At 45.6% G+C, this 126,976-nt stretch overlaps 1 protein-coding gene and 1 long non-coding RNA gene across 3 annotated transcripts; one reads left to right on the forward strand and one right to left on the reverse strand.

Annotated features, from left to right (window-relative positions):
* Positions 1-5,844: 5,844 nt before the first annotated feature.
* LOC137528475 (uncharacterized) lies at positions 5,845-33,005 on the reverse strand. Of its 2 annotated transcripts, XR_011023407.1 has the most exons (4): positions 32,873-33,005; positions 19,074-19,171; positions 9,827-9,986; positions 5,845-5,938 (listed from the first exon to the last, which is right to left on the reverse strand). It is a non-coding gene; the product is annotated as an uncharacterized lncRNA (long non-coding RNA). The 2 variants fall into 2 exon arrangements; XR_011023408.1 differs by lacking the exon at positions 19,074-19,171.
* A 27,483-nt stretch (positions 33,006-60,488) lies between these two features.
* On the forward strand, positions 60,489-121,274 carry SYP (synaptophysin). Its single transcript, XM_068248319.1, has 7 exons — positions 60,489-60,593; positions 61,991-62,056; positions 93,020-93,144; positions 96,312-96,507; positions 108,706-108,897; positions 115,591-115,924; positions 120,342-121,274. Exons 1-6 carry the CDS (start codon positions 60,576-60,578, stop codon positions 115,918-115,920), a joined length of 927 nt encoding a protein of 308 aa, XP_068104420.1. The 5' UTR covers positions 60,489-60,575; the 3' UTR covers positions 115,921-115,924; positions 120,342-121,274.
* Positions 121,275-126,976: the final 5,702 nt, after the last annotated feature.

Raw genomic sequence — 126,976 nt, forward strand, 5'->3', positions numbered from 1 at the left:
GATATCCGAACGCATTATCCGGGCGGATTCGGGTATCCGGATAGAAAAAAATGGAAGTGCCCTTTAAATTGCTTTAAAACGTTTTTTAGGGTAAATGAGGCATTAAAATCCCCCCCCCAAAAGAAAAAAAAATGGCTGTCACTTAACATTAGGCCTAGGTTCCAGACAGCGGTCGTTCAGTCCACATTGTGTCCAAAGTCCAACTGCGCACCTGGGACATGACAGTTTTCAGCCAAGACATCTCCAAAAAATTACAAAGCAATTGTGTTTTGGGTTAAATATAGGTGGTTTCAGTGGCCTGTGGCACCCTGGCCTGGCGGTGGGAGCTGCACAGACAGCAGGAGCAGGGCAATGCAGCAGCAGGTGTAACGTGTGCCAGGAGCATGCCGGACGTGGCAATTGGCACTTAGCACGTGTCACTTGGCACGTGTCACTTGCCACAAGTCACGTGGCACTTGCCAAGTGTCAAGTGGCACGTGGCAAGTGCCAAGTGACACGTGGCAAGTGCCACGAGCCAAGTGCCGAGTGACAGTCAGACAGCAGAGGAGAAGACACTAGTGCACACTAACTGTCACACTGGCACTGCTCACAGCACAGCAGTTCTGTAGAAAGCTAACACAGTAGTACTACTACTCTAACAACTACTAGCACACTGACTGCAGTACTACAGTACTAACTACACAATAACCAGTGGCGGCTCCAGGAAATTTTTTTAGGGGGTGCTATGCAGGTGCTGGACCAATTTCCGGGGGAGCTGACGACCTGCGGCGCGCGAAGCGCGCCGCGCCAAAAATGGGTGTGGCCACAACCTGCGGCGCGCGAAGCGTGCCGCGGCGAAAAAATGGGCGTGGTCATGACCGGATGAGGGCGGGGCTAACTGTAATTTAAAGTGAACCCAGGGTGAGAGTGATATGGTGGCTGCCATATTTATTTCCTTTTAAACAATACTAGTTGCCTGGCAGCCCTGCTGATCTATTTGGCTGTAGTAGTGAACTGAATTACACCAGAAACAAGCCATGCAGCTAATCTTGTCAGTTCTGACAATATTGTCAGAAACCCCTGACCTGCTGCATGCTTGTTCAGGGTCTATGGTTGAAAGAATAAGAGGCAGAGGACCAGCACGGCAGCCAGGCAACTGGTATTGCTTAAAGGGAGATAAATATGGCAGCCTCAATATTATTCTCACCTCGGGTTCCCTTTAAAAGTGCAACGCAAAGACAGAGGGCCCAAGTTTTGGTGACCCTTTTCCCAGAAAATTCACATAATTGTGCAGGTTTTCTCAAGAAAATACACGTAATGTGAGCAGATTTTAACAAAAAACACGTCCAATGACCCCAATATGCACAATCGTTATCAGATATGGCCCCAATATGCACAATCGTTATCAGATATGGCCCCAATATGCACAATCGTTATCAGATATGGCCCCAATATGCACAATCGTTATCAGATATAGCCCCAATATGCACAATCGGTAGCAGATATGACCCCAATATGCACAATCGTTAGCAGATATGACCCCAATATGCACAATCGTTATCAGATATGGCCCCAATATGCACAATCGTTATCAGATATGGCCCCAATATGCACAATCGGTAGCAGATATGGTCCCAATATGCACAATCGGTAGCAGATATGGTCCCAATATGCACAATCGGTAGCAGATATGGTCCCAATATGCACAATCGGTGGCAGATATGGTCCCAATATGCACAATCGGTGGCAGATATGGTCCCAATATGCACAATCGGTGGCAGATATGGTCCCAATATGCACAATCGGTGGCAGATATGGTCCCAATATGCACAATCGGTGGCAGATATGGTCCCAATATGCACAATCGGTGGCAGATATGGTCCCAATATGCACAATCGGTGGCAGATATGGTCCCAATATGCACAATCGGTGGCAGATATGGTCCCAATATGCACAATCGGTGGCAGATATGGTCCCAATATGCACAATCGGTGGCAGATATGGTCCCAATATGCACAATCGGTGGCAGATATGGTCCCAATATGCACAATCGGTAGCAGATATGGCCCCAATATGCACAATCGGTAGCAGATATGACCCCAATATGCACAATCGGTAGCAGATATGACCCCAATATGCACAATCGGTAGCAGATATGACCCCAATATGCACAATCGGTAGCAGATATGACCCCAATATGCACAATCGGTAGCAGATATGACCCCAATATGCACAATCGGTAGCAGATATGACCCCAATATGCACAATCGGTAGCAGATATGACCCCAATATGCACAATCGGTAGCAGATATGACCCCAATATGCACAATCGGTAGCAGAAATGACCCCAATATGCACAATCGGTAGCAGAAATGACCCCAATATGCACAATCGGTAGCAGAAATGACCCCAATATGCACAATCGGTAGCAGAAATGACCCCAACATGCACAATCGGTAGCAGATATCGCCCCAATATGCACAATCCGTAGCAGATATGACCCCAATATGCACAATCCGTAGCAGATATGACCCCAATATGCACAATCCGTGGCAGATATGACCCCAATATGCACAATCCGTGGCAGATATGACCCCAATATGCACAATCCGTGGCAGATATGACCCCAATATGCACAATCCGTGGCAGATATGACCCCAATATGCACAATCCGTAGCAGATATGACCCCAATATGCACAATCCGCATCACCTGAAAAAGAAAAGAAAAACCCATTTACTCACCTACAGCCAGAAGACCTTCTTTCCCGACCTCCCGTCCCGAGTCCCGACCTCATTGTGGCGCGCAGCGCCCGCGCGCCCACGATCCTCTTCCTTCCCGACGTCACGACGAGACTTCCTGCCTGCATGCAGAGAGCAGGGCTACGGGAAAATGGCCGCCCGAAGTCTGCAGAACAGGGCTCCGGGCGGCCATCTTACCGTAGCCCTGCCTGCTGCTCCGTGCTGCCGGTGTGTGAACTGACTTGGCGTCTTTTAGACGCCTGAAGTCAGTTCACTCCAGGGGGTGCTTTGGGGGTGCTTGGACAATTCTAGGGGGTGCTCGAGCACCCCCAAGCACCCCCCTGGCGCCGCCACTGACAATAACACAGTAATCCTATCCCCTAATCCCTAACCTATACCTAAGGCTAATAACTGGCCAGCAGACACATAGCAGCTGCCTGCAGCACACACTCTGACTGTCATACAATGACATCAATCAAGCTAATTAACGATTTAACAATAGTGTAGTGATAGTAGTGAAGGGGTTAATCACTGAACAGCTTATCACTTTGTACAGCCCTTGCTACTAGGCCCAGCAGCACTGGGGCACACACTCTGACTGTCACACTATGACATCAATCAAGCTAATTAACGATTTAACAATAGTGTAGTAATAGTAGTAAAGGGGTTAATCACTGAACAGCTTTAGGTTTATAACTGTGTACAGCCCCCTTGCTAGGCCACCAGCACTGGAGCATGTCTCTCAGTGAGCATTCAGCAAGCTAAGACGATATGTCTCATCATGGCAGCCCTCCTTATTATACAGGGGGGCTGGCCAGTGTTCCTTTCTGTGATTGGGTGCCAGGGTTTAGGCTGGGAGCCCTCTGATTGGCTCAATGAGGTCAGGTGGGGCTGGCCAGGGTTCCCCTCTGTGATTGGTTGCTTCTGCTGGGAGCCCTCTGATTGGCTCCAGGACGTCATCTCCTTAGTTACAGTATTTCGGATCCGGATATCTGCAATATCCGCGGATATCCGGGTTATGCGGCCAAATATCCTCAGATAGCTAAACCTACCAGGATAGCGTAAAAATGGTCGGATATCCGGGTTACTCGGATATTCGGAATCCGGATGAGCACCACTGACTGCTACTACAGCCTAATGAAAGCCTATGAAGTTCATACTTCCCATGTTTTGGTACGCTGTGCCGGAAGTGCCTGATTTAACCCTAGTGTATACCTACATTACCGTGCAGCTCCTGCGGCAATCTGCATGGGCCCAGAAGTCATGTTAGTCTATGGCGACGCAGGGTTCTTTAACCACTTTATGACAACCTGACTTATAAAAACGTCCTGCTAGAGCCTCCTTATGGCTCCAGGACGTTTTTATAAGTCAGACAGTGCTGCTGCCGCTGTGCGCGTGCACGTGAAAATTGTGAAAAAAAAAGTACACCTTTATTTCGGAATGATATATTGTCACCACACTTTGTACTAGGGACATAATTAATATCTTGTGATAACCAGGACAAATGGGCAGATACAATGTGTGAGTTTTATGTACAGTAGCAGTGTTTATATTAAAACCATAGGGGATGAAATTAGAGAAATAGCGTATTTTTTCATTTTTTCCTTGTATTTCCCTTTAAAATGCATAGAAAATAAAGTAATTACTGAAAACACAACGCGGCACACATACACGGAAGCATATTTTTACAATACACTTCAGTGCACTTCCGCATACCCGAAGCAGGAAGTGACCACAAGCGCGCGTCACTTCCTGCTTGACCGAATGCCAGACACGGAATACAGTACACTAACGTGGTATTCCCTGAAGGCCTGTTTTTGGCAATGCAGTGCCGCGAGTGCACCACAACTCCAATGCCAATATGCAGTGTGAAACCAGCCTAAGGCTTGGCAAATCTGTGCTAGAAGCTGTGATAGTAATAATTTCAATGTAGCAAGCGCAGTATTTCATACCTCATATATACTGTAGATGTTAGTCTAGCCCTCTCTTTTAGTTTTCTAACCCCTCTCCCCCCCCCCCCAACCCCCCACCCCCAATAAAAAAAAAGAAATACTTCTTACACACTAGACTATGGGCTTGATTCAATATGATTCAATAAGACAAATAGCATGCCTTATCAGAGTTAATGTGCCTTATCTGAGTTAACACAACTTATCAGAGATAACACGCCTTAGCAGAGTAGCATAGCGAGCGCTACGAACTTATGCCTGCTAATTGGAAATGACGAGAGCTCCACTCATCCTGCCCTGAGCCCCTGCGGGTCCAATCACTTTAAAGGACATTATCCTCGAACTTTGATTGGCCCAATAAGCTGCCTGTCACTTAACAGGAAACTTCACAGGCAGCCTATTGGGCCAATCAAAGTGCCGGGATAATATCCTTTACTCTATGGCGAAGTAGTTTTTTTTTCAAAGCGATGGCATTGCGATGTCAAGGGGCGCATGCGTGGAAGCATAATTTTACAATACGCTTCCGCACACCCGAAGCAGGAATTGACCGCAAGCACTTCCTGTGTGGTTTCACAGGTTAAAGCCTTGTACACACCCTAGACTAAACTTAGCAGAGACTAGCAGTCTTAGCAGTATTTGCTGAGAACCTAGCATGACCACAGCTGCACCTGATGTGTCGCCAAAAGATCTGGAGTGCTGAGTCATCTTGAGTGTGAGCACATTGTTCCCCCTCATACCCCGCCCACTAGAAGCCACTGTGTCATGCACTGTACTGTTGTCCCTCCCCCTTCCCTAGCAACAGAACATGTTGCTCAGCTGTAGCCTAGAAGTGTGCCTGTACCTCGGCCTTGAGCTGTCACCAAAGGGTGACAGTCACTCTTATGCACCTTAACGCTATTTTAAAAAGTACTTTTATCCAGGCTGCCCAAGCTACACATATTGATTTAACGTTTCACAATTAAAAATCTACCTCCCAATGTAATTTTGCACCTCCACCAAACTGAATATTGCACCTCAGGGCACACAATAAAGTTTTAGCATCTATATAAAGATCTGGACAATCTACAGATGTCTGGTTAACCTGGAGTGCACCTTGCTTCTGGCACAGGTGCACAAAGCCAGGCAGGGACCCGAGTATATGAGTACATAGCCTCAGACGTGATCTTCATATAAATGCCTAGACTCCACTGTTTACATATTGCATTTGTGCAGGGCCGGGCTGACGTTCAGGAGGTACCAGAGTCTGGATGCAATGCAGGTTTCGGCTTTCCTACAATCCATAGAAATATGAAAATGGTAAGTGAGAACAAATTAAAATTTAACTCCAGGCAAATATTGAAATATTACTATTTAATCCCACGGTGTATTTGGTAGAGTGATTAACTGTTTGCATAAGAACCTGATCCTGTTTATACATCATCTTCTTGTAATCCACTGCACAGAAGCTTGCAGGCTGGAAGGGGGCGGCTGCATTGTGAGCCAATGAGGTTCTCCTGCACTACAGTGCTTTTAGTCTACTCTATACAAAGGAGGTTGATTAGAAGAGAGGGCAATTAGGTTTTCAGTGTGCTGCTACTCACCACCATACAATTAGCAGGCTCAGGGAGGTGCTGTGCCCATGTTTGTTTCCTTATTTGGAGATGTGAGCAGAGTGTGGCCATAGAGCTGGTTAGGCAGACTGTATTGGCTGTTTGAATTACAGGACCGTATAAAAAGAATAACCAATCTTTTGCCAGATAAGACACTTAATATATACTGTATTTTCACTGTGTTTTTAGTGGGCTGCCTGAAGTTCAGCCTTTATATTTCTGCGCTAATAATTCAGTCAGGTTTCTTAATCTGATCATTATCTATATATTATTATTTTATTATGTCCCAAGTGTAAATATGAATTTTCACTTATTTTAAAATAATTGTTTTTTTTCCTGTCTTCTGCTTAAAGAGTAACTCTCGGGCATAAAATCAAAAATCAATTCTTTATTTTTAACTGGTAAACAAGTAATGAGGATGCTAATCAGGCAATCCAAAAGTTAAATTCACTATTACTTTTCTTGTTGATAAATGATCATTCCCCTATTTACCTGACTCTTTATTTGGTACACAGAAAATGTGGTACACAAAAGAGAAGTTGCAGGGCATGCTGGGTTGTCTTTTTTTTGCTTCTCTACTTTCCCTCAGACTTAACTAATGCAGCCTGATTGGCTGAAGCCTCTTTCCCTCCTGTTTTCCCCTCCCACACCTCTGTTCCTCTCTGATTGGCCAATATTTCTCATGCTGAAACAATGCACTTTCTATAGTGAAGGGCGGGCAAATCAGGCAGAGGAGACTTAGGCCTCGATCCATCAAGACTTATCGAATTGGTTAACGACAGTTCGGTAAAATACCAAATTCGTTAAGTTGATTTCAGGATTCATCAAATTTATCTACAGCTGTTAGCGAGCATTCGTTAATAATTTGTTAATCATTCGTTAGTGATGCGTTAAATCAGAAAAAAGTGCAATTCATGAAAATTAAAGTGGGCGTGGTTTAGCGTTACATTTAGGATTAGATTATCTCCTTCACTGCTCTGTCGTTATTCCTGTCAGATCATTGCTGACAGAGAAGATGGAGCCATTTGAAGTGGTTATGTATCAGCTGAGAGTGATTCAAAGGCACAGAAGGGCAAGAATAAGGTCTAGAACCATATCAATTTGCAAGAGAATAGATTTATTTGCTATAACAGGACATCTGCATTTCTCGTGAATCATCTTGTGAGAGAACACAGGCAGTGCCAGGGTTAACTAATTTGCTAGCTGCACTATATTTTGTTTAGAAAAGGCTCCTATGAAGCAGTAGCTGGTGAAATTGTGGGATTGTCATAAGCCACTTCCAGAATCCTGGTCCAGGTGTTAAGCCCTATTCAGAATGTTGCTACGTGGTGTTCAAAGGACTGCCTTTTACCCACAATTCCATGGGAATCTTATGGCCTTTTGTTAAATTACCACTGTAAAATGGAAATATCGACACGTTACCAACACAATGCTGTGTGTCGCAAGGCTATTCTTATGCCGTTAATGCATATGTTCTAAAACTAGGTACACACAGTAGATATGGAGTAGGATGGACCTGGAGAATCCAAAGACAGGGAAAACACACAAGAGAAAACACAGGAAGCAGTAGCGCAGTATGTCACAGTACCAAGAGATAGAATGAAGAGGATTACTTATAATTTTCTGTTGCCATGGAAGTGCAACCACCAATAATGCCTGCGGAGGAATTCCGCTCAGGTTTGTGAGGATCCTCACCGGTTGTTCTCCTGATTCTTTGAACGGCCCTCAAAGGGCACTAGGCTAAAATAACAACCTCCCAACAGAGGTGTGAACAGTAAAACTGAAGGTGGAGGCACAAAAAATAGCGTACGTTAAAAAAGGGCGCCGGGAAAAAAGGGCGCAGGGTTTTAAACGATAATCATGAATAACGTTTAAAAAAAATTTGTGCTATATTTCGTTTCAAAATAATGTTTTATAAAGTTATAAATCATTAAATAATGTGTATGAAATCGGCAATTTTAAAAACGTTAATCTTCCCTGTTTAAAAAGTGAAATTTATAATAACGTTTTATAAAACATTAATAAGAATTTTACTAACGCTATACCTAACCCTACTCTCACACAGAACCCTCCCTGTACCTATCCCTAACCCCTAGACCCCCCTGTTGGTGCCTAAACCTAAGACCCCCCTGGTGGTGCCTAAACCTAAGACCCCCCTGGTGGTGCCTAAACCTAAGACCCCCCTGTTGGTGCCTAAACCTAAGACCCCCCTGGTGGTGCCTAAACCTAAGACCCCCCTGTTGGTGCCTAAACCTAAGACCCCCCTGTTGGTGCCTAAACCTAAGACCCCCCTGTTGGTGCCTAAACCTAAGACCCCCCTGGTGCCTAAACCTAAGACCCCCCTGTTGGTGCCTAAACCTAAGACCCCCCTGGTGGTGCCTAAACCTAAGACCCCCCAGTGATAAGCATTAATAACGTTTAAAAAAAAAATGGTGCGGTTTTTCGTTTAAAAATGTTAAAAAAAAAAAATTGTACGGTTTTTCGTTTAAAAGTAATGTTTTAAAACATATTGTACTGTTTTTCGTTTAAAAATAATGTTTAAAAAATTATAAATCATTAAATAATGGGTAATCATGAGAAGCAGTTATAAAACATTAAAAGTCTCCGGGCGCCGCTTTTAAAACGTTATTTTTCTCCGGCGCCCTTTTTTCCTGTTGGGCGCCCATTAAACGATATTTATTATGGGAGTGAATGGCGGCGCCCTTTTTGTCCACATGCCTCATGCGCCCAAATTTCCTGCTTCCCAAAAAATAGCCTATCTCTTCTGAAGTACAGTAGCCAATATGACTTTATAGTAATTCAAAATTGTATTGGGTATGACAACGCGTTTTGTGGAGTTTTAGTCACTTCCTTTGATCAATAACACCCACAGAAAAAGTGCCATGCAGGTTCTCTAGTGAAAAAGTACAAACGCTTCCGAGCTGTTTCACTAGAAGCATGACACTTTTTTTGTGGAGGTTAATAGGGTTGATTTACAAAAGATAAAGTGCTCAAGCAGCGTAGGTTAATACAAGCGAGTGCACACTACGCGCGGCCATATCGGCATAGCATGCGCTCTTAACTTCGGTGCGATCCTTTGAAGTTCAACGTATTGTAATGGTAGTGCAACCGCAATACTTCATTAGCATGGCCACTACTATGTTAATTAATGATAATAACTGATGGGATCGCACGTAAACTGTGTTGCTTGAGCACGGTATCTTTTGTGAATCAACCCCATTGATATGATGAAGTGGTTAAAGCCCACAAAATGCGTTCTCATACCCTATTCTTATGCAATAACATTTTTTAATTGCTATAAAGTCGTATTGGCTACTGTTCTTCAGGAGGAGTAAGCTAACTACTGCCTATCTTTTTTAAACTGATTTTGTTTTATATTTATGTAGCTTTGTATGTGTCTGCAGGTCTATGCACGTTGCAGTAACATCATGAGATCACATCCCACGTGACAGCTGGGCTCAACATACCTTATTAAGCCAAAGGATCACAATTTGCAATCCTTTGACTTCATAAATTAGACTCCCAGGATGTTTATTTACAGTAATTTGTAAGATATCTCTCCTAAGTACCTCTTCTTTCAAGACTGTTTAGTTGATTGATTTATATGCTTAGATCTTCCCTTCCTGTCTATAATACACATGCAGGATTTGGCAATCAGTATTCATGGTAGGCTTCTTGCAAACAAGCATCTCTTCAGAGCAGTTGGAGCAACTCAATTGCTTTTCGCTTCTGTAACAATACAACAAAATATGCACAATGATATCTACACACTGAGAAGACCTACAAGCTCCATCTCCAGTCGTTTCACTGTTTCCAACAGAAGGTGTTTTTTTGCCAGCCACTGAATTAGTCCAGTTGTTCAAATTAAGTAACGATGGCTCCTGCTCTGGGCAAGTACAATAATTAATCCTGCAGCAGGTTTGAAGTTTATAGACAGTCTCCAGACAGGAGAAAGTGGCTGAAGATAAATATAGGAAGATCATTTTCACAACATTAAATGTCAAGACATCAGCATCCATGTACAGTATACTGTGTGTATGTATATACAGTGGTGTGAAAAACTATTTGCCCCCTTCCTGATTTCTTATTCTTTTGCATGTTTGTCACACTTAAATGTTTCTGCTCATCAACAACCGTTAACCATTAGTTAAAGATAACATAATTGAACACAAAATGCAGTTTTAAATGATGGTTTTTATTATTTAGTGAGAAAAAAACTCAAAACCTACATGGCCCTGTGTGAAAAAGAAATTGCCCCCTGAACCTAATAACTGGTTGGGCCACCCTTAGCAGCAATAACTGCAATCAAGCGTTTGCGATAACTTGCAACGAGTCTTTTACAGCGCTCTGGAGGAATTTTGGCCCACTCATCTTTGCAGAATTGTTGTAATTCAGCTTTATTTGAGGGTTTTCTAGCATGAACTGCCTTTTTAAGGTCATGCCACAACATCTCAATAGGATTCAGGTCAGGACTTTGACTAGGCCACTCCAAAGTCTTCATTTTGTTTTTCTTCAGCCATTCAGAGGTGGATTTGCTGGTGTCTTTTGGGTCATTGTCCTGCTGCAGCACCCAAGATCGCTTCAGCTTGAGTTGACGAACAGATGGCCGAACATTCTCCTTCAGGATTTTTTGGTAGACAGTAGAATTCATGGTTCCATCTATCACAGCAAGCCTTCCAGGTCCTGAAGCAGCAAAACAACCCCAGAGCATCACACTACCACCACCATATTTTACTGTTGGTATGATGTTCTTTTGCTGAAATGCTGTGTTACTTCTACAACAGATTTAACAGGACACGCACCTTCCAAAAAGTTCAACTTTTGTCTCGGCGGTCCACAAGGTATTTTCCCACAAGTCTTGGTAATCATTGAGATGTTTTTTAGCAAAATTGAGACGAGCCTTAATGTTCTTTTTGCTTAAAAGTGGTTTGCGCCTTGGATATCTGCCATGCAGGCCGTTTTTGCCCAGTCTCTTTCTTATGGTGGAGTCATGAACACTGACCTTAATTAAGGCAAGTGAGGCATGCAGTTCTTTAGATGTTGTCCTGGGGTCATTTGTGGCCTCTCGGATGAGTTTTCTCTGCGCTCTTGGGTTAATTTTGGTCGGCCGGCCACTCCTGGGAAGGTTCATCACTGTTTCATGTTTTTGCCATTTGTGGATAATGGCTCTCACTGTGGTTCGCTGGAGTCCCAAAGCTTTAGAAATGGCTTTATAACCTTTACCAGACTGATAGATCTCAATTACAGTACTTTTGTTCTCATTTGTTCCTGAATTTCTTTGGATCTTGGCATGATGTCTAGCTTTTGAGGTGCTTTTGGTCTACTTCTCTGTGTCAGATAGCTCCTATTTAAGTGATTTCTTGATTGAAACAGGTGTGGCAGTAATAAGGCCTGGGGGTGACAACAGAAATTGAACTCAGGTGTGATAAACCACAGTTAAGTTATTTTTTAACAAGGGGGGCAATCACTTTTTCACACAGGGCCATGTAGGTTTTGAGTTGTTTTTTCCTCACTAAATAATAAAAACCATCATTTAAAACTGCATTTTGTGTTCAATTAGGTTATCTTTGACTAATAGTTAACGGTTTTTGATGAGCAGAAACATTTAAGTGTGACAAACATGCAAAAGAATAAGAAATCAGGAAGGGGGCAAATAGTTTTTCACACCACTGTATACAGTGGGATGCAAAAGTTTGGGCAACCTTGTTAATCGTCATGATTTTCCTGTATAAATCGTTGGTTGTTACGATACAAAAATGTCAGTTAAATATATCATATAGGAGACACACACAGTTATATTTGAGAATTGAAATTAAGTTTATTGGATTTACAAAAAGTGTGCAATAATTGTTTAAACAAAATTAATTATGAAATCAATATTTAGTAGATCCTCCTTTTGCAGAAATTACAGCCTCTAAACGCTTCCTGTAGGTTCCAATGAGAGTCTGGATTAAAGGTATTTTGGATCATTCCTGTAATGCTGGGGGTCATACCTTCTGACCACCCAGTGCAACAAGGCTAAGTAGCTGCATAATGGAAGAGGCTCCACAGATGGACACAGGAGTAATGAACAAGGGGGCAAGATTGCCCAGAGCAACTGCAGCTCTGGGCCCGCCTATCAGGCTAGATGCTATGTGATACAATACATAACAGACGTAGTCGGTAACAGGCTTAGGTCATACATGTTAATTCAGATGACAGTCATATTAGAAGGATTAGGCAGATTCATAGTCGAGAGGCAGGCAAATGTCGGTATACAATACAATATTACAATAATACAATACTGACTGACTAGAGTACATATATATTGTGCTGATGCGCAATATATGAAATGTAGCTCTCAAATAACTCACTAGCTAAAGCACAAGTAATGACAATTAACAAGACAGACAACAGACAGACAGACGGAATGCTCAGCCAATCTACAACATTCACACTGAGATAGATAAGACTAACAGGTAGGAGCGAACTAATGGCAACCGCTGCTATAGTTTGTCCTCAAAAACAAGGTTAGAAGGAATACTGCTTTCTGTATCCCTCCCCTAAACTATGATGGTGAACAATCTTTGTCTTCAGGTCATTTGAGAGTTGTTTTGAGACCCCCATGTTGCTACTCTTCAGAGAAAATTAAAAGAGGAGAGAAACTTACAATTGACCCCCTTAAATACTCTTTCTCATAATTGGATTCACCTGTGTATGTAGGTCAGGGGTCACTGACCTTACCAAGCCAATTTGAGCTCCAATAATTAACTCTAAGGGCCCGTTCACACTGCACGCGTTTCTAGCCGCGTTTTGGAAACGCGTGCAGGTGGCCGACACGCACGACAAGGTGGCCGACACGCACGACATCAGACATTGCATAGAGTGCAATGTCTGATGTTCACACAGCATGCGTTCCGGACCTGTGCGGTCCGGGAACGCATGCTGCACGCAGATTTTACAAAAATGCGCGGCTGTCCCATTCACTTTTCAGTGATGGGATCAGCCACACAACGCATACGAACGCGGATGGCGTGCGTTCGTACGCGTTGCGTTCTGCATGCGTGGCCGTCCGCGTTTTGCAGTCTGAACGGGCCCTAAAGGTTCTGAAATCAACAAAATGACAAAAGTGCCCACATTTATGCACCTGCCTAATTTTATTTAAACCATTATTGCGCACTTAATTTCACTTCTCAAATATCACTGTGTGTGTCTCCTATATGATATATTTAACTGACATTTTTTATCGTAACAACCAATGATTTATCCAGGAAAAATCATAAAGATTCCCACTGTGTGTGTGTGTGTATATATATATATATATATATATATATATATATATATATATATATATATATATATATATATATATATATGTGTATGTATATATATATATATATATATATATATATATATATATATATATATATATGTATATATATGTATATATATATATATATATATATATATATGTATATATATATATATATATATATATATATATATATATATATATATATATATATATATATATATATATATATATATATATATATATGTATATATATATATATATATATATATATATATATATATATATATGTATGTATATATATATATGTATGTATATATATATATATATATATATATATATATATATATATATGTATGTATATATATATATATATATATATATATATATATATATATATATATATATATGTATGTATGTATATATATATATATATATATATATATATATATATATATATATATATATGTGTATGTATATATATATATATATATATATATATATGTATGTATATATATATATATATATATATATATATATATATATATATATGTATGTATATATATATATATATATATATATGTATGTATATATATATATATATATATATATATATATATATATATATATATATATATATATATATATATATATATATAGTGGCTTGCAAAAGTATTTGGCCCCCTAGAAGTTTTCCACATTTTGTCATATTACTGCCACAAACATGAGTCAATTTTATTGGAATTCCACATGAAAGACCAATACAAAGTGGTGTACACATGAGAAGTGGAGCGAAACTCATACATGATTCCCAACATTTTTTACAAATAAGTGCAAAGTGGGGTGTGCATAATTATTCAGCCCCCTTTGGTCTGAGTGCAGTCAGTTGCCCATAGACATTGCGTGGTAATGACTAAATAGAGTGCACCTGTGTGTAATATAATGTCAGTACAAATACAGCTGCTCTGTGAAGGCCTCAGAGGTTGTCCAAGAGAATATTGGGAGCAACAACACCATAAGGTCCAAAGAAGACACCAGACAGGTCAGGGATAAAGTTATTGAGAAATTTAGAAGCAGGCTTAGGCTACAAAAAGGTTTCCAAAGCCTTGAACATCCCACGGAGCATTGTTCAAGCGATCATTCAGAAATGGAAGGAGTATGGCACAACTGTAAACCTACCAAGACAAGGCCGTCCACCTAAACTAACAGGCCGAACAAGGAGAGCGCGAATCAGAAATGTAGTCAAGAGGCCCATGGTGACTCTGGATGAGCTGCAGAGATCTACAACTCAGGTGGGGGAATCTGTCTATGGGACAACTATTAGTCGTGCACTGCACAAAGTTGGCCTTTATGGAAGAGTGGCAAGAAGAAAGCCATTGTTAACAGAAAAGCATAAGAAGTCCCATTTGCAGTTTGCCACAAGCCATGTGGGGGACACAGTAAACATGTGGAAGAAGGTGCTCTGGTCAGATGAGACCAAAAGGGAACTTTTTGGCCAAAATGCAAAACGCTATGTGTGGCGGAAAACGAACACTGCACATCACTCTGAACACACCATCTCCACTTTCAAATATGGTGGTGGCATCATCATGCTCTGGGGGTGCTTCTCTTCAGCAGGGATAGGGAAGCTGTTCAGAGTTGATGGGAAGATGGATGGAGCCAAATACAGGGCAATCTTGAAAGAAAACCTCTTGGAGTCTGCAAAAGACTTGAGACTGGGGCGGAGGTTCACCTTTCAGCAGGACAACGATCCTAAACATAAAGCCAGGGCAACAATAGAATGGTTTACAACAAAACATATCCATGTGTTAGAATGGCCCAGTCAAAGTCCAGATCTAAATCTAATCGAGAATCTGTGGCAAGATCTGAAAACTGCTGTTCACAAACGCTGTCCATCTAATCTGACTGAGCTGGAGCTGTTTTGCAAAGAAGAATGGGCAAGGATTTCAGTCTGTAGATGTGCAAAGCTGGTAGAGACATACCCTAAAAGACTGGCAGCTGTAATTGCAGCAAAAGGTGGTTCTACAAAGTATTGACTCTGGGCTGAATAATTACGCACACCCCACTTTGCAGTTATTTATTTGTAAAAAATGTTTGGAATCATGTATGAGTTTCGTTCCAGTTCTCACATGTACACCACTTTGTATTGGTCTTTCACATGGAATTCCAATAAAATTGATTCATGTTTGTGGCAGTAATGTGACAAAATGTGGGAAACTTAAAGGGGGCCGAATACTTTTGCAAGCCACTATATATATATATATATATATATATATATATATATATATATATATATATATATATATATATATATATATATATATACAGTGTATATACATACACTATATAATAGAATGCCTGTCGCTGCGTCTGCCTGTGTATCTGCATCTGTGTCAGGTTTGTTCTGGACAGTAGGGCCATTTCGGAAAGACAAAGGGGGCATTTTGGAGCTCGGGAGAGAGCGGACTGTGTGAGGAGGAGGGAAGGGGGGGTGATGCGGGTTCTAACGCCTGATATATAACTGGCTTTCGGGGCCCTCAGGTCTAGTTGCATGGCATCCTACTGATTTTTCTGGCTTCAGGAGTGTCTGAATTACATACCTGAAACAAGCATGCAGCTAATCTAATCAGACTTCTGCATGCTTGTTCAGGGTCTAAGGGCAGAGACACACCTCCAAGCAATTTTTGATTTGTTTTTTAAGATAAGCTTCCAATGACTTGTATTAAAAGCGCAGTAAAAATCAAGGCTAAATAGCCACAATTGTGATTTTTTGAAAAATAGTGATTGTGGCAATTTAACCACAATGTTAATGCAAGTTAATAGAAACGTTTTTAAAAACAAAAACTGGTCGAAAAGCACTCGGCGGTGTGGCACAACCCTAAAAGTATTAGAAGCAGAGAATCAGGCAGAGAAAATGTATCTTTTTCAGGCAGATTATTGAAAATGCAACTCGAAACACGTGAAAAATGCAAACTGCAAACGTATACAAAGATGCAAATCTAAAAATGTAAACGCAAATAAAAATGCAGAAATGCACGTGTTAGGCCTGGAACCCATTTGTAACTGCAAAATGTTCTCTGAAATGCTTGTGTTTTTCAGAGCGATTTAGAGCAAAATCAATGAAAGCGATTTTAGGCCCTGCATTCTCCTATGAAATTGCTCTGAAAATGCTTCAGGAGTATTGTGATTTCGAACCCACCAACTAGGGTGGGTGATGGGGTGCAGTGTGGAGCGCAGTCACCAGGGGTGGTTGATGGAGTACAGTGTGGAACACAGCCACCAGAAGTGGGTGATGGGGTGCAGTGTGGAACACAGCCACCAGGAGTGGGTGATGGGGTGCAGCCACCAGAGGAGGGTGAGGGGTGAAGTGTGGAACACAGCCACCAGGAGTGGGTGATGGGGTGCAGTGTGGAGCGCAGCCACCAGGGATGGGTGCAGTGTGGAACACAGCCACCAGGGGTGGGTGATGGAGTGCAGCTTGGGATGCAGCCACCAGAGGAAGGTGAGGGGTGAAGTGTGGAACACAGCCACCAGGAGTGGGTGATGGGGTGCAGTGTGGAGCGCAGCCATCAGGGGTGGGTGATGGGCGCAGTGTGGAACACAGCCACCAGGGGTGGGTGATGGAGTGCAGCTTGGGATGCAGCCACCAGAGGAAGGTGAGGGGTGAAGTGTGGAACACAGCCACCAGGAGTGGGTGATGGGGTGCAGTGTGGAGCGCAGCCATCAGGGGTGGGTGATGGGTGCAGTGTGGAACACAGCCACCAGAGGTGGGTGATGGGGTGCAGCTTGGGGTGCAGCCACCAGAGAAGGGTGAAGTGTGGAACACAGCCACCAGGAGTGGGTGATGGGGTGCAGTGTGGAACACAGCCACCAGGGGTGGGTAATGGAGTGCAGCTTGGTGTGCAGCCACCAGAGGAGGGTGAGGGGTGAAGTGTGGAACACAGCCACCAGGAGTGAGTGATGGGGTGCAGTGTGCAGCACAGCTACCAGGGGTGGGTGATGGGGTGCAGTGTGGGACGCAGCCACCAGGGTGTTAGTGATGGGGTGCAGTGTGGAGTGCAGCTACTAGGAGTGGTGATTGGGTGCGGTGTGGAACACAGCCACCAGGGGTGAGTGATGGGGTGCACCGTGGAACACAGCCACCAGGAGTGGGTGATGGGGTGCAGTGTGGAGCGCAGCCAGCAGGGGTGGGTAATGGGGTGCAGTGTGGAGCGCAGCCACCAGGGGTGGGTAATGGGTTGCAGTGTGCAGCGCAGCTACCAGTGGTGGGTGATGGGGTGCAGTGTGGGACGCAGCCACCAGGGTGTGGGTGATGGGGTGCAGTGTTGAGCGCAGCTACTAGGGTTGGGTGATTGGCTGCAGTGTGGAACATAGCCACCAGGGGTGCGTGATGGGGTGCAGCCACCAGGGTTGGGCGAAGGAGTGCAGCCACCAGGGGTGGGTGCTGGAGTGCAGCGTGGGGTGCAGCCACCAGGGGTGGGTGATGTGGTGCAGTGTGGAGCGCAGCCACCAGGGGTGGGTGATGTGGTGCAGTGTGGAGTGCAGCCTCCAGGGGTAGGTGATGGAGTACAGTGTGGAACACAGCCACCAGGGGTGGGTGATAAGGTGCAGTGTGGAGTGCAGCCACCAGGGGTGGGTGATGTGGTGCAGTGTGGAGTGCAGCCTCCAGGGGTGGGTGATAGGGTGCAGCATGAAGCACAGCCACCAGGGGTGGGGGATGCAGTGCAGCGTGGGGTGCAGCCACCAGGGGTGGGTGATGTGGTGCAGTGTGGAGTGCAGCCTCCAGGGGTGGGTGATGGGGTGTAGCGTGGAACACAGCCACCAGGGGTGGGTGATAAGGTGCAGTGTGGAGTGTAGCCACCAGGGGTGGGTGATGCAGTGTAGCGTGAGGTGCAGCCACCAGGGGTAGGTGATGGGGTGCAGCATGAAGCACAGCCACCAGGGGTGGGGGATGCAGTGCAGCGTGGGGTGCAGCCACCAGGGGTGGGTGATGTGGTGCAGTGTGGAGTGCAGCCTCCAGGGGTGGGTGATGGTGTGTAGCTTGGAACACAGCCACCAGGGGTGGGTGATAAGGTGCAGTGTGGAGCGCAGCCACCAGGGGTGGGTGATGCAGTGTAGCGTGAGGTGCAGCCACCAGGGGTAGGTGATGGGGTGCAGCATGAAGCACAGCCACCAGGGGTGGGGGATGCAGTGCAGGGTGGGGTGCAGCCACCAGGGGTAGGTGATGGGGTGCAGCGTGGAACACAGCCACCGAGGATGGATGATAGAGTGCAGAGTGGGGTGCAGCCACCAGGGGTGGGTGATGAGGTGCAGAGTGGAGCGGAGCCACCAAGGGTCAGGTTCTGAAACCTAAGACACACATCCAATTTTGCTTGGCCATTTATTGGCCAATTATACTACTTCCACGTAGTATGTGATTTTACCTACACAGTCATATAATTCAAAATCTGTTATCCCTCATACTATAGGGAGGTAGTAAAAATGGACAGTCATTGCATTGGCCATTGAAAACTGGATGTGTGTACCAGGCTACAAGAGTGTGATAATGAGCTATTTAGGGCACTGGAAACACAGGTTACAGGCAGAGACTTCTTGAACGGCTGGCATATAATTGATCAGCATTCTATAGAGAAAAAATAAACATTGTAATTATGCATTTATGTAGTGCTGACAAATAATGTGGCGTTTTACTGAGTACACTATGTACGTTGCATTGTGCTGCATTACTGCAGGGGACTACACTGCCCATACAGTACGGTCTGTAGTGCTTTTCTGGATGTGTTACAACATTCACATTATGCATTCCAAGCAACTGACTATGCTGTGAAATAAGCTTTACATTGCTTTATTCCAGCATTGCAGTGCAAGCGCTGCACAGTGCATATATCGAGCCTGGTCCCAATTTTCAAATTCTGTTCAAAATAATTTTTATGCAATTGAAAAAGTACCAAAAAGTCGGTGAAAAAGTACTGTGAAAATTATTCGGAGTATTTTCTTGCTGGCTGATGGCTTAAAAGGCATTTTATTGAAAAGATGTGAAATATCACTTAGGAGAAAACATAGGAGAAAATGGGGTTGATTAATTAAGCTGCGCTGCTAAAGCAGCACAGCTTAATGACCGGAGCGCGTTATGTGCACTCTACACAGTGTGCTCCTTCTAAGTAATGGCCGCTCCACTGAACCCAGTGGCTTTAATTGACGTAATCCCCGCACTTTAAATGGCTGCCTGTCAAGTGACTCCCCTATACAGCCCCCTGGTGTCTAATGGCCCTCCCTCCCCTATACAGCTCCCTGGTTTCTATTGCCCCCCCCTCCCTCTCCTATACAACTCCCTGGTTTCTATTGCCCCCCCCCTCCCTCCCCTATACAACTCCCTGGTTTCTATTGCCCCCCCCCCCTCCCTCTCTCCCTCCCCTATACAACTCCCTGGTTTCTATTGGCCCCCCTCCCTCCCCTATACAGCTCCCTGGTGTCTAGTAGCCCTCTTCCTTCACCTATATAAAGTTCCCTGGTGTCTAATGGCCCCCTCCCTCCCCTATAGTGGCTTGATTGTGCAATGGTTGAAGTGTACCTGAGACGGCGGATAAAATAGGTTTTATACATACCTGTGGCTTCCTATAGACCCCTTTATGCTGATCCGTCCCTCGCCATCTTCTGTCGCCACCTGGATCCTCCGCAATCTGGCCCGGTAATTTGGCCAGTTGGGGACAGGCACAGTACGGCCACGCGCTCCCGCTGCCAGGATTGTTCTGTTCCTGAGCAGTAGTACTGTGCTGGTACAGAACTCTCCTGGCGTCGGGAGCAGGAAGGGGCGCCCGCGGCTGGGCCACGCATGCGCAGTAGGCCGCGACTCACAAATTTACCAGGCCAGATTGGGGAGGAGCAAGGCGGCGAAGGAGGACGATGAGAGACTGACCAGCGTGAAGGGTGCTAGAGGAAGCCACAAGTATATATAAAACTTTTTTTATCTGCCTTCTCAGGTTTACTTTAAGGGCTCCGCCTCGGAGGGCCAGTGCACACCAAAAACCGCTAGCGGATCCGCAAACGCTAGCGGTTTTTGCAAAGGTTTTTCAGAGCGATTCTAGGCATGTTAAGAGACATTTTCTAAACATGCTTACCATTTTTTGGAGCGTTTCTGTGTAGCGTTTTTCATATTTTGTTATAGTAAGCTGTAACTGAACAGCTTCTGTAACAAAAACGCATGGAAAATCGCTCTGATCTACCATTTTTCAGAGGTTTTCCAATATCCTATACTTGAGGCAGAAACGCCTTAGAAATCTCAAAAATGCTGCAGAACCCGAGTTTGCGTCTGGTGGAAAAAACGCGCCGCTCTGGTGTGCACCAGCCCATTGACTAACATTAGCCAAGCGGGTTTCCCAAAGAAACCGTTTTAAAAAATGCTCAGAACTGCTCTTGGTGTGCACCAGCCCTGACACAGTAGACCTGAGTTTGTATCTCGGCTCTTCCTATTCAGTAAGCCAGCACCTATTCAGTAAGTAGACCTTGCGCAAGACTCTCTAACACTGCTACTGCCTACTGAGTGCGCTCTAGTGGCTACCTCACAAGCGCTTTGAGTCAGACAGGAAAAAAAGCGCTATAAAAATATTGGAATTATTATTATATAGTTCCCTGGTGTCTAATACCCCCCTCCTCCCCTATACAGTTCTCTGGTGGACTATAAATATGATAGTACGGTATCATGGGGCTGATTCTCCTGGTCGGACTATGCACACCTCACATATAGCACTACTACCCGAGGTGAGAGGGTTAACTTGAGGAAAACAGATGATCCATCTAGTTCTGCATGTTGCAAGCAGGGGAAACCTGAATATGTAGACTTCAGGAAGCCAATGCATGCATTGTCATTACCGCAGCACTTGCTGTTTTCTCAAGTAGGGTTTTGGCTTTCAAGTCCCAATAGATTTCCTTGAAAGGAGACTTGAATGACCTCTGCGGAGGATAAAAACACAGCTGGATGTTGCTGAGCCAAGTACTCATTTATGAATGAGCCGCCTCTGTGGATGCAGCTGGTCTGTGATGAACTGTGCTGGAGCCAATGGACTCAGCAGAACCCAATCAGATGATGCACACTCCATGCAGTAATGAACACTAAAGAACCATGCAGGCAGGTAAGGTCATTAACTAGTTACAGGAATACTCCTATCAAAATACTTCAAAAAAACTGCTCTGGAATTCACAAAGGGAGCAGAATTTACATTTATACATTTAAAGAGAACCCGAGGTGGGGTTCTGACAATGCAATCCACATACAGAGGCTGGGTCTGCTTATACTGCCCAGCCTCTGTTGCTATTTCAATTCCCCCTAAGCCCCCCTGCGCTCTGCTATCCCCCATAAATCACAGCCGTGCTGCCGACACGCAGTGTGTCACAGCGGGCTGTGTTTATCTCTGTACTGTCAGTCTGCCGCTCCACCCGCCTCCTGCATAGCTCCGGTCCCTGGCCGCGTCCCTTCCCTCCCCGCTGATTGGAGGGAAGGGACGTGGACGGGACCGGAGCTATGCAGGAGGCGGGAGGAGCACGCAGAGTGACAGTACAGATGTAAACACAGCCCGCACAGCGCAGCTGTGATTTATGGGGAATTGCAGAGCGCAGGGGGAACTTAGGGGGGGTTGAAATAGCAACAGAGGCTGGGCAGTATAGGCAGACCCAGCCTCTGTACGTGGATTGCACTGTCAGAACCCCGCCTCGTGTTCTCTTTAAACAAGTCACTTGCACTGAACATTTAGGCCAGCTTCACACTGGGGTGGTGCATTGTGTACCCTGTAAAAAAACAGGATCATAATACAATGGAGGGGAAAATAGATATAGTAGCATACAACACAATACAATACACTGCTAGTATCAAGTACAAACACCAAAGAGTTATCAGGGCTGCGGAGACCATCGGATCGTCCCTGCCACCTTTTGACCTCCTCCACACTGCCAGAATGAAGACCAGGGCCACCAGGATCTCCCATGACCCTACCCACCTGGGCAGCCATTACTTCAAGCTCCTCCCATTGGGTCGCCATTAACAAAAACATCCGCTGCAGAATCTCCAGGTGTAGGAGTACCTTCTACCCCCAAGTAGTCACCCTGCTGACAGAACAGGATCATAAACCATGCAACCTAGGCAGGAGCTTGGGGCCTAGTGGTTGTCAGGGGGCCCCCTGTCACCTTCTTAGATCTCTCTCCACTTCAGCTTACCAAAAGGACCGCAAGGGAGGACCAAATCAACTACTTTGCATAGGACCCCATTACATCTTAATCCATCTCTGTCTGCTGAACTCCAGCCCCTCTGCCAGGTCTGCCCTTCTGCCGCACCCTAGTGCCTTGAACAGCACAACTCTTAGCCATTCAGGGTGATTCCTAGTTCACCTGGACAGTGCTACCCCACAACCTGGACTAGAAATTCAATCTTTGAGTTTCATGCTAATACATGTTTCTCATGTTCGTTGTTTCAATTGTACACATTTTTATGTCTGTACATGTTAAAGTGGACCTGAACTCAGAATGTCCTCTCTGCACTAAAAGATACGAAACAGCATAACAACCTTTAAACAAAAAACATTTCTTTGTCACACCTGATACAAATCCTAAAATCGATCTGCACTGTTCCTGATTCATGGAAGCAGACATATTGTTAACTTCCTGTTCTCTCAAATGGCCTTATCTGCCATAGGTAGTCATGTGGCACAGGGGGGAAATCAGATTACAACTTGTGATTAGACACAGATAAGGGGGAATTAGACAGGCTAAACTCTCTAAATACACACAGGGTGCATTTATCTATGTGTTTCTTCAGTCCTCTGCAAGTGTTCAGGTCCACTTTAAGCAGGGCCGAATTTGTAGTTTTTTCCGCCCTAGGCCACTGTCACCAGCCGCCCCTCCTTCAGTATAGGTAGTGAGATGACCCCTTCCCTCCAGTATAGGTAGCCAGATGACCCATCCCCCCTTTCCCTCCAATATAGATAGCCAGATGACTCCCTTAATCCCTCCTTTTCCCACCCTCTCACCTTTAGTATAGGTAACCAGCTCGCCTTCACACCGCAGCAGCCATCAGTGTCACTCATTTCTCCACTTGTCTCCAGTGCAGAAGCTTCCTCTTCCTTTTTATCCAGTGCAGAAGCTTTCAATGCTGCCCAAGTCCGTAGCCACCGTCCACAATGCAAACGTGCACAGAGAGCAACATGGCTGCTGCACAGGCAACTAGCAGCAGAGTACCATGGCCAGGCGCTCGCCTGATCTCCCTTCATTGCACCATTTGCAAGCTTGCAAATGCTGCACCAGTTTAGCCTGCTGCTTTAGTGCCCTCGCTCCTGTGGGGCCCTAGGCCATGGCCTAGGTGGCCTTGGCCTAAATGCCTTGGCCTAAATCCGGCCCTGACTTTGTCTGTTGTATGCACTGCCAAAGCCATGCGAGCCATTAATAATTACGGGTTCGTCAATCGTCATACTTCGCGAATAAATATGATTCTGATAAACAGTATGCTTCGCTTCAACTCTGAAAGCTCACGTTGTCCGATACCACACCACATGCATCACAATAAGCCAACAGAATCACGCTGGACTGCTAACGGGCCAATGTGAATGCAACTTTACCAAATAACTGCATCACATTAGCCATGCCATTAAATAGACACAACATGTCGATATAAAAGTAGCCTTCTGGTTTCACACTGTGTGTCTGACATTTCACCCTGGGTGCCTGTTATACATAAAAGTCAGTTTACATAAAACTAAAATATAGCAGAGTCCAGGTTATCCGGAACTCAACTAAACAGCAGTCTCCACCAACCAGCACTAATTACCAGCAGTATCCACAGTGGTGAAGGCCAACTAAGTACATAGGCTGTTTGTAGGCTCTACTCTGCTTAAAGGGAAGGTTCAGGGAGGGTGGGTAAAAAATAAAAATTAATTTCCACTTACCTGGGGCTTCCTGGTGCCCTCGCCGCCGCTCCGCAGGCTCCCGGTGGTCTCCGGTGGCCGACCCGACCTGGCCAGGCCGGCTGCCAGGTCGGGCTCTTCTGCACTCCAAGGCCCGGCACTTCTGCGTCCCACGCCGGCGCGCTGACGTCATCGTACGTCCGCCGGGCTGTACTGCGCAGGCGCAGTAGTTCTGCGCCTGCGCAGTACAGCCCGGCGGACATCCGATGACGTCAGCGCGCCGGCGTGGGACGCAGAAGTGCCGGGCCTTGGAGCGCAGAAGAGTCTGACCTGGCAGCTGGCCTGGCCAGGTCGGGTCGGCCACCGGGATCCTGCGGAGCGGCGGCGAGGGCACCTCCTGCCTGCCACGGGCTGGAGGAAGCCCCAGGTAAGTGGAAATTGATTTTTATTTTTTACCCACCCTCCCTGAACCTTCCCTTTAAGGACTGGGTTCCATGGCTCCCCCAAGGTTAATATACTTCCAATAACTGTATTTTACATTTTAATACAGAGTTCATGGTATGTACGGTATATAGAGTGGGGTATAGTACTGTATTAGCTAGGCCTATTTTTAACATTGAGTCTCAAGCAACCAGAAAGCACACTTATCCGGCATTAGCCATCCCTGTAGGTGCTGAATAACTGAGACTCTACTGTAATTGCTTCCCTCTTGTCTCTATCTAAAGACTCTGTGCGAAACCTTGGGGTGATCCTGGATGGAAATCTAAAACTCAGACAGCAGGTATCAGCTGTCGTCAAGTCTTCCTTCTTCCATCTAAGAAATATAGCGAAAATCAAACACCTTATCCCAGCTGAAGACCTACCTGCCCTGGTTCACGCATTTGTATCCTCCCGCCTAGACTACTGCAACGCCCTGTTAATCGGATCTACAGATAAGGTTCTGCGCCCCTTACAGCTAGTACAGAATGCTGCAGCCAGACTCCTAGCCAATGCCCCCCGCAGCTCACACATCACCCCAGTACTGCAAACTCTTCACTGGTTGCCAGTAAAATGGAGAATCAATTTTAAGATCTGCCTGCTGACATTCAAGGCTCTACACCACATGGGACCCAAATACATAGCGGATCTATTGGAACTTTATGCCCCTCCACGCACCCTCCGCTCTGCCAACAAGATAAAGCTGGTTATTCCCAGGATACACTGAACATTTGGTGCTCGGGCCTTTTCCTATGCAGCCCCTACTCTATGGAACTCACTTCCACAATCAGTACGAGAGGCTCCTTCTCTGCTTTAAAAAAAGGCTAAAAACTCACCTCTTTTCCCTAGCCTTTGAGACTGCATAATGCAGGGTCACAGCGCTTTGAGTCCCCAGGGAGAAAAGCGCTATATAAATATTATTGTTATTGTTGTTATTGTTATCTGTAATGGTTGATAGCCAGAAGGTGGACACTTTGTATCAACAAGGGGTGAGATCACTGATGACAGCTTACTAGTGCTGACCCTGGCTTTCCTAGGCTGGGGATTTTAATTAGTCACTGGTATTCACCAGAGCATTCCACAAGGGTAGTTGGGCCACTACTCCTAGTGGACAGCGGATTACTTTGAAGGAAGTGACTAACAGGTAGTAGCTTGGGATTGTCCCACCAGAGACAAGGAGATTATTAGCAATGGATGGTGGTGGGAAAGCTGAAGCTACAGCAGTGCCCACAAATCACAACCATTCCGTGTACCTGCATCCCAAAGAATAAGGGCTCTTTTCCACTATGGAATGATTCCGATCGCGTTTCAATTTCCACTATGCGATTGCGATTGCTATTGAGCTACTATACTCATTATAGTACAGCTCAATCGCATACAAAACGCTGCAGGACGACGATTGCGCTTTGACCAAAATCGCATCGCAATCGGATCGCACTAATGGAAATTGCTGCTGCAGTTTCCATTAGTTTAATGTACCTTGCGATTTGCGATCAGAAGCAAATCGCAAATCGCAGGCTAGTGGAAAAAGGCCCTAACACACATTCTGCTAGGAAAGGGCCGGTTCTCTCATGACACAAGGTGAAACATTTGCACCAGGCGCAGAGATTATAGGGGCAGCATTTTTGTAACAGCATGTAGTCAGAGTAGGAGGAGAAGCGAGAGGAGAGCGAGGTAAAAGGTCATCATTGGGGAAAAGCAGCTTGTTGTGCTTTGTGAGGAGTCTGACAGTGAGTGAGGAGGGGGGAGGTAGGAGAACAGCAGTGTTTCATTTGAGTTGCAAAGCAAAAGGGAGGTGGCACTGTTGTCCTCACTGAGGAGGGGGCACATCCTCACAAGTTTGCCTCAGGCAGCAAAAAGTCTAGAACCGGCCCTGTGCTAGGATGATGTAGAGGCTACTGCTAAAGAACATGCCATTCTACTAGTGACAAGTAAAGCCAGAAGGGAAGCCCTCCATACAGCTACGTTGGAGCTGAATATCGCTGGGGTTAAGGAAACATAGGACATGGTCAGAATGGAAGCTGGAGCCAAACGTCAATAGAAAACTCATCAGTTTCATGTAAAAAGGACTTGGATTGAAGATACAAGCGCTCCCAGGGAATGATAAATCCCTCCTTATATGGAGAATCAATGTGGACCAGAAGTTTTTCTTTTGTTTGGAATCAGGACATGGATTCACCACCATTTGGAAATAGATTGCATGTAAGTCTGAGCAGTAAGAGAATTCTGACTGTCAAGCCAAGACATGTAATATCCATAGGACAGATCAAAGTGTTGCATTTCTAATTGATGCTAGTGCTCAGCTGGGAAATGCCACCAATCAGTAACACTAAGCTGTCACCTAGGGCAGCATGTATTAAATAGGCTGATGTTCCTCTTTAAAGGCTTGAGTGTAAATACTGCTTTTTATGACTCACCACAGCTGAATATCCAACATTAGGGCATTCTGTGAACCCATAATTCCCAGTATGACCAAATTAAGTCCAAGCATCTCAGGTCAGTTCATAATACATTTATTTGCAATTGATATCTCTCCATCATGCTGAAATCTGGATCTAATAAAAATATTAGCAGCAAGGGTGGATTCAATAAATCATCATCATACACTCTTTACATGCTCTATGATCTTCAGATTTTCACATTAAAGGACAACCAAGGTGACATGTGACGTGTTGAGATAGGCATGTGTATGTACAGTGCCTAGCTCACAAATAACTGGGCTGTGTTCCTTTTTTTTCTTTTTCTGCCTGAAAGAGTTCAACATCAGGTATGCAAATGACAGTTTCTACCTTGGTTAGGACCGGGTCGGACTGCGTCAGACTACAGCATAACCCTCAATGATAAGTAATTACAACCATAAAACATTTTCCTGTCAGTAAATGGCTTCTGAGAGCAGGAAAGAGATAAAAAGGGCCAATAGTTCTTAGATTTGAGCTCTGGCATACTTCAATGAAGGTGTCATTGAGCAGAGACAATATAACAGTAAAAACTTAAAAACTAGATTTAATTATAAAATAAAACAGTGGGATATCTTTAAAAATCATTTTTAGGAGAAGAAGGATAGATACAATTGTTTTTCTCATACGTTTATTTTCACCTCGGATGTCCTTTAACCGATTCGGCCTATCTGGATGACCTTTCTCGTCCAGATAGGCACTGCTGCTTTCCCTGCGTGGTGCGCGCGATCGGGCGCGCTCCCGCTGCCTGCCGCTAGCCCCCCGATCAGTGAATGGGAATATAATTCCCATTCACCGATCTAACTTCCCCGCAGAAATACCGACGCTTTCTATCCAGAGAGCGCGGTATTTCTGCCCCCAGGAAACTTCTCCTCTGATTTTTAGTTCCTTGATGCGAGATCGTTCGCATCCAGGACTTTTTTCACTGTGGCCATCTTGTGGCCAAATAGTAAACTGCACCCACATACATTTTTAATTAACCCTCCTGGCGGTATAAAAAAATACGCCAGGAGGCAGCGCGGCAGTTTTTTTTTTTCTATATCATGTAGCGAGCCCAGGGCTCGCTACATGATAGCCGCTGCTCAGCGGCATCCCCCCGCCCTCTTAGATCGCCTTCGGCGATCTCCGATCAGGAAATCCCGTTCAAAGAACGGGATTTCCTGGAGGGCTTCCCCCGTCGCCATGGCGACGGGCGGGATGACGTCACCGACGTCGGGACGTCATTGGGAGTCCCGGGCCACCCCTCGGCGCTGCCTGGCACTGATTGGCCAGGCAGCGCACGGGGTCTGGGGGGGGGTGGCCGCGCGCCGCACCGTATAGCGGCGATCGGGCGCGCGGCGGCGGCGATCGGGGTGCTGGCGCAGCTAGCAAAGTGCTAGCTGCGTCCAGCAAATAAAAAATTAAACAAATCGGCCCAGCAGGGCCTGAGCGGCACCCTCCGGCGGCTTACCGCCAAGAAGGTTAAAGAATTATATTATTTTACATTTAAAATAAGCAGTTTCCCTCCCACACCAAAAATTACCCACATACATTTTTTATAAAAAAAATACAATAAAAAACAAACAAAAACAACATAAATAGTTACCCAAGGGTCTGAACTTTTTAAATATGCACGTCAAGAGAGTATGTTATTATATTATTTAAAATTATAAGCTTATAAATAGTGATGGACGCAAATTGAAAAAATGCACCTTTATTTCTAAATGAAATATCGGCACCATAAATTGTGATAGGGACTAGGGATGCTCATTCGGATTCCGCGGAAATGCAATTTCCGAAATTCCGATCGGAAATTGCATTTCCGCATCGGAATGCGGAAATCGGTAATGCAAGTGCGTTAGGCGGATTTCCGCCGGAAATCGCGGAAATTTCTGCCGGAAATCGCGGAAATTCCGCCCGACTTTAATATTGATTTTCTCAAAAACTATAAGGTCTTTTTGAAAACTTTTTTTGCATCTTGTTCACAAGATTCAGTTTAATAACCCCTGAAAATTTGGTGTTTCTAGGACTTAAGGGGGCTTTGCTATTAACCGCTAAAGTCGGTGGATTTTTACTGTAATGTAAAATGCAGAAAATCTGCTTCTGCCTATGCGGATATTGGTAGCGGAAAGCGGAATCGGTATTTGGCAATGGCGGAATGCGGAATTACCGCGGAATCGGAAATTGGCATTTCTGACCATCCCTAATAGGGACATCGTTTAAACGGTGTAATAACCGGGACAGATGGGCAAATAAAATACATGAGTTTTAATTACGGTAGTGTATATTAATTTCAAACTATAATGGCCAAAAACTGAGAAATAATGAATTTTTTTCATTTATTTCTTAATCTTCCTGTTAAAATGGATTTAGAAAAAAATAAATCTTAGCAAAATGTATTAGCCACAGAAAGCCTAATTAGTGCCGGAAAAAACAAGATATAGATCAATTCACTGTGATAAGTAGCAATAAAGTTATAGGCGAATGAATGGGAGGTGAACGTTGCTTGGATGCATGAGATTTTCGGCACTGCGGCGCTGAACCGGTTAAGGGGCCAAAATCTAATGCTGGGAATACACGATGAGTTTTTTTGGCAGATTTACATTCTGATCGATTTTCCGATCATTTTTCCGATTCACTTATATGAGAAAATCGATCAGAAAAACGATCAAAATCAGATCGGAACTGTTGGAAATGATCTATCGAGCCATCTATCTGCTGAAAAAACTCAGTGTTTACCCTAAAATAAGACAGTGGACTCGATTCATAAAGGACTCTGCAATAAAAAAATCAGGTTGTTAACCACTCTGGCGTTCTATTAAGATCGCCAGGGTGGCGGCGCAGCACTATTCCCCCCTCCCTGCGGCGTCCCTCCCACCCCTCCGATCATCGCCGGCGCGTATGCCCGTCCAAAAATTCCGTTCTGAACGGGATTTCCTGTTCTGAACGGGATTTCCTTTAGGGCTTCCCCCGTCGCCATGACAACGATCGTGATGACGTTATCGGGAGTACCGATCCACCCTCAGCGCTGCCTAGCACTGATTGGCCAGGCTGCGCATGGGGTCTGCGGGGGGGGCCTCTTTCGTGTCGGGTAGCGGCGGATCAGCGGTGAGTGGCGGCGATCGACCCGAACACGTGTTTTTTTTTTTTTTTTAAATGATCAAAATCGGCCCAGCGGGGCCTGAGCGGTGGCCTCTGGCGGTCATTGACGAGCTGAGCTCGTCAATACCGCCAAGGAGGTTAAAATACGGCATTCAGTATTTTAGACTTTTGTTTGAAATTCATAAAAATGTTCACAGGTTTGGTAGAAGTTCGGTTATTTACCAAAAAAGTGGGCTTCAATTGACAAAAACCTGTTCGGTAACAGTAGAAGTGTGGAGTTGTCTCTGTTTTTTTACATGCTGTTCTCCATGCACTGACAGCATTACAATAGTAATTGGCATCTGCAACATCCCTTTAGAATGTACATGTTTGTTCTACTCCCTCTGCATCTGTCCATTAGTCATTCTTAACATTTTATTTTATTGCCACAGCTTAGATGAACTTCCAAGAAACATTAAATATGGCATGTTTTGGTGATTTCCCCACTTGCTTCTCCGCATCTTCAAAGTATTACCTTCTGAAGGGCTGCAGGGGAAACATCTTTTGTTCCTGCTCTCTGCTCCGTTGCCTGGGGGGTAGAAAAGTTTTGACTCCCTCGAGAACAGAGAACATGTCGCAACATGTTCTCTAGCTCTCTCGCCTTGTAGCGCTGGGTCCCTGGTTCGAATTCCAGCCAGGTCACTATCTGCAAAGTTTGTATGTTCTCTCCGTGTCTGCGTGGGTTTCCTCCGGGCACTCCGGTTTCCTCCCACATTCCAAAAACATACGGATAAGTTAATTGGCTCCCCCTAAAAAATTGGCCCTAGACTACAGTACTTACACTACATAATATTGACATATGGCAATGGTAGGGATTAGATTGTGAGCTCCTTTGAGGGACAGTTAGTGACAAGATATATATATATATATATATATATATATATATATATATATACATATATATATATATATATATACTGTACAGCGCTGCGTAATATGTCGGCGATATATAAATACTAAATAATAATAATAACATATCAGCGGGACTTGCAGGAGATAGGGGTTATTTCTATTGGCTCTCTGCTCCAGTCAGTCATAGGTTATCCCTCTCTGCTTCTGTGAGTCTTGGCTCCTGTACAGTCTCTGCCATGTTTTTGACACACCAGAGCTGCTGGTAATCACCGCACGCTTCTGGGCTTTACTGCATGTTCTAGTTTTTATGAAATGACATTTACTGACATGTGTTAAGGTATCTACCGCACAAGTTGGTAATTTACGTCACTGCTCGTTAATTTCAGCTTTCCATGCAATAACAGCCTTTATGAATTGCCATTTTCCTAAATGCTAAGTAAAGTCAGCTGCTTTCTGCATTACCGCATGCGGTAATGCGTTATGAATCGAGGCCAGTGTCTTATATTCATTTGTGCTCCGAAAGATGTGAAAGAGCTTAATTTAGGGGATGTCTTATTTTTTTTAAACTGGTATATGGTAGAAAATCGGATGCTATGCTAGTGTATGGTGAGGTGTGCAGACTCTTACCACACCTCCCTTGTGGCTGCGTCTCCCTCCTTTCACCTGTAAATGGTTCCAGTATCCCAAGATGATCGGTGCCCTTTGACCCGGGATGCGCTGTGTGCTGGATTGGGTCCTTTGTGACTGTGACAGAGATGCATCAGCACTTGCGCATACGCACATTGGTACATGACGAGAGGGAAGCACAGTCACAAAGGAGCCACATACAGTGCATATGCTGTTTTTTGTTTTGTTTTTTAAACTTCGCTTCAGACTCACTTTTCCAACCGGTATGTAGAGGTACCGTAGAGCTTTCCTGACCCTTGCTTCATCCTGCATGCTCAGTACGAATGCGCCCGTCTTTGAAAGCACTTGGGGATGCAAGTACTTCCAGAGGCAGCGTAGGATGACAGAAGACACAACATCTCGTGTAACTTCAATGGGGACAGTGCTGGAACAACAGGCCAGAGCGTTCCCTATACATAGGTATGCACTGTATTTAACTTGAAATGAGTTTCCGGAAGGCATGCATCTCAGTTTTGTTTTGTTTTTCATTTCTCTTAACCTTATACTCTAAAAACCCACCATACCCCAATGCTGTGCCTCATCATCAAACAAGACTAGTGTCTATCCTAATGCATAATAATAATAATCACAATAGCAATCATCTGAAGTGGGTTCTATGTATGGACAATGCATTGACACATCTGCAGTGAATTTAAAACGTGTATATAGTGATTCTCTATCTCTAATATTCATCAAAAGAGTAAAATTAAACCAGTTTAGGGGATTTTCTCTGCCCCCATCCTGGAAGTCAGCTGGTACTTCCGGTGATGTCATCAGGAACCATTTTAGAGCCGGAGCCCATCTTAAGGCAATGGTTTCTTTTTTTGTGACATAAATTATTATATTCATATTAATATTATTACGCACATTCCACAGACAGAACGAGTCACCCGAGAGAACTCCCGCCTACCTCCCTCCCCTCCTTCCTCCACTGCATTGCAGGGCAGATAGTAGGAGGGAAAGCACTCAAAGCAGCGGCTCTTCCAGGAGGAGGTGAATTGATCCGTTACACCAGGATTACAGGGTTACTATGGCAACGGCAGTCGCTTGCAGTAGCCGCCATGCTAACTGAGGGCAAGTCCGTTTCTGATTCCAAGGAGCGGAAGTTGCTATCAAAAGGGTTATTATTCTGTAAGACAGGCGTTCCAGATCAGTATCAACAGTATTTATTATTAACGAAGTTGCTGTGGATGATTTGTGTTGTGTGACGTTAATTCAAAGGGTTAATGTGACATCAAGGACATGAGGTTAACGTGACGTCAAAGGCATGACTAAAGTGTCATCAGTCTTTGCCAGCCAGGCAGCCTTTTTCTTGTATTATGTTAGAATGTTGGAGACTTGGAACATGCTGAGAATATTCAGTGTTCTGTGTAGATTGATGCCATGAAATTTAAAGGAACCAAAACTAAAGTCAGGCAGAGAACACACTTTGGGCTATTTCACACTAGGAGCTGATCCATGCGTTTTGACGGCTAGCTCCTAGGATGCTGTAAGCGGGGTAACATGAAAGTCTATTGACTTTCATGTTTCCTTTCACATTAGACAAAGTGTTCCAGAGCGTTACGTTGCAATGCATCTGGGTGCTTCGTATCGTCCAGCGCTGGTGTTTTCCCGTCTGGTTAATTACGACTAGCGCCACTGATCAGCGTCGAACTGCAACTTCCAGACGTTCTCCCGTAGGTCATAACGCGTGTGCGAAATCGTGTTCGTGCACACATTATGTAATGTGAATGAGCTCCAGGGGCAGTTTTCCCTGTGATTCTCAGGGCTCATTTCCACTATCGCGAATTTGCATGCGTTTTTCGTATGCTATTCGCATAGCAATACAAGTGAATGGGACTGTTTCCACTTGTCAGGATTCCTTTGCGTTTTTCTGTGCAGAAAACATTCGCATGGCAGAGCCATCAGAATTTGCATACCGCATACCGCTGTGCGAACCGCATACAATGTATTTAATAGGAAATTCGCATGAGGTTTGGGTATGCGAATTTTCATTTCGCATAGAAACAATGGAAAAGCACACCAGCACTGCCATGGTTAAATTCGCATACATAGTCATCCATGCGAATTCGCATGCGAAATCGCATGAAAATTCTCATAGACCCGCATGCGAAATTCGCATCCGCATGCGAATTTTTACCGCGGCGATTCGCACCGCACAAGTGGAAATGCAGCCTCAGGTCTCTGCCGCAGTGTTTTTGCGATTGTGTTTTCCGCAAACGTTTTGACACATACGTTAGACAATTTTTTGTTTGCAATAGGGATACACTGTGATTGCAAACGTGTGTGACGTGTGGGAAAAAGCAGAAAGCTGTACGATTTTAAAAACATGAATGGACGGTAGCCTGTGCAGCCGTGCGCGTTTTGCTGTCTGAAGCAAATCGCACACAATCCCTGCAAGTGTGTTCCCTGCCTCAGGCACTTGTTGTAACTTGGCTTTGTTATGTTCAGGTTCCCTGCTTTCCAGTTCTTTTAGAAAGTATGCCTAGTACACACTATGCAAACTTCCAATCAGATCGACAGGAAATTTCACGTTGTTCAATCATTTCCAACATGTTTGATCTGCTTCTGATTGACAAAGGGATTTTGTGCAGCACTGATCTCAAAATCGATCCCCATCTCGATCAGAAGCAGGTTGAACATGGGAATTATTAAACAAAATTTCCTGTCCATCTGATGGGAAAATTGCATTGTTAGTGCCAGCCATAAGTTCCAGCTTCCCAGCGCTGTTAGTAGTTTGCCCTTTTTCCCAGTGCTTCTCAGAATAGTCCCAGCTTTCCAGTGCCTCTGGTATGTATTCACAGGTTTTTAGTGGCTCTAGTGATTTTTTTTCAGACTCCCAATGCCTCTGGTATAATGTATTCACAGGTTTTTAGTGGCCCTGGAAATTATTCCCAGCTTCCTGATGTTGCTAGTAGTTTTCCCTGCTTCCCAGTGCTTCTAGAAATTAGTTCCAGCATCCCAGTGCAAGTAATAATATGTGTCAAATAATTAATCGCAGTTTTTTAGTACCTTCAATCATTTTTTCCAGACTCCCAGTGTGTTAAGTGATTTTTCTCAGTTTTCCAGTTATTCTAAAAAAAATGGCCCATCTTCCCAGTGCCTCTGGTCATTCTTCCCAGTTTCCTAGTGCCTCTGGTCATTCTTCCCAGCTTCCTAGTGCCTATGGTCATTTTGCCTAGCAAAAATGACCAGTCTTTTTTCCCCAGCTTCCCAGTGCCTCCGGTCATTTTTCCCCATCTTCCTAGTACCTCTGGTCATTTTTACCCAGTTTCCTAGTGCCTATAGTAATTTTTCCCATCTTCCCAGTACCTCTGGTCATTTTTCCCACATTCCTAGTGCCTTTGGTCATTTTTCCCTGCTTCCCAGTGCCTCTGGTCATTATTCCCAGCTTCCCAGTACCTTTTGTCATTTTTCCCAGCTTCCCAGTGCCTCTGTTCATTTTTCCCAAGCTTCCCAGAGCCTTTGGCATTTTTCCATCTTCCCAGTACCTCTGGCCATTTTTCCCATCTTCCCAGTGCCTTTGGTTTTTTTCCCAGATTCCTAGTGCCTCTGGTCGTTTTTCCTAGCTTCCCAGTGGCTCTTGTCATTTTTTCCCAGCTTCCCAGTGCCTCTGCTTATTTTTCCCCAGCTTCCCAGCGCCTTTGGTAATTTTTACCATCTTCCCAGTACTTCTGGTCATTTTTGCCAGCTTCCCAGTGCCTCTGCTAATTTTTCCCCAGCTTCCCAGTGCCTTTGGTAATTTTTCCCATCTTCCCAGTACCTCTGGTCATTTTTTCCAGCTTCCTAGTGCCTATGGTAATTTTTCCCAACTTCCCAGTGCCTTTGGTCTTTTTTTTCCCCCAGATTCCCAGTGCCTTTGGTCTTTTTTTCCCCCCAGATTCCCAGTGCCTATGGTAATTATTCCCATCTGTGCAGTTCCTCTGGTCATTTTGCCTAGCTTCTCATTTTCCCAGTTTTCAGTACCCAGGGGCGTAGCAATAGGGGGTGCAGCGGTAGCGACCGCATCGGGGCCCTTGGGCCAGAGGGGCCCCGAAGGGCCCTCCCTCAACTACAGTATTAGCTCTCTATTGGTCCTGTGCTCATAATAATCACTTCTATAGATACTTTGAACAGTGGTAATGATTAACACACTGTTCCCCACCCCCTTCTTGCACCTCTCTGACACTGTAGTTGCCATTGGAAGGTTTTGGTGCGCCGTATCAATTGTTATGTATAGAGTGCTTGAGGGGCCCCATTGTAAGACTTGCATCGCGGCCCACAGCTCCTTAGCTACGCCACTGTCAGTACCTATGCAAATTTTTCTCATCTACCTAGTGCCTCTGGTCATTTTTCCCAACCTCCCAGTACCTCTCGCATTTTTCACAGCTTCCCAGTGCCACTGGTGATGTCTATCCGTTTCCCAGTGCCTTCATTTATATTTCCCAGTTTCCCAGTGCCTTTATTAGATTTTTCTGTTTTCCAGTGATGCTAATTCTCCAGGTTTCATGGGGGCAGAGATTACGGCAGTGCAAAATATACCAATGTTGGCCAAAAACTGCAGGGTCCACGTCCTTAGCTATAGGAAACTATTTGCTACTCGAGGAGGTGTAACAATTTTGTCACACTCGATGAGAATCATCAATCTGGTCACACATTACACTTTGCAAAATACAAGCAGCACACATCAATATTAACCTTCTGCCGCCCGCGTCACGCCAGCAGGCGTGGCCGCGGCGGCAGCCCCAGGACCGCCTAACGCCAATTGGCGTAAAGTCCTGGGGCTCTGTTTTGCATGAGATCGCGCGCACGGTGCGCGCGCATCTCATGCTCGGAGGGCGGAGCTCTGCCCCGCCTTCAGTCTCCGAGCGGCTATTGCCGCTCGGGAGACTGTTAGTCGGCGATCACGCCGTCTATTTACTAGGTGCAGCGCTGCGGTGAGCAGCAGCGCTGCACTGGGGACAGCCATGTGACACGGCTGTCCCCATGGGGGACAAGAGAGCGATCGGCTCTCATAGGCAGAAGCCTATGACAGCCGATCGCCATAATTGGCTGGCTGTGGGGAGGGAGGGAGGGAGGGAATAAACTTAAAGAAACAGGGGTTTTGAAGAAACAAAACAAAACAATTTTAAACAAAATAAACATGGGGGGAGCGATCAGACCCCACCAACAGAGAGCTCTGTTGGTGGGGAGAAAAGGGGGGGGATCACTTGTGTGCTGAGTTGTGCGGCCCTGCAGCTTGGCCTTAAAGCTGCAGTGGCCAATTTAGCTAAAAATTGCCTGGTCACTAGGGGGGTTTAGCCCTGCAGTCCTCAAGTGGTTAACATAGCCTGGAGTCCAGTTCTCTTAAATCTGTCGGACCCATCACTCTGCGACAGAACAGAAGAGCCATTGCCCTCTTTTTATTTTTGCACACTTCCTTCTGTAACCCTGTTGTTGTGACACTAGTTAAAATGTAAATAAAATCAAAATACAATTATTTTCACTCTACTATTATTTAAACTCTACTTTTAACTTTGAAACTGAGACGTTTTTAATTTTTTTACAAAAATATATGATCATTTTGAATTGGATAGTCTAAATCAGTAGTATGCAAGTAAAGTAAAGATGGCCATGCATCTGGCGATTTTGTGGCCGATCGACCATCTGAATCGAAAATTATTATGGAATCTGTGGCACAACAAGCATGCCTGATCAACAATATAACCGATCTTGGGCTGAAATCGATCAAATGTATCGATCAAGCAAGCTGGAAAATCTCGCGTCAACATGGTGAATCGGGTGCGCGGTGGGAATGGCAAGCGATATGTCGACCAATGAACATGACCTCCGCTGTCCCCCAAATGTTAATATGCCCCCTGTGCATTCAAATATCTTACGTGTCCAGTTGCAGCCAAGTGACCAGCTGTGCTTCCACATTCTTGTCCCATGTGACTTCTGTGTATAGGATGTGGCACATGTGTGACTTCACACGCGCCAGTGCTATACGCGGCAGCCACATGACACAAGACTGAGGGAGAAGAAGCAGCTGGACGCTTGGCGGCCAGACAGGTGAGATATTTTAATGCATGGGCACATTACCATTTGGGTGGACACCGAGGCGGCAGATGTGGCATCATGAGGCTGATTTCCAAAATGTTCATGCTGAAATCGCTTGGGAATTGGTTTGCTGGTGCATGGGCAGCCAACAGATCTCTCTTTGATCACATTTGATCAGAGAGAGATCTGTCTCTTGGTTAGATCACTAGATGTATGGGCACCTTAAAGGGACCCTTAGCAGTAACATAAATCAGGTAAATTACCTTACCAGGGGCTTCCTCCAGCCCCTTGTTAGTCGGTGAAATCCCTCAGCGTCTTCCGGGCTCCCTCCGTTCTGCCCCCAGTGGGTCCATTACAATGGCAACTTCGGACGAACTCGTGGGCCAGTGCGCATGCACGGCCTCTCTGAGCGCCCAATGCTGTAAGCATTCTGCACACGTGCAGTTCATTCTTTCAAGAATCGTGCATGTGCACAACGCTTATGCTGACGGGAGACGAGCGCAAAGAGGGACAGCACATGCGCAGTGGCCCATGACTTTGGCCAAAGTTGCTGCTCTAACGGAGCCGTTGGGGGTAGAACAAGGGGGAGCCCAGAGGATGCGGAGGGACTTCATTGACTACGAGCGGCTGGAAGAAGCCTCAGGTGAGTTCATTTGCCTGATTTATGATACTGCTAAGGGTCCCTTTAAGATGCTTGAGAAGAAAGTGTATGTACTGCATTTATTAAAATCAAGTGTACAGTACAACAGTAGTACTCCTTTAGGCTACTTGCACACCGAGACGTTGCGTTAGGTGCTACGTTAAGGTCGCATAACGTGCACCTAACGCAAGGCCTGGTGCTCTTCGTTGTGGACGTCAGAGTGAGCCGCGTTGTGCAGCTCACTCTGGCGTCTGTGATGCCGTGTTGCGTACTCTTGGACGGATGCGGCATCACGTGGTCCCGCCGTCCAATCACCGCACAGAGCGGTCGCTCCAGGAAGTAAACACTGCACGTCACAACGTGCAGTGAATATTAATTAGCCATGTGCCTGGCCGCTCTCCGCTCCTCCCCAACATGACTGCGCATGTGCAGACAGTCTAACGCGGCTTAAGCCGCTCTAACACCGTAGCATGCTGCACTTTCTTAAGAACGTGCAGCGTTACATGTAACGCAACGTGGACTGTGTGAACAGCCCACTTGTGTTACATTGCTGTGCGTTGGGGGAGCATTACAGGCTGCACTAACGTGCGCCTGTAACGTCCCTGTGTGGAAGCAGCCTTATAGTAAATTCCAAGGAAATGTAATTAACTATATCAGAAGTTTACTATATCAGAATTGGTCATTCATTATATATTTATACATATGCATTTGCTGAGGACTGAGTTTACTATATCCAGAGTTTACTATAACGAGATTCTACTGCATAACAAAAGCTGTACAAAAATCATAAATCTATCTCCTGCAAGGGCTAAAAACATTTTATCCAGTGTAGTTATACAGCAGCATTGTAAAGCCCCATCTACACTATGGGACATTGCAGCGATCCGGCGGCTCGATTAGCCGCCGGATCGCCTCTTCCGCGTGCCCGCCGCGTCCCCGCTCGCCGCGCTTGCGCCGCATTCGATTCCCCGCTCGTCCCCGCCGGCGCCGCTTCTCTTCCTCTCGATTCCCTGCCATTGTCCCCTCGCGGGGAGCGAGCAGGGAATCGGCGGTGCGGAGATCCGTCCTGTCGGATCTTATCAATCGAGCCGCATCAGCGGCTCGATTGATAAGGAGCATCGCGGCCGCATCTACTCGCTTCAAGCATCACAAATACAATGTATGCAATTACAGACACACAGCAAAAATTGTTGCCCATTTCAGACATCAAAGCCCATTAGCTCTGAGTAGGTCCCTAGTGTTTTGAGGTGAATACCTTTTTATCAGGGTTTCCTAGATTAAAAGATATTCACCTCAACATGCTGAGCTCTTGTCCAGGGCTAATTAGCTTGTTATCTCTATTAGGTAACAAATCTTTTGCTGTTTGTCTTTGATTGCATAGATTGTACAGTATCTGCGATGTCATACCGTTTCTGTGATGCCATACATACAGCACTGGTGTAGAATGCTGGGAATACACCATGAGATTTTTTGGTAGATAGATGGTTCGATAGATCATTTCCGATATGATTTTCGATCGTTTTTCTGATCGATTTCTCATAGAAGTGAATGGAAATCGATCAGAAAAACGATCGCAAAATTGATCGGACAGTAAATCTGCTGAAAAATCTGATCGTGTATTCCCAGCATAAAGGTAGCTATACATCTAGCGATTCTGATTCAATCAACAAAGCGATCGACTTCAGTATGGTTGATCGAAAGTCAATCAACTCGTGACCCACACACTACAAGCAATATCCTATGCAATTCACCTTTACTAATCGATCTGACTGTTGTTGTGTCTCCATACTTTGAATGCAAACATTGATTCAGAGTCGATTGAATCACATGTAGCCGATTCATGTGCAATCAACTGATATCGTGCATCCTGCTCGATCTTCTGCGCGCCCCGAGCTACGCGAAGCTTTCTTTGCGTTCCAGCCCACAATAGCGTCCTGCACTAATAGCAGGTTGCTATTGCGGGCTGGAAGGCGAAGAAAGCTTCGCGTAGCCCGGGGCGTGCAGGCACAGTTAAAGCTTAGCCACGGCGGGAGAATGGAGGCTTGGGCAGGACTGGCGCTGGACCGGACGACTGCTGGGGGTTTGGGGAAGCCCCAAGTAAATGAAACTGTTTGTTTACAGCAAAAATTACAGTTCCACTTTAAGTCAAAATTTGACAGGGGTATGAGTGGTTATGGGCAGCACTGTATGTCCTATTTTCTTAAGGCGGTATTGTCACCATAAAAATCAAATTTTAACAGCAACTGTTCTGAGTGTATTAAGTGATAAAGATGTAATATGTACGAACAGAGGCGCCAAGCAGAGTAAAACAATGTTCTAAAAATGATAAAAAAGAGGGAAGTCGAGGTGGACTTACCTCCCTCTGGTAGTGGACATATACTCAAATGCAGAGTAAAATTATATACAATTTATTCACAACTCCATAAAATCGCAACGCGTTTCGCGGTCAACATCAGGCAGTATAGGAGCATATAAAATTGGTTCAGGTCCATAAAGCGTATGAGAGCCACCTGTCTGGTGTGTTCTTTGGACTTCATGGTGTTGTTGCTCCCAAGATTCTCTTAGACAACCTCTGAGGCCGTCACAGAGCAGCTGTATATGACTGACATTAGATTACAAACAGGTGCACTCTATCTAGTCATTAGCACTCATCAGGCAATGTCTATAGGCAACTGACTGCACTCAGGCCAAAGGGGGCTGAATAATTACGCACACCCCACTTTGCAGTTATTGATTTGTAAAAAATGTTTGGAATCATGTATGATTTTCGTTCCAATTCTCACGTGTACACCACTTTGTATTGGTCTTTCATGTGGAATTCCAATAAAATTGATTCATGTTTGTGGCAGTAATGTGACAAAATGTGGAAAATTTCAAGGGGGCCGAATACTTTTGCAAGCTACTGTACTTATCCCTCAAATAATAGTTAGGCTTCTGCTCTAAGTAGAGCCTTTTCTCTATCTCCTCCTCTTCTATTTTTAGGCCTTTGTTGCAATATTTGGAATCGGCATTGCGCAACACTATGTCCCATCTCAGCAAAGATACATCTCAGATACTGCATGATCCTTAGATTTATTTCTAATCGATGATTTGTGGGAGGAGATTCTGTCTTTACTACTTGACAAAGGACTGGATTACCATCCAAAATGGCTACAGTCCGTTGGAACTTTGTCTCAGTGTAACTCCACTCCCACTATCCTGTGATGATTCCATTGCACTGCAGCATGAGCTTGAATACATAGGGCTATAATTACAGCCACATACTGAGACGGATATTGGCTGTATTTTGTTCACTGTGCATGTGAATAAAAGACCAACATGAAAGTCTTCCAGTGCTGGTTCATTTGGTATCTTCTCGGCGCCCCCACTAAGAGGCACCCATGGCGCATTCCATGCCTGCATCCCTCTAGATACGCCTCTGGCTGGAACAGCTCATTGATAATTAAGCTAATTGGCAACAGGTCAGTACCATAATTGAGTTTTGTTTTGTTTTTGTTTGTTGTTTATACGAAGATAATTCCAGGGAGGTCATAACTTTCAGAAGTGGGGCTGGGGAGTGGTATATGACTCTATAAATACTGCATGGGCATATGCTATGACGGTTTAAAGAGGATCTGAGGCATAATAAATGTCCAAAGGTAAATTTTTTACAGAATCCCAAGACCCTGTATGGGTCAAAATTGAGAACCTTAGTTTATCTCCTTACACTTGGCAGGGCCTTTTTTTGGTCCACAACTAAAGCCCATAAAGTAACTAAACAGTTATCACCAATCACATTTCACTCACTGAGCTTGTGGAACAGAGTGAGGCTCAAGTTTTCTCTTCAATCCCTGACCCTGACTCACTTTTGGGGCAACCCTGATTTTCCAAGTGGCTTAGACCCTTTAGCCTTTCGTTGGTGGACCTCTCACAAACTAAACACCCTGAGGAATGTACTGGTTAGTGGCTCTACCCTCTCCCTTAACCAACTCTCCACTACCTTTCAAATCCCGGCCTCTGAATCGTTCCGAGTCATGCAGATTCTCCACTTTATCAAATCTTTGGCCCCCAGATCACACAAACTGCAACTTTCCAGATTTGAGTCCATCTGTCTCCATGAACCTCTTTGTAAAGGGCTAATCTCTATACTGTATTCGGACCAAAATCACCCCCCAAGTTTAGAGTCCGAGGGGGGGCCCCTCGGACTCTAAACTTCCATTTATCTCTAAGTGGGAATCTGACTTGGGCTCGGAGCCTTCTCAGGAAAAATGGGTGGAAGCTTTTGAAACTCTAGCTAAAGGTAGCCTTTATAGCACTCATATTGAGGTGTCTCTAAGATTGCTTCACTGCACATACCTTACCCCTCATAGGCTTCATGTATTTGATAATACTATCTTCTGATAGATGCTTCAGAGGTTGCACCAGCCTGGGTTCACTGGTTCACATTTGGTGGACATGTCGTAAAATTTCTTACTTCTGGAATAAGATAACTCAACTTATCTCCCGAACCCTCCCAAAATCAATTACAAAAGATCCCTGGACCTTTCTGCTGGGACACAAACAGCCCACTCTTAATCACCCGGAGCACAGGCTGATGCAACATATTCTGAACCCTGCTAAAACCCATGTAGCAGCCAACTGGCGTTCCAGACACCTCTCTGTTAATGATGTCATCAACAGAACTGACTCCACCATGATATCCGAAAAAATTAATGCAAAAATTGCTGATAATACTGAGATATTCCTTAATACATGGGCCCCCTGGATTGATAGTAGAGGATGCCCACATTTAGGCTCTATAATGTAACACGAAGATACCCACTTGTGTTTCCCGAATGTTTATAAAGCAATGTGCCAATGATTCCCCTCCATATCATATTCCTCTGGCTATCTAATCCTTCCCTGGACTTCACTTCCTACTGCCTTCTAAGTCCTTGGATTAGTGGAAACCCTTACTTCTTTATATCTGTGTGCTTTTATATTTTGTTACAAGCTTTTATACGCAATTCTTCCTGTTATTAATGGATGTATTTTGCTGCATTCTTGTACAATCCATTCTTTATTTCTGTTAAATTGTCCATTTTACTATTTGCCTTCTATCTTCTTTCAATAAAGAGATTTTTGAAACTAAAATGCCCATGTGGACTCTTATACGTGGGCCAAACAACACAGTCTATTAAAAGCAGACTTACAGCGCATAAGAGTACCATCAGGAATAAATGTACTGAATTATCAGTCCCTTCCCATTTTGTACAAGCGGGACATTTTGTTTGCCAATTAAGGTTTCAAATACTAGTGCAGGTTCCCCCTTTAAGGAGAGGTGGCAATAGACTCAGGAGGTTATTATATAGGGAGGCCGTTTGGATAAAGAGATTAGATACATTAGAGCCTTGGGATATGAATAGGGAATTTGATGTGCTGCCATTGATGTAATTTGTTGCTGTATTCGCTGATATCTGGGCATTTCTGTATGTATTTTATTATGTGTATGTATAGTTAATAGTTTTCCACTTTGATTCTGGTGGGGAGTTCTGCCTTAATGGCTTGTTCCTGAGAGGCGCATGGACCCTGAGAGTCACGTCCGCCGGCAGGCTGTGATGTTTGGACCACGTGTGCGGTCTGTTTACATTCCGCACACGTGGTTCAGTGACGTCAGTACCAACAAGGGCGGAACTTTGTGCCCGCCTTGCAGCGAGCGAGGTTCCCCATCTGGTCCGCTCCTTTCAAGGGGCGGTACCAGTATGATGTCACACTACCTTGCCGCTGATTGGTCGGCGCTTTACATTGCAGTCTGGCGCGGCAGGACAAAAGCTCTGATGTGAAAGAGCCCTTAGCTGTTATACCACACCTAGAGATAGCTTTGTGACTTATGTTGAGACATTTTCTCTTGGAACTTGCTGGGGTCCGCCACACATTATCTTCAGAGCTGGATTTAGGCCAAGGCCCCCTAGGCCATGGCCTAGGGCAGCACAGAGCAAGGGCACCAAAGCAGCAGGCTAAACTGGTGTAGCATTTGCAAGCTTGCAAATGCTATAATGCAGGGAGCGAGCACCGGACCACCGTACTCTGCTGCTAGCTGCCTGTGCAGTGGCCACCTTGCTCACTATGCACGTTAGCATTGTGGCTGGCGGCTATGGACTTGGGCAGCATTGGAGACAGAAGGGAAGAGGAAGCTTCTGCACTGGAGATGAGCAGATGGCTGCTGTGGTGTGAAAGCGAGCTGGCTACCTATACTGAAAGTGAAGGGGGAAGGAGGGATTAAGGGCTACCTATACTGGAGGGAAAGGGGGAGGGGTCATCTGGCTACCTACACTGGGGGTCATCAGGCTACCTATACTAGAGGGAAGGGGGGTGGGGTCATCTGGCTACCTACACTGGAGGGAAAGGGGATGGGTCATCTCACTACCTATACTGAAGGGGGGTGGCTGGTGACAGTGGCCTTGGGTGGTAAAGAGTACAAATCTGGCCTCGATTATCTTTAGATTTGGTAGATGAACAAATTCAAAATGTGTATTTTTTCCATGTTAAATCTTTTTAGTATCGGCCATCTCTGGCCCCTTAAAGGGAACCTTAACTGAAAAGAATTACACTTACCAGGGGCTTCAACCAGCACCCCGCAGCCGACCTGTGCCCACAGTGTGCCCAACTGATCCTCTGTTCCCTCGCTGCGGTGCCTAGTTCGGGCAGGATTACAGCTGAATGGAGCTGTTTAGGGGGAAATGGAGGATGCAGTCCATGTCATAGAAACACCTAGTATCCCAGAATGCACTGACTGGTTGAAGAAGTTCTACATAATAAACTGACTAGGCTAAATATCACTGTGAGGGTGGAGTTGCATATAATATATTGATCAAGAAAGTGTTTCTGATAATGAAACAAGGATAATTAACGTAAAAGTGGGTAATGATTGACTGCATTTTTACTTTAAGTCATTGGAGTTCCTCTTTAAAACTTTAAGGATACCCGAAGTGACATGATGAGATAGACGTGTATGTACAGTGCCTAGCACACAAATAACTATGCTGTGTTCCTTTTTTTCTTAGTCTGCCTGAAAGAGTTAAATATCAGGTGTAAGTGGCTGACTCAGTCCTGATTCAGTTAGGAAGTGACTGCGCTCTGGTTATTCCCAGGATACACTTAACATTTGGTGCTCGGGCCTTTTCCTATGCAGCCCCTACTCTATGGAACTCACTTCCACAATCAGTACGAGAGGCTCCTTCTCTGGACAGCTTTAAAAAAAAAGGCTAAAAACTCACCTCTTTTCCCTAGCCTTTGAGACTGCATAATGCAGGGTCACAGCGCTTTGAGTCCCCAGGGAGAAAAGCGCTATAAAAATAGTATTGTTATTGTTACAGTGTGACCCTCAATGATAAGAAATTCCCCTTTTTATCTCTTTCTTGCTATCAGAAGCCATTTTCTGCTAGGAAAATGTTTTATAGTTGGAATTTCTCATCAGTGAGGGTCACACTGTAGTCACTTCCTGTCTGAGTCAGGACTGAGTCAGCCACTTACATACCTGATATTTAACTCTAAGACAGAGAAAGAAAAAAGGAACACAGGATAGTTATTTGTGTGCTAGGCACTGTACAAACACGTCTATCTCATCATGTCACATGTCACTTCGGGTATCCTTTAAGAAATAAGGGTAATTGGTAGTGTGATTCTGCTGATCAAATGCACTTGAACTGATCATCAGCAAGCATGTGCACCGGTGGCATATTTGGATAATTATTATGATTGATTATAAAGCGCCAAAATATTCTGTGGTGCCATACAAAGTAGGAAAACAACAAGGGGTACATAATGATACAGACAATGGTATACATAAAATATGGACACTGGTACAAAATACAGAACTGGTGGTTTCAATGACAGATGTAACAGGATGAATGTATAAAAGAGTGCAAGCTATGAAATGAATAACCCATTCCAAGACACAAAGGGTGAGAGAGCCCTGCCCTTGCAAGCTTACAATCTAAAGGAACGGGGGGGGGGGGGGGGAGGGAGTATGTAGTATACATACAGGCAGTGCGTGCTTGGGTTATCTATTAAGAAGTAAAAATTGATGAGCGATGAAGGGGGAATGGCCCGAATTAGAGCATGTACTTGTTGGAAAAAGTGAGTTTTGATGGAGTGTTTAAAGATTTCAGAGGTTGGAGAGTAATGGATGTGCTATGGAAGGGCATTCCAGAAAAGGGGTGAGGCACGTGAGAAGTCTTGTATATGTGAATGCGAGGAGGTAATGCTAGAGGAGGACAAAAGAAGCTTATGTGCAGATCTCAAATTGCGGTTGGGCTGGTATCTGGAAATTAGTGAGGAGAGGTACAGGGGAGAGAGATTGTGGAGAGCTTTGTAGGTTAGGGTAAAGAGTTTAAAATGGATCCTCTCTGTAATTGGCAGCCAATGAAGAGCTTGACAGAGTGGAGGAGCAGAGGAAGACTAAGAAGAGAGATGAATGAGACGAGCAGCCGAGTACAGATTGGAGCGGTGCCATTCGGTCAGTTAGTAGTCCGCAAAGCAATATATTACAATAGTCCAAGTGAGATATAATAAGAGCATGTACTATCGGTGAGAAAAGGTTGGATGCGGGAAACGTTTTTGACCCCCCAACTGACTTGTACTCCTCTCCTGTTTATGGTACTGTAGCCATTTTTGCTCCACTTTTAATGGTGAAATAAATTTTTGCATTGGATGTGCGTGCCTACCTTTTCTCTTTTCATACACGGGAAACGTTTTTGAGTTGGAGATGACAGAAGCTGGTCAGGATAATATGGTGCCTATGGCAAACATTGAAATTAGCCCCCCAGCCCCCTTCACCTGTAAAAACAGCATCCTTTCTCGCATACATTTGCTATCGTTGTCACCATGGTTCCCTAGATATTAGAATTAAGTAGCTATGTGCCTCAAAATGAACATACTTCCAGATAGAAGAATCAAGTAGTCACATGCCGCACAATAAAAGTATTAAGATGTACCTGAGATGTTGGATTAAAAAGATATAAAAAGATATACTTACCAGGGGCTACCTCCAACCCCATTAACACGGATGCATCTCTCACCATCCTCCCGAGTACCTCCATTCAGCTGCAATCCCTCCCGGCATGCGCAGAAGAGCCGGCATGCGCAGAAGAGCCGGCTGGCACGACTGAGACAGATTACCGGGAGTGATTGCGGCTGAATGGAGGCACACGGGAGGACGGCGAGGGGCGCATCCATGTTAATGGGGCTGAAGGAAGCCCCGGGTTAAGTATCAAATCTTTTTGATCTGGCATCTCAGGTTTCCTTTAAAGGGATACTGTAGGGGGGTCGGGGGAAAATGAGCTGAACTTACCCGGGGCTTCTAATGGTCCCCCGCAGACATCCTGTGTTGGCGCAGCCACTCACCGATGCTCCGGCCCCGCCTCCGGTTCACTTCTGGAATTTCTGACTTTAAAGTCAGAAAACCACTGCGCCTGCAGGCTCGTGTCCTCGCTCCCGCTGATGTCACCAGGAGTGTACTGCGCAGACACAGACCATACTGGGCCTGCGCTGTGCGCTCTTGATGACATCAGCGGGATCGAGAACACGGCAACGCAGGCGCAGTGGTTTTCAGACTTTAAAGTGTGAAATTCCAGAAGTGAACCGGAGGCGGGCCGGAGCATCGGTGAGTAGCTGCGCCAACACAGGATGTCTGCGGGGGACCGTTAGAAGCCCCGGGTAAGTTCAACTCATTTACCCCCTGACCCCTCTACAGTATCCCTTTAAGTAGTCACATGCCTACAGATAAAATAAGTAGCCAGGTGTCTCAAATAAACAAAATGAATAGCCAGGTGCATCAAGGTACAGTAATTAAGTAGCCAAGTGTGCCCTGTATACATAATATTAGGTAGCCATGTTCCCCAGATAACAGAATAAAAGCACAAGAGACAGAGGGAAGCAAGAGGGCTATGGAGGCTGCCATATTTATTTCCTTTTAAGCAATACCAGTTGCCTGGCAATCCTCCTGATCCCCAGCCTCTATTACTTTTAGTCATAGACCCTGAACAAGCATATGCAGACCAGGTGTTTCTGAAATTATTGTCTGATCTGACAAGATTAGCTGCATGCTTGTTTCCAGTGTTTTTCAGACGCTGTTGCAGCCAAATAGACCAACAGGGCTGCCAGGCAACTGGTATTGTTTAAAAGCAAATAAATATGTATGGCAGCCTCTATATCCATCTTGCTTTGGTTGTCCTTTAACCACCTTAGCGGTATGGACGACCTCAGCTCATCCATTACCGCCGCGGTGGATATATCAGCCCCTGGTGGGTCTTTTTTTTACATTTTTTTTTTAAAACACGCAGCTAGCACTTTGCTAGCTGCGTGTTTAATTCGATCGCCGCCGATCTGCCGCTACGCGCCGTGAAGGAGGGCCCCCCCAGACCCTCAGCGCAGCCTGGCCAATCACCGCCAAGCTGCGCTATGGGGTGGATCGAGACTCCCCCTGACGTCATGACGTCAATGCTAATATATATGGGCACATTCCTACTTAACCACCCTGGCATTCTATTTTTTTGCGGCGTTCGGCCGCGGGTGGTTTTTTTTAACCTATTGTTTTGTTTTTTTATTCAGAGCGGCATTTCCTGTTGAGTATGATCGCCGGCTGCGATCGGAGGGGTGGGCGGGATGGCGCAGTGAGGGGGGAATCATGTAGCTAGCGCTAGGCTACCTACATGATAAAAAAACCCAATAGGTTAAAAAAAAACACCCGTGGCCAAGCGCTGCAAAAAAATAGAACGCCAGGGTGCCCATATATATTAGTATTAGGTATTAGTATTAAGTAGAAGTGACCAATTACATCACTTTTGCATTTAAAGTGTCTTGTCCGTGGATAATGTGTGCCCTCTGTTCCTTTTCAGTTGCAGCTGATCTGAGGGAGTTGAAAGCAGCAGTGACTGGGAGGCACAAGTAGAGGCACGGTGGTGGTAGCGAAAGCATGGCGCCCATGGCTCGAGCCTTGCTTGCACCCCTCTAGCTTTGTCACTCATGTCCACCTCTGTAAGAAGTAGTTTGGAGCATTCAGTCCTGTGTTAACACAATGCCAAGGAGGAAAGAAATTACCAATGATCTAAGGCTCGTACACACGCCGTACTAAAGGCAACGACGGGTCCGTCGTCACCTCCCGCTGGGCGGGTTTTCAGCAGACAGTACAGCGTGTGTACAGTCTGTCGGCGAACTGATAAGGCTGTTTCTGAACGATCCGCCCGGCGGATGGTTCAGAAACAGCCTTATCGTCGTTGCCTTTAGTACAGCGTGTGTACGAGCCTTTAGAGAAGAAATTATTGATGTCCATCCATTTGGAAAGGGGTGTAAGGTGTTTTCCAAACAATGACTATTCTACAGTTAAAAAGGATAATTACCCGTGGAAAAAAAAAAATCGAACCATTTTCCAGAGCCTTCTCTTTTCTTAGGTGAGTATCAACGTTTTATTAAAACTTGCCAAGGTTTTAATATGTCCTGACACATAAAACCTTACATTTGAAAGGTGTGCTTTATTTTTTGTATGTTTCCCCAGGACTGTATGAACATGTCTGGTTTTTCATATTTTGCCTGGAGGTCTTCTATAATGCTACAAGAAGATAATGTACACCAGCCAGCAGTGGTGCTCAAATACCCCTTTTAAAAATTCGAATTTGGTCGAATTCGAATAGTAAATTATTCGAGGTCAGTCGAATATTCGAGTCGAATATTTTTTACTATTCGATTCGACCTCGGACTTCGAGCTCACTATTCGAGTCGGTATTCGAGCTCACTATTCGAGCTGACTATTCGAATTGGCCCAAAATAGCTTCCAACACTTGTTTTGAGGGTGAATGATGCAAGAAACATCTTTTTTTCCAAGTAACAACAGCAAGTGATTATGTGGGGATGTTCCTTTAAAAAAAAATGTGGAAAGAGAAGTTGTGTCCTTAATTTGGTTCAGTAGTGTAGTGTTACTGTATATACTTGTTCTTCTTCTTCTTTATCTTTCTTAATCTTCTTCTAGATCTTCTTCTTCTTCTTCTTCTTCTTCTTCATCATCTTCTTCTTCTTCTTCATCTTCATCTTCTTCATCTTCTTCTTCATCTTCTTCTTCTTCTTCTTCATCTTCTTCTTCTTCTTCATCTTCTTCATCTTCTTCATCTTCATCTTCTTCATCTTCATCTTCTTCATCTTCATCTTCTTCTTCATCTTCTTCATCTTCTTCATCTTCTTCATCTTCTTCTTCTTCTTCTTCATCTTCTTCTTCTTCTTCTTCATCTTCTTCATCTTCTTCTTCTTCTTCTTCATCTTCTTCATCATCTTCTTCTTCTTCTTCATCTTCATCTTCTTCATCTTCTTCTTCATCTTCTTCATCTTCTTCTTCATCTTCTTCTTCTTCATCTTCTTCTTCTTCATCTTCTTCTTCTTCATCTTCTTCTTCTTCTTCTTCATCTTCTTCATCATCTTCTTCTTCTTCTTCATCTTCATCTTCTTCATCTTCTTCTTCATCTTCTTCTTCTTCATCTTCTTCTTCTTCTTCATCTTCATCTTCTTCATCTTCATCTTCTTCTTCTTCATCTTCTTCTTCATCTTCTTCTTCATCTTCTCCTTCTCCTTCTTTTTCAATATCGTCTTCTTCTTCTTCTTCACGTATTTCTCTTTTCAAATTTTTTTTTAAAGAAATGCAGCTATTTTTGAGCGTAACAAATAGCTGGTGGGCGCACGCATGTTGGAAGCGCCATTGTATGTGCTCCCTGGCAGTGGAAACACAAAGACAGCAGGAGGTAAATTCAGCAGCAGGAGGAGGAGGATGAGTGTGTGGCAGCAGGCAGTCAATGAGGCAGGCAGCTCGCCGTGACATAATAGCCCTGGTACCTAGCGGTGATACCAGGGCTGTAAATAAACACAACAGGAGGTCCCAGACAGCGGTCGTGCAGCCCACATTGTGTCCAATACACAACTGGGACAACACAGTTTTCAACCCGGGCACCTCAGAAAAATTAAACCTTTTTTTTTTTTTATTGGTTTTTTTTGGTTTTGGTTTTACAACCAATATAGCTATTGTTTTGACGTAATAGCTGGTGGCAGAGTGGCAGCAGAAGGTAATTCTGTGTACCCTGGCAGTGGGAAACACAGACAGACAGCAGCAGCAGGAGGAATGGAGGAGCAGTGTGAGCAGCTATTGTTGTGACGTAATAGCTGGTGGCAGAGTGGCAGCAGACGGTAATTCTGTGTACCCTGGCAGTGGGAAACACAGACAGACAGCAGCAGCAGGAGGAATGGAGGAGCAGTGTGAGTGTGGCAGCAGGTAGGCAGCGTGACATAATAGCCCTGGTACCTAGCGGTGATACCAGGGCTGTAAATAAACACAACAGGAGGTCCCAGACAGCGGTCGTGCAGCCCACATTGTGTCCAATACACAACTGGGACAACACAGTTTTCAACCCGGGCACCTCAGAAAAATTAAACCTTTTTTTTTTTTTATTGGTTTTTTTTGGTTTTGGTTTTACAACCAATATAGCTATTGTTTTGACGTAATAGCTGGTGGCAGAGTGGCAGCAGAAGGTAATTCTGTGTACCCTGGCAGTGGGAAACACAGACAGACAGCAGCAGCAGGAGGAATGGAGGAGCAGTGTGAGCAGCTATTGTTGTGACGTAATAGCTGGTGGCAGAGTGGCAGCAGACGGTAATTCTGTGTACCCTGGCAGTGGGAAACACAGACAGACAGCAGCAGCAGGAGGAATGGAGGAGCAGTGTGAGTGTGGCAGCAGGTAGGCAGCGTGACATAATAGCCCTGGTACCTAGCGGTGATACCAGGGCTGTAAATAAACACAACAGGAGGTCCCAGACAGCGGTCGTGCAGCCCACATTGTGTCCAATACACAACTGGGACAACACAGTTTTCAACCCGGGCACCTCAGAAAAATTAAACCTTTTTTTTTTTTTATTGGTTTTTTTTGGTTTTGGTTTTACAACCAATATAGCTATTGTTTTGACGTAATAGCTGGTGGCAGAGTGGCAGCAGAAGGTAATTCTGTGTACCCTGGCAGTGGGAAACACAGACAGACAGCAGCAGCAGGAGGAATGGAGGAGCAGTGTGAGCAGCTATTGTTGTGACGTAATAGCTGGTGGCAGAGTGGCAGCAGACGGTAATTCTGTGTACCCTGGCAGTGGGAAACACAGACAGACAGCAGCAGCAGGAGGAATGGAGGAGCAGTGTGAGTGTGGCAGCAGGTAGGCAGCGTGACATAATAGCCCTGGTACCTAGCGGTGATACCAGGGCTGTAAATAAACACAACAGGAGGTCCCAGACAGCGGTCGTGCAGCCCACATTGTGTCCAATACACAACTGGGACAACACAGTTTTCAACCCGGGCACCTCAGAAAAATTAAACCTTTTTTTTTTTTTATTGGTTTTTTTTGGTTTTGGTTTTACAACCAATATAGCTATTGTTTTGACGTAATAGCTGGTGGCAGAGTGGCAGCAGAAGGTAATTCTGTGTACCCTGGCAGTGGGAAACACAGACAGACAGCAGCAGCAGGAGGAATGGAGGAGCAGTGTGAGCAGCTATTGTTGTGACGTAATAGCTGGTGGCAGAGTGGCAGCAGACGGTAATTCTGTGTACCCTGGCAGTGGGAAACACAGACAGACAGCAGAAGGGCAGTACACAGCAGCAGCCCACTGTAGGTGTGAAATGTGTGGCTGCAGGCGACGTAATAGTCAAAGTGAACCAGGCTGGCTTAGTGAGCAGGAGCCAGGAGGTGGTAAAGGGTGGTAAGGCACATTAACGATGGTACTAAGTTCCGGCAGCCAGTTCATGTCCCCCTCTCGCCGACAACAGGGGCCAGGAACTCGCCTTCCACCCACGCCTGGTTCATCTTGAGAAACGTCAGTCTGTCCACAGACTTGTGAGACAGACGTGAGCGTTTCTCGGTGACCACGCCACCAGCTGCACTGAAGCAGCGCTCGGACAGCACGCTGGAAGGGGGGCAGGACAGCACTTCCAGGGCGTACTGCGCCAGCTCGCTCCAGATCTCCATGCGCTTGACCCAATACTCCATGGGATCAACAGGGGCATCGCTGTCAAGCCCGCTGTAGGACCCCATGTAGTCAGCCACCATGCGGGTCAGGCGCTGGCTGTGACCGGAGGAGGATGCTGCTGCATGCATCTCCTCTCTAGTCACTGCTGCCGGAGCCTCTACAGTCCTGTAGAGCTCGTGGCTGAGAGACAGCAGGTCTGTGGGGCGCTTGCTGCTGCTGGATGCAGGCACCTGCTGCTGCCTCTGTGCTGGCTGCTGGACAGTGGGGGTGGAAGGCTGGGGGAAGGCTTCCTCCAAGCGCTCAACAAGGGCCTGCTGCAAGCTCCTTATTTGTTGCGCTGGGTCTCCTCCTGCAGGCGGCAGGAACTGGCTCAACTTCCCCTTGAGGCGTGGGTCCAACATCATGCTGATCCAGATGTCCTCCCTCTGCTTCATCTGGATCACCCTGGGGTCCCTGCGCAGGCACGTCAGCATGTGCGCTGCCATTGGGAAGAGGCGGGCCACGTCTGCTGGCACATCGACGTCAGTGCTGTCCTCCTCATCCTCCTCCTCTGCTGCCTCATCCTCTCTCCACCCCCGCACCAACTCAGCTGCACTGCGCTGATCCCCCTCATCAGCAGCCAGGTCAGGGACCTCCACCAAGTCCTCCTCCTCCTCCCCCTCAGAGGTGGACTGTGCAGCTGCTTGCCGCTCCTGCTGGTCCAAGGCTGCCGCTCCCTGTGCCAGCAAAGCATCGAGTGCCCTGTTCAGCAGAGAAACCAGGGGCACCCACTCGCAGACCATAGCATGGTCCCTGCTCACCATGTTTGTGGCCTGCAGGAAGGGAGCCAGCACTAAGCACACCTGCTGCATGTGCCTCCAGTCATCATCGGGGACGATGGACGGGATGTTGCTGGTCTTGTCCCTTCTCTGAGCTGCGGAAACAGTGGCCAGGGCAAGGTAGTGGTTGACAGCGTGCTTCTGTTCAACCAGACGCTCCAACATCGCCAGGGTGGAGTTCCAGCGAGTCGGAACGTCAATGATCAGCCGATGGCGTGGCAGATCCAGCTCCTTTTGCACGTCTTCCAGGCTCGCACAGGCTGCAGCCGAGCGCCGGAAGTGACGCACAACGTTCCTTGCCGTTTCCAGCAGCTCGTCCATCCCCTGGTAGGTGCGCAGGAACTTCTGCACCACCAGGTTCAGCACGTGGGCAAGACAGGGGATGTGGGTCAGGTTTCCCCTGTCTATGGCAGCAACCAGATTGGCCCCATTGTCGGACACCACCTCTCCGACTCTGAGGCCTCTGGGGGTCAGCCAAATCCGCTCCTGCTCCTGGAGTTTGGCCAACACGTGGGCTGCCGTCAGCTTGGTCTTGCCAAGGCTGACCAAGTGCAGCAGCGCTTGGCAGTGGCGGGCCTTCACACTGCTGCTGAGGCGGGGGGTTTGGCCAGGTGTGGCGGAGGATGGCAGAGGATCGGAGGAACCCGCTGCAGTTCCCCTGACCCTGCGGGGTGGCACCACCCACTGTGTTGCTGCTGCTGCTGTGCCCGCTGCTGCTCTCCCATCCTCACCCCCTTCCACCAAGCTGACCCAGTGGACAGTGAAGGACAGGTAGCGGCCTGTCCCGAAGCGGCTGCTCCAGGAGTCCATGGTGACGTGGACCCTTTCACCAACCGCGTGCTCCAGCCCTCGCTCCACATTGGCCATCACAAAGCGGTGCAGTGCAGGAATGGCCTTGCGGGCGAAGAAGTGTCTGCTGGGGAGCTGCCAGTCTGGGGCTGCACAAGCAAGCAGCGCCCGCATGTCGCTCCCCTCCTGCACGAGCGTGTACGGCAGGAGTTGGGAGCACATGGCCCGTGCCAGCAAGCCGTTCAGCTGCCGCACGCGACGGCTGCTGGGAGGCAGAGCCCTAACCACCCCCTGGAAGGACTCGCTCAAAAGGCTCTGGCGTGCCTTTTTGCTGGCACGGGAATCAGCAGACGGAGCAGAGGAGGCCACTGAGGACTGGCTGCCAGAACAGGCCTCAGTGTCGGCGGCAGGAGTTGCAGAGGGGGGAGGAGCAGGGCGTTTCCGCACTCCTGCTGGTGCTGCTGGAGGAGCAGGAGGGCGGGTGGCTGCTGTTGCTGCTGCTGCTGCTGAAGGCTGTGCAGTGATGGGATTGGTGCCACTGCCAGCACCAGATGCCTTCAGCCTCTGGAACTCCTCATGCTGGTGGAAGTGTTTCGCAGAAAGGTGGTTGATCAGCGAGCTGGTGCTGAACTTCAAGGGGTCTGCACCTCTGCTCAACTTCCGCTGACAGTGGTTGCAAGTGGCGTACTTGCTGTACACTGTGGGCATGGTGAAAAACCGCCAGATTGGTGACAAAAACATCCCCCTACGGCATGGAAGCGCTGCTGCCTGTTTCCCTGTGGTGGTTGGGGGGGGGGGGGGGGTCTTGGGTGCGGCTGGTGGTGGTACTGGCTGATGCTGCTGCTGCTGCTGCTGAGCCTGAGACACCAGCAGGCTGTGGGACGCTGCCAATGCTTGCAATGATGCGCCTCCTTGCAAGGCCCACAACCGCATCCTCCTCCTCCTCCTCAGAGCTGCTGAGGACGACATCCTCTGGATGTGTTGGCACCCAGTCTCTGTCTGTCACCGGGTCATCATCATCATGCCCCTCCTGAAACATGTCCTGCTCTGATGATGACCCCCCAAACTCCTCTGCTGATGCATGGATGGGACGCTTGACTGTCGCCACAGTCTTGCTGTCCAATCCCTCCTCCCCCAAAGTGCCCATCAGCATCTCCTCCTCCAAATCGCCAACAACAGCATTCAATTGACTCATCATGCCTGGGGTCAAAAGAGTGCTGAATGAGAGGTCGGCGACTGACGGTGAACTGGCCTCCTCCCCAGACCCTGCTGGGCGGCTGCTGCGAACAGGGGTGGTGGTGGTGGTGGTGGTGAGGGTGGAGGCCTCGGATGCAGAGCTGATGGCGGGCTGCTCATCCTCCGTCATGAGTTGCACCACAGTGTCTGCATCCTTTTCCTCAATGGGACGTTTCCGACCCGGCTGGAGGAAAATGGGAGCAGGTGCTACACGCTGCTGCTGCTGTGTCTCTGCAGCGTGAGTTGCAGATGCTCCTCCTGGGCGGCGCCCAAGGCGTCCACGGCCAGTGGCTATGGGAGGAATGTTAGCCACTGACGCTGCTGCTGCTGCTGCGGAACTGTGCATGGTGGCGCGCCCGCGGCCGCGGCTTGCCACAATGCTGCTCCCTCTCTTCCTGATTCCCTTGCTGCCCTTCCCCTTGCCCAAACCGCGCTGGCTGCCACTTCCAGACATCTTCAATGTTTTGGGCGTATAGACAAAAGTTTTGTAAAAGGGCGGGTGAAAAGTGGGGTACTTTAATGGAGTGGGTTGGTTGGTGAGGTGACTGAGTGAGTGTCCCCTAGTACAGTAAGTAAGTATTAACAGTCAGGAAGTACAACTAGCAGTTACAATAATCAGTAGTAGTAATCACAAGTAAATTTAGTGTGTGTACACTCAGACAGTGAGTGCACGCACGCAGGAGCTAGTAGCCTATGGACACAGTGACTGAGTGTCCTAGACTCCTAGTACGGTAAGAGTAAGTAAGTAGTAACAGTAAGTAGAACTAACTAATAACAATAATCAATCAGCGATCAGAAGGAAATGGAGTGTGGGTGGTGTGTGTGTACACTCAGACAGTGAGTGCACGCACGCAGGAGCTAGTAGCCTATGGACACAGTGACTGAGTGTCCTAGACTCCTAGTACAGTAAGAGTAAGTAAGTAGTAACAGTAAGTAGAACTAACTAATAACAATAATCAATCAGCGATCAGAAGGAAATGGAGTGTGGGTGGTGTGTGTACACTCAGACAGTGAGTGCACGCACGCAGGAGCTAGTAGCCTATGGACACAGTGACTGGGTGTCCTAGACTCCTAGTACAGTAAGAGTAAGTAAGTAGTAACAGTAAGTAGTAGAACTAACTAATAACAATAATCAATCAGCGATCAGAAGGAAATGGAGTGTGGGTGGTGTGTGTACACTCAGACAGTGAGTGCACGCACGCAGGAGCTAGTAGCCTATGGACACAGTGACTGAGTGTCCTAGACTCCTAGTACAGTAAGTAGTAACAGTAAGTAGTAGAACTAACTAATAACAATAATCAATCAGCGATCAGAAGGAAATGGAGTGTGGGTGGTGTGTGTACACTCAGACAGTGAGTGCACGCACGCAGGAGCTAGTAGCCTATGGACACAGTGACTGAGTGTCCTAGACTCCTAGTACAGTAAGAGTAAGTAAGTAGTAACAGTAAGTAGAACTAACTAATAACAATAATCAATCAGCGATCAGAAGGAAATGGAGTGTGGGTGGTGTGTGTACACTCAGACAGTGAGTGCACGCACGCAGGAGCTAGTAGCCTATGGACACAGTGACTGGGTGTCCTAGACTCCTAGTACAGTAAGAGTAAGTAAGTAGTAACAGTAAGTAGTAGAACTAACTAATAACAATAATCAATCAGCGATCAGAAGGAAATGGAGTGTGGGTGGTGTGTGTACACTCAGACAGTGAGTGCACGCACGCAGGAGCTAGTAGCCTATGGACACAGTGACTGAGTGTCCTAGACTCCTAGTACAGTAAGTAGTAACAGTAAGTAGTAGAACTAACTAATAACAATAATCAATCAGCGATCAGAAGGAAATGGAGTGTGGGTGGTGTGTGTACACTCAGACAGTGAGTGCACGCACGCAGGAGCTAGTAGCCTATGGACACAGTGACTGAGTGTCCTAGACTCCTAGTACAGTAAGAGTAAGTAGTAACAGTAAGTAGAACTAACTAATAACAATAATCAATCAGCGATCAGAAGGAAATGGAGTGTGGGTGGTGTGTGTACACTCAGACAGTGAGTGCACGCACGCAGGAGCTAGTAGCCTATGGACACAGTGACTGGGTGTCCTAGACTCCTAGTACAGTAAGAGTAAGTAAGTAGTAACAGTAAGTAGTAGAACTAACTAATAACAATAATCAATCAGCGATCAGAAGGAAATGGAGTGTGGGTGGTGTGTGTACACTCAGACAGTGAGTGCACGCACGCAGGAGCTAGTAGCCTATGGACACAGTGACTGAGTGTCCTAGACTCCTAGTACAGTAAGTAGTAACAGTAAGTAGTAGAACTAACTAATAACAATAATCAATCAGCGATCAGAAGGAAATGGAGTGTGGGTGGTGTGTGTACACTCAGACAGTGAGTGCACGCACGCAGGAGCTAGTAGCCTATGGACACAGTGACTGAGTGTCCTAGACTCCTAGTACAGTAAGAGTAAGTAAGTAGTAACAGTAAGTAGAACTAACTAATAACAATAATCAATCAGCGATCAGAAGGAAATGGAGTGTGGGTGTGTGTACACTCAGACAGTGAGTGCACGCACGCAGGAGCTAGTAGCCTATGAACACAGTGACTGAGTGTCCTAGACTCCTAGTACAGTAAGAGTAAGTAGTAACAGTAAGTAGAACTAACTAATTACAATAATCAATCAGCGATCAGAAGGAAATAGAGTGTGTGTTGTGTGTGTACACTCAGACAGTGAGTGCGCACACGCAGGAGCTAGTAGCCTATATGAACAGTGACAGTGAGTGTCCCTACGGGTACAGTAAGAGTAAGTAGTAAGTAAGTACAACTAACAATAATCAATCAGTAATCAGAAGGAAATAGAGTGTGTGTACACACAGACAGTGAGTGAGTGCACACACGCAGGAGCTAGCTAGTAGCCTATAAACAGTGACAGTCAGTGAGTGTCCTACTCCTAGTACAGTATAACTACAATACTATTAGTAAAGGACAGCAGAAATACTGGTATAGATGATGAGAGAAATAAACAGAGGACAGCTGCCCACAGAGGCAAGGCCCCCCTGAGGCCTAAACCTGTAAGCTTGCAGCAGCTGCCTGTCTCTAATGTAACACACAAGCTACTAACTAAAATACAATGTCTATCTAAATAACAACAATACAGGTGTATATGGCAGGTGTAGGTGAGCAAAAACGCTAGGTAAATGAACACAATAGAGCACTTGCTAAGCCAAAGCACAAAGGAGCAGATCTCTCTCTGTACAAGTCTCAGGCAAGCATGGAAAACCCGAACATGGCGGCCGCTATTTATAGGGTAGGGGCTGGCCAGGGTCCCCCTCTGTGATTGGCTGCCGTCAGAGGGCCTGGGAGCCCTCTGATTGGCTCTAAGCACATCAATCTGGGCTATGACGCTATTCGAGCTCGGTACCGAGCTCGAATAGCGCCGGTTTGCTCGAATAGCTCGAATAGTGAATGGGCTATTCGAGTGTTCTCGAATAGCCCATTCGAATAGCTACAGCTATTCGGAGCTCGAATACCGAGCTCGAATAGCTGAAAAAGAGCTCGAATATTCGAGCTACTCGAATATTCGAGCTCTGCTGAGCACCACTACCAGCCAGTACACAGGAATGAGAACAAAGACATTTGTGCTAATATAGGTCAATATATCTGTAATCGCATTGTGAACAGTACTAGTAGTAGGGTAGATGAGCCAGCAAGACCTGCCAGCACATTGATTCTCAGTGATGACAGCACTGGAGAACTGCAGGGGGGATTGTGACAGTGACAGAAGCCCACACAAACTTATGAGATAGGTTCTGGGGTCTGAGCAGGTCACCAAAGACGTCAAACCTCTCCAAGGCTTTCCCAGCCCTATTTATGGCAGCGCTGCCCTCAATGAAGATGGAGAATGTTCACGTCACTCAGCCACTATGCGAGCACAGCGCCCTCTGTCTTAGTTTCCCATTGGCCGCTCGCTTGACAGCTGTTCTAGACTCTCCTCTCTCCCCCACCCGCTGATTTTCAGGCTGCTGCAGAGAGATCGCACTTCCCCCTCCGCGCTGCCGCGATTCACCAGCATCCTGCAGACATGGACGTGGTCAACCAGGTGAGAGCAGCGGGGATGGAATAAACAGGGTGCAGAGGGGGGTAGCACTGGGCTAAAGGGCAGCATTGCGGTGTAAAGCTCAGGGAGAGGGTAGACAGAGACCGGGCACGGAGAAATAGAAGAGATAGGGAAGAGAAACAGATGGAGGAAGGGAGGGTACAGGGAGAGGAAAAAGGAGAGGGAGGAGGGGTGCAGCTTAGAGGAGGGAGGTAAAGGAGAGATCTCAAACACATACATGCCAAAGTGAGATGTGTTATATTTACAGAAATATATATACATCGAATAACGACCCTATGCATGCTTGCCAATGTATATATATTTTATATATATAGATAGATAGTATATATATATATATAGATATATATGTATGAGCAGCATATAAATGCCTCCCTTGTACTGTACTGTGTAAGGACTGATGGAGGTGATAGAGAGTATATTATGGGGGTCAGTGACACTGTAGACTGTAGCTGATCTTGGTGTACGCCTGTGGCCTGCTTCTCTCACAAGGACATCTTGCTGTTGGCATCCATGGATGACACATGCAGGGATAATGAAAAGGTCAATCTCATCAATTAGGTGGTGTTGACTAATACCAATGAACCTTCAATAAGATGAGGCTGGAGTTAACAAATTATTATTGTCATTATTTATTTATATAGCGCCAACATCTTCCGTAGCGCTGTACATAGTACAAAACCAATAGTTGATACGAATACAATTAGAATATCCAGCAATACAAATACGTACATTCATTGGTTGATGTGTGGTTGTACCAATACTGGTACATGTCCATATGATAAATTACATCAGAAACACTAGGAGGATTGCACCTATTGCCAGGAGATATTTGCAGCCAATCTGCTAAAATAATAAGGCGTATGATGATCCCCTCACTTGTGATGCCCCATCCCCCCCACCCTGTTCATTATATGTGGGCATATCAGCATTTGTTACTGTTTTATCACAATGGCTACACAGAAAGAAAGCTGGTTAACCCCTCATAGTAAATACTAATGGGGGAGGTCTGCTTTCACTGTGTGCAGTCAGTGTAAAATCTGGATAGTAGCATTTGCATCTGCCATTGACCACATCCATTGTTATTGTGTGTGGGAAAAACATAAGAGGCAGATGAAGAGAACCTTCTGGTGATCTGTCATCTGAGCTGAACAGCTTGAGATCATTAAATGACATCACATCCTGGAGGTAACGCATTATCACCTCTCCACAGTGACAAGAAGGCATCTTGTGTGTGACTGGGGGGATTTGTCACCCTTCCATGGCAGCCTCTGTGCTCAGCATCAGCAGCGCCATAGGTTCAGCACCATGGACAGAGGCTGAGCAGAGTTCACTGGCTGCAGGAGGTGCTGCTGAGACCTGACTTTACTTTTGTCTTTCAGCTGGTGGCAGGGGGACAGTTCCGTACAGTAAAGGAACCTCTGGGGTTTATCAAAGTCCTGGAATGGGTGAGTCACTGTCTCATATTATTCTCTCTACGTCTGCATAGCTGTCTTCTACTGACTTCTACTGTGTACAGCATCTCTCTAGCTATTTACTCACTGTATCTAACTATCTATGGTAAATATCAGCTTATTTGTCATTAATATTATTCTTACTAAGCCCTTTTGATAAGGTAGCTCCACCACTCAACATTGTAATGTTTATTTAGCTCTATGCTACTCATAAATGTATATATTTGGCTTAACCGTAAGCATGTTTGTGTCAGATCTGTAGTGTGCATGCTTGTGTGAGTGTGTGTCAGAGTTGGATTGATACATGTTCTTTTCAAGGCCAATTGTCTAGTGCTGCACCCCCTCTTTCCCCATGCACTGCAGCTCCCAGTGATGTCCCCTTTTCATGTGCAGCCTCCTGGCCAATGTGAAGCCTCCCATGCACAGAATGTCCCCTATTTGGTATACAGCAGCTCCTGACCTCATGTGCAGCCTCCCATGCACTGAATATCCCTTATTCAATAGACAGAAGCTCCTGACCCCATGTGCAGCATCCCATGCACAGAATGTCCCCTATTCAATAGACAGCAGCCCCTGACCCCATGTGCAGCCTCCAATGCACAAAATATCCCCTATTAAATAGACAGCAGCTCCTGGCCCCATGTTCAATCTCCCATGCACAGAATGTCCCCTATTCAATAGACAGCAGCCCCGGGCCCCATGTGCAGCCTCCAATGCACAAAATGTCCCCTATTCAATAGTCAGCACCTCCTGACCCCATGTGCAATCTCCCATGCACAGAATGTCCCCTATTCAATAGACATCAGCTCCTGACCCCATGTGCAGCCTCCAATGCACAGAATGTCCCCTATTCAATAGACAGCAGCCCCTGACCCCATGTGCAGCCTCCCATGCACAGAATGTCCCCTATTCAATAGACAGCAGCTCTGGGCCCCATGTGCAGCCTCCAATGCACAGAATGTCCCCCTTTTCAATAGTCAGCAGCTCCGGGCCCCATGTGCAGCCTCCAATGCACAGAATGTCCCCCTTTTCAATAGCAGCTCCGGGCCCCACGTGCAGCCTCCCATGCACAGAATGCCCCCTATTCAATAGACAGCAGCTCCAGGCCCCATGTGCAGCCTCCAATGCACAAACTATCCCCTATTCAATAGACAGCAGCCCCTGACCCCATGTGCAGCCTCTCATGCACAGAATGTCCCCTATTCAATAGGCAGCACCTCCTGACCCCATGTGCAGCCTCCCATGCACAGAATGTCCCCTATTCAATAGGCAACACCTCCTGACCCCATGTGCAGCCTCCCATGCACAGAATGTCCCCTATTCAATAGACAGCAGCTCCGGGCCCCATGTGCAGCCTCCCATGCACAGAATGTCCCCTATCCAATAGACAGCAGCTCCTGGCCCCATGTGCAGCCTCCCATGCACAGAATGTCCCCTATTCAATAAACAGCAGCTCCTGATCCCATGTGCAGCCTCCCATGCACAGAATGTCCCCTATCCAATAGACAGCAGCTCCTGGCCCCATGTGCAGCCTCCCATGCACAGAATGTCCCCTATTCAATAGACAGCAGCTCCTGGCCCCATGTGCAGCCTCCCATGCACAGAATGTCCCCTATTCAATAGACAGCAGCTCCTGACCCCATGTGCAGCCTCCCATGCACAGAATGTCCCCTATTCAATAGACAGCAGCTCCTGACCCATTGTGCAGCCTCCCATGCACAGAATGTCCCCTATTCAATAGACAGCAGCTCCTGACCCCATGTGCAGCCTCCCATGCACAGAATGTCCCCTATTCAATAGACAGCAGCTCCTGACCCCATGTGCAGCCTCCCATGCACAGAATGTCCCCTATTCAATAGTCAGCAGCTCCTGACCCCATGCACAGCCTCTCATGCACAAAATGTCCCCGGCCTATTCAATAGACAGCAGCTCCTGGCACCATGTGCAGCCTCCCATGCACAGAATGTCCCCTATTCAATAGACAGCAGCTCCTGACCCCATGTGCAGCTTCCCATGCACAGAATGTCCCTATTTTATATAATACAGCTTCTGGCCCCATGTACAGTCCTCCCTGCACAGACTCTCCCCTTTTCCATATAGAGCAGACCCCTTTCCATGTACAGCCCTCCCCACGCAGAACATCTCCTATTCCATATATAGTAGACCAATGAGGTGCTTCTTCATACATGGAATCTCCTCAATTCCAGATATAGTAGCCCACTGTCCCTTCGGCAGCCCTCCCTGCACCGATTATTGCATATCGTTTCCCTTGTTCTGTATAGAGTAAACCCCTGTCCCAAGTGAAGCCCCTTTTGCACAGAGTATCCCCTATACCATATTTAGTAGGCCCCATGCCTCATGTACAGATGTAATAACCCCCATTCCCCACATGCAGCTTCCTCCATATACACTGGATCTCCTCTTCCATATGTTGCATCCCCCACCTCCACCATGTGTAGATAAATCCAGGTCTTGGCCTTTGTGGCCCTGTTCTCTTTTGTGCCTTGCTACATGTATTATTGTGATTTGTTTTGCAATGTATATGAATAATATGTACTCTTTGCCTTTTTTGCAAATATTTCCTAGTCTGTCTACCTTTTTTTTTAAAGCAGGAGGTAATTGCAGGTCATCACTTTCACATGTCTAAAAACCAGGACCATAATGCATTAGATCAGGATGGTGGGTGGAGCCTAGCATTTTGGCTCATTACACAAAATAGTGGTGGTTTTCTATGGCTTAAAGTGGACCTGAACTCTTGCACATGACAGAAGGAAAACACAGAGAAACGCACCCTGTGTGTATTTCGAGAGTTTAGCCTGTCTAATTCCCCATCATCTGTGTCTAATCACAAGTTCGAATTTGATCACTCCCCGTCTCACCACAGACTGCCACAGCTGATAAGGCAGATAAGGTCATTTGAAAGCACAGGATGTTAACAATATGTCTGCTTCCATGAAAGCAGGAAGTAGAAACACTGGAGATTTATTTTAGGATTTGTATCAGCTGAAACAAAGAAATGTTTTTCTTTAAAGGTCATTATGCTGTTGCGTATCTTTTAGAGCAGAGAGGAAGTTCGGAGGTCAGGTCCGCTTTAAAGGGACTCTGAAGTGACATGTAACATGATGAAATAGACATGCTTTTGTACAGACCTAGTTCTACTTAAAGGACAACCGATGTGACATGATGAGACTTGTATGTACAGTGCCAAGCACACAAATAATTAGGCTGTGTTCCTTTTTTCTTTCTCTGCCTGAAAGAGTTAAATATCAGGTATGCAAGTGACATTTTCTATCCAGGTCGGAACAGGGTCAGACTATGGCATAACCCTCACTGATAAGGAATTACAGCCATAAAATACTTTCCTGTCAGGAAAGAGCAGGAAAGAGATAAAAAGGGTCGATAATTCATAGATTTGAGCTCTAGCATAAATCAATGAAGGTGTCATTGAGCAGAGACATTGAAACAGTAAAAATTAAAATTAGATTTAAATATAAAATAAAACTGTGGGATATTTAAAAAATATGTTTTTAGGAGAAGGAAGATAGATACAATTGTTTTTCCCATCAGTTTATTTTCACCTTGGATGTCCTTTAAAACTAGGCCATGCTCCTTTTTTTATACTCTAGAATCCAGGGTTCTGAATGAAATTTCTCCATTCCAGTAGCATAAATCTTACTAATACTAAAATACGTAACTAGAGGTTGTGAATCTCTGTTAGCTGAGAAAAACACATCTGAGTATCAGGAATAGATAACAAGTTCAATAGTTCAAGATTTGTCTGAGTGGGAGCTGAATAACTGAAAAAACTACCCACATGCACCAGAGACAGACAAAACTTTAGAAGTTACATTTAAACATTAACATACAAAATAAGGCTATGGGATTCCAGGAAAGTCCTTTGAGATTTTTCTTCTTTAATCTCTTCAGTTTATTTTCACTTTAGGTTTACTTTGATATTTTACCCTGTGCCTCAGTTTTGTGTAAGTATTCAGCAGCTGCATAACTTTTGTCTGTCCTTAAATAAATTTAGCTGGCGTCAAATAATTTACCTTTTTAAAAAATCTGGTCAGGAGACAGGAGTTTTTCCTACTGCCATTTCCTGTAGCACAGATTTCCATAGCTGCAGGTTGTGATTTTCTCAGTGGCCAGTGGGTACAGCTCAGGCGCCCCAGTAGTTAGGCACGAGCTGAGATCCATGCAATACTAGTAAAATGTGTGCTCGCTTTCCGACTAAGGTTTTTAACATTTCTACTCATTGCTTAGCTATCGCTTCTTTCCTAGCCATGAGCGCAAAGAATGTTGGGGGATTGACGTCAGGACTCCACCTCCCCATGTCCTGCTGCTCCCAGACCACACTCTCTGTGAAAAAAGATGTAATCTGATCCAGGAAGGCAGACAGGCATGTGGGATAAAAATTATAGCATGCTGTCTCTCTTATATTTAAAATAACCCTGCTCTGCCTCTTCTCTGTTTCTCACTTCTTCGACAAGTGCAGTACGAAAACAAGTCTGGGTCTTATAATGTGATCAGTTCAGCCCATAATCTGTACAGAGCATGTGTGGGATTTCACAGACATATTTGCATGCCACAAAGCTGGGGGGTGGAGGGGAACAAAATGCTGGAAGGGAGGACACATTGCTGAGTGCGTACATTGCTGAGTACGTCAGCATGAGGAGATAGATGGAGGTGCTACTACAGATATAAATGTGTGTCTGTTCTAGACACTACGATGTACCAGATAGATGAACATACAAAGTTTACTACTGCATAAAGTGCACAAACTACATACATGTATCACCATTCAACTTTTTTTTTTAACAGAGGTAGTCTTTAACTATCCATTCTCATTCCTAACCCTTAACTCCCTTCTGAATGTAATGCTGTGCATACACAACTCGTTTTTGAGCCATGAAGATGGCTCGATAGATAATTTCCGGCATGTCCGATCTCCCGCCCGATCGTTTTGCAGCTCAATTCCGGATAGCAGTAAATGGAAAAAGAAAAGAAAAACGAGCGGAAGGTAAGAGAAATGACTGTGGAATTGAGCGGCGAAACGATCAAGTGGGAGAAACGAGCGGCAAAAACGAGCCGTGTATGCCCAGCATAAGACTCTCCTAATGTGTAAGAATTGATTTACACAGATGCTGAACTGTGCGCTTGTTGTGCAGCTCGGCTGCGGGTCTGCTGGGCAGTGATGACCCTCAGTTTGCTATGAACTGCAATCCAGTAGTGGTCTTTGTAACCACATGTATGGCTTGACACACTTTGTGGTTACTATGCAGTGGAAACCCCAATCATAGAAAATGTAGTGGTGGCCGCGGCCCTCTAAGATGTACATGCAAAGAACAGGCAACAACCAACTGCCCTTGCAGATCTACGGGAGCAGATGAGAAGCAATGGAGGCACCAATAGCTACTGCCTATGTGAAAGAGCTCTAACTTCAACCTCCCCTCGTGTCAAAATCTTCCTGGTGTCTAGCCTAACCCCTTCCTCACACCTAACCCTAATTTCTCCCAAAATGCAAAGCTTTGTATGGCTCCTGTTCTATAACATGACAAAACACACGGGCAGGAAACCATGCAGACCTATGCAGCTGAACAGTGGGGTGGTGCTGGGAAGAAAAAAGAGTGGATCTGAGCCAGTGCATGAATCCTATCTCGGGGCACAAAGGCTACCTTATCCTAGTATCATCCCAATACTGAGATCAGGGGGAGGGACACAATAATAATATCTGGGGGGCACAAATAGTACTGTGGGGGCGGACGTGATACTACAAAAGTCTGCTTAATAATTACATGGGGCTGGGGAGGGGTGCAGTGGTCATAAAAGCTGCCTATGCTAATATCAGGGGGTACAGAAGCTAATATTGATTAGGGGGATGAGCACAAAGGCTAGTAATACGGATGTGGGGGAAGGAGCACAAGGGTTGTCTAATACTAGTATCTGGAGATTCAGAAACTACATAATATATGGAAGTGGGGGCACAAGGATTAACATATGCTGATATTTGGGGAGGGGGGAAGCAGCTCATTGCCTCTCCTCCTTCTGGCCACTAGGGGAGTCACAACTTTATGTACAAGTAACACGTAGGCATGATCAATGAGACGCTAATAATCCTGGCACGTGTGCAGCTTGGAATTGGGCCAATCAAAATCGACAGGAAGTTTATTTGATTGGCCCACTGCTACTGCATACAAGTTGCATGCAAGCTGGAATTATTTGCATCTCATTGACCATCTCTAGTACAAGACTTTTTATGACCAAAACGGTGACCTCTAGTGGGAGAAGGGAGCCAACTGATGTCAAATCAACAGAGCTCACCTCAATTATTAATACCTTGCTACCAAAAACTGAAAAAAATCGAAAGGCTGAATAACAACAAGGCTGCGGCCAAAGACAATGATAGTTTCTATTTGTAAAGTGACTGCAACATTATTGTGACATGATTGGCAATATTACTCAGGAAGCAAGGTTTTACTAACTCCCAATACAATTATTAGCATAGTGGAAGTTTTTGTATCTAAATAGATTGATATGTAGAATAAAGTTTTGTATGCTTAGAGAGCTAATGACCCATTTTTTGCACTTTGTTGGTTGATATATGTCGGGTTTGGTCTCCCCTTTATCAAAATAGGGTAGAGCTACTGTACATAACGCATTAGACACCAGTGCTGGTCCTGTTTTGGTTTATCTGTGGAGGTATGGCCATAGCTAAATGTATGAAAGGCTACATGAGCTTGGCCTTAATGGAATACTGCATTTTGGTTGCACTTCATTTAGGGTTTGGGTTCTGCAGAAGCAACAGAGGCTTTAACCTGGGGGGGATGGGGGATGGGGGCTTAGGATTGCTGCATGTCAATGTCAATGTGAAGTTAAAAAATGGAATATATAGGCTGCCAATGGAAGAGTGGAAGATCTTTTGACGGGAAGCCTCCTCATGGGAAAGGAAGGGGCTGGTGCACCACATGGAAACAGGGAGGTGCTGTTCAGGGGTGTATGTACAAATCATGACCCCTCCAGCAAAACTTTGAGGGGGCCATCCAGTGTTCACTCCCTTTCCTATCTTTGGTGACCCTCACAGCCTGGGGGCTTATCTTGCAAGGGCCATAAAACTAGTGTGGCCATCATAATCGTTACACAAAAACATCTGTTTTGAAGCATGGACCCCTTTATCAAAGGGAGTGAAGTAGTATTCGGGGCCCCCTTACAGCTCTGGGCCTCCATACAGTTGCGGGTGCTGTTGATAGGAAGGCTGTCTGATGCAAAGAGAAGGCCTCCCCTCTCCATAAGCAGTCAGGTGCTAAAACAGTCCATGGAAGAGGAGTGGTGTTAGTGATGGGAAGACTGCTCATGGGAAGGGGCGGGACTACTTTAGCACATGGAAGAGGAGTGCTGTTAGTGATGGGAAGACTGCTCATGGGAAGGGGTGGGGTTGCTTTAGCACATGGAAGAGAGAGGTGCTGTTGAGGGGAAGACTGCTCATGGGAAGGGGTGGGGCTACTTTAGCACATGGAAGAGGAGTGGTGTTAGTGATGGGAAGACTGCTCATGGGAAGGGGTGGGGTTGCTTTAACACATGGAAGAGGGAGGTGCTGTTGAGGGGAAGACTGCTCATGGGAAGGGGCGGGGCTGCTTTAGCACATAGAAGAGGGAGGTGCTGTTGAGGGGAAGACTGGTCATGGGAAGGGGCGGGGCTGCTTTAGCACATGGAAGAGAGAGGTGTTGTTGAGGGGAAGACTGCTCATGGAGAGGGGAGGGGCTTCTTTAGCACATGGAAGAGGGAGGTGCTGCTAAGGGGAAGACTGCTCATGGAGAGGGGAGGGGCTACTTTAGCACATGGAATAGGGAGGTGCTGTTGAGGGGAAAACTGCTCATGGAGAGGGGAGGGGCTTCTTTATCACATGGAAGAGGGAGGTGCTGTTGAGGGGAAGACTGCTCATGGAGAGAGGAGGGGTTTCTTTAGCACATGGAAGAGGGAGGTGCTGTTGAGTGGAAAACTGCTCATGGAGAGGGGAGGGGCTTCTTTATCACATGGAAGAGGGAGGTGCTGTTGAGGGGAAGACTGCTCATGGAGAGGGGCGGGGCTTCTTTATCACATGGAAGAGGGAGGTGCTGTTGAGGGGAAGACTGCTCATGGAGAGAGGAGGGGTTTCTTTAGCACATGGAAGAGGGAGGTGCTGTTGAGTGGAAAACTGCTCATGGAGAGGGGAGGGGCTTCTTTATCACATGGAAGAGGGAGGTGCTGTTGAGGGGAAGACTGCTCATGGAGAGGGGCGGGGCTTCTTTATCACATGGAAGAGGGAGGTGCTGTTGAGGGGAAGACTGCTCATGGAGAGGGGAGGGGCTTCTTTATTACATGGAAGAGGGAGGTGCTGTTGAGGGGAAGACTGCTCATGGAGAGGGGAGGGGCTTCTTTTTCACATGGAAGAGCAGAGGTGCTGTTGATGGGGAGATGCATAGCGAAGAATGGGAATTGCTCATTTACTGCTGCCCATGAGGTGGCTGCACATATAATTGTTAGTGCTACTGTACATGGAAGAAAGTGGCTGCAGCACCTGGGGGCTGTATTCAGCACTCAACAATTGTTTCCCTGTCTGGTTGAACTTGATGGACAGATGTTTTTTCAACCAAACTATGTAACTGTATGTAAGAGCATCTGGAACTAGGCAGCAGCAATATGTGCCTAGCTCTGAGGCAGAAGTCAAACACCTGGGAGGGGAGGAGTCCGCACACCTCTCTGAACTTGGTAAAAGGGTGCCACAAGCATTGAGATAGTATAGCAGTGCTGAAATAATCAGCCGTAACCTTGCTGTGAGCATTTTTTACTTTAGGTGGGCTTTGCATGGGTTGCAATGTGTTACTGCACTGTTCACTTTATCACCTACTTAAAGGACAACTGAAGTGAGAAGAATATGGAGCCTTCCATTTTTATTTTGTTTTAAACAATACCAGTTGCCTGGTAGCCCTGCTGATGTTTTTGGCTGCAGTAGTGCCTGAATCACACTGGAAACACGCTTGCAGCTAATCTTGTCAGGTCTGACAATAATGTCAGAAACACCTGCTCTGCTGCATGCTTGTTCAGGGGCTATGGCTAAAAGTATTAGAGGCAGAGGATCATCAGGACAGCCCGGAAACTGGTATTGCTTAAAAGGAAATAAATATGGCAGCCTCCATATAAATCTCGCTTCAGTTGTCCTTTAAATGAGGGAATCAATGTTCTTGCGCTGTAACTTTCCACAAGTATAAAGAAGACATGCTTCAGGCCAGGCTATGTATTGATTCAGAAATCATTAAATGTGTTTTTACATACCACAAGGGTAACTTCCCGCAATACATGTCTATGTTAACTTCCCATAATTCCCGGTACACCAGAAATTGAGCGAGAGGGGGAGAATTGTCACTGCGGGTCCAACAGATGAATGAAGCTGCAGCTAACCTGCGCTAGGCCCGTTTTCAAATACTTTTTTTTTCTTTTAATTGCTTTCAATGTTTTCTCACCTTACATTTTTTTCCACCTCTCAAACAAAAGGGATATTATTAGACTTTATTTTTTTAGAACAATTTTTTCTAAGAACATTTTTGCTTGCTATGCTCTCAAAAAAATATATGTATTAAAAGAAAAATAAGGTGAGAAACAGATACCGTGTATACTCGCATATAAGCCGACCCAAACCAGGAAAAAAGTGATTGACTTGTGTATAAGCCCCCTCTCCAGTATAGCTCCCAGATGTGCCCCCAGTACAAGTCAGCCCCCCTCCCCACAGCCAGGTGTGCCCAAGGATGATACAGCTGTGTGTCAAGGCACCACTAAATGGCATCATAGATATGAGACACAGTAATTTCCATGCAGGAAGAATCTGCGATCATTGCACCACTGACATGTTGTTTCACTCCACAAGCCAGAGGACACAGGTAGTCTTGGGCAACGCACTCTGCACACCATGTTGCAGGAGATGGGGGCACAGACACAGCAGTGTGCCACCTGGCAAGAGCAAGATCACTAGTGCACAATCCTTACGCCCATCTGCCAGTAACAAAACCTGCTCCACCATCCATTCTCCTCCACTGACTCGCATATAAACCTAGTGGGTAACTTTTCAGCCCTTTTTTTGTGCTGAAAAATTAGGTTTATATGCAAGTATATAAGGTAAGTAATAAAAAATGTGTAGTATAGCAGGACCAGAAACCCCAGGTTAAGTAGATCTGAGTTGAAATGTCCACAAAAAAAACGAATACTTGCCTAGGTGAAGGGAAGCCTCTGGTTCCTTCAGAGGCTTCCCAAGTCCTCCTCACCCCTACTGCAACTTGCCAGGACCCTCTGGAGGATCTGGGCCAAGCTCCTCTTCCTGTATGAGCTTAGCCGTGCTGTGGCCATTTGAGTACGGCCACACCTGCGCAGTAGTATGGCCACGCTTTTGCATGAAGAGAAGCAGGGCCACAATCAGAAATCCAACAAGCTCTTGTCAGAGTTCTTTTGGGGGCTGCTCGCTGCAACAGTGGGGGGCAGGAGGACTTGGGAAGCCTCAGCAGGATCCAGGTAAGTGTGTGTTTCTTCATGCAGGTTTCAGCAGAACTCTGTGGCCTTGATGTAGCTATGCCCTAGTTGCTGGATCTGTAATGCTGGCCTCACAGTGGATGATTTTAAAAGGCCTTAATGATTGACCAGTTATTTGCAAATCAATGTGATCTATTCTTTCACAATTTATTTATTCATGAATGATTTGCTGCTGAAACAATCATTTTGGAACACAAATATGATCGATCAACCAACCATATTGCATAGCTCCCAATTCTCCCTTTTTCTTTGAAAAGCCACCATGAGCTTGCTGGTTAGTCTGTGCCTCTCGGATTTACAAGCCCTACTCCATAGAGCCAAATTAATCCATGCCATGCACTGATGAGGATCAAACAATCCGAAACAGTCTGTATGCATGTTGGATTATTATGGCTCTGTACATATTAACAAGCTGACACATCATTGCATTCCAGCAGTTCTGGAGGTGTGTTTAGCTTCTAAGGGTACAATGGTTAATTTGCATATATTCAGCAGTGGTGCTCTGGGAGACATCTCGAGCTCACTCCAACCTGAATTATCGCAAATTCTTTCTGTTTTAGGAAAGCAAACTTTTGTTTTTCTTTGAAAACCAAATCCCTTTGTCCCCTTTTCTCCGTCATTTGTCCCTTTTTCAGGCCTGATGTACAGACCTCTGTAAATATATGTATTTTACTACCGAAAAATGTGTTTAATTGGCTCCAAACTTTATTCCTATCCTTTAACTACCTCAAGACCGCCCCACGCCAAGGGACGTGACCGCGGCAGCAGCCCCGGGGCCGCCTAACGCCAATTGGTGTCAAGTCCTGGGGCCGGCTACTGCAGGAGATCGTGCGCAGGCTGCGTGCACAACTCCTGCTTGAGGGGCGGAGCTCCGCTTGGGAGACAGACGGCGAAACCGCGGTCTTATTACCATGTACAGCGCTGCGATCAGCAGCAGCGCTGTACTGGGAACAGCCGTGTGAAACGTCTGTCCCCTCCATTGCGACAGGAGTGATCAGCTGTCATAGGCTGAAGGGATTGGCTGGCGGGGGGAGGGCCGGCGGGGATACAAAATAAATAAACAGCTAAAAATATTTAAAAAACACAGATAAATATTTATATAAAAAAATAAACATCTGGAGGGCGCTCAGACCCCACCAACAGAGAGCTCTGTTGGTAGGGAGAAAAGGAGGGGGGATCACTAGTGTGCTGTGTTGTGCGGCCCTGCAGCTTGGCCTTAAAGCCGCAGTGGCCTATTTAGAAAGAAATAGCTTGGTCTTTAGGGGGGTTTAGCACTGTGGTCCTGAAGTGGTTAAAGAGAAACCATGACCAAGAATTGAACTTCATTCCAATTAGTAGCTGATACCCCCTTTCCCATGAGAAATCTATTCCTTTTCACAAACGGATCCTCAGGGGGGCTCTGTATGGCTGATATTGTGGTGGAACCCTCCCACAGTGTGATGACAGTTTCCTGTCTCTGAACCTCATTGCATTGTGGGAAATAACAGCTGTTTCCAGCTGGGTCCAACTGACAAAAAAGCAAGCAGCATCTCCTTCCACTGACATCACCTGCCAGCAGTAAAAATGTCACCATGTGGTAAATGTCAGAATGTAAATCATGGAGAGGAAAGCTTTTACAATGGGCAAACACTGACTAAATCATTTATATATAATTATTGTAAAAATGAAGCACTTTTTTTATTACATTTTTTTCACTGGAGTTCCTCTTTAAATTGATTTTTTTTACTTTCAAATGTTAATATGAAGAAACACTGCTGATAAAAGAGAGGACCAGTGTGGTTTGGTTTCTAAAATGACATTTTTTGCTCCTGAATTGCATCTGGTATCAGTGACTAGGGGGGTGTCGGAGCGTGATTAGAGGTGTGGCAAGGTGTGTCGTAAAGCAGTCCTGAATGCAGAACTCCATCTCTGCTCTAAACGATACTCAACAGCATAATAACCTTTAAAGAAAAACATTTCGTTGTTACGGCTGATACAAATCCTAAAATAAATCTTCACTGTTTCTATGCAGCAGAACAGAGGCGCCAAAAGGATAAAAGGAAGCTAAATGAGCTTAAAAACCAAATTCTTGGTAAATAGAGGAGGTAGTGGTGGACTTACTTCCTCCAAGTAGACACACAATGACTGTAGTAAAGACAGTCAATATATTTTATTTATGAACTCCAAATATGCAACGCGTTTCGCAGGTTTGATCCTGCTTCATCAGGGAATAACAACGGAGCAATAGCATATGTGGTCAGTAGAAAAGCCAGGCACCAATTCACTGTTTCTACTTCCTGCTTCCATGGAAGCAGACAGGTTATCATCCTGTGCTTTCAAATGAGCTTTCAGGTGACACAGGGAAGAGAGCAAATTAAAACTTGTGATTAGACACAAATGCGGGGGAATTAGGGACAGGCTAAACTCTCTAAATACACACAGGGTGCATTTCTCCGTTTTCCATCTGTCCTGTGCAAGAGTTCAGGTCCACTTTAAGGTGTCTCTCTTTCTCATCTCAAAAAGTTGGGAGGTGTGGGTAGTGTCTTGTTTGTGACCAGCATTGTGGAGAGTTCTCTTAGTTCCTGCCTCAGCAAGGCGTTTTGTCCAGCTGTGAGCTGAACTTCCTGTTTTACGCTCTCCTGGCCATTCCTCCTGTTTATTTTCCTGTGGATTTCTTACTATCTATTAACATTAATCACACTGGTTGTTGAAAGTAGCTCTAGTTGAGCATTCCTGCCATGGGCACCATCTAGTAGAGCTGAACCGCCCCACTGAGAAAGAATGAACTGAGCAGGTTTCACTAATGCAGTTAGCAGTGGCCGCATGCAATGTTTGGGTGTGGCCAAGCCGTTGCTGCTGTCTCTTACCCTGCAGTCTATCAGCCCCACCTCATCACCGCCATTTACTGCTGGAATACCTGTCAGACACAAGGACAAGGCCATAGCCATGGGATATGATACAGTAAATGATGCAGAACATGTGGTCTGTGGGTTGTATGCCATCCGTCAGCTCCTGTAGTGTTTGCTAAGCAGCTGTGACTCTGCGAGGTCCCTCCTCAGGTGTGAGATCATGTGATATGCTGCCAGAGCATAGTCAGCAAGTACTAAAAGGCTGGGACTGGTAATGAAGGATACTGAGGAGGTAGATGCAGATAATGCTATGGCTGGGAGCCATTTCTTCAGTAATACAATAAGTGCTGGCAGGATTAAGGCTAGTTCATATCTCACCTGCGAGAAGTCTGATTGGAGCCAACGTTCTGCATTTTAATGTAAGGTAATAATAGGAAACCCACACACTGAATAATTCAACAATCGAGCTTTATGGCGGTGGTGAGACCCCATAGCTTATTTTATGACTCCTGCCTCCTGCCTGTCTCCCCACTCTGCTTAGCTGACCACAACTGTGTGGAAGAACCTATGTTGATCAAAATGCGCAGCGCTTTCAAGAGAACATACACAAACATACATTTGTTAGAACCTGAAGTTTAACCAGCATGGAAATTATTTTTCTCCTATTATTTTATTGTATATTTTCTCTTCAGCCTTCATGAAAAATGTTGAAGTGGACCTGAACTCTTGCACAGGACAGAAGGAAAACATACATTTACAAACAACACATTTTACAAATCACAATTTACAGTCACAGTGTCAGAGGTGCAAGAAGGGGATGGGGAACAGTTTGTTAATGATTATTATCATTCATAGCATTTATAGAAGTGATCATTACAAGCACAGGACCAATAAAGAGCTAATACTGTAGTTGAGGGAGGGCCCTACGGGGCCCCTCTGGCCCAAGGGCCCCCGATGCGGTCAAGACCTCTGCAACCCCTTATGCTACGCCATTGTGATGACCTATTTCATACTGTAGTAACAAAGTGCAGAGCTGGGACAAGGTCCTCCAGCACCCAAGGCTGAGACACCAAAGTGCGCCCCTCCATCCCTCCCACCTCAGCCGTCACACACTGATTGCTATTAGACTAAGAGGGCCACAGGGCCCACAACCTCCCCAACACCTTAATCTCTAGTTATCTGGCTTGCAGTCACTGCTATGTATCCCCTTTTCTTATTTCTTTCTGCTTCAAACACAATTAGGAATGACAGCTGAATGAATTGAGCGCCCCCTCCTACACTGCGCCCTGAGGCTGGAGCCTCTCCAGCCTATGCCTCGGCCCGGCCCTGACAAAGTGTACATTGAACATACTGTTTGTCACATTTGCCATTTATTGGCACGTGAGGCAGAACTAGATGTATTCTGCTTCAGTGAAAGTCGCTTGGATCAGTTTATTTTTCAAGTAGCTGTAGAAGGAATAACTAAAGATGCTCATTAAAGAGGCACTGTAGTGATTTACAGTGGTGGGCCGAAATTCGCAATTTCGCATCGTAATCGTAATGCGAAATTTCAGAGAAAAACGTAATTTATTTCGTAAGTAATAGAAGAATTAAAAAATTTTGTTTTGCGTCATTTTCGCGAAATTTCGCATAATTTTGTGCCAAATTTAGAGGTTAATCGCAAACCCCCCATACATGCTATTGCTACCAAAATGCTACCTACATATGTTAAGCAGAATAGTGGGTATAAGTCACAAAAAGAAAAAGGTTTTCAAAAAGACCTTGTAGTTTTTGAGAAACTCGATTTTAAAAATGCAAAGAAAAATGACTTTTAAACTGTCATTTTTTTTCTAAGTTTAAAAACATTTTTTACTTGCATTTTTAAAATCGAATTTCTCGAAATCTATAAGGTCTTTTTGCAAAATTCTTTTTTTTTGACTTGTACGCACCATTCTCCTTAACATATGTAGCAATTTTGGTGTCAATAGCATGTATGGGGGCTGTGCTATTCACTGCTAGAATCGGCAAGAAATGTTTATTTATTTATTTATTTATTGTATTTATAAAGCGCCAACATATTACGCAGCGCTGAACATTAATTTAGGTTACAGACAATATTTAGGGGTGACAAACAGCAATATGACAATACAGGAATACAAGAAAACCAGATCACACAGCACAGTATGAGTGCCAGGTAATGCTTAGTCATTGGATTGAGCATGTAGATTAGGCAAGTTAGGTTCACTCAGATGCATAGCATGGGTTCACAGTAAGCATGGGTTCACAGTAATGGAGGTGCATGATCAGGTAGGACACAAAAGGAGGAGGACCCTGCCCAAAGGCTTACAATCTAGAGGGAGAGGTAAGGACACGAACGGTAGGGGACCAGAGTTCAGCTGTAGTTTTAGAGCACTTGTTAGGGGTAGTAGGCCAGAGTGAAAAGGTGAGTTTTGAGGGCTTTCTTGAAGATGTTGAAGGAGGGGGCTGCCCTAATGGGTGGAGGTAGGGAGTTCCATAGTGTTGGAGCAGCTCTTGAGAAGTCCTGGAGGCGTGCATGGGACTGGGTGATGCGGGGGGCGGTTAGGCGAAGTTCATTGGAAGAGCGGAGTGAGCGGCTAGGTGTGTACCTCTGAGTAAGATCGGAAATGTAGGTTGGACAAGTTTTGTGGACAGATTTTTAGGTCAGACACAGTATCTTGAATTTGATTCTGGACTGGATAGGAAGCCAGTGGAGGGATTCTAGGAGGGGATCTGCCGTGGTGGAGCGATGGGAACAGTGGATAATTCTGGCTGCCGCATTCATGATGGACTGCAGTGGGGCTGTTCGGGTCATAGGGAGACCAGACAGCAGGGCATTGCAGTAGTCAAGGCGGGAAATTATGAGGGCATGGATGAGGAGTTTGGTGGTGGCAGAGGTCAGGAAAGGGCGAATCTTACAGATGTTACGAAGGTGGAAGTTGCAGGACTTTGTGAGGTTTTGGATGTGGGAAGTGAAGGAGAGTGCAGAGTCCAGGGTGACACCCAGACAACGGGCTTGAGAGGTAGGGCGAATGGTAGTGTGGTTAACAGTCTGTGTCAAAAGCTGCTGAAAGGTCAAGGAGGAGGAGAATGGAGTATTTACCTTCAGCTTTAGCTAAGGCAAGGTCATTGACCACTTTGGTGAGAGCAGTTTCGGTTGAGTGGGCAGGCCGAAATCCAGATTGCAGTGGGTCTAGGAGTGAGTTGGCATTGAGGTACTGGGTCAGGCGTTTGTGAACCAGACGCTCCAGGAGTTTTGAGGCAAAGGCGAGGAGGGAGATAGGACGGTAGTTAGAGGGTAGCGAGGGGTCGAGGGAGGGTTTCTTGAGCAGGGGTAGTACAGTGGCCTGCTTGAAGTCTGAGGGGAAGGTGCCTGTGGATAGGGAGAGGTTGAACAGGGTAGTGAGGACTGGGGCCAATTCCGTGAAGTGAGGCTGGAGTAAATCAGAAGGGATGGGGTCAAGGGGCGAAGTAGTGGTATGGGAAGTCTGCAGTAGGTGGCTGACTTCCTCGGTGGTAGTAGGAGTGAAGGATGTGAGGGGAGAATAGGGTGGAGGAGGAGCTGGTTGGGAGGGGGTGGGAGGTGAAGATTGGAGATTGGATATTTCTTTGCGGATGGAAACAATTTTGTTGGTGAAGTGGGTGGCTAAATCACGTTGAAGGAGTTTATGTAAGATTAGTCCTTCAACGTGATTGGTTGTTCTCCCATGGTAGTAGGTATATAAAGAGGATGTTTATGTAAGATTAGTGAGACACTGATAGGAACTTGATAATGGAGGATTGACCTCCGAAACGTCGTTCATTGTGTCATGATGTCTGCACAATAAATTGCTGAGCTATATTTACTGGATGGTGCCGGTCTTCATTCCTTCTCTACAAGTTGGGTCCTGAGTGCTGCGGGACCTTATGACCTGGCACATCGAATTCTGAAAACTGGGGAGTGCTGTCTGCTACAAAGTTAACGGTGGCTAAATCAGTGGCAGAGAGGGAGGAAACGGAGGGTGGGGGGGGGGGTTTAAGCAGGGAGTTGAAAGTGGCAAAAAGACGCCGGGGATTGGAAGCTTGTGCTCCGATAAGCTTGGTAAAGTATTCCTGCTTCACATGAGCAAGGGCAGCGTGGAACTGCAGCAGGTTGGTCTTGTACTGTAGGAAATCCTGGTTAAGTCTAGTTTTTCTCCATTTCCGTTCAGTGGCACGTGTTTTCCTCTGGAGGTTGCGAGTATGGGTAGTGCGCCAGGGCTGGGGGTTAGGGGGTCGGTGGCCGCGAAATATTGGTGGAGCAGCTTTCTCTAGGGCTGATGAGAGAGTTTGGCGATACTGAGCTGCAGCAAGATTAGGACAGGTTAGGGTGGGGAGAGTGGAGGAGAGGGCATGGAGGGGGTCAGCAAGACGCTAGGGTTGAGCTTGCGTAGGTCTCGCTGCCATCGACTAGGTGGGTGGGTGGGTAATTTGGAGGTGCTTTCCGTGAGGAGGTTGAAGTTGAGAAGGTGATGGTCTGAGGGTGGAAAGGGTGCGATGTCAAGGTCTGCAATGGTGATGGATTTAGTGAATATAAGGTCGAGAGTGTGACCTGCAGTGTGAGTGGGGGTGTTGGCGTGTTGTACTAGTCCAAGTGAGTTGGCAATGGTGAGTAGCCGGGTCACAGCGGAGCTCTGGGCTTCATCGATGGGAATATTGAAATCCCCAAGGATGATGGTGGGGAGGTCAGAGGAGAGGATGTGAGGGAGCCAGGAGGCAAGGTCATCGAGAAATTGTGGGGTGGAGCCCGGAGGGCGGTATAAGACCGCAACAATGGCAGGGAGGGGGTGGTAGAGGCGGATGGTGTGGGCCTCAAATGATGTGAATTGTAGAGAGGTAGGTGGGGTGAGGACACGGAAGGTGCAGGATGGTGAGAGGAGCAGACCCACCCCTCCCCCGGTCCTAAATGTTGCGCAATTTTGCAACATTACGAATGACTACACAAAATCAATTGAATTTGCAAATTGTAATTACATGTAAGCGTAATTGCGAAAATGTATGCGAAATTTTGAGAAATCGTAATTTGTTGATTACGATCATCACTAGTGATTTGTAGTAGAATGCAGTTTATTATTCAGTATACCAACTTTTACGGTACATTTTTGGATTCAGCATCAGAAATGTTCTTTATCTATATTTTGCTGTATATTGGTATGTAGCCCGGCCCTCCCAGTGATGCTTAGCCTGGCTGATTAGATATGCAGAATACCCCCCCCCCCCCCCCCTTCCCTTCTGAGAGAAGAGGTATATTTTCTTCTGGCTTTAGAACTGTCAGTAAACAAACATTCTGCAAGTATCACCTGACAGGACTAAAGATGTTGCTACCTGTGATACACTTTCAGAATGTAAATTGAGGTGAGGATAGATTTAACAATGGGCAAACACTGACTAAATCATTTATAAATTAATATTGTAAAAAGATAGGTAATTTTATTAAAGTGGAATATAACCCTGCATTTCAACTTTGCTCTAAAACATTATTTACAGCATATTATATGCAACCAGCATTTTTTTTTACTAGACCAGCATTGGAAGGGTTACACACACAGCTTTAAAGGTCCGTAGAGAGAAATGCAGACGCATCCGAAGTTTAGATAGATGCATTTAAATAAACACAATGTAGCAAGTGTGGAATGTGACACACACTCTAACTGTGCAGGAGCTCCCGGACACAGAGAGAGAGAGAGAGAGAGAGAGAGTCACATTCCTCACTTGTTACATTGTGTTTACTTAAATGTATCTATCTAAACTTCGGCTGTGGCAGCATTTCTCTCTAGGGAACTTTAAAGCTCCAATGCTGGTCTAGTAAAAAAAAAAAAATGCTGGTTGCATATAATATGCTGTAAATAATGTTTTAGAGCAAAGTTGAAATGCAGGGTTATATTCCGCTTTAATTATTTTATTTTCTCTACATTTCCTCTTTAATGTTACAACCTTGATTGTACAATCTTACCATTTATATTTAATATGAAGAACTGCATCAAGTATCCATTTAATGTATAAGGGGGATAATAGGCTCCCAAGATGACTAAAACTTTGCTAAAACCACATCAAATCTGAAAGAGAAGAGGTGGCTTACCTCCAAAGATGACACTGGGTTAATATAAAACATTTATTGAACACTGGCAATACGTTTTGTGGGCTCTTGCCCACTTCCTCAGGTGAATAATCATGCCTATGTAACAACTAGGCTGAGTTTGGAGCTTGGCTTAATTATTACCATGTTTTCATGCATCTCCGCATTTGAGACGGGGTGCGATCGCTAGGCAGCTAAAAAAGCATCATCTCACACCTGCAGCTGCGCTCAGATGTAACTGCCCAGCAGGTGGTGTGTCACTGAGCAGGGGGGCGGCGTTATGCAGATGACCCTTTCAGCGCATTCTGCCTTAGGGCCCGTTCAGACTACAAAATGCGGACCGCAACGCATGCGGACCGCAACGCGTACGAACGCACGCATGTCCGCGTTCGTATGCGTTGCGTGGCTGATCCCATCACTGAAAAGTGAATGGGACAGCCGCGCGTTTTTGTAAAATCTGCGTGCAGCATGCGTTCCCGGACCGCACAGGTCCGGAACGCATGCTGTGTGAACATCAGACATTGCACTCTATGCAATGTCTGATGTCGTGCGTTTTGGCCACCTGCACGCGTTTCCAAAACGCGGCTGGAAACGCGTGCAGTGTGAACGGGCCCTTAGGGTCATATGATTGTGGGTTTTTTGCGTTTAGTTGGGATTTAGCAGGAGCATGGCATTGCACCGCAACCGCAAAAATGTAGCGTAAAACCAGACTTACTGTGAACATTGTGCTGTGTGAGAAAGGTGAGGTTTCTCTTATTCAGGATGCTGGTGAACAGTTTTCCTAGTGTGCTGCTCACACAGATTCCTCTGTAGTTGGCTGGCTCATAGCGATCTCCACTCTTGTAAATGGAAGTTATTAGTTCTTCATTCCAGACTTCAGGAAAGTGACCAGCATACAGGGCCAGAGTAATTAGTTTCCATATTGCAGCATGCATTGACACTAGTAATCTGAGGCTGCTGGATTTCTAGCCACACCCCTGGCAGTAGGTTATTTTCCTTTTTTTTACTTTATGAAAACTGAAACTTTATTTAAAAATCCTTTTTCCTGTTCATAAGTAATTTAACATAAAGTATTTTTAAGTGTCCATTAACTATGTATGAAATGGAGATTTCAGCATTAGTATATATAATTTAAATAAATGAGAGGCAACCTTAGCCTCTGCAACCGCTGTATGTTGTGTGTCTCTGTTGCTTGGCTGAATTCAGCTGAGTTCTCCTCATTGTTTTCTCTCAGCGTTGTGACTTGTGTATTGTCACACCCCAGGTTACACTGTAATCCTCTTTACTGCTCGCCATGGCCGATGCTCTAAAAATACTCGTCATTCTCTGCAGAGATGCGGGAGGTCACAATCCTCCCCAGGATTACCACCAGGATAAATCCAGCCAGTCTGCCCGCCATGAGCTCACACACAGAGCGCCCAGGCACAGCATGCCGCCCACGTGCCCTCTGCTCGCCTGCAATTTGCCTGCAGGGGGGCCCAACTGACATGTTCCACTGTGTAAATGCTACCCTTAAAGAGGACCTTTAAAGGGAACCTGAAATGGAGGATTAGTAAAAATGTATACATACCTGGGGTTTCCTTCAGACCCCTTTAGCCTGATCGCTCTCACGCTGTCCTCTTCTGCCTCTCCATTCACCCGCAATTGGCCCCAGGAAGTCCTCCGGTGCGGGGCCAACTGCACATTCGCGGCCCGGCTGCGCTTGCTCCTACCGTGTTCACGTTACTGGCAGGCACAGAACGCTCCCGGTGACGGGAAAGAGACAGGGGAGCACCTCTGGCTGGACTGAGCATGCACCGTTGTCTCTAAACCTCATTGCGTAACGTCTGTTTCCAAATGCCAGGCATGCAATATCTCTTTTTGTGCATAGAACTCTCTGTAAACGAACATTCCATACAGATCACCTGGCAGGCCTAAAGATGTCACCACCAGTGATGCATTTCAGAATGTAAATCGGGGAGAGGAAAGATTTCACAATGGGCAAATACTGACTAAAAAATCTAAAAAAATAAGCAATTTTATTAATTATATTATATTAACTAAAGTTCCTCTTCAAAGCACACCTGAGGTAATAGTGATATGGATGCTGACATTTATTTCCTTTTAGGCCCCTTTTACATTAGTAGGTTAAACCTGTGTTGCAATACCCTATTTTGCCACAAGGGGCCGCAAAATCAATGAAAGTCATATGGAGACTTTCACACTTACTGCAGTGTGCCAGAGGTATCTGATCTGATGCAAGGGCAACACTGTGTTACTGCAAGCACTGCGCTTAAAGCACGGTGCTTGGGGTGATGTAAGTCTATGGGCGACACACGTAGTGCAAATGAAGTGCGTGGACCACCAGGAATCCCATTTATGTACTTCCTGCCCAGCAGGGAGTACGTCGCTAAGCAAGGGGTGGCGCTATGCTTATGACCCTGTTGGCGCACTCTGCTACAGGGTCATATGTTTGTCATTTTTTGCGTTGCGTTGGGATGCGGCACGAGCATGGCATCCACACCGCAACACACAAAAAATAGATGTAAAACTGGCCTTAAACAATGCACATTGCCTGGCTGTCCAGCTGCTCCTCTGCCTCTAATACGTTCAGCTACAGACCCTGAACAAGCATGCAGACCAAATGTTTCTGTCTGAAGGCTGACTGAATTAGCTGCTTGCTGGTTTCTGGTGTGATTCCAACTGGTATTGTTTAAAAGGAAATAATGATGGCGGCCTTCATTTCCTTCTCACTTCAGGTGTACGTTTAACGGGACTGCAGCAGACAAGTGCTGCACAGAGAGCTGTGTGTAATGTGTAGTATGCCATAGTAGCCCATAGCAACCATTTATGTTTCACTGTCCTTCCATTTAGATATGGCTGAGAAATATATTCGTTAAATCCTTTGCTATTTGCCCTTGTTAAGGCACACTTTTTACACACACTTCAGGAAAGTGCAATCAATTATTCCTGAACAAAAGACACATCTAGGTTTAGAGGACAAAAACCAGGGCAAAAAATAAATAAATACTAAACCTGGTGCATCCATGGTGAAGGGGCATCTTGTGGATTATGCCCCCTTTGTACCTCATGCCCCCTTGTACCTCTTGTGTCTCCCTGTGTCCTCCATTGTCCCTCTTGTCCTCCTGTGTCCACCATGTGTCTGCCTTTGTCCTCCTTGTGTCCTACTCTATGCCCCTTTGTGTGCCCCTTGTGTCCTACTCTATGCCCCTTTGTGTCCCCCTTGTGTCCTCCTCTATGCCCCTTTGTGTCCCCCTTGTTTCCTCCTCTATGCCCCTTTGTGTCCCCCTTGTTTCCTCTTCTATGCCCCTTTGTGTCCCCATGTGTCCTCCTCTATGCCCCTTTGTGTCCCCCTCGTGTCCTCCTCTATACCCTTTTGTGTCCCCCTTGTGTCCTCCTCTATACCCCTTTGTGTCCCCCTTGTTTCCTCCTCTATGTCCCTTTGTGCCCCCATGTGTCCTCCTCTACGTCCCTTTGTGTCCCCCTTGTGTCCTCCTCTATGCCCCTTTGTGTCCCCGTGTCGTCCATTTGTTCACCTATGTCCTCCTCTGCATGGGCACAGTACAGAGAGCCCCCAACATTGTGGCTGGTTGGAGGTTCGTATTGGCAGGCATTCACAAGTCAGGAACTCCCTGCATTTCGACTATAAGACGCAGTGACTTTTTTCCCACTTTTGGGTGAGAAAAAGTGAGTCTTACAGTCCAAACAATACAGTATTTTAATAGCACTGACATCTTCTGCTGAGCTTTACAGAGTGCTTAGTTAAGTCACCGAATGTCCTTATAGCAGTTCACAATTTAATCCCTGTCATAGAAAAAGCAAACCTTTGAGAAGAAACACATTTTCATTTAGATACTTACCTAAGTAGTGCTAACAAGGGCATAACTCCAAGAGAGCAGCTCCAGCAACTGCAGGGGGGTCCAGAGCTGTAAGGGAACCCCAACTACTACTTCACTCCCTCAGATCAGGTGTTTTTAAGGCTACACTTGTTATGGGTGTGAAGATTACGATGTCCACACTTGTTCTATGACCTTTGCAAAATGGGCCCCCAGGCTGCGAGGGTAACCAGGGGTTGGCATGTAACGGGGTGTGAACATTGAGGTGGGCTCCATCCAACATCTGCTGGGGGGCTCCATGATTTGTTGTTACGCCATTGAGTGGTAAGCCTTTCTCCTCAAAAAGAAAAATAGAGCATAGGTTGGTGCCCCACTGTACCACGGTTAGAGAGGTATGCCTATGAATGCTCCAGAGGCTTCTCACATCCTGCGCGAGCCCACCACTACTGTTCAAGACCATGATCAACTCCGTGGCCACGCTCCCAAATTGTGTATCAGCGCAACTGTACTGCGCACTTGCACAGCACAGGCTCTCTTGTACATGAACAGGAGTGTGGCCACAAAAGCATATTCGACACGCCCTATACAGAGGCCTCCCTCTACTGAGGTAAGTACTGTATATCATTTTTATTTACATTTCCTGCCTCAGGTACACTTTCAGATAACTTTTGGAGGGAAACAAGTAACTTGTCACTATGTTGTTGGAACCTGTGAGGAAACTAGGGTGCCCGGAGGAATAAAGCAAGGCAGTAAATACAAAACTCAATGCAGATATAAGGTCATGGCCAATATTTTAACATTTGGACTTGAGTACTGTAGGGCAAGAGAAAAATCCACCATGCCATCCACATTTCAAATTATATTGCAGACTTGGCATGAGTGTACAGAGACCATGAGTGGTTAGCGGCCTTAGCAGCCAGTCCCGCCACTTAAAACACCACAGATATAAGAGGGAATTGTTGTTTGAATCAAAAACACAAAAATTAAGAATCTATAAAATTATGTTGCAAAAACACTTCAACAGCCACCCCTACCTACATAACAACACCGCTGAGGGAGGGACTACACTTATCTCTGTGGGAACTGCAGATGATTCCTCACAAGCGGTTTTCTGCATGATGTGTGTGTTTGTTTATTTCAGTAGCCAGTGAATTTCAAGGAGGAATCGCATGTGTTATGTGGAAAAGTAGTGCAGGTTGTATCTTGTTTTAATGCTATAGCGAATCACAGATGGTTCCTGAAAACGCAGCGGCCTGCAATTTCACCAGGTGTAACCCCTGCCTCAGTGAACGCAGGCAGGGGACCTCTGAGGACTTTTTGGGGAGCACAGGTGTCTAACTCAAGGCCTGCAGGCCGAATGTGCCCCTCCTTGCCATTTTATGTGGCCCTCAAGAGTAAAATAAGCAGAGTAAAAGAACAACATTACACTGCCTTGCCATCCATAGGAGCACACCAGAGGGAGTTTTTCTGGTTGAAATATTGTCAGTTTGAGCCGAGGTACAGCAATAACCTATGGAAACACCAGCACCATTATCATGGGGCCCTTTCCTTGGATCTAAACACCTGCAGCCTGATTCACAAAGCGGTGATAACTCAGTTATCACGCCTAAAAGACTTTAGGCATGATAACCTTTGCACCGCTGAGTTAGCACTACTTTGTGCTGATTATCGCGCGCAAAGTCCCGCGCACAAAGTCCCATAGGGCTTAATGGGCACTGCACGCGAAGTGCGGTGCGTTGCGCGCGGAAAATTCACGCGAGTTTCTTCTTATCATGCCTAAACTGAGTTTAGGCGTGATAAAGGGCTTTTCACTGGCGTGCTAACTGTTAGCACCGCTTTGTGAATCAGGCCCCTTGTGTGGCTGGTAAACCCCCCCCCCCAACACCCTCCTACCACACTGCAGTGTAGTATGGTGGTGCAGTGTAATATTTACCTGCTGTAGCGATGCATCAGGCTTCTGTTGGTCAGCAATGGCTCTCTGCTTCTATACCCCCAGCTTCCGATCATATGACATGCTTCGGGAGCTAAATATTAAACTGCTCAACTGCACTACTCTGCAGAAGGGGGAGGAACAGGCCTTTTACAGTCGCTATAGTTACACCACTTTGTGTTCAGTAAATATTACATCTTTTTTTTTTTTAATTCTTTATGTTTGGCTATATGTGCCAAATCGTCCATACGTCGTATAAGATCAATTTCATTTACTAGCTCCCTAGAAGTTGTGGGTTATTCCATTTACGTACCAGGACGCATTTGGCAGCATTTAGTAAGTGACATACAACAGATTTGTTTATATGCCTTAGTGGACCAGTTATTATGATGTAATAAATAGAATTCTGGAGAGAATGGTGTCTTTCTATTGGAAACATGTTTTATGAGTCTTTCCACCATCTCCTGGAATTCCTTCACCAATGGGCATGACCATAATAGATGTATTAGGGAGCCTGTGGCAACTTTACACCTTCAGCATCTCTCATCTACATTAGGAAAGATATTGTGCAGTCTCTAAGGGGTGTAGTACCACCATGAGAGTTAATATTAAATCTTAATAAACAATTTAGCCCATGACGTAGACTTTTTTTTTTAAGATTTTGCAAGGATTTGAATGTCAATAAGACAATCTTAAATAGAACTCTTCATTTTATGGGTAGCCAGTGGAGTGAGCGAAGGTTGTAGTGAGGTTTTCTGAGAGGTCAGTAAATGACCAGACATGAGGTCACCATTTTCATAAATCCCTGTTGTCCTGAGTTTAATAAAGATATGTTCTTGCTGTGAGTGTGCATGTGACAGCAATACCACAAACTTGAATTCACTATATCTTTTAGCAACCCCACGATGTTCTGTTGTGCTCCAGGGAGGTTACCAAACTTCTGCCACATAACAGCAGACAGTTTTTACAAATGCGTTTCCAGTTTGTTGGATGACTTCTGTTCTCCAGCCTCAGATCCTGATTTTCTTCGTGCAGTGATCACATGACTCCTCTGCAGAGCAGAGCTCCTAACTGTCCCTTTTTTCAAAGGGACAGTCCTTTGGGATCTAATCCCTCTGTCTTCCTTTCTTCCTCATTTGTCCCTTTTTCAAGACTCATATACAGATCTATGCAAATATATGTATTTTTACACTGGAAAATATGTCATAGGGCTGGGACCTACTACAAAGCACAAATCGTTAGGGCAACCGCTAGTGATTTTGGTAGCAGTTTTCCTGCTCCTATACATTAGAATGGAAACGATCCCAGAATGCTGCATGTCCTGCGTTTGCGATATCCCTAATTGCAATCGCTGCAGTGGGATCTGCTCCATCCACTTACATTGGCAAAGCGTTTGGTAAAACGCTAGTGATTAAAAGGGATCACAACATGCTGCCAAAAACGCTCTAGTAGGTCCCAGCCCTCAATGTTAAATTGCTATTATTTAGATTGATCTATTTCTTATTTTTAAATGTTAAAATGAAGGAGAACTAATAATGATAGAAGAGACCAGCGAGGTTTGAATTTTAAAACTTCGTCTTTTTCTTCTGAATTCTTTCTGATATCATTGATCATGGGTGTGATAAGGGGTGTGATAAGGGGTGTATCTTAAAGTGTCCCACTTTCTTGTCTCAAAAAGTTGTGAGGTATGTGTAGAGTGGAATGCTAGACTCCTCCCTGCACTTAAAGGTGCATGCCACACCCACCTCCTGCAGGACTTTGCTCTGTGGTAAGTTGGGTGGCAGTCTGGGCCTCCCCAGCCCATACTACAGTGGAGGGCCCATTGCTTCGCCTCCAGATGGGAGAGGAACAAGAAAGAAGAACCTCAAAACTTCTGCATAAGTGCTAAGGAGAAGAGGAGGAATTACATATTTAATGAGACTCTGGACCTTATTACTGCTATGATGATGGGTGGAGAGGAAGTATAACTGGGGGGATTAAAGCTCTTCTTCATGGCCATAAGCCAACTGGCCATTACTATGGTTGGCTTAAAGTGGATCTAAACTCTTGCACAGGGCAGAAGGAAGAGAGAGAGAAATGCACCCTGTGTATATTTAGAGAGTTTAGCCTGTCTAATCCCCCTCATTTGTGACTAATCACAGTGCAATTTGATCTGTCAGCTGTGTCAGCTGGCTGCCTCAGCAGAGCAGCTAATTCGTAAACACAGGATGTTAACCCTATGTCTGCTTTTATGAAAGCAGCAAGTAGACATACTGCACATTTACTGCAGGATTTGTATCAGCTGTAACAAAGAATTTTTTTTCTTTAAAGGTTATTATACTGTTGCTTATCTTTTAAAGCAGAGAGGAAGTTCTGAGTTCAGGTCCACTTTAAAGTGAACCTGTGCCTGAACCCTATGAAGTGAAGCACACTTGTGAAAACATTATGCTACACATGGCCATATGATTATAAATGTCATCAATGTAGGCTTCCTGTATTCTTTTATTGCCTTTTATACTTGTGTGTATGGGGTGAAACTCAGGCCTAAAGGTCCGTACACACATTAGACTAAACTCAGCTGGGGCGGCCGCTAAAGATCAACTCTTCCAACAAGCTGACACATCATTGCATTCCAGCGGTTCTGGAGGTGTGTTTAGCTTCTATAGGTACAATGGTTAATTTGCATATATTCAGCAGTGTTGCTCTGGGAGACATCTTAAGCTCACTCCAACCTGAATTATCGCAAATTTTTTGTTTTAAGAAAGCAAACTTTTGTTTTCCTTAGTATTTTAGTAAGGGGGCTTTTAGGACCATTGTAGCCCCTCACACACTCCAATTAGTTCTGGTTCACCATGAGCTTGCTGGTTAGTCTGTACCTCTTCCAAAAAAAACCTGTGTGTATAGCGGCCGCGATATGATGGTGAGAGATCCGGCCTGCCCATAGAATTGCTTTCTATCGCACTCTCCCCCCTCCATTATGTACCTCACATCGACCGTCCACCTGCCCTTCATAGTGACAGAATTCATTGCTAACCTGCTAACAAAGCCTATGTACAACCTCATCCTCAAAAGGTCACCCAAGGGATAGATTAAGGGAAAACAAGGCCCTAGGCAAGGTAGTAGTTTTGGCTCCACCTTCAACTTACCACTTGGCTTTTTGATGGGGCAAGGTGGGGAATAGTGTTAAAGAAGATATCAGCTATGCCCCTGGATACCCACCAGTGGTGTAACTGCCCGAACAAGTGACAGGGTCAAAAGTAGTTCACTGCCTTACGTGTCACATTGCATTTCAGGTTACTCCGATACTTCCTCTTTCCAGGTTTGAAACACAACGTGACTTGCAAGGCAGTGAACTCCTACTCCACCTGTCCGCTTGTTTGGTGCTGAACAGTGGCAGTTGGGAGTATACGAATAGGCTATGCCCGCCTGGGGTTCCTTGTGAGTGATATGCTCCCGATCTCACTAGTGCTTTGCATGCTGTATATCGCTTGATGCTGTACAAAGATGCACAGCCACTGATTGACTTCTCTCCAGCTGACAAAAATTTACCAGGCTGGGGATCGTGACCAGCCTGAATGCCTAAATATGTACTGAACGATGGAAGGTCTCACATTTATATTCATGCATGTCCTCTTGAAACAAGCCTTTGTGTCGCAGATCACGTTCCAGTTTATCAGTTTATGGAGTTAAGTACCACTGCTTGATGTAATCTTAAAGAATTATTGGATAATGCAGGAGGATGCCAGCCCTGGAATGCGCCCAGCACTTCAGAGAATGCCTCCCACTTCCTAGCTACCTAACATTTGCCAGCGGAAGACTGTGACAGGTTTTATCTCCAGTTCATTTACATATGAATTTTATAGTTAGCTTTATCCATATTGTAGATCGGGGAGAACAAGTTAATATAACATTCAGTTCAGTACTGAGAGCCAGCACACATTATCATGATGAACGAACAGCAAAGAAAGCTTAAAGGGAACCTAAACTGAGAAGGATATGGATTTTTCCTTTTAAAATAATACTAGTTGCCTGACTCTCCTGCTGATCCTGTGTCTCTAATACTTTTTAGCCACAGCCCCTAAACAAGCATGGAGACCAGGTGCTCTGACTGAAGTCAGACTGGATTAGCTGCATGCTTGTTTCAGGTCTGTGATTCATCCACTACTGCAGCCCGGCCAGGCAACTGGTATTGTTTAAAAGGAAACATCCATATCCCTCTCAGTTTAGGTTCCCTTTAAAGGAGACCTGAACTCAGAACTTCCTTACTGCTCTAAAAGATAAGCAACAACATAATAGCCTTTAAAGAAAAACAATTATTTGTTACAGCTGATACACATCCTGCAATAAATCTGCATTGTGTCCACTTCCTGCATTTATGGAAGCAGACATAGGGTTAGCATCCTGTGTTTACAAATGAGCTGCTCTGCTGAGGCAGCAAGCTGACACAGCTGACAGATCAAATTGCACTGTGACTAGTCACAATGAGTGGGAATTAGACAGGCTAAACTCTCTAAAGACATACAGGGTGCATTTCTCTCTGTTTTACTTCTGTCCTGGGCAAGAGTTCAGGTCCACTTTAAAAGTGACTTGAAGTGAGTGGAACATGCAAGGTGCCATTGCTGGCTTCCTTATAGAAAACAATGCTACTTGATTACCTATTGTTCTGATCTTCTGCTTCTACCGGTTCATACCCATGGCAAGATCTCAACTGTCAAAATGACAGATAAACGATCGTTCCAACTGACATTGTGTAACTATCTTTTAAAGAAAAAGCAGTAAAGAATGGTTACGGCCGGCTGATGAACGGCGATGCTCATACATTTTTAAAGGCCATTGTGATGGATCAATTCGATCATTGTCCACCGTGTGTACAGATCTTTAAACAATCTTTTCACCAAAGTCTATGGAACCTCCCCCTGCATCCTTCTTTGTTTAACAATCCTATCATTCGCAATCTACTTGAGGTCTTTCGCTGTTGTCCACATCCCATTGCTAAACATATTTGGCTGAAAGATTGTGGAGACTTTGTTCATCCACATTTTCCAGTGATTCAGTCTTCACATGGGTACTTAGCTTAAATAGGAACTTCAGCCTAAACAAACATACTGTCATTAAGTTAAATTAGCTATGTTAATTAAAATAGATAGGTAATATAATCTCTTACCCACCCTATTTTAAAAGAACAGGCAAATGTTTGTAATTTCATGGGGGCGGCCATCTTTTTGATTGAAAAGAGATGACAGGGAGCATGAGACACAGTTCCAGCTGTCCTGTGTCCTGATCACCCCCTCCCAGTTGCTAAGCAACAAGAACAACAACATCAGAAATCCCATCATGCTTTGCACAGCATCAGGGGAAAATGCCCAGGCAGTTTTCTTTGATGGGGCAGAGCTTAGCTTCTGTGCAGCCAAAAATGAGGCTTTGGTAAGAAAAACAAAGTTCTGATGCTGTGAAACTGTTAAAGAAACACCAAGCCTTTTCAGTGCTGCTGAGTAGATTTTTAGTCTGGAGGTTCACTTGAAAGTGGTATGAAACTCAGCATTTCCTCTTTCTTAAAACATCCACTTACATAATGACTTATATGCCAGTTATATACATGTTATCACATTATAAATAAGATTTACAGTCTTACAGTAGTTAGCGCCCTGTCTGCATGCAGCATTCTTGACGTTATGGTTCTCTTATTTCACAATGACTCATCTTGTCTTATTTCTTCACCCTTCTGTCTCTCTGTTACAGCTATTCTCTATCTTTGCCTTCGCAACATGTGGAAGTTACTCCGGACAGTTCTCGCTCAGCATTGACTGTGCCAACAAAACCGAGAGCAAGAGGAACATTAAAGTGGACTTTGAATACCCTTTTAAGTGAGTTTGTAGCCTGGATGGCCGGATATCCTGATATCTGATATGTGGTTTCACATACTATTTCCGGCTTTGTCCACATTGTGAAGGATAAAAAAGAAAATGAAAACTATCTTTCTAAGGATGTCCAAGTTTTCTTTTTCCTCTGTCCGCCCCCCCCCCCCACACCACACACACCACACACACCACACACACACACACACACACACACACACACACACACACACACACACACACACACCACACACACCACACACACCACACACCACACACACACACACACACACACACACACACACACACACACACACACACACCACACACACACCACACACACACACACCACACACACACCACACACACACACACACACACACACACACACACACACCTCCTGCAATGCATCCCTTCTCTAAAGTGCAAACCATTTCATGTGCCTTCCCCTTTAATCTGATGACCATTACATGTGCCCCCCATTAAATTTGAAGATGTTTGTAAATCTCGCCTGCCCTCCTTTGTGGTTCTTCCTATGCCTCCTGAAAACATGTCTAACAGCCATTCGCTGCATCCTCTATAACCCCCTCCCCATCCTTCTTGCACCCATGCAGATCATGCTTGCTTTGGTTTGTGCCTTCTCCTCAGTGGTGTGGCATGTAGCAGTGGCTTAGCAATATGGCTTGCAGAGGTATTCTAAATAGCAGGGAATGTGTGCTTCATGGGGGGACTCAGCAGAGCAGATAATGTGTGCTCCATGAGGCACTCTGCAGAGCAGGGAATGTGTGCTCCATGGGGGATTCAACAGAGCAGGGAATGTGTGCTCCATGGGGGATTCAGCAGAGCAGAGAATGTGTGCTCCATGAGGCACTCTGCAGAGTGGGGAATGTGTGCTCTATGAGGTACTCTGCAGAGTGGGGATTGTGTGCTTCATGGGGGACTCTGCAGAGCAGGGAATGTGTGCTTCATGAGGCACTCTGCAGAGTGGGAAATGTGTGCTCTATGAGGCACTCTGCAGAGTGGGGAATTTGTGCTCCATGAGGCACTCTGCAGAGTGGGGAATGTGTGCTCCATGAGGTACTCTGCAGAGTGGGGATTGTGTGCTCCATGGGGGACTCTGCAGAGCAGGGAATGTGTGCTCCAAGAGGCACTGCAGAGCAGAGAATGTGTACTCCATAAGGCACTCTGCAGAGTGGGGAATGTGTGCTCCATGGGGGACTCTGCAGAGTGGGGAATGTGTGCTCCATGGGGGACTCTGCAGAGTGGGGAGTGTGTGCTCCATGGGGGACTCTGCAGAGCGAGGCCTGTGTGCTCCATGAGGTACTTTGCAGAGCAGGGAATGTGTGCTCCATGGGGACTCTGCAGAGCGAGGAATGTGTGCTCCATGAGGCACTCTGCAGAGTGGGGAATGTGTGCTCCATGAGGTACTCTGCAGAGTGGGGATTGTGTGCTCCATGGGGGACTCTGCAGAGCAGGGAATGTGTGCTCCAAGAGGCACTCTGCAGAGCAGAGAATGTGTACTCCATAAGGCACTCTGCAGAGTGGGGAACGTGTGATCCATGGGGGACTCTGTAGAGCCGGTAATGTGTGCTCCATGGGGGACTCTGCAGAGCGGGAAATGTGTGCTCCATGGGGGACTCTACAGAGCAGGGAATGTTTTCTCTATGGGCAACTCTGCAGAGTAGGAAATGTGTGCTCCATGGGGGACTCTGCAGAGTGAGGAAAGTGTACTCCATGGGGGACTCAGCAGAGTAGGGAATGTGTACTCCATGGGGGACTCTGCAGAGTGGGAAATGTGTGCTCCATGGGGGACTCAGCAGAGCAGGGAATGGGTGCTCAATGAGGCACACTGCAGAGTGGAGAATGTGTGCTCCATGAGGCACTCTGCAGAGTGGAGAATGTGTGCTCCATGAGGCACTCTGCAGAGTGGAGAATGTGTGCTCCATGAGGCACTCTGCAGAGTGGGGAATGTGTGCTCCATGAGGCAATCTGCAGTGTGGGGTATGTGTGCTCCAGGGAAAGTAGAAAAAGTTTTGATCCTTGATGGTTACCCGTAACCTCCAAGTCTCTGTGAATGAGAGAGACCAGGAGCCCAATGGCTCAGTGCAGACAAAGGGATGTTAGCTCACATGTATAAGTATTATACTCACATAGGTGGGTTTATTTTCAGGCGCTCACATTCGTGACCAAAAGTTCTACAGGCACTTGTATTGACCTGAGGAAGCGGGTCTAGACCCATGAAACGCATTGTCTACCGTGCATGAATAAACATTACTTTTTCCTTTAACCTTTTGAGGACCGCAGTGTTAAACCCCCCCCCTAAAGACCAGGCAATTTTTCATTAAATTGGCCACTGCAGCTTTAAGGCCAAGCTGCAGGGTGGCACAACACAGCACACAAGTGATTCTTCCCCCTCTTTTCTCCCTACCAACAGAGCTCTCTGGTGGTGGGGTCTGATCGCGCTCCCCCCCCCCCCCCCCCTCCCATGTTTGTTTGTTTACTTGTGTTTTTTTATGTCAAAAAATTCGTGTTTTTTTTTATCAATTGTAAACCCCCCTCCCTCTCTCCCCCTGCTAGCCAGTCCCCGTGATCAGCTGTCATAGGCTTCAGCCTATGACAGCAGATCACCTCTGTTGCTCAGGAGGGGACAGCCGTGTCACAGGGCTGTCCGCAGTACAGCGCTGTTGCTGATTGCAGCGCTGTACATGTAAATAGATGGCGATTACGCCATCTAACAGTCTCATTTAAGGCAAATGCCGCTCGATCGCACCCTGCGCGCGATCTCTTGCAAAACACAGTCCCAGGACTTTACGCCAATTGGCGTTAGGCGGCAGCAGGTTTAATAATGGTTTGTCCTTCTGAGAAGGTAAGAAATTACGCTTCTCATAAATACATCTAGTAGTATCATATCATCAAGGGCGCCTCCACCAATGTTTTTTATTTTGCTCCATGGGGGACTCTGCAGAGTGGGGAATGTGTGCTTCATGGGGCACTCTGCAGAGTGGGAAATGTGTGCTTCATGGGGCACTCTGCAGAGTGGGGAATGTGTGCTTCATGGGGCACTCTGCAGAGTGGAGAATGTGCGCTTCATGGCCCTTGAAATAGCAACCCTTATTGTGAGAGGGTGACAGGTACTCTTTAACATTTAATGATTAGATTTCTCTCTTCTCCCACAGACTGCATCAGGAATACTTTGATGCTCCAACATGCCGAGGTGGTTCAAACAAGATCTTCTTAGTTGGGGATTATTCATCTTCTGCAGAATTCTTTGTCACGGTGGCCGTATTCGCTTTCCTTTACTCACTGGGGGCCCTCCTTACCTACATATTCCTACAGAACAAGTATCGTGAGAACAACAAAGGCCCAATGATTGTAAGCCAATCTTTGTATTTGATTACTGCTGCTGTTTGTATTAATAAAAATAGGAACGTTTCTGCATTTTATCCTCCCCCCCCCCCTTCTAAATTGGCCCTACACTACACTATACAAATATAGGCATATGCCTATGTGAGCCCCTCCAAGGGATAGTTAAAGCGGACCCAAACCAAACATTTTTTTAATTCAAAATATTTAGTTGCACCACTCTGACATACAAAGATAAATAAACACTCCTTCAAGCCTATGAGCATTTCAGTGCATGCTTTTCACCCTTCTCTTTTCATAACTAGGGTTATACAGGTGGCAGCCATTACTTTTGAGCTTAGTAGGAGGTTTTAGATCATGGGTGTTTTTGTCATCAGCTACCCTCCCTCACAGGGGCGTTGTCTATGTGAAATCTCACACAGCTGAGATCACCTCCCCTGTGACATCATCAGTAGCAGCCTGTGTTTTTTTTTTATCTCCTCCACCAGTCTGCCAGATTCTGTCCCGGCAATATGAAAGGAAGGGAGGGGTTCCTCCAATAAATGTAAAATATTTTATATTTGTTATCATGCAGCTGAAAAAAGGCTCTATTTATTATTATAAGTTAGAAAGTAGATTTTATTTCTGAAATCTTGTTTTTTTAATTTGGGTCCACTTTTAGTGAAAAGGCAGTACTCTGTGCAGCACTGCGTTAGATGATTTTTACCAATAAATAAACAACACAGCCTTCCAGCGCTGATCAGCCGCTGGTAGGCTGATCACTGCGGCCGTCTGTTTACAGTGACGGGAGCTTGCGCTTGTGCAAGCTCCCGTCTAATTTCGCTCCCCGTGAGATGACGCCATATGGCGTCCTGAACAACGGAGCCACTTTGCTGCTGCCAATTGGCATTAGGCGGTCGCAGAGAGGTTAAAGTTGACCTATCATACAGTCTTTAAACATCACTGTTAAGGCCCAATAATAGGAAGCACAACTCTTCATAAAATAGCCCCTTATATGGCCTGCAGATACAAAAATATACAGTTTATTTTTGTAGTTGCTGGATAATGGAGGCAACCATATTGTTTTTTTTCTCCTGAGGCCTCGGTTGGCATCATGCTTTTGGTGATGTCACACTTGTATGTCTCACCCACCAGCAATGCTCCTGATAGGCAGGCGGTGAATTATTTTCCTATGCAGAGTTGCCTGATGGAAGGGTTTAGCCAATTAATCTTACTGCTTTTGGCAGAAGCATGTTGCTAGCATAATATATACTTTGATATGTTTATATAGTAATATCAAAACAATGTGTATACAAGTAGTCCCTAGTTAACAAATGAAGTAGGGACTGTAGGTTCGCTCTTAGCATGAATCTGTCACTAACTTGAAACACTACCATTCCTGTCCCCTGTACCTCCCTTGTGCCTCCCTCTTTGTCACCTCTGTTCTTGTGTCCTCCTGTGCCTTTCTCTGTGCCACCTCTACCCCCTTGTGCCTCAGTTGTGTCCATCTGTAACCCTGTGACTCCTTCTGTCCCCATTTGTGCCTACTTCTGTCCCTTTGTGCTAGTTTCTGTCTCACTTTGTGCCCTCTTCCATCCCCTTTTGCCATCTTCCATCACTGCTTCTCTCCTGCTCTCCCCCTGCTCAGTGTGTAATGCAGAGACTAGCGCAACAGAAATTATGCTTCTCTAATTCCCTGCCGCAGTCCAGCGATCTCTCCCTCTGAGTCCCACTAGGGTCAGTATTCGGTCCAATCCTTTTTAATTTACTTATTAATAACTTAATGCAGGGGTATCATACTTAATCATACAAGGAGCTAAAATCTAAAACATAGTCTGAGTTAATTATTAACATTTATTGAACAGTCTCAAATAAAGGGTTGCAAATATAGCAAAACTCTCAAGGGCCACATAAAATTGCAAGGAGGGCTACATTCGGCCGGCGGGCCTTGAGTTTGACACCTGTGACTTTGTGGATGGAATACAGAGTAATGTTGCTATCTTTCCACTTGACACAAAATTATGCGGAATTATCAACACTAAGCAGGACAGTGTTCTGTCACATCTGGATCTTGACAGTATAGCTGTGTGGGCAGGCATATGTCAGATTAATTATTAATTTTGATACATGGAAGGTCATGTATCTTGGATGTGCCAACAGCAGAGTACCATATAAACTGAATAACATACAGCTAAAAACATCAGACTTGAAGAAGGGCTTTGGAATACTGGTTTATAATAAGTTAAGCAACCTTTTTTTCAATGCCAAGCAGCAGCAGCTAAAGCAAAAACAATTGTGGGATGTGTAAAATGACAAATAAAATTGTGAGACGCTAGTATACAACTCCCATACAACTCCCTTTATAAATCACTTTTGATGACAAATCTGGAGTATGGGATTCAGTTTTGGGTACCAAACATTACCAAACTTGAGCCAGTGGAGTAGCTAAGGAGCTTTGAGCCCCAGTGTAAGTTTTACACCCCTTCCCCCAGCATTCTATACATATACATAACACTTCATAAGGCGCAACAAAACCTGCCAAGGACATCCACATTTGAGAGGTGTAAGCAGAGGAGGGCAACAGTCTGTTATTGATCACCACAACCTCTTCCTCTCCAAAACCCTCACCATCCTCGCCCTCACAGAGACATGGCTCACCCCCTCTGACTCTGCCGCAGAGGCTGCCCTCTCCTATGGGGAGCTTCACCTCAGATACACCCAAGACCAGACAACAGGACTGGGGGAGGGGTGGGTCTGCTCCTCTGCCCATCCTGCACCTTCCGTGTCCTCACCCCACCTCCCTCCCTACAATTCACATCATTCGGAGCCCACACCACCCACCCACCCACCTGGTCGATGACAACGAGATTTACGTCAGCTCGAACCTAGTGTCCTAGCTAACTCCCTCCATGCCCTCTCCTCCTCTCTCTTCCCACCCAAACCTGTCCTAATCTTGCTGCAGCTCAGTATCCTCAAACCCTCTCTTCGGCCCTAAAGGAAGCTGCACCCCCAATATTTTGCACAATATTGATATGGTATCAAGCGCTCAAGTGAGATAATGTACGTATAAAACCCTCATCAAGAGGGGAGCCTCATTGTGGTTAAAGGATTGTCACAGTAGTTAGATAGTTCCACAAGGTCTTCCAATTACACGTCTCTATTCAAAAATTGTATACAAAACATCTAATCCCCCGTTAAAATATGAGCCAGAGAGGTATTGTAGCCTAAACCACCACAGCCGGCTGTGTCACCCAAACATCACATACATACCACACTTGCACACTACTGTCCTAGCACTCCCGGGAGTTACAGTCCACAAAGGAAGGCTTCAGTTTAATTGTGCACATGTAGCAAGATCCATTGTGTTGCGGACTATTGAACTCCAGCATACCGTGACAAACTAAAGTCCATCAACCTCCAAGGATGTGCATCCACTTGTGAGGGGGACAGAATGTCTCAGATCGCACTTTGCTGAAACGACTGGCTACTCAGAGGGAATGAAGACAAGCGTGAAGTAGTACACAGCAGTCCCCAGAGGGCTCTCACCACCTCCTGTGGGTTACAAGCTGCCTTCAGATCTGTAAGTCCATGCCGCCGGCTCGTGACTCCAGTTTAGACGCTGTCTCCTCTCAACCTCTATTGACTCCAGTCCCAGTATGTCCGCGCTATCCGGATCAACCTCCGTGATGCAGGTGACGTCACTCTGTGCTCACTTCGCAATATTTTGCCAAAACCTCCCCTCTAACCCCCAGCCCTGGCACACAACCCATACTCGCAACGTCCAGAGGGTAACACGTGCTCCTGAACGGAAATGGAGGAAACCTCGACTTAATCAGGATTTCCTACAGTACTAGGCTAACCTGCTACATTTTCACACTGCCCTTGCTGATGCAAAGCAGGAATACTTCACCAAGCTCATTAGAAGCTCAAGCTTCCAACCCCCGGCGTCTCTTTGCCACTTTCAACTTCCTGCTTAAACCCACCCACCGCCTTCAGTTTCCTCCCTCTCTGCCACGGATTTAGCCACCCACCTCACTAACAAAATCGTCTCCATCCGGCAGGAAATATCCAGCCTTCAACTCTAACCTCCCACCCCCTCCCATCCAGTTTCTCCTGCATCCTATCCTTCCCTCACCTCCTTCAGTCCTACTACCAATGAGGACATCAACCACCTACTGCAGACTTCACATACCACTATCTCCCCCCTTAACCCCATCCCTTCTGACTTACTCTGTCCTCACTTCCCGCGTTTGGCCTCAGTCCTCACTGCCCTGTTTAACCTCAGCCTGTCCACAGGCACCTTCTCCTCAGACTTCAAGCAGGTCACTGTACTACCCCTGCTCAAGAAACCCTTCCTTGACCCCTCATTATGCTCCAACTACTGCCCTATCTCCCTCCTCCCCTTTGCCTCAAAACTCCTTGAGCGTCTGGTTCACAAACGCCTCACCCAGTACCTCAATGCCAACTCCCTGCTAGACCGCTGCAATCTGGATTTTGGCCTGCCCACTCAACCGAAACAGCTCTCACCAAAGTGGTCATTGACCTTGCCTTAGCTAAAGCTGAATGCAAATACTCCATTCTCCTCCTCCTTGACCTTTCAGCAGCTTTTGACACAGTGCACCATCCCCTACTCCTCCAGTCCATGGGCATTCATGACCTCGCCCTGACTTTCATACTACCACTCCAACCGCACCTTTATGACCTCCTTCAATGAGTCCTCATCCACCCCCAACCACCTCTCGGTAGGAGTCCCCTAAGACTTGGTCCTTGGCCCCCTACTGTTCTCCCTATACACATCCTCCATTGGCAAGGTTATCGCCTCCATGAGTTTTAACTATCATCTGTATGCAAATGACACCCAAATCTACCTCCACACCCCTGACCTATCCACCAATACCATGGACAAGGTCTCCTCCTGCCTATCAGCCATCTCCTCCTAGATGTCCACTAGGTTCCTGAAACTAAACCTGGACAAAACAGAATTTATGATCTTCCCACCCTGGCTATCCCTGACCCTCCCAGATGTGAATGTCACTTTTAACCACACTACCATTCATCCGACCTCGCTGTCTGGAAGACACCCTGGACTCCGCACTCTCCTTTACAAAACACACACATCCAAAACCTCACAAAGTCATGCAACTTCCACCTCCGCAACATCTGCAAGATCCCACCTTTCCTGACCTCTGTCACCACCAAACTCCTCATCCATGCCCTCATAATTTCCCGCCTTGACTACTGCAACGCCCTTCTGTCTGGTTTCCCTATGACCCAAATTGCCCCTCTGCAGTCTGTCATAAAAACGGCAGCCAGAATTATCCACTCCTCCCATCGCTCCACCACAGCGGCTCCCCTCTGTGAATTTGTAAAGGAAGCAGACAAGGGTCTGCAGGTCAAAACACTCAATGAGTCATGGAGTTTTTTATAAAAAATATATAAAGTTTTTATTTTAACACTTTAAAAAATCAAATAGTAGCACATAAAAAACCCCATATTACAAGGCAGTTATTAAGGCACAGTCTGCTAGGTCACACCGCTCCCTATCCAGTTGCTGTATTATACACTATTAGTATCAAGAACCATCATACAGGAAGGCTAGATTGGTAGTCCAGATAGCTGTATCCATATAGTGGCCTATTGTGTTCAAATTAGGCCCAGGTTAATATTGAGTATAGGTGTATATACAGTTCTAATAGTAGCATCCACGACAAAGTGCGGAGACATGCAGTCAGGTAAACACCATGTTCACAAGGTTTTAGACGGTTTGGGAGATATAGGTAACAGTTCACCCAGTATATGTTACTCAGACTGTATTGCGGTGATGCCCACTCGCAGCATCCACCCCGCAAACAGTAGGTCTGTACATCAATAATTCACTTGGCTCAGATGCCCAATCGCAACATCTTCATGGATCCAAAACAGCACAGTCCCACAAAGCATGGATGCAGTAAAGTAGTATAGCTACCACAACGTTGGTACAGGCCTGTACTTGTGGAGGAACTTCCTCATTGGAACTGTGGTGGTAAAACATCCAGGTCGTCAAAACCAGCGATGTGAAGGCCAGCAGAGCTGGATGATGAGGGAGCGGTGGAGATGGAGTGTAAGCCGACCGGTTTCGCCGGGATACCCGGCTCTTCAGGGCACCTAGCCGTGCAGAGACTGCCTGTGGGTGCAGTGGTGTCGCCCCACGCCATAAATGGCGTGTCCGCGGAAGTGCGTCCGCCGCGCTCCACCAAGGGGCGCGGTTTCTGCGTTCCACGTAGCTAGGACCAATGGCGGAAGTGACGTGGGCGGCGCATGCCCAAAGCGCGACCGAGGCCTCCGCATTAGGTGAGCGCCGACAGTAAGAGGCAGGGGGCGGACGCCAGGGCGCAAGTCGCGCCCCCCGGCACCGCCCCCTTTGTCGGCGCCCCTGTGTGGCCGCTCCCATCAAAGCCCCAACAGAGACCCGGGAAGGGGATTGGATAAAGGGGCGGATAGGGGAGGGAACAGCGGATCTCTGCGCGCGCAGGCCAAAAGGAGAGCCGGCCACACAACCAAGCTTAAGGTGAGACCCCGCTTAAAAAGATTTAAGAAAATGGTGAATGTTACACTAATTAACCAAGATCTGCAAATATGTAGTACGAGAAGGACATCAGCATAGTGAATCATAACATATATAGCCATACCAATGGATCACATAGATAATAATAAAAGAAAATAATTAAAAAATATATATATAAAAGGCATACACCAATATCAATAAGGTGTAATGCCTAAGACAACCCTTAGTAAAGGGTTGGAGGCAGCAGTGGGGGGGCCCCAACCGCCCACCCGGAGAACAGCATGTAAGGAATGGGGAGAGGGAAGCAAATAGGATAGAGTGAAATAAAATGAATTAAAGTGAAAATGAAAAATTAGGGAGGACCTCATCATGTTACAGAAAAGGGGAATACTTCAATTCATCATTTAGACCGGGCGGGGTGGTGGCTTTTAATTCATAGATCCAGCGACATTCACGTTGCATCAACAGTTTGTCTAGATTGCCCCCCCTGGGATTGGGGTGTATACAATCTATTGCACTAAAGAAAACTTTATTATATGGATTTGCTTTGCATGCAACTATGTGTCTTGCAACAGGTGAACGTAAATTGTGACCCTCAATGTCCTGTGTATGTTCGGAGATTCTTCTCCGAAAATTTCGTGTCGTTTTTCCTATGTAGAAGGCGTCACATGTGCATTTAAGCACATAGATGACCCCTTCACTCTCACAGTTTACAAAATGTTTGATGTGGACTGTTCTGTTTATGTGTGGGAAGGTGACTGATCGTCCCACTGTTATAAAGGGGCATTGATTACACGATCCACATCTATATACTCCCTTGACTCTGCATGGGTCTGAGCGGTTGTTGCCACGGTAGTGACTTCTCACCAATCTATTAGATATAGTTGGTGCTCTCCTAAAGATAATTTTGGGTTCAGGTGGAACACATTGGCGAATTCTACAGTCATCTGTCAGAAGGTGCCAGTGTTTAGAAAGAATTTTATGGAGCTGTCCCTGCTGTTTATTATAGGTGGTAATCATGGGGACCACATCCAAGGCTGCTCTAGATCTACCCTTTTTAGAACGTGAATGGATAAGAGTTTCGTGATCGGACGTGAGTGCTCTGTTGTATGCCTTACGAGTGTGGGTTTTAGAGTAACCCCTTGCCTGGAATCTATCATCTAGAGCTTCCGCCTCTTTTTGGAAATCCTGTAAATTTGAGCAATTGCGTCTCGCTCTCAGGTATTGACCTGTGGGGATGCTACGTATTAAATGTTGGGGGTGGAAGCTATTCGCATGCAAAACGGTATTCGAAAGCTGTGGGTTTTCGATACAGCCTTGTGTTGAGGTCCCCATTTTCCCCAACCTCTATCAGTAAATCCAAAAAGGGTAGGGATTTCGAGTCATAACTACACGTCAATTTCAAGTTCAGTAAATTCTTGTTGAGGACATCAATAAACTCCAACAGGAGGAATTCATCTCCTGTCCACAGCATCAAAATATCATCAATGTACCTGTGCCATGCATCCACATGGCACAGGTACTCAACCCAATCGTCATTAGAGAAAATGTCCGCCTCCCACGCTCCCAGGTACAGATTGGCATACGAGGGGGCACATGTGGTCCCCATCGCCGTGCCCTGCACCTGGAGGTAGTGGGAGGAGCCAAACAAAAAATGATTGTGTGTCAATAGGAACTCGAGGAGTTCCAATAAAAAGAGAGAGTGGTCAGAGTCCGTAACTGGCAAAGTATCTAAGTATTTTGCAACTGCCCGTATTCCCCCAGCATGTGGAATGCTGGAGTATAGAGCCTCAACGTCCAGTGCCACCAAGAGAGTACCGGGGCGCACATGTAAACCGTCCAGGATACGCAGGACATGCATTGTATCCTGGACGTATGAGGGTAATGATTGTACATGTTTTTGTAAATGAAAATCAATATATTTGCTGATGTTTTCAGTTAAAGAGCCACAGGCAGATATGATTGGTCTGCCTGGGGGGGAGGTTAAAGATTTGTGAGTTTTGGGCAGGGCATAAAAGGTAGGTACTTGGGGATGGGGAACCTTTAGGAAAGCAGAGACCGCATTTGAAATAATGCCATTACTCAGGGCCCAATCAATAATGCCAAAGAGTATGCCCTGGTCCCTCAGGACACTGGACGCCGAGGCTCTCGAATACCATTCCCTATTGTTCAGTATTTTTAAGCACATGGATTCATATTGGTCGTTGTCCATGACCATGATGTTACCACCCTTATCGGATGGCTTCACCGTGAGCATGGACATCTCAGATAACTGGGCAAGAGCCCTCTTCTGCGCAGCTGAGAGGTTATCAGGTGTATATTTGGCCTGGATATTATCCAGGTCTTTTAAGACCATTTCCACAAAGACGCTTACACGTGGATTCATTGAGAGAGGTGGGAAATATCGTGATTTATTTTTAAACTTTATCTTTTCTTCATCAAGTTCCCTAGACTGATCGACCAAATGCTGATCTGGAACATATCCCTCCTCCCATAATGCTTGTAAATCACGAAGAGCCTTGTAGTCTTTTTTAGAAAAATCAGACCAGTCTTTGATAGCGCCTCCCAGAGGTGCTTCATCTTTTTTCATGTGTTGTAATTTTAAAATGACCTTGCGTGCAAAGAGATTAAGATCCTTTGCACACTCAAACTTATCAGTGTTTTGTGAAAGGGAATAGTTAAGACCCAGCGTCAAGACTGAGATTTGGTCCTGTGTTAGGGGTGTGGAACTCAAGTTGATGACTGTATTATTATCCTCATTTATTTTTTCGTTTGGAGATAGTGCTCCATATTCATTTTTTTGGGAGGTGGATTCAGGTGATGGGGTGAGGTAAGTGTTGATTTGTTGGGATTGGTGCCTTTTATTTTTTTGTCTTTTTCTCCTTTTTCTTTTTCTCTTCCCTTTGTTTTGGGAGTGTTGTCTAAAAAAGTGGCAGAATCACTATGTGCAGTGGAAACGTCTGGAACTGTGGGGGGTGAGGTCATCTCCTTTCTTTTAACCAGTACATTGGGAGTGTGACCCTTTTGAGGGATTGGTTCTACATTTGGTGAAGGAAGTGGGGGATTTTGGGCCCCCATAGGCGCCTCATCTTCAGTCGTGGGGGCGTCAGATGGGGAGTCAGGAATCTCCCCCGTGTAGGGTGTGTCTTTTGGATTCTGTGGCTTGGGACGAGTTCTACTTGGCACTTTTTTGTCCCATTGGTAGGCCTGTCCCATTTTATATACAAGTCTGTCACGTTCAAGGCGAGATTCTTTTTTATCAATAATCTCCATGTTATATTTATGCATGTGTTTAGTCAGGGCCTCATTACGAGACAAAAATACAGACTTATCCTTGTGGGTTTCTAGCCTAGAGTTTATGGCTTCAATTTGTTTATCAAGGGATATAAGATCAGCTTGGTATAGTTCTTTGTTCATCTGTAGGGCTATTTGTGAACAATTCTCAAAATTACTTTCCCATCTCCTCTTAAAATCCTCAGTGATATGGCGCGAATGTGGAAAGAGTTGTATTCTCATATTATATGGATTTATTTTTTCATCAAGATACTTATCAATGTATTTTAACTCCCAGTATTTCCTGGATTTTGCTTCCAGCAAACGCTGTAGGCGATTGAAGCTATACAAAATGTCCCTATCAGTCAGTGGGCCTGAAGGTGTCGTTTCTCTATGTTGTTGTAGCTTCTGTATAAAGTTATCCCATTGGAACATGATGAGGGAAAGAAGAGGGAAAAGGGAAGAAGGAAAGAAGGAAAGGGGGGAACCGCTGTTGTCCAGAGGGACGGAGGGGCCCCACAGCCGTCAACCAACCCAGGGCGTCACGTGACAATGTGATCAAAAGATGCTGGAATTATCCAATATATACATATATGTGTGGTGAGTGGGTGGAGCTCACTAGTATGGGCAGGGTCACATGGACCCAAATACAAGTTTAGTATAGGAGGTGGGCTCCAACCAACAACAATCACCACAGGCTAATATAATTTGTGTTAGTCCAGTTATAACATGACTCAGAATGGTTTGAGAAATAAGAATTTGTAAAGGAAGCAGACAAGGGTCTGCAGGTCAAAACACTCAATGAGTTATGGAGTTTTTTATAAAAAATATATAAAGTTTTTATTTTAACAGGATACAGCTATCTGGACTACCAATCTAGCCTTCCTGTATGATGGTTCTTGATACTAATAGTGTATAATACAGCAACTGGATAGGGAGCGGTGTGACCTAGCAGACTGTGCCTTAATAACTGCCTTGTAATATGGGGTTTTTTATGTGCTACTATTTGATTTTTTAAAGTGTTAAAATAAAAACTTTATATATTTTTTATAAAAAAACTCCATGACTCATTGAGTGTTTTGACCTGCAGACCCTTGTCTGCTTCCTTTACAAATTCTTATTTCTCAAACCATTCTGAGTCATGGTATAACTGGACTAACACAAATTATATTAGCCTGTGGTGATTGTTGTTGGTTGGAGCCCACCTCCTATACTAAACTCCTCTCTGTGAATCCCTTCACTGGCTTCCTATCCAGTCCAGAATCAGATTCAAGATACTGTGTCTGGCCTACAAATCTGTCCACAAAACCTGCCCAACCTACATTTCCAATCTTACTCAGAGGTACACACCTAGCAGCTCAGTCCGCTCCTCCAATGAACTTTGCCTGACTGTCCCCCGCATCACCCAATCCCATGCACGCCTCCAGAACTTCTCAAGAGCTGCTCCAACACTATGGAACTCCCTACCTCCCCCATTAGGGTTTCCCTCTCCTTCAACATCTTCAAGAAGGCTACCAAAAACTCACCTTTGTACTCTGGACCCTCCCCCCCCCCCCCCCCCACACTAGTGCTCTAACCCCACAGCTGAACTCTGGTCCCCTACCTTTCGTGTCCCCACCTCTCCCTCTAGATTGTAAGCCTTTGGGCAGGGTCCTCTTCCTTATGTCTCCTACCTGTTCACCTCCATTACTGTACACCTGTCCTATGGATCTGAGTTAATTCGACTTGCCTAATCTCCATGCTCCCATCCACTGACTGACTAAGCATTACCTTGTACTCATACTGTGCTGTGTGATCTGGTTTGCGTGTATTCATGTATTGTCGTATTGCTGTATGTCACCCCTAAATATTGTCTGTAACCTTAACCAATACAGCACTGTGTAATATGTTAGCGCTTTTTTAAATACAATAAATAAATAAAATAAATTACCAGCATAGCACCATTGAAGAGCTAATACTGTGGCAGAGGGCGGGCCCCTTTGGTCCAAGGTCCTTGGTGCAGTCGTAACCTCTATTGCTACACCACTGTCCATAGCTATGACTTCTAGATATAGGAAGATGAAACCTTTATGGAAGATGATTTGTGAGGCTGGACTTGATGGAAGCATCTTTTTTTTCCATTCTAGAGAACTGTAACGTTTTTCTTTGATGCATATACTGTATACCTTTAGATAAGCTTTATGATTCATGTAATCCCCTGTAAGTTGTGCTCCCATGTTGCAAAGTGAGTGGGAGGCACTCAGGCTGTCCCTTTGCTCTCCCCCGCTGTAATCAAATCCATACCACTAGACTATAGCACTGTGCAATTTGTTGGTGTGATGTATTTTATCTGCACGGCGGTCTGCCTGGGGTTTAGCATTACTTTTCTGTTACTTTGTGTTTTCCATTTTAATTCCTTCCTTTCCCTGCAGGACTGCATTGTTACAGCCGTTTTTACTTTCATGTGGCTGGTCAGTTCCAGCGCATGGGCCAAGGGTTTGTCTGATATAAAGATGGCCACAGACCCTGAACTGATCAAAGACCAGATCCCAGCTTGTGAAAACCGTGAAAATGTATGTCAGGAAGAGCGGGACCCTGTCATGTCTGGACTGAACACCTCTGTGGTAAGTTATGGTTTCTTAAGCAGTAATCCCTCTGAAACTTGGGGGTGTAGAAAATAAACTGGCTAATCAGACTTATGTGCGTAAAATCTTACCCCACAATTAGCAGAGCAGGCCGGAAGTGCAAAGTTAACAGCGCATTACCATCGGTCTTCCGCTGCAACATAGAAGTAGTGGAAGTGATGAATGTGAGAAATTTTAAATATGTTTGCTGCGGTGCACGTGTAGAACAATGGGAATATGATGGGGAAACCTGTAAATCCCAATTACATACTTCCTGTCCAGCAGGAAGTACTTCTCTGTACGAGGGGTGGCAAGGGTGTGTGTGTGTGTGGGGGGGGGGGGGGCGTCATATGAATGACGTTTTGTGTGTTGTGGTGCAATGTGATGGGGTGGAGCATTGTACTGCAAATGCACTGGCCAGGTGTAAATATTTTCTCAACATATCTAAAAACGCAGCACTTAGGAAATGAAAAAGTACTGAAAAGTAGGCGACAAAAGTGATATTGAGCTTAAATACATCTGGGTCAATTTATTTTGCGTACATTTTTGATTGCAGGGGTGTGAAAGGATATTCATAAGTCTATTCATAAGGCGAGAAAACCTCTCCTCTTAGGCTGTTGTGCCCACCTTGGAATATTAGATCATGCTCCCTATACTGTTTCGAAGTTTAAAGCTCTGAAGCCATCTTGTGGCCACTGAGTGAATTACAGTGGTATTCACTGGACAGTTTTAAAGGACACCTGAGACAAAAATAAACGAATGAAATAAACAATTGTATCTATCTTCCTTCTCCTAAAAATGACTTTTTAAGATATTCCAGTTTTATTTTATGTTTAAATGTACTTTTTAAGTTTTAACTGTTTTATGGCCCTCTAGAGTGATTTAAAGTGAACCAGAGACAAAGCACCCTCATGTATTTTACCATATAGATCAGTGGGTACATTAGAGAAAACACCTACCATGCTTTCTGTTTCATTCTGCACTGCACAGCTTGCTTCTAAACAGCCCGGATAAAATCCCCGACTGAGCATTCAGTCTGGCTTTGCTATAATGATTCCTGAGCAGAGCCAGCAGGGGGCAGGCTTGGACTTGAAAAGACATGAGAGAATACAGACTGAGCTATAAATATTCCTGAACAAAGCCAGACTAAATGCTCAGTGGGGGATTGTATCAGGGCTGATTAGAAGCAAGCTGTGCAGTGCAGAATGAAACAGAAAACAAGGTAGGTGTTTCTCTAATGTACCCACTGATATATATGGTAAAATACATGAGGGTGCTTTGTCTCTGGTTCACTTGTACGCAGCGTTTTAGGATTGCTGACTATCGCTGGTGAGCTCAAAAGGTGCTAAGTTAATGAAAGTCAATGCAGGGGAACCTCACAGAAGCGATTGCGATTATGCCAAATTGAAATTGTGAATCCTGCAGCATTTCTTGAGCCTTTGCACTATAATGCAAATTATAGGAATGTTGCAGAATTGCTTTTCAATCACTACAAAATGTACACCGCTGTGATTGGTGTGGTCGGCGGCCTTTGACCCTGACAAACTACACTGCGCATGTGCAGTATGTCAGCTCAGCAGCCTTGTAACCGCAATCCCCGTGTGAGCGCTCAAGCACATAGAAGGAGAAGAGCAGGGAGCGCACGCGCAACGCGCAAGACTGCCGACCTGCCGTACTGTGCACACCCAGCGTAGTATGTCCGGGTCAAAGGGCGCCGACCATGGTAATGGCACAGGGCCTTTTACTGCAGAACTGAGGGGAATGCTGGCACACGGGAGGTGCGTTAAGCATCTGCACACCTCCCCACACACATATATATGTATATAGCATCCATTCTTCTGTAACCGCAGACCTTACACTGATAGAAATACTGAGGCTGCCATTATTTACTGAAGTAAGAGGTATATGGAGGCTGCCATATTTTATTTCTTTTAAACAATACCAGTTTCCTGGCAGCCCTGCTGTTCTATTTGGCTGCAGTAGTGTCTGAATAACTCCAGAAACAAGCATGCAGCTAATCTGGTCAGATCTGACAATAATGTCAGAAACACCTGATTTGCTCATAGACCCTGAACAAGTATATGCATAAGTATTAGAAGCAGATGTTCAGCAGGACAACCAGGTAACTGGTATTGCTTAAAGAGAATCTGTACTCTAAAATTCTTACATTCATGATGTTCTCCTGGGCCCCTCTGTGCTGTTTCTGCCACTCCCTGCTGCAATCCTGGCTTGTAATTGCCAGTTTTAGGCAGTGTTTACAAACAAAAGACATGGCATGTGATAGACTGAGAGGAGCTCAGTCTGTGACTCGTACAGAGCCTGCAGGGGGCATGGAGAGGGTGTGTATAGCTTCTATTCTATCACAAACAGAGTAGCACATTCCTGGAAAGAAGATTAGATTATATAACAGAGATAATACAGTCACTGTGCAACTAGAAAAGGCTGCAGTAATCCAGACCACATTAGAACATGTATAGGAACTTATAGGATTGAAATAAGGCTGAAAATTGTGTTACAGAGTCTCTTTAATAGGAAATAAATATGACAGCCTCCATATACTTTTCGTTGCAGTTGTCCTTTAACTCTCCTGGAAATATTGGTTGTTTTGGTTGAAGACTTGGGCCAAGAACTTGACTTCGTTCTTACATTACTGCTCTCATTACTTTTTTGAGCGCATAAATATGTCCAGAATAACCCTAAGGGCCCATTCACACTAAAGCATTTTGCTGGCGATTTCAGCAAAATGCTCAAGCGCTAGCGCTTTTTAACCACTTGCCGACCGCGCACTCATACCGCGCGTCGGCAAAGTGGCAGCTGCAGGACCAGCGACGCAGTATTGCGTCGCCAGCTGCAGGCTGATTAATCAGGAAGCAGCCGCTCGCGCGAGCGGCTGCTTCCTGTCAATTCACGGCGGGGGGCTCCGTGAATAGCCTGCGGGCCGCCGATCGCGGCTCGAGGGCTAAATGTAAACACAAGCGGAAATAATCCGCTTTGTTTACATTGTACGGCGCTGCTGCGCAGCAGCGCCGTAAGGCAGATCGGCGATCCCCGGCCAATCAGCGGCCGGGGATCGCCGCCATGTGACAGGGGACAGCCCGTCACTGGCTGCACAGGACGGATAGCGTCCTGTGCAGCCCCGATCACCGGGGATGAGCAGGTAGGAGAGGGAGGGGGGAATTTCGCCACGGAGGGGGGCTTTGAGGTGCCCCCCCCCCGCAACATGCCACCAGCAGGAGCGATCAGACCCCCCCTGCACATCATCCCCATAGGGGGAAAAAAGGGGGGCGATCTGATCGCTCTGTGTGCCCTCTGATCTGTGCTGGGGGCTGCAGAGCCCACCCAGCACAGATCCCATCAAACAGCGCTGGTCCTTAAGGGGGGGTAAAGGGTGGGTCCTCAAGTGGTTAAAGCGCTAGTGCAATAATACTCTATGGGCCCGTTCTCACTTGGGCGATTTGCGTTAATTGCCAGCGCAAATCAGCAAACGCGTAGCCTGCACCTTTTTCAGGCGATTTCCCGGCGATCGTGTTTCAGTGCTATAGAAGCGCTAAACGCGATCGTTAAAAAATCGGCAAGTGTGAATGACGATTTTTTTTCGCATTCAATGCAAAAAATCTCCAGAGCAAAATGCTAGCAAAAGCGCTGGCATTTTGCAAGTGTGAATGGGCCCTTAGGATTGGTATAACAGCTGGGAATACACGATGCGTTTTTGCAGCAGATAGATGGCTCGATAGATCATTTCCGACAAGTCTGATCTCACTTTCGATCGTTTTGCTGCTCGAATTTCTGATAGAAGTGAATGGAAAAAGATACAAAAAAAGACGAGCGAGAATCGAGCAGACAATTGAGCGGCAGAAACGCATTGTGTATTCCCAGCATTAGGGTTGGTATAACAGCTGCTGTGGTCTGATATGCCCCAGGTTAAGGTTGTAAACTGTTAAAGGGAACCTGAAGTGAGAAGCATGTGGAGGCTGCCATATTTGCCTCCTTTTAAACAATACTAGTTGCCTGGCAGTCCTGCTAATTTCTTTGGCTACAGTAGTGTCTGAATCACACACCTGAAACAACCATGAAGCTAATTGGGTCAGACTTTCCAGACCCTTAATAAATGCTACCAACATTGCTCCTTTAACAAACCTGAGTAATCCCTACCCCCAAAACATGTCCTTTAACACCCCCACCCCACACACAGTATGTGCAGCCACTATGCCCCCTCCCCATGCAGACAGGCTGTTTTTAGGCATAGACAAACCAGGCATCACAGTTATTCTTTGCATATTGTGCCTTTAGCAGATGTGTATAAATTCTATGTTTCATTAAAGGACTACTGAAGCGAAAGGGATATATGAAGGCTGCAATATTTATTTCTTTTTAAGCAATACCAGTTGCCTGGCTGTCCTGCTGATCCTTTGCCTCTAATACTTTTAGCCATAGACCCTGAACAAGAATGCAGCAGATCAGGTGTTTCTGACATTATTGCCAGACCTTACATTAGCTGCATGCTTGTTTCTGGTGTGATTCAAACACTACTGCAGCCTGATAAGATTAGCAGGGCTGCCAGGCAACTGGTATTCTTTAAAAGGAAATAAATATGGCAGCCTCCGTATCCCTCTCACTTCAGTTTTCCTTTAAGACAGGGTGTTGTGGGGATACAAGGGGTTATTTACCCATAATTCCGCCGTCCGCCCTGCGTTCCAAAGAGTTACACGTCTCCTGTTGGTCGCGTTGCGAGCCTCACACCGCGCATTTCCTCCTTGGAAGTGCACCGGTATGAGGCTTGCAACGCAACCAATAGAACATGTGCCACTCTTTGGAACGCAATGCGGACGGCGGAATTATGGGTAAATAACCCCTTGTATCACTGGCACACACCTGCGCCAATTAAACCTCATTTGAATCATGAGTAATCACTAATGAGAGCATCCGGTAAGCATCTCTGCTTCTAACAGGCATAGAAGGGTTTGTTACGTGGATTCCGTGAGGCTGTGCTGGTGAGGTGTATCAGACCTGCTAATAATTTGTGTTTTTTAAGACATCATTTGAGGAAAAATATTTCTGTAGAAATCCTATCAGTTTGTTATTGCAAAACTAATTGGCCTCAATTCACTAAGCTTTATCAAACACTTTATCGAACGTTTGATAATTTACCTCATGGGTAAAATCTGATTTTGAATTCACTAAGGTGTTATAAATTTATCGAATGTTTTATCGATCAAATGTTCAATAAATGTATAACACCTTAGTGAATTCAAAATTAGATTTTACCCATTAGGTAAATTATCAAACGTTCGATAAAGTGTTTGATAAAGCTTAGTAAATTGAGGCCATTGTGTAGGCCAGGAACTACAAGTCCCACAATGCATTTGCCTTTATGAATCATGACTGTGGCTGTTAGACTCTTGCAATGCATGGTGGGACTTGTAGTTCCTTAACCACTTCAGCTTTGTCGTTTTTCACCTTATGCATCCGAGCAATTTTCACCTCCCATTCATTCGCCAATAACTTTATCACTACTTATCACAATAAATTGATCTATATCTTGTTTTTGCCGCCACTAATTAGGCTTTCTTTGGGGGGGGGGGTACACTGTGCTAAGAATTATTTTTTCTAAATGCATTTTAATGGGAATAGTAAGAAAAAAATGGATAAAAATCATTATTTCTCAGTTTTCTGCCATTATAGCTTTAAAATAATACATGCAACCATAATTAAAACCCACATATTTTATTTGCCCATTTGTCCTGGTTATTACACAATTTAAACTATGTCCCTGTCACAATGTATGGCGCCAACATTTTATTTGGAAATAAAAGTGCACGTAAACAGTTAATTTTAAATGTAATAAATTGTATTTAAAAAAAAAAGTATGTAGATGTAAGTTTTACTATTTGGCCACAAGATAGCCACAGTAAAAAATATTTTTTTTAGAGAAGGGAGGACAGGAAACTTTTTTTTCTTTAGAAAGATTGGGGCTTCTGAAAGACGCCCATCGGTCTTTCTAACAGGGACTTCGATCAATGAATGGGAACTGTGTTCCCATTCATTGATCTCTGGGATAACGAGCAGCGGCACGGAAGCATACAGCTGCGTGCAGCAATGCAGAAGCAGCCTTTTGGACGTAATAGCAACGTCCAAAAGGCGAAAGTAGTTAACAGCTGAAGAGCCAAGTTTGCCTATCACTGGCGTAGGCTATGATCTTCCTGTTCACAGGATTGGTGGGGGAGACAAAAGGTGCCTTGCCTGGGGCACCAAAATGACCAGAAACATCCCTGCATGCAGAGGAGTGCATGTAGTGGGGAGGTATTTTACCTTCACCAGCATTGGGTCTCCTCGTACTCTCAGCTGGGTCGTCCAACATGTCACATGATATCACGTGACATAGAGGCCCAGGATGGGGATGATGGGGAAGAGTTGGTATATATATTACCTCTGCTGCACACTACTCTCTAACAGTGGATTGGATAGCCACAACGGACAGGCTCCTGGAAGAGAGGGAGGGAAATGGACCTCCCTGGTCCCAGATCTTCCAGCGGCTTTATGTGCAGTTGCCCAAGTAGTTACGCCTTTGGTTCGTTACAATACACCTATAAACAAGAGGAGTTTTGGTACATGCAAGTTTGAAGGCAACAACTCTATTATATTAGTTTAAATAAGTTTGTTTTAATAATAATATTAAACTCTTTTTTGTTCCAGGCCTTTGGCTTCCTAAACTGCATAATCTGGCTGGGAAACGTCTGGTTTGTATTTAAAGAGACAGGATGGACAGCTCCATTCATGAAGTACCCACCACCAGCCCAGGAGAAGCATCCAGCTCCTGACTCCTATGGGCAGGGCCAGGTTCAGGGTCAGGGCCAGGGCCAGGTGGTCCAGGGCTACGCTCAGCAGGACTCATATGGACAACAGGGAGGTTACCAGCCTGATTACTATGGCCAGCAGCCTGAATACAACCAACAGCAGGGCGGATACAGCCAAGGCGGATACAGCCAGCAAGGTGTACCAACCTCATTTTCCAACCAGATGTGAGCTGGTGAGTGTCTTTAGAGTTAGGGACATAGACAAGCATTGGGTTACACTCTGTGCATCACGGCATTGCCTTCACTGACAGTACAGGCAGCTGACAGAACAAGTAAACTGAAATATGGGCCAAAACATTTTTGGGGATTTTTGGATAGAGCAAGGAATGGGCGATCGCTCAACTTACTGAGCATGAGATTGTTTCATCAGATGACTACTATGAAAGTCTATGAATGGCTGGTCGCAGTCATGTGCAGGCCCGGATTTACCTCACAGGAGCCTATAAGCACAGATGTCCTGCCACCTTAGACTTCGACCTCCGCAAGCCTACAAACCCCTGCCGAACCTTAACGCAAGTGTGCTGGCTGGCCCTTTTACCTTACTTCCCTTGCCCGTCATAGGTACACTACAGGTGCCCCTTAGTATAAGGTAGAGGAACCTCAGTATTGAATAGCTAGAGGTGCCCCTAACTGAAGGGAGATCTGGTCAGTGGAATGCCAAGAACAGGATATGTAACTATTCATTTACACTCTCATCAGGACTGTAGAGGGAGGAAGGGAGGGAGACGCTCAGAGAGGGGAGTGAGCCGCCTTTCCATCATCGGGTGCCTGTAAACATGTGCCTACAGTGCCTTATGGTAAATCTGGCCCTGGTCACGTGATCATGTCTCAGTTTGGCTTCCTGTAGCCACAACTAACAGAAGTGAGATATAATCGGTCAGTAAGAGACTTACAAACCCCAGTTCACTAACTAACGACCGTGTCACGCCCACGGGCGTGACCACGGCGGCAGCCCCAGGACTGCCTAATGCCAATTGGTGTCAAGTCCTGACCGCGGCGGCAGCCCCAGGACCGCCTAACGCCAATTGGCTACTGCAGGAGATCACACGCAGGCTGCATGCGCATCTCCTGCTTGGGAGGCGGAGCTCCGCCCCGCCTTCAGTCTCTGAGCGGCGATCACCGCTCGGGAGACTGTTAGACAGCGAAACCGCTGTCTTTTCACTAAGTACAGCACTGCGATCCGCAGCAGCGCTGTACTGGGAACAGCCGTGTGGCATGGCTGTCCCCCTGGCACACAGGAGAGCGATTGGCTCTCATAGGCTGAAGCCTATGAGAGCCGATCGCGTCGTTGGCTGGCTGGGGGGAGGGAGGGTTTTCAAAGGACCAAAAAAAAAAAAAAATAGTACATTTTATTTAAAAACATTTACATAAATATTTATACAAACAAAAACAAACAGGGGGGGCAGGGCGATCAGACCCCACCAACAGAGAGCTCTGGGGAGAAAAGGGGGGGGGGGGGGGGGAGAAGAATCACTTGTGTGCTGTGTTGTGCGGCCTTAAAGCTGCAGTGGGCAATTTAATGAAAATTGGCCTGGTCTTTAGGGGGGTTTAACACTGCGGTCCTCAAGAGGTTAAAGTGTACTAGAGATGGTACACTGGCCCGTATTTATACTTACCTGGGGCTTCCTCCAGCCCCATGAGCCCGGGGCTTTCCTCGCCGTCCTCCATGCGTCCCCCGTTCTGCCACTATAACTCCCGGTAATCCAGTCACCACCAGTCGCTGCCTTATGCGCATGCTTGGCCACACGCGTGCAGTTCCTGTTTAATACAGCTTTATGTGAATGTACTATAGGTGCCCTTTATTGCCCAACAACCCCAGGCACATATATAAATACAAAATTGAAAGCTTAGAAAGCAGAGTTCCCAAGTTTTACATTTTGTGCCAGACAAGGACTCTGCATGTGAGAATCCTGCATGTTACTTGAAGCAGACCAGCAGAAGGTACAGGCAGCAGAGATAGTGGATAAGATAGACGCTGCATTTTCTGGCAGTGAAGGGGGCGGGGCACAGACAGCACCTTCTGAGAAGTTTGCAGTCTGCAGTTGTAGAGGTCTGTGGTGCAGGAAGTAGAGAGTGAACTGATGCCTTAAAGGACATCTGACCCAAGGCAAAGCTACCTATGGTAAGCACAGAGGTATGTACCTGCTGAAAGCACATGCCTCTGTATGTTTCCCGTTTCTCTCCTCATTCCCCCAATTCAAGTTATCACTCCTTAAAAAATGTAATTTTTGGCTAAAGTCATATTTTCAGGCTGGAAAAGGTAGGCTTGCTGTAACGTTACCCCCATCACCCTCCCATTCCCTCCACTCCCCTTCCTCACTCATCCTTAAGAGGAGAAAATGGGAGAATGATAAGTGGGAACATCACAGCAGGCCCGCCTCTTCCTGTCTGAAAATTTGACGTTAGCCAAAAGTTGCAATTTTCAAGGACTGGGGGGGAAAAGGAGAGGAGTGGACAATGTACAGAGATATGTGGATCCAGAATGAACACACCTCTGTGCTTAGCTCAGGTAGCTTTGCTCGAGTCAGGCGTCCTTTAAGTATAATTTATTTATTTAGCGTCAACTAATCAAGGAGGTTGTGTAAACCTGTGTAAACAAAACTCTTTCAGGCTAGGTGCACACATAGCAGAAACGCTAGCGTTGCGGAAAACGCTGTTTTTGCTGCTAATGAAAGTCTATGGGCCCCAGGAAAAAATGCATATAAATAAACGCATATGCGTTTTATATGCGTTTTCAAACCTGTGTTTTTAAAAACGCTGGTTTTATTGCATAAAATTATAATGAAAGTCAATAGAAACACAATGGTATGCGTTTTTCAATGCGTTGTTTGAAAAAAAATTGTTTTATGATGTATTTCCACTTCCTGTTGTTTTGCTAGTGATTTGCATAAAACGTAAAAGAAAAACGCATACAAAACGCATATGCTTTTTGTACGTGCGAACCGTAGACGCATTAAAACGCACGCAAAACGCTTACAAAACGCATCAGTGGTAAAAAAAACATTAACGCGAACGCACCAAAAATGCAGCAAAACGCACACATTAACATAAAACATGACATAAAAGGCAGCCTTTCACGTTATGTTATGTGTGCCCCCAGCCTCTCTTAGGTCCTACATAAAGAGTAGAAAAAACATTTTGGACTAACAATAACGTTATGGTCCACGGAGGAATCATTCTCCGTACGCACACCACATTTCCTACTTAGATTTGGACTGAAATTAGTTTTGTCCTGTAAACGATTATGCCAGTTTGTGTGAGAAAATGGCTATGATTTTGTAAGCCTCTAGTCTAAACCAAAAGATATGTACGTTATTGATCCTTGTAGGGTTTTTTTGCTATATTTCTGCTCATTTCTCCTTGTATAATCTTATAACTTAAATGATAATTCTTTTGGTCAGTAGCTATAAGACTTTCTGACTTCTCTTTCTTTCCCCTCTTCCTCATTCCTTCTCCACCATGTCCCTCCTCAATTTTCTGTTATATCATTTTCCTTCATGTACACCTTTTCTGCATTCCTTGTATTATTTTATCCATAATGAATCCCCTTTCCAACTCCGCCTTTCCTTATTTCTTGCCATTTTCTTTCTCTCTCAATTTACCTGCTATTCCTAATCTCTCCCTGCCCTCTTAATCACCCATACGATCTACTTACCTTTGCTTACCCGTCTCTCCATGCATACTATCTTCTTATCTGCCATGTATTATTACTTTCTACTTTCCTTTAAATCTATGCAAACTGTCAATATATCTGCCTTCTCTTCCCACTTTTTACCCTTCTTTACCACAAACCTATCTGCCCTTTCTAATCTTCCTGCCCACCTCTACAACCATTCTTGTGATTTGTCCACCGAAATCTCTATTTTCCCTCCCTGAACATCCTTACACCCACACGGTCTGTGCAAATGGTCACCAACATCTGTTTCCACCTCCCTTTACACAATTCCACCCAAACTGTCCACGTCTCTTACTACCTTTTTCTGTCTTTCTCCATCCAAAATGCCTTCTTTTTGCTTTCTTATCTCTATACTTTCTTCTGCTTCTTGACACCTCATCGGTTCACTGATCTCCACAAAATTCCTCTCTTCATCTGTACACCGGCATCTATTTCTTACTTCATCTGTAACACTACTTCTGTTTTTTCCCAACTCTCACGTCCTCTGTCCCCTCCACTCATCACATTAACATCTCTTTCCTTGTTTTCATTTCCTTCACCAAACTTTTCTTCTGATATTAATCTCTGATCTCCTCAAATGGTTACCTTCATGATCTCAACTCCATCATTTTTCTTCTCCATCTTCCTACACTTCTTACCTTGAACGGTCTACTGCCGGTCTTTCAATATTTCCTCTTCCTTTGCATCCCTGTCTCATCATGACCACCCTATTCAATCCTACTTCAATCATGACCTTGGTTTCTCGTCCGCCTACGCTGCTTCTTCATTATGTTGTTCCTCCACCCGAATCATACTCATCACTCACCTCATTTTGTCCCTCCTCCGTATTATCCTCGGTTTCTCTACCATCTCATTGTGTCCTTTTTATTACACCTTATTTTTTCCATTTTGCCTCCTCAACGCCTCTCTCCCAGCCTCTCGCTTGCAGGCTTCTCCACGGCTTATCAGTGAGGTCAAGCTACAGGTTGTGATGTTCCGATGTGCAGTGCTGCAGCCCGGCTGCCAGAGTGAATATAAATGGGAGAATGTCGTGTCCGTGATGTTTATATAATATATAATATAATATATATATTTAATGATATCTATCTGTACCAAAACACAGGAAAATTCCATCTCATTCTACCAGAGACTGTCTTCCTGCAGAGCATTGCTGTGTACCCCAATCCTTCTCCCTTTTTCGGAGTCCCGCAGAACATTGCTACGTAACCCGTTTCCTGCCAGTCCAGTAGTTCATTGCTGTTGGTCTCTTTCCCTGCCAGATGTTCTTCAGGGCTGCAGTACTTTGTGAAGCCACCTTCCCCCTCTGCCAGTAAGCACAGTATTTGGAGACTAGAAAGCAAAACATGAAATAGTCATATGTTTAGGGCAGGGAAACTGATTTTCACACAGCACCGAGTAACAGGCACAGTTTTTAAGCTTCTGGTTAGTTTTAGGACTTTAGCAATCTGTGACGTCTGCACATTGCAAAGCATTGTATGCCCCCCCCCCCCCCCTTCTCCTTGTACCCCAAAGGGATTCACAATGCAGGATTTAACTATTAGGAGGATGCCAGTGTAGTATGGAAAGGTGTGGAGGGCCCAGGCTATTTAAGTTTGGACATCTCTGGTGGCAATTAGAAAGAAAGACAGGGTTTAAGCCAATTCTGAGGGTAATCCCTTCCACGTGCACTCTGGGTACTGAAGATCCCCTCTATGCCCCCCACCTGTTCTCATTATTGCCCGCTTCTCATGTACGCCCCCTCCGAGTTACCCATGCCTGGTACCCCTTTGTGCTGTATATTGTGTTTGTGACACTGAAGTTGCGTGTTGTAATCCTGACTGGAAATAAAGACAGGCTGGAACAGATAATGTCTCTGTGTTTTATGTGGTTGATCTTAATTTTTAAGAACTTTATTTGAAGGACAAGTCTGTGTATACGTAACATAAATAGATTGGTCCCAGATAGCTCCCTGATCAATAACACGTTCATAATGGATTACTGATTTGGCTTCTCTGAAGAAATATGATTACACCCTGGCTGTTTATTGTTCACATGACTGTGTATAGGTGCGTACACACCTTTGATGGATGTCGCTGTTGGGGATCGTGATGCGATCCCTTTGGGCGACATTTCTGGGCGGGGCTGCATAGATGCGTCAGCTGTATAGCTGATGATGTGCTGTGATGCTCTATGTGGAGGCAGAGGGATGATGCAGAGGAGCAGTGAGAACAATGCAATCAGTTGTTGCTGAGGGCGAGTTGATCCGCCAAGTAGATCGCTTGCGGGTCAGGGGCCACTGTACACACTCCTGATTATCAGCTGAGGCAGTCGTTATCGGCTTCCTCAGCCGCCTTTAGTCAGGCATGTGTATGTGCCTTATCGTAGACTTATGTGGCTTGCATACTGAGTGTACTTCACATTTCTGCCACCTGTGTACTAGTCTTCCAGCTTTACCATGTGTCTTCCTGCAAACCCCTCACTGCTGCCCAATGTGTGATAGAACTACTCACACATCTGTGATCTTTAGTCAGGGCTGATCAATGCTTTCTGCAGATCCCTTCCTGTTCCTGTTTATGCCCAGGAAATGGGTACATTCTCAAGAGCAGGAGACATGGAGCAGACAGAGCACTGATCAGACCTAATCTACAAATACAGTAATGTAAGTAAAATCTCATACTCTCCACCCGGTGGGTCCACCGATGGCCTCTTGACGACGGTTAAGAGACACCTCTTCCTGCTTGCGACCTCACGCGACTGCACAACGGGTGCGAATGCGAAGTAAGCGATCTTGGTACTTTGCACGGAGTCGTCGGGGATCTTAACGATCCAATGTGTCCATTGCTTGACGATGTGTGATCGCTATGGGGGGTGACATCCTTTAACATGATTATGTTAGACTATGTTTCCCGGCATCGGGTAACTTCACCGCAAATATCGCCGCATGGGTACTTGACCTACCAAAAACCCTTTTAAAAAAGCTTTGCTCCCTCACACTAAAGTTTGGTATGGGGAAATAGACCAGCTCAATTTAAATTTATGCTGTTGCAAAACCCTAATGGTATGGGGGGAGTGACCCTGCCCTCATTGCAAACATATTTCATAGCAGCCCATCTCCACCAATTAACTGTATGGTTCTCCTCTGACACCTCTTATAACCCTGAAATGTACAGTTATGTTGATTTGTCTTAAGGTTCTCTTGCTCTAGATCTACTTCACACTCTACTTCACTGCTATGACGGCGCTCAGTGCTAGGCGCCCAAATGAACTGCTTCGCTCTAACTCACCCATGCATTCAGGGCTCAATTTGGGTCTGTTCTCAGAATCCACACTTCTGAAATACTGGACACAATTAAAGATGGGAAAGTCAAACATATGGTAGGTAATCTCTGTTCTATGATTCAAAAATTAAAGAGATGGCCTCAAAGCCCCATCCAAAGCTAGGTGGGTGGGAAACAATCTAGATTTGGATCATGAGAACTGGACAATGTATTCGAGATGGTTAAAGTTGTCCCCCACTGTGTTAGGGAATGCTTTACCCAGATATTTATAGTATTATATGCAGCAATGTCCCTGAGAAGTAATGAAGCATGACAAAGTCCTCGGAATCCAGCACCAGCAGGGATCGCCTGGTGTTGGATACGTGCTTGGAGGTTGTTTGAAAAAGCACTACCACACTCCCCCCCCCCCCCCCCCCCCCAATACTCACACAGTGTCCAGCACAATCTTCTAACCTTCCTGTCGCTTGTAGCCTCTTTCTGAGATCCTCCATGCACGTCACCCGAAGTGTCACCTGACACACGTTGGATCATGTGACCCGTCAGGAGCCATGCACGGACACTGGAAAGCCACTAGGAGCGACAGGAAGTTTGGAAGATGGCAATGGACACTCGGTTATTATTTTAACCACTGCGAAATCCGGCTAATGGGGACTTTGCTGTATTGTGCTCACAGTGTTCCCTTTTCCATCCATGAAGGTTTTTATGTATGGTGTATCTTTTGTTTATCAGACTTACTGTATCTAGTGTACTGCATTGTTATCTGCTATTACCAGCAGTGTTGTAAAATATTCTTCTGCTTTAATAAACATTTTTTTCTTGGTAAAAAAAAAAAAAAAAACTTGAAAACTGGGTACGTTTCTGTCACCTCTCCATTGCTGGTCATGACCTACATTGACTAGAAAATGTACAGGAGTACCGGTGTATTTTTTGCATAAAATAATGTGTTGTCACATGACCACAGTAGTGCTACCGCCTAGGTCACGGATGGTATCTTTTCCTCACTGACAGTTACTGTACATTCCTGACTTAGTGTCATTCTGACTCTTTTTCACTTTGGAATTTACCTTCTTGCAGTTTTAAGCAAACTTGAACTCAAAATAAACTGAGGAGATAAACAATTGTATATACAATCCTGCTTGTAAGTAGGACTTCCTAGAATCCTAGAATTTTATTTTGTGTTTAACCACTTAAGGACCACAGGCTTACACCCCCCTAGTGACTAGGCCATTTTTTTACACTTCAGTGCTATGCAGCTTTAACAGCTTGCTGCACTGCCGTACAACTTAGCACAAAAATGACTCTTTCCTCCTTTTCTACCCAGAGGGCTGGTGCACACCGAGCGGCTTCTTGAGCGTGTTTGCAGCCGCTTGCAGCTGCAGATACGCTAGGGTAATGTATTTCAATGGGGTGGGTCACACTAGAGCGGGAGGCGTTTTGCAGAAACGCATACTCCCGGGGTGAGGCATTTTTTGGATTGCGGAGGCATTTCTGCCTCCAATGTAAAGTATAGGAAATACGCAAACCGCTCTGAAACACGCCAGTTCAGAGCGGTTTTGCAGTCGTTTTTGTTACAGAAGCTGCTCAGTAACAGCTTTACTGTAACAAGATCTGAATTCTGCTACACAAAAACCGCTACACAAAACCTCAAAATGCTAGCTGAAACGCTTCAGAAAAATTAGAAAAAGTGATTCAAAATCTGCTAGCATTTTGCGGATCTGCTAGCGGGTTTTGGAGTGCACCGGGCCTCACAGAGCTTTGTGTTGGTGGGCTCTAATTGCTGCTGCAGGGTTTTTTTTTGTTAATTTGTCACTTTTTTTTAAAATAAAAGGGACTAAAAAAAAAGATCTCCCCCCTCCCCGAGGACCAATCAGAGCGATCCTCTCTTAGGCATCAGCCTATGGAAGGGAAATCTCGTGGTGAGCCTCTCCAGGGGACAGCCAAGTGACAGGGCAGTCCCCAATACAGCGCTGCTGTAGTTCACAGCGATGTACAATGTAAATAAATGGCAGTTTTGCCATCTAATGCTGGGAATACACGGTTCGTTTTGTAGCTGATTAGATGGTTCGATGGATAATTTCCAACATTTCAAATCTCCCTTTCGATTCTTTTGCCGCTCGATTTCTGATAGAAGTGAATGGAAAAAGATAAGAAAAACGAAAGTGAGATAAGAATTGAGAGCTGAATCGACCGGCAAAAACGAACCGTGTATTCCCAGCATAACAGTCTGCCGACAACATTCGCCGCTGGCAGAATGTTTACAGAGCTCTGTTCCATCACTCAAGTGGGGATGAGATCCCTGCTAATCTCCGCCCACCGCTCTTGACGCCTTTTGGCGTTAGGCAGTCCTGGGGGAGCCACCTTCCTGACGCCTATCGGCGGTAGGCAGTCGGGAATGGGTTGAAAGCTAAATAGACAAGTTTCACTTTAACATCTCTGCTGAATGACAGTCTTTTTTAAGTTCCACAGCTACAATCTTGCACTATTGATCTTTTTTATCCATTTCCTGCACTCAAGTTTTTCAGTGCTAAGTAAAAGTTTTATGGCTTGTAATTAGTTATCAGTAATTGTTACACTATAGTTCAACTCAGGTCCTACTGAACATACATAAAGTGTCTGTCATCTACTTACCTGAATGTTTAACCTAGGGGTGCCCAAACTTTTTTGGACCGTGAGCTACTTTGATGACGACCAAGACGAGGCGATCTACCACCTATTCCTAAACCATCCTCCCCCCCCCCCCCCCCCCAAGTGAGAGAAGTAGAGCGGGACTGAGTAGAGAAGTACTCACTTGGGGTGAGAGTGTGACAGCAGGAGCTGCTTGATCCACACAGCCCCGGCCAGAGGAAGGACAGGAGACATTGCAAATCATATTAGCACCTGTTAAACCAGGGAGCCGCTTTATCCCCACAGATGTGCAGGCTCAGCGTACAACAGCCAGCAGTACAGCGCTGCTGAAACATGTCCCCTCCTCCAGACTGTGAGTGACATCACAGGAGGAGATTGGCTGTTTTGGCAGGAAGGGGCGGCCCCAGACACATTCGCTGCCCTTATTGGCTGACGCAGTACTGCGTCAGCAATCAAAGCATAACCTAAAGTTGGAATAACCTGTCTTCAGCGTCGGATCACGGTCTACCCATTAGCCCTTCGCGATTGACTGGTAGATTGCGATTGACGCATTGGGCACCCCTGATTTAACCCATACAGTGGTAAAAAAATAAATAAAGAGCACATCTTAGTTCTATGTCTGTAAGCTTGGGACTGTACATACATGTTTAGCTCATCATACGTCATACCAGTTTAGGTACTCCTTGCCAGCTTCACAAAAGTACAAAATGTACATGATGAACGTTTTGCTGGTCACATTGTATTAGTGACATCTTTATTGACCTGGAAACAGTAGAGTGTTGTACCGTGTTAGCCATCAGTAAAAGAACGATACCATTTACTGGCTAACTTAGAAAAAAAGCAGTGAGTTTTCAGCAATTAAGCCTTCGTCAGACTAATTCCTGTATACAAATGGCACGGATTCTGTGATTCGGTGGGAACAAGTAAAAAAAAAAAAAAAAAAAATCTAATTGGACTTTGAATTTTTTTTAAAATTGATTTTCTCAGAAACTACACAAGTTTAAAAACTATTTTTCCTTGTAAACAGGTACAGTTGGCAGAGGTGACACTAAGGGGGGCACAGATGAAGTACAGGGGATAGAGATGGCACATTTTTTCCAACTTAAGAATAGAATCAGGTTAAGAACAAACCTACAGTCTATCTCGTTCGTTAACTGGGGACTACCTGTACTGACTAACTTTAGAACACAGCTTATATACACTGGACGTTAAAAAGGAAATGCATTGTACTGTGAAAAAAGGTCATTGGACGCCCAATTATTTCATCAAGAGTCTCCCAGAAAAGCTAATCTACATAATAAATTACCTAGCATCTCTGGGGGACTCTACTCTCTTGACGTTGTAATTAGGCATCCAATTACATTTATGCATAACAATGCATCTCGTTTTTAAGGTCCAGTGTATATAAGCCGTGTTCTAAAGTTTGTCAGTATACAGGAATAAGGCCACATACAGACATCAGACCATAGTCTTTGGAAAATGAAAGATCACAGACCAATCTTACCACCCTTCCTGTAGTATAAGAGCCATACTCTACACAGTCTTTTCTATGGAGCTGAACTCCCCATCAGACAGAAATCTTTGCAAGATGCTGCACACACAGATGCTGTACAGACACAAAAGATCAGTATCTGCAAAAGATCTGTTCCTGCCAAAAATCCATTCCT

This window comes from Hyperolius riggenbachi, chromosome 8, assembly GCF_040937935.1.
Source record: "Hyperolius riggenbachi isolate aHypRig1 chromosome 8, aHypRig1.pri, whole genome shotgun sequence".
NCBI classification, from domain to species: domain Eukaryota; kingdom Metazoa; phylum Chordata; class Amphibia; order Anura; family Hyperoliidae; genus Hyperolius; species Hyperolius riggenbachi.

What these genes read in the sequence shown, in the direction of transcription:
- SYP (XM_068248319.1), top strand. An exon ending in TTATCAAAGTCCTGGAATGG is followed by an intron (nt 62,057 to 93,019) that starts GTGAGTCACTGT and finishes TCTCTGTTACAG; the next exon opens with CTATTCTCTATCTTTGCCTT. An exon ending in CTGGACTGAACACCTCTGTG is followed by an intron (nt 108,898 to 115,590) that starts GTAAGTTATGGT and finishes TTTTTGTTCCAG; the next exon opens with GCCTTTGGCTTCCTAAACTG.